Below are 121896 nucleotides of genomic sequence, written 5' to 3'. Positions count from 1 at the left end.
GCAGTCTCTGATGCTTGTCATTACCTCAGACACACACATACAACTGACTTGCTGACTGATTGTTGTTGAATCAGAGCTATCCTTTCCTAGTAAGTCACAGTTTCTTCCTTCTTAGCACAGCGCAATTACCAACCTCAAGACCAGGAAATCATCTTCCTGATCACATACCAGGATATTATCCACACAGTTTACTCATTAGAAAGGGTTCCCTTGAAACAGACTTAAAGCCAGGAGTCCAAGATTGAGGGATTTCTCATGGTCAATTCCGTTTCAAACAAGCCCATTTATGGTGTGTGTGGGGGAAACCCCGCTTGGCTTTGCTTCAGAGGAAACACAGAGGGTGGCCCACGTCTCAGAAATCCCGAGAGGGGTGGGGGTCCTCGGAGCTGCTTTGGGGCTGGAATCTCGGGGTTGGCTCCTTTTCCTGAAGTAGCTTCCAGCAGTGGTCTGTGATTTGGTGCTGCGGGATGTGTGGGTCAAAGGGGGGGGATCCCAAGGCGCCTCTCCGCGAGTCTTTTGTAGTTATGAGGGCCACAAAAATGCCAAATTCCAGTCTACTTCCTTTCCCACCGGGAGTTCCCCGGATTGGGAAAGGCCCGTTTTTCCCCCAGAGCGCTGGAAATTTCGGTCCCCCCGTGGAGGGTGACCCATTGCCGAGAGGATTCGGGGGAATCACAGGAAAGCCGGGGTCGGGAGGAGGGATTTCCAGGCTGCCTAGAAGCACGACCAAGGCGGCACCCTGCGCCCGAGTCCGGACTTCGGTCCGCGCCAGGCCGGCGGGGGCGGCGACGCGGGCCCCGGGCGGGGCGGGGCGCGCCGGGCCGGAGGCGGGGCCGAGCGCGCGGCGGAGTCCGGCCTAGGCCGCCGCGGGGCTCCGCCTCGCCGGGCGACGCAGGCGGCGGGGCTGCGGCACGGGCCGGGCGGCACCATGGCGGCGGCGGCGCCTGCTGCGGCGGCGGCGGCTTCTTCGGAGGCGCCGGCAGAGGCTGCGACGGCAGAGGCCGGGGACGAGGACAGTCGCCAAGTGCGAGTGCTGCAGAGCCTCCGGGGCAAGATCTGTAAGCACAGGCCGGGGCTGAGGGGACCCCCTGGCGGCGGCTGAGGGGCCCCCCGAGCCGTGATGGGATCCCGGGGCTCGCGCGGGAGCCCGCGTGGGGGCGGAGGCCCGGCCGGGCGCGCGGGGAGGGCCGGGCTCCGGCGAGGCCGGGAGGTGGGTGTGTAGGGGGAGGCGTCGCCTGGACGGGGCGGCGTGGGCAGCGGCCGCCCGCCTGGGAGGGCGTGGAGCGAGCCGCGACCTGGCCTGGGGCAGGAGGAGGGCTGGGGCCGCGGGGCGCGGCCTGGACTCGGGGCCGCCCGAGCCCCCTTGGGCGCGGCCGGGGGGCGCGGGCCGGGGGCGTGAGGCGCTTCCGGCCGCGTTCTGACGCAGGCCTCCGGGCGGCTGCGGCCGCGGGGAGCGGCCCCGAGGTGGGTGCCGGGCGGTAATTACGGGGAGGAGGGCGGGGAGGTAGGGCTGGCCCGCGGGGTGAGGGCCGCCGGCTTCCTGGGCTCCGGAGCCGGAGAGGTTGAAAAAGGCGCCGAGCGCCGGAGGAAGCAGGCCGCCCGGGAGCCGAGTGGCTGGCATGCCGGCCGCCCCACACCTGTGCTCGCCCCGCCTTGCCGCGCCGGGGCTGGACTAGAGAGACGGCGGGGCTGACAGACACTTGGGGCAGGATGTGTGGCTTCCTGTGAGCGGGTCTCAAAACAGTCACCCGGCCCTCGATTAACCCACTTAATTCCTTTCCTTCTCAGGCGTGTAACTGGTACTTTGGTGAGCGAGCCGTCCTACTTAGTAGAGAGTTTTGTTTAGAGGTTTGCATTCTGTCATTGGACGTTTCGATTATTTATTTTAAAGAGCCTTTTAGCATCAGATTGCCTTTATTTCCCCCTTTCACAAGTTGTATTCTGGTGGAATGACCATCCTGCTCTCCCCGTTTGCTGTTTTTAAAATAGATACGTAAAATTTATTATACTTTCGTGGAAAATGAGCATGTCTTCAGTATTCTGAGCCTGAAAATACCTTTCTTGTCTCATATCCTGAGGGGTACTTTCCACCTGACTTGGGAAAACGGAATTGCGTTGAAATGGGTAGTGCTCTTGGCCAGGCTGTGAAGTTACCCTCGTCCTGAATAGTGAGTATTCATTGAGATGAGACCTTTCCACTTGCTCTGCAGGTTGCTCCTTTTTCAAGCTCCAGAAGCAAACATGTTTAATTCTCTCTCTTTAACGCTATGATGTAGTCTTTAAGAGGTTATAGGTTTTAATACCTGGGAAGTGGCACCGGAGAAGTGGATCTTTTCTGTGTTCTCAACATTAAAGCTTAAGAATTTCTCAGCATTCAGATTAATTTTCACACGTTGTCTTTTATACTTATTTATTTGAAAAGTAGAAAAAACAGAAAAAGATGAGAGAGAGACGTACAAAAAGACAGGGATGTTTTCCACCCACTGGTTCTCTCCAAATGGCCACGAGAGCCTGGAGCTTTCCCCAGGCCTCCCACACTGGTTCACTGGGTCCCAGGTGCTTGGGCCAACCTTGGCTGCTTTTTCTGGTATATTAACAGACAGCTGGATCAGAAATGGAGCAGCTGGCATATGGGATATGTAAATCACTGTGACACCCCCTCAAATTCAGCCTTTTTTGTTTGTTTTACTTGAAAGCCAGAGATATAGAGAGCTCCCATATGCTGGTTCATTCCCCAAATGACTGCAACAGAGCTGAGTCAGGGCAAATTTAGGAGCTTCGGGTCTCCCATAAGGTGCAGTGACCCAGGACTTGTGCCGTCTTCAGCTGCTTTCCTAGGTGCATTAGCAAGAAGCTGGATGGGAAATGGAGCAGCCAGGACTCTTTAAGTGGCACCCATATGGGATCCCAGCATCACAGGCAGTGGCTCAACCCTCTGTGCCACAATGCCAGCCCCCATTTATTTTGTTTTACATTTATTTTATTTGCATGTATTTTAATATCTGGATAAACTATTGCTGGACCAGAGCTTCCGTTGATCTGATTTTCCAGATGTTCACCACTTTCCAGTTTGGTGCGACTGGGAGCCAGGCCTTGGAGCCTCATTGATTTGTAACTGCAGTTTGCACCAAGAAACTGCCTAGATGAGCATCTTGGAGCTGAGTAGGGTTGGGCTCTTTCAAGCAGAGCTTATCACGTTCGTGTGTTGATTTGTTTGAAAGGACAGTACGGGAGAGGCTGAGACGTTGAGGCAGATCTTGTATCTGCTAGAATTTGCAGTAACCAGGGCCAGGCAGGAACCTGCAGCTCCATGCAGATTTCTCACGTGGGGGTGTGTGTCTGAGACCCAAGTACTTAAGTCATCATCTGCTGCTTTCCCACCCATGTTAGTGGAAAACTAGGTTGGAAACAGGTGCAGCTCCATCCCAGGCACTCAGTATGGGACACAGATACCCTAAGTGATGGCTTCATTTGTGGTGCCACAAAACTCACTGTGCAGCCCTTTGTTTTATACTGCTCAGCGTCGAAGACATGCTGAAAACAGTTGTGCTTTGTTTGTTTTTGTTGTTAGAGAGGAGAGGCAGAGGAAGATCTTCCATCTGCTGTTTCACTCCCTAAATGGCTGCAACAGCTGGAGCTGAGCCGATCCAGAGCCAGCAGCCAGTAGCTGCTTCTAGGTCTCCCATATGGGTACAGGGTTCCAAGGACTTGAACCATCCTCCACTGTTTTCCCCGGCTACTGCTGCTCCCCAGGGAGCTGGATGGAAGTGGAGCAGTCAGGACATGAACTGGTGCCCACGTGGGATCCTGGTTTTGGAAGGTGAGCCACAATGCCAGCCCCTGTAAAGTTTTGTAAGAGGTATCACTGTAATCGACACTTTGTTCTACAGAATTAAGGGGAATCACTTTGTTCCTGTAGTTTTAGAGCAACCTGACCACCCAGTCTTGAAGATTTGATCATCTACTTGCTGGAAATGATACTACTGCCTTAGCCCATGGTCAAAATATTAAATTTGTTATCCTGGTTAGTTTCTTGTTTATTGACTTGCTCAGTTGATGGCTCAGCTCAAGGAACAACTGCTTCATAGAAAATCTTAGTATTTCATATACAGAACAATTGCCTCTTATACTCCTCTTTCAGGTGGTGTAATTCGAAGGTCGTTGACCTTCAGAACCTTGTGAGTAGATGCTTTTTCCTGTTTGCCTGAAACTGACAGGTGGGCTTGGGAGGGGGAAGGAGTGAAGTGAGACTTGGAAGCATCCTTAGCAAGTACTTAAATCGCAGAAGTGGTTTTGTGGTGTTGCTGGCAATGAAGATACTAAACAGGTTGGGGCAGGGCGCAACTAGGCTGGCTTTCCTCTGTACCAAACTGGGAAACCTTGGAAGAAAGCATGACCGTATCTGTTAACCTAGGAAGTGTGCTGACATATTCTGCACTGATGATGGGAATATCTAATTTGGGGAATTAGACATCTGTGGGACTGGAAAGGAAATATTCCTAGCACTTGTCAACTCCAAATTGTTCTATTGAAAAGTGAAGATGGGTTGATTTATGTATCTTTAAAATTATAGAGGTGATAGTCGCCCACAGCCACCTTTAGGGGTTTCATGCCAGGATTTACTAGTTTTCACATATAACCCATAAAGTGAAATGTAAGATTGACAAATGGAAAGATTATTGTGTGGCCAATTTCAGACAGCTGGCATTCACAGATCCAGTGTGGCAGACCCTCAGTTCTCTTAAGCTCATTTCCCAACTGTCTGGTTCCTTAACTGTGTTTAAAGAGATAAGTTTGGTTGTTAGGAAGTCTAGGAGTGTCATAGGACCCTTATCAAAGAGAGGGATGTTACTCCAGAATTCATCCTTTGGTTAGACTTCGCATGTGTTGAGTAGCTGGTTGCTAGTGTATCTGAAGCACATATACATGTTCTGTCTAATTCCTCCCCCTCAGAAAACCTACAGAATCCTGCATTATACTCAATTGAGACAGAATTTGGCCTTTCTCCTTTATGTATCTTTAGGTTTCATGCTGCTGTTCTGTGACCACCTCCTTTTGGGCACTACTGTGTGTTGGATTTGTGCACTTCCAGTTAAATCAGATTGTAAAAGTTTGCGGAAATGCTCATACCACCTGTGCTTTTCATGTTAATAAAGCGTACAGATGTGAAGAATGGGTGAATTTTTAGATGCACAGTACAGTGGGACCACATTGTTTCTCAGGACTTACTTCCTGTCCTTGGTTTCTTAGGGCTATTTGACCAAGTAAGAGAAGATTTGGGGAATATGTGTGGTTAAGTGCTTGAGCTTAGAGGCCTAGTGAAGTTAATCATTTGAATTTGAATCTTCTCTTGTTGATCTCTGTATGTCCCCATGTGCTCATTTTAAAATAGGGTTAGCAAACCCTGTTTTATATGGTTGCTGTGAGGATTAATTAAGGTCGCTTCACCAATGCATCTCCATGTGACGTTTTTGACCAGCATGTCCTGGCATTTCTTAATATATGTACAAAACTGATTGAAGTAAGACTTGTGTTCTGCTTCATACATGGCTAGTTAATATTCATGCGACTAGAGACAGCTCACTTACCGTTGGTAAATCTTTATTGTTAGACTAGGAATAATGCTCATTATACTAGCCTCACCTGTTGTGTCCTCTGCCTAGGCTTGTCTTTCTCTGTTCTCCTACCTCCTGTTTATGTCAGGGAGCTCCTCATCTTGCCTTTTACACCCCCAGTCCCATCTGTTGTTAAAAGGTGCTTGCGTTGGGGAGTCACACTTTTTGGGGAGTCAATTTCCTTGTTAGAGCATATTTCATAGAGATGATTTATGGGGCTGGTGTTGTCCAGTGAGTTGAGCTGCCACCTGTGATGCCAACATCCCATATGTGGGCTGGTTTGTGTCCTGTCTTGTTCATAGCTGATGCAGCTCTCTGATAATGGCTTGAAAAGGCAGTGTGAGATGGCCCAAGTGCTGGGCCTCTGCCCCTAGAGCTCCTGGCCCAGCCTGGGTTGTTGGAGTGAACCAGTGGGTGGAAGATCTTTCTCTCTCTTTCTGACTTTAAAATAATTGTCTAAAAATATGTTTATTTCCTCTAGATTGAACTTTTCCAGAGTAGTATTTGTTTTTGCTCTTTTTTTTCTTTTTGACTTTGCCAGTGTCAACAAGATGCCTGCACTAGAGAAATCCTTTAGGTAATGCTTATTTGGGACCTGTTGTAGTGGTAGTGAGTTAAGCTGTCTCCTGCAATGCTCACATTCCGTGTGGGTGCCAGTTGCAGTCTGGCTACTGCACTTCAAATCCAGCTCCCTGTTAATGTACTTGGGAAAGTACTTGGGCCAAACGCTTGGTACCTACCTCCTCGTGGGAGATAGCATTGAAGCTGCTGGCTTTGGCCTGGCCTGGCCTAAGCGATTGTGGGCATTTGGGTAGTGAGTCTCTGTCTGTCCCTCAATTCTGCCTTTCCAATAAATATAATAATACATCTTTAGATTTATTTATTTTTATTGGAAAGGCAGAGAGAAAGATCTTCCAGCTGTTAGTTCACTCTCAAGAGGCTGCAATGGCTGTAGCTGAGGCAGTCTGGAGCCAGGAGCTTGTTTTGGGCTCCCACCTGGGTGCAGGGTTCCAAGGTTTTGGGACATCCTCCACTGCTTTTCCAGGCCACAAGCAGGAAGCTGGATGGGAAGAGAGGCAGCCGGGACACCAACTAGCACCTATGGGATTTCAGTGCATGCAAGGGCTATGAGATTCCCACTAGGCTGCTGTGCTGGGACCGGTAATACATCTTAAAAAAAGAAAGAAAGAAAGAAAATACGCTTTTTCATAGTGTTATCCTGAGAATGATTTTTGAGATGCTAGACATGAAAGTGTTTTGTAAATTATACAGCTGAACAATCGAGAAGGTGTTACTATTATGAAAACTATATGGGTCTATGTTGTGAAGTTAGTCCCTTTTAAAATCGTAGTGGCTGCTGAACTTAGGTTTGAACTGATGCCAAAAGGTTACCTCATTTGGAAAATTGTTAGATTTTCTAAATGCTCTGATTGCTTATTATTAGGACATTTGAATATTGTTATAGGATTGTATTTATGAAAATTGTTATTGCTAATTGGTCCTGGAACCTGAAAAAGGAAATCTCATGATCATACTTTAAGTGTTTTTATTTGGCATGGAAAGTTTGAATTTTTTTTGAGCAAGTATAAATCAAATAAATTATTGGCTATTCAATAGAGTTGAGAGGAAGTAATTATAAAAGGGCTTTTTTGCTAAGGAGTCATTATTGTCAGGAATTTGAAATGAAATGATGAGTTATTTAGGTTAGAGGAAGAAGCTGTCTTTCAGAGAGAGAGAAACTGGAGAGAAAAGGGTTCTTTGTAAAAGTTCCCAGGGCTGTCTGCTAAGGGTTTGTTGGACAGAAAAAGGAGATAAACCTCAAATGAGTTCATGGCATTGGTTTGACTTAAACCTAGAACTCTATGAATAGACTCCTAAGTAACTGTGAATTAACGCTGTTAGAATAAAACCATGTTGTTTATCTTCTAATCCTGTTTCCTTGTCTTTTATGAAATTATTTGACAGTAATATCTGATGGTATGTTTTATCTGCTAATAAAGTTCTTTCCTCTTTTGAGAGTTGCTAACAGAATCTTTGTGTAGTCATGAACTAGTGTAAGTTAAAATGTTTACATTAAGATAATTTTGACATACTTTTAGCTTTGTATGTCACTTCAATCACTAAAATGACTACCTAATAAAGTTACAACAGTACTCCTACAAAGACCAGTGAAATGGAATTGTCTGTGGGTTTGGTTCTAATAATGTCATTACTGACAGAATAGATACATTCTTTTTCTTTTTTTATGCAACAAGTTTATCTTATTTCTGATGATGTTTACATAGTTGAGAAGAATGCATGCCCATGTGGAAAACCAACTAGGGTGGTAAGGGTTGAGGAACTGAGGAAGTGGATGAGACGACCGTTTCCAACCTTTCTTTCCTTCTTCCTGTATTTGGCAGAAGTGGGAAGAGAAAAGGAGCGGGCTGCTCCCAGCAGCCTAACCGCCTCAGTACCCGAAGGTGAGGGTCGGCCACTTGACGTCAGTCCTAGGGGCCCCAATGTGGAACGTGTTCTGAGGGCACTGCTTAGGGTGCTTGAACCTTGTGGAACTCCTGTCTCCTTATAAAATGAGCGGCCTTTAAATTTCTCGTGCTTTAATTACTGCTTTTTATCTTGGACCATTTATTTTTAGATAGCATATCAAATGTTTTTATTTTACTGCTTATATGTATTTAGTGCTTAAGATTCATAATTTTAAAAAAAAGTTCTTTCAGTGATTCTGGTATACCTTTCCAATAAATAATCTTTTTTTTTTCCTTTAAGATTTGTTATTTTTATTGGAAAGTCAGATATACAGAGAGGAGAAGAAACAAAAAGGAGGAGAGACAGAGGAAGGTCTTCCGTCTGCTGATTCACTCCCCAAGAAGCTGCAGTAGCCAGAGCTGAGCTGATCTGAAGCCAGGAGCCAGGAGCCAGGAGCTTCTTCTAGGTCTCCCACATGGGTGCAGGGTCTCAAGGCTCTGAGCCATCCTCTTCTGCTTTCCCAGGCCACAAGCAGGGAGCTGGATGGGAAGCAGGGCTGCCAGGATTAGATTCGGCACTCATTTAGGATCCCTGTGTGTGCCAAGGTGAGAACTTCAGCCACTAGACTACTGTTCTGGGCCCCAATAAATAATCTTTTGAAACAAAGTTCTAATGTCTGGCTCTACCACAGACCTACTGAAATTAAGATTTCTGGGGTCCCTCTGGATATCTGAAAGCTTAAAAAAGTTCCATTAAGGGAACTAAGCAGCTGGCTTTTGCTAATTGAGCATTCCTACTGTAGTCAATATATGACTGCATAGCACAGTAGGCTACTATGCATGATCATTTAAAAGGTACTGAAGAACTAAACAAAGTTTGTTTTCACAGAGAGGGTTCTCTCTCTCTCTCTCTCTCTCTCTTTTTTTTTTTTTTTTGGTAAGATTTATTTATTTGAATGGCAGGGTGACAGACACACACGGAGACAAGAGAGAGGAGGAGAAAGGAGGGAGGGAGAAAACATGAGTGAACAAGCTAGCTAGCTATCTAGCTAACTTCCATTTGCTGGTTCAATCCCCAAATGGCCACAGTAGCTGGGGCTAGGCCATGGTGAAACCAGAATTCAGGAACTCTTGTCTTGGTTTCCTACATGGGAGGCGGGATGGGCCACTTTGCATTGCTTTCTTGAATAGGTTAGCAGGGTCTACATCAGAAGCTGCAGATGGGGCTCAAACCAGCACTCTGATATTGGATGATGGTGCTGCAAGTGTTTCTGGTTTTTTTTGTTTGCTTGTTTTTAAGATTTATTGATTTTTATTGAAAAGTCAGACTTTACAGAGAGAGGGAGAGAAAGATCTTCTGTCTGCTGATTCACTCCCCAAGCGGCCACAATGGCCAAAGCTGAGCCATTCTGAAGCTAGAAGCCTCCTCCAGGTCTCCCACATGAGTGCAGGGTCCCAAGGCCTTAGACCATCCTCCATTGCTCTCCCAGGCTGCAAGCAGGGAGCTGGGTGGGAAATGGGAGCTGGGACATGAACTGGCACCCATATGGGATCCTGGTACATGTAAGGTGAGGACTTTAGCTACTTGGCTACCTACCGCACCGGGGCCAGTGTTGCAAGTGCTTTAACCTGTTGTGCTGCAGCTCCAGATCCGGGTTCTTATTTTAATTTAAAAAATGTTTTTTGAAAAAGTTTATGTGAGGGCAGCAGAAACAGAGTGCACACTCATTTTCTCGTTCACTCGCCCAAATGACTGCCTATCACAGCTTGGGCTAACGAGGACCGGACCCAAGAACATGGTCCAAGTCTACCCACAACCAGCTGCTCTGATGTGGGATGCAACTGTTTTAACTGCTAGGCTAGGTTTTGCTTTGTTTACATTTATATCAAAAAATATTTTGTTTGTTTGGGAGGTAAGTGAATGTGTGCATTCACACAGCCCCCATCTGCTAGATCACCCACAAGACCTGAAGTGACTGGAACTGGCCAGAGCAAAGCTAGATGATAAGAACTCAGTCTGGGTCTCCTGCATGGTGACTGGAACCCAGTTCCTTGAGCCGTCATGGCCGCTTCATAAGAGCCAGAGCCCAGCACCAAATCCAAGCACTCTGATGTGGGATTTGGCCATCTGAAATACTAGGCCAATGAGCTGCCCATTGCTTGTGGTGTTTACAAAGATTTACGAGTTGATCATTAAAATTGTTAAGATATTTCTTTATTTTTATTTGAAAGGCAGAGTTATAGAGAGAAGGAGAGATTATCCTCCCTGGTTCACTCCCCAGATGCTGCAGGGGCAAGAGCTGAGCCGATCCAAGCCTTTTCTGAGTCTCCTACATAGATGCAGAGGCTGGAGAGACCTGAGCCATCCTGTGCTACTTTCTTAGGCTACAAGCAGTGAGCTGGATCTGAAGTGGAGCTGCTGCAGCACAAATCAACGCCCATACGGGATGCCAGACCTAGCAGATGGATATTAGCCTATTTAGCCAAAGCACCAGCACCAGATCATAAAACCTCCACACAGAGTTCAAATGTTACAAACTGCATATGATGGAAATGTTTCGTTCTAATATCTCCTTGGCTGTTCTTTCTCCAGAAGCAGGGATGATCAGTTTGAATCCTTACAGAATCTTCCGGCTTGCTTACTTGAAGGAACAGTTACAGAGGGGTGTGAATCAGAGTATTTCAGGCTGTGGGTTAACTCCCTGTGCTACAATGTAGCTGCCCACCCCCTCCGCCCAGTCTTCAAACCTTTAATGCATAATTGTGTACAAATTTATGGTTTTTTTTCCCACCAAACTATGAAGTATATACATGATTTTGCGTCTCCTTTTTACACTGATACATGCTTAAAGTTTTTTTTTTTTAATCTATGTCTCTGGGAACTGGCATTGTGGCCAGCTGATAAAGCTGCTGCCTGTAACACCAGCATCCTATCATGACACTAGTTGATGTCCTGGCTGCTCCATTTTCAATCCAACTCCCTGCTGAGGGTCTGGGAAAAACAGTGGATGATGACCCAAGTGCTTGGGTCCTTGACATCTATGTGGGAGACCAAGATGAAGTTCCTGGCTTTGGCCTGTCCCCAAACTGGCTGTTTAGCCTGTCTGGAGAGTGAACTGGTGGCTGAAAGTCTTTCTCTGTCCTCTAATTCTTGTCATTCAAATAAACAAGTATTTTTCTTTTTTAAAGTAGAGCCACCTGTTTTTTTTTTTTTAACAGTTATGCAATAGTTCATTATTTGGATATACCAGTTTATTTAGCCAGTCCCTTACTGTTTGATGTTTAGATCGCTTTCTGTCTTTGTTATTAAATATTATTGAGGTGAATATCCTTATATGTTTGTAATTTTTAATATGAGCCCCTATGTCTCTTTGCTGTCTAAATTCCTAGATGTTAGACTGATGAATCGAAGGGTGTATGCATTTTTATTTTTGCAAAGATAATGACAAATTTTCCTTTCTTAGAAACTGTAACAATTTATGCTCCTATCAGCAATGTATAAATGCCTATTGCTGTACACCCACATAGTGTGTATTTTAAACTTCATGTTCTTTATTAGTCTGTCAGAGGAAAAGGAACATTTAATTTGTAGTTTTAATTTACACTTTTAAGTGAGAGAAGATCTCTTCATATTTTTAGGATCCATTTTTTTTACTTCCAGTGGTTGTGAATTTCTCAGCTTATTTCTTTTGTCAGTCTTATTGATTTGTGAAAATGCTTTATGCAATAAGGAAGATAACTTTTATCTTAGCAGAAAAAATTAAAAAAATTATGGTCTGAGTTTATTCTTTATTTTATTTTATTTTTATTGGAAAGTTGGATTTACAGAAAAGAAAAGACAGAGAGGAAGATCTTTGGTCTGATGGTTCACTTCCCAAGCGGCTACAATGGCCGGTCCTGAGCCGGTCTGAAATCAGAAGCCAGGAGCTTCTTTCCGGTTTTCCATGCAGGTGCAGAGTCACAAGGCCTTGGGCCGTCCTCAACTGCTTTCCCAGGCCACAAATGGGGAGCTGGATGGGAAGTGGAGCAGCCACACATCAACCGGTGCCCATATGGGACCCCGGCATATGTAAGGCTAAGCTACTGTGCTAGGCCCCTGAATTTGTTCTTGAGGAGTTGATTGGGAGATCCAGTGAGGTAAATTAGTTGTTTCTATTTACTTGTTTACTATTAGAATAAAGATGGAGAAATAACTTTCTTTTTTTAAGACTTATTTATTTTTATTGCAAAGTCAGATATACAGAGAGGAGAGACAGGGAGGAAGATCTTCCATTTGATGATTCATTCCCCAAGTGGAAGCAACAGCTGAAGCTGAGTCAATCCAAAGCCAGGAACCCGGAGCTTCTTCTGGTTCTCCCATGTGGGTGCAGGGTTCCAAGGCTTTGACCATTCTCGACTGTTTTCCCAGGCCACAGGCAGGGAGCTGGATGAGAAGCAGGGCCGCTGGGACACAAATCGGTGTCCATATGGGATCCTAGTGCAAGCAAGGCCAGGACTAGCTGCTAGGCCTACCCAGCCTGAAATAACTTACTTGAGCAAAGGTCAGTTAAGACTTATAAATGACTTAAAAGATCATGATAGGTTGGAAGAAACTGCAGCATACCCTTTACACAAAGAAAACGCATCTGTAAGTTACTTACTCTGTATAAGGCACTGGTTTCAAGCACTTCCTGCATATTTGCTAACCTAATGTGAGTGTCAGTATTATCCCCATTTTTACTGAATGAGGGAGCAGACAGTACAGCTAAGTGATTTTCCGAAAGTCTGACAGCTAGGAATGGTAGAAATGTCCTTCATACTGGGCAGAGCTGTAGGGTTTTTCCTTTTTTTCTTGTCCTGGTTCACTGTACTATATTTCTACTAATGTACAGAATATGTGAAATGAAAGAGTCCATTTGAAAAATCAAGAGTATGATTAGTTATGTCACATGAAATTTGAATGTCTAATAAACGTGGAAATATTAGTAAAGTTAAAACTATTCAAGGAAGCAAATATTTTGAAGCATCAAATTAATGAAGGAGGGAGAGCATTATTAGTGTTGGTGAGGGTTTAGGGAAACAAGGATTTTCTTCATTGTTGCTGTGATTTTAAATTGATTAAGCAGTGTTGGGGAAAGCATTTTGTCTGAGTCTGTGAACATGAATATATGTTGCAGAAACAGAAGCATTATGTGTGAAGATTTTTAATGTTATATTATTGGTAAAACAAGGTAGAGTCAGATTTCCATCAGTGGGAAATTAGCTAAATAATATGTCCAGGCCACTATTCTGTGACAGCTGAAGATGAAGTCTGTGTCATAAAAGAAATGAACTTCAATATATATTGTTATTCAACAAGGAAGCAGATTTTGGAAATGTATGTTGTTGGAGTACTGTGTAGTATTATCCGTGTTTTTAAAAACCTGAATGTGTGTCCCGGCATGGTGGCCTAGTGGCTTAAGTCCTCACTTTGAACGTGCCGGAATCCCATAAGGATGCTGTTTCATTTCATGGCAGTCCCGCTTACCATCCAGATCCCTGCTTGTGGCATGGGAAAACAGTTGAGGATGGCCCAAAGTCTTGGGAACCTGCACCTGTGTGGGAGACCTGGAAGAAGTTCCTGGCTCCTAGCTTCAGATAAACACAACACCGGCCATTGTGGTCACTTGAGGAGTGAATCATCGGATGGAAGGTCTTTCTCTGTCTCTCCTCCTCTCTGTATATCTGAATTTACAGTAAAAATAAATAAATTTTTTTTTTAAAAATCCCGAATGTAGTATTTCAGTATTTTTGCATCCATTTGGATGAGTGCATTAACATTTTTGAGAAAACAAAATAAAGCAGTAAAACGTTAGTTGCCTTAAAGGTGAGCAAAAGGAATTCACCTTACCTGCTGTGGTCAGATTTTCCACAGGGAATGCATATATTGGCTATGTTAAGGATTTATATAAATACATTTGTTACATTGCTGATCTTAAACTATCAATATCTTACCATCTTTTTGAAGACTGTGTTGCCTCCTAAAGTAAGAGTAACATACTAGATTTGGTAACATTTTGCTTGTACTTAAAAATAAAGACAACTTTGGTTGTATAGTGTTTGTTTGTTTTCCAGATTTGCTTATTTTTATTGGAATGGCAGACCTACAAAGAGAGGGAAAGACAGTAAAAATCTTCCATCCACAGGTTCACTTCCGTGGTGGCTACAAAAATTACACTGCAACTTCTCTAGTTTTGGCTGGAGTTGAGCCAATCTGATGCCAGGAGCTTCTTTTCGGGTCTCCCACGTGGCTGCAGAGTCCCAAGGCTTTGGGCCATCCTTCGCTGTTTTCTAGACCGCAAGCAGAGAACTGATGGAAGTAAAACAGCCAGGATACGAACTAGCGCCCATTTAGGATCCCAGTGCTTGCAGGTGGAAGATTAGCTAATTGAGCCATCACACTGGGCCCAACTTTGCTGTTGTTTTGATAGCTTTAATTTTGCTATAATCTCAAACTTAGTGAAACATTATAAGGATAATACAGTGAATTCTCATAAACTTTGCCTGTTCTATCTATGTTTAAAAGATGACGTTTAGTAGCAGGTTTTGGCTGTGTCGTGAGGGTATCCTCTCCGTGTTGGAGTGACTTGGTTCTGTTATGGGTGCTGCCTCCTGATTCTAGCCTGCTGGTAATGTGGAGCTTGGGAGATAGCAATGATGACTCAATTAATTGAGACTTTCTGATGATCTAGTGACATTTCAGGAAGCTGGTAATTATCTCTAAATTGGCTATAGGCTAGTGTAATGGATATTTTATAAATTTATAAAGAATGCAATGAAAAATCGATCTTTTGGACTGTTTTGCCTGATTCTTTGTATTGGTTTGTCTGCATTTTTTAGGGTTTGTCCTAAAAAACTTGTACACTGCAACTTGTTTCTTCCTAGTGCCACTTTTTTTTTTTTTTTAAACAGTAGATCAAATGAGTTTTGCCTTGACTCCTGGATGCTGTTACCAGAAATAAGTCATATCCCATATATGGCCTGTCCATGTAGTCCTAACTCTGCTAGCATCTGGCTTCAGGCATTTGTTTGCTTGCCACACTAGGCTTTTTTGGCCACCTCAGGAGCCTTGCTAAGCTTCCTTTCTATAAATTAGTTATTGTTTTTATTATTTTCCATGATACAGTTTTGTAGGTATAGGTATTTCCTCCTCTCCTAAGTTGGCCCAGCCTAAGATAAGCTCCCAGCATATACACTTCAGCATCTGGGTTACCACCTGAGAAGGGCCCTGGAGGGAGCTTATACACCAGCACATCTTCAAAACGGAAGCCGGAAGTGGGCAAGGCAGACCACAGGAAGATCCTGCTGTGCTTGGTGACGTATCTCGTGGCCCATTGAGCCTTCCTGGCAGTACCTTGTGAAACTTGCCTTTTCATGTACTGTAGTTTCCTAACTACTTGTTCTGGGCTGGGTTTCAGTCAGAGAGGTGATTAATGTGATAGCAATATAGATAGCTGTATACTTGTTATGCATATGACTTGTGCACAGCAACTGCTGCCTAATTATGTTCTGTAGAGTTTCCCATCGTGGAGTTAACAGCTCATTTAGTAGCATTGCAGTGGAATTTTTGCCTGAAGCTTGACTTTATGCCTTGTAAGGAATATGTACAAAAGTACTTCAAAAATTTGTGGAAAATGGAATTAAAGGATAAATTTGAGGCAGGCATTTGTTGCAGTGGTTAGAGATGCTGCTTGGATCCTTTCATCTTAGATTGGAGTCCCTGGTTCCTGGTTCCACTTCTGATCTAGTTTCCTGCCAGTGAACTGCAGGAGGCAGCAGTGATTGTTCAAGAACTGGGGATCTGTTCCACCTGTGCAGGAGACGGGGAAGGAGTTCCAGGCTCCTTGGGCCAGCCTGGCCTAACCCCAGTTGGTAACAGAAATTTGGGGAATGAACCAGCAGGAGATGGAAAATATCTTCCCCTACCATCTGCCTTTTGAAATAACTAAAACTTAAACATCAGCATTCCTATAAAAAATGGAAGATCACTTTTGAAACCCATGCAGTTTTCTTCACAATAATTTTTTTTAAGAACCCCTTGCATAGATCAGATTTTATAGGCATAGGCAAAGAGAACATTTTGAAAAAAAATTTTTCCCCTGAGATTCAGTTATTTGAAAGGCAGAGCAGTGGAGAAAGGAAAGAGATATTTTGCATCTGCTGGTCAATCTTTATTCTTGTGCATATGGAGCTAGGCCAGGAGTCTGCAACTTGGGTCTCACAGCAACCTGGGAGCTACAACTGCACCACAGTCCACTACCTCCCAACATTTCTAGAACATTAGATCAGAAGCACAAAAGTAGCTGAGACTTGAAGCAGGCACTCTGAAACTGGGGCACAGCTTGTCCCAAGTAGCAACTTAAATCCACTGCACTTGGAGTTAAACAGCTCAGCTAAATAGATTCCTGGCATCTTGTGCTCACTCAAGTGCTTGCCCAGTGGCACTACCTTGTTATGCTGCCTTGTTGTGACAGAAATTAATGATGTGATTTTTTTGTTTGTTTGAAGATTGCCAGTTGAAGGGGTTTATGAAATCTTGGAATTTAGTTTTTAGGCATCTATATTTTTTACTGGGGATGAGAAGGATTGCTTGGCAACCCTGCTACCTGGCCATATTAATTTTTGCATCAAAGAACACTGCCTGCTAGTAGATGTTTCAACACTTGCCATATACATATTAACACCATTTTTCATTCTCTGCCTGTATGGTATCACTAATATGTAACTTTTCTGTAATGTTCTTAAGATGGAAAATGGGTGAAATTACTTTTTTAGTAGTTAATTCATTTTATCTTTGATGATGTTTGCATAGCTGAGAAGGATGCATGCTCATGTGGACCACCAATCGGGGAGGGGAGGTTTGAGGAACAGGGGAAAGCGGATGAGACAACTGCCCCTGAACTCCTTTTTTCTTCTGATGTCTGGGGAGATAAGGGCAGAGGAATGCTCCCAGCAGTTCAACTGCCTCTGTGTCTAGGAATGGAGGACTGCCAACTGAAGTCATCCCAGAGTCCCTGATACGGAGGGTGTTTTAAGAGTACTGCTTAAGTGGTTTGACAGTTCTAAGATGCTGTTGACTTCATTGCTACAGGTTGAGGAAATGTGCCCAAGGTCCATCGGCTGACGTAGTCTATCTAAGAGTTTCGATTCATCCAAATACTTGCTGTCAAAGCTTGATCAGGAGAGCTGTTCAACTTGTTCATGTCTTGGCTGCTCCACTTCCCTTCCAGCTCCCTGCTTATGGCCTGGGAAAGCAGTAGAGGACAGTCCAAAGCCTTAGGACCCTGCACCCATGTTGGAGACCTGGATGAAGCCCCTGACTTTGGATTGGTTCAACTCCAGCCATTGTGGCCACTTGGGGAGTGAACCAGCAGATGGCAGATCTTTCTCTGTCTTTCCTTCTCTCTGTGAATCTCACTTTCCAATAAAAAATTAATAAGTCCTTAAAAAAATCTCTTCTAAGGTGGACCAGGACGTGACTCCTATGTGTGCCAGACAGTGAAGAGTATGTCTCAGACCAGCACTGTCTTCAACCTACACACACATTAGTGGTGGTTTTTACCTTGTCAGTTGTCTCCAACCCTATCTCATACACAAACCAATGGATGCTGCAGCCCAAACCAATACAGCCCACTACACACTCAGCCCTCAGCTACACCAATGGGAGTTATAGCCCAGTTGGAGTAACTCCCAGTAACCCCCAGCAGGCCTGTTCCCAGTCCTGGTTTCTGCACATGCCAGTAAATGCAGTAGATTTGTCCTGTCCATCCCACATCACATTAGGTTCTCATTCACATCAATGGATGTTGGAGCCTAGCTCAGCTTGACTGACCCCACTATCTAGCCCACACTCATGCCAGCAAGTGCTATGGCCAGACCTGCCCCCAGCCCTGGTTCTCCTGCTCACCTGTGGGAGCTGCTGCCGATCAGAGGGGTGCCAACAGTTACCCATTCCTGGATCTTGCATTCTCCAGGTGCTCCTGTGATCTAGCCTGGCAGAATTTGCCCCCAGTCCCAGCACCTGCTAGTTGATGCTGCGGTAAAGCCCAATCAGCTTGCACTTAGTCTGGGTCATGCAGACACCAGTGCATACAGTCAGTCAGCCCAGCCTGGCTTTTCTCTAACCCTGTTCACATGCAGGCCAACAGGTGTTGCCCTGTCTGGCCTGGTCTGCCCCTGGTCCTGGTTCTCATGCTCACTAGTGGGAGCAGTGGCCCAGCAGGGGAACCCGCACTGTCTCCCTACCAAGCTTACCGCATCTCACCCCCTCAATACTCCCCGCCACTGTCAAGTCTCATTGGTGCTGCAGCTGAGTCTGGCATGGCCCGTCTCACCTTGGCACGCAACCAAGAGGTGCTACAGCCTGGCTCTACCACAGGCTGCCACCAGTCCCTGTCCTCATGTAAACTAGCTGGTGTTGTAGCCTGCTTCCCACTACCTTCTCCATCTCCAAATTGACCCATACATGTTCTTGCAGGCAGTATAACCTGTCTTGCTCTGGGCTGTTCCCAGCCTCAGATCTTGTCCTTAGTTGCAGGGACTGCATCCTAACAGAAAATTTCCCCAATATCCTCTATCATGTCACCTCCCAGTAGCAGATCTTGAGCACACTGGTGGGTTCTTGGCCTTGCCTGTCTTGCCCACACCCATTCTGGCTCTTGCTGTTGGGTGCTGCAACCCAACTCTGCCTGGCACACCCCAGACCCAGCTCTCATATGGCTCAGTGGGGGTGAAGAGACTAAGCCCAGCCTGTCCTATACCCACTTTGGCTCCAGTAACCACTGGTGTGCCCAGTCTGGCACACCCTAGAGCTGGTCCACACCCATGTCAAGGGATACTGCAGCTGATCCAGGGCATTCTCTTAGTTTCCCAACCAGGCCTGCTCCAGCCACAGATCTTGCACATGCCCATGGTTGCTCCAGCTTAGCCCTGTATAACCCATCACACGGCTTGTCCTTTGCCATTAGATGCTGCAATCTGGCCTGGCCTGGCCTGCTACCAGTCCCAACTCTTGTTGGTAGGTGCTAAGGCCTAGCCCTGACCAGTCTGCCACATATCCCTGGCTTTCATGCAGACCAGTAACTATGATAGCTTAGCCTAGCCCAGCATGGTCTGTATCCCATCCTGGTTTTTATGCTTGCCATTGTATTATATTTTTTTTTTTTTTTTTTTTAAAGATTTATTTTTATTATTTTTTCATTGGAAAGGCAGATATACAGAGAGGAGATACAGAGAGGAAGATCTTCCATCCGATGATTCACTCCCCAAGTGAGCGCAACGGGTCGATACTATGCCGATCCGAAGCCAGGAGCCTCTTCCGGGTCTCCCACGCGGGTGCAGGGTCCCAAAGCTTTGGGCCGTCCTCAACTGCCTTCCCAGGCCACAGGCAGGGAGCTGGAAGGGAAGCGGGGCTGCCGGGATTAGAACCGGCGCCCATATGGGATCCCGGGCGTGCAAGGCGAGGACTTAACCACTTGCGCCACCGCGCCGGGCCCTGCCATTGTATTATAGTATTATAGTTTGGCCTGGCCCTGCCTGATCTTTCCCCACAAAGCCAACCCACACACTTGTCGACAAATAAAGCAGCCCTGCATGATCTGACCAACACCCAGCCTTGGCTCATGTGTTCACCAGCAGGAGTGACAGCCCACAAGGGGAGTTCCCTGAGTTCCCTCACCAAGCCCACTTCCAGACCCAGATCTCAGCCATGCCAGTGGGTATTCTGCATCTAGGAGAATGATGATTCTGTATATAGTTATTAAGTCCATTTGTTCTATTTTCTGTTGCTTCCTTGCTGAGTTTCTTGTCAGTCTTTCCATTAAAGTTAATGGGGTCTTAAGTTCTCCACTATTATTATATTGGGGTCTATTTCTCCTTTTAAATCCATGAATATTTGTTTATGAGGATAGGGGCCTTGGCATTTGGTATGCATATATTTATTATGGTGATCTTTTCTTACTGAATGCATCCTTTGATCATTACATGGTGTCTTTCTTTGTCTCTTTTAAAAATGATTTTCATGTCAAAGTGTATTGGAACTCATAAGAAGTTTAGCAGGGAAGCTTGATTCAAAATGAATGAACATAACTCAACGACCCCCAAATAACTCTGTGCTAAGAAATGAGATTTTATCCTAAGTGAAATGGTGTAGTGTTGGAGTAGGAGAGTGAGTTGCCTGAATAATATATTTAAAAGAGCACACTGTTTGATGAAGAATGGATTGTAGGAGAGGAAGCAGTAGAAACAGGGACACCAGTTAGGAAACTGTCATGTTTGTCCAAATGAGAAGTCATTGCACTGAGATGATATGAGTGAAGGCAAGGAGAAGAGGTGGGCTTTAGAACTTATTTAGAGGTATGCTCAGTTTGAAGATAGACTACAGAAAGAACCATGTCTTCCTAACTTTACTTCATTTGAAAGGCAAAGTTGTGGGTGGGGGTGGTGAGAAGAGCAAGATTTTCCATCTGCTGTTTTCACTTCTCAAATGAAGCCAAACTTCTCAAACCAGCCAAGGATGGTCCAGGCTGGGAGCCAGGAGCTGCTTCTAGCTCTCACACGTGGATACGTGGGCACAAGCAGTTGGACTTTCTGCTGCTTTTTGCAGGTACATTGGCAGGGAGCTGGATCAGAAGTGGAGTAGCCAGGATTTGAATGGTGTCCATCTCAGGTGATGGATTTACTGGCTGTGCCACAACCTCAACCCCAAGAGCCATTTTTTTTTAAGATTTGTTTATTTTTATTGCAAATTCAGATATACAGAGTGAAGGGGAGAGACAGAGAGGAAGATCTTCCATCCGATGATTTACTCCCCAAGTAACGCAACGGCCGGTGCTCTGCTGATGTGAAGCCAGGACCAGAAACTTCCTCCATATCTCCCAAACAGGTACAGGTTCCCAAGGCTTTGGGCTGTCCTTGGCTGCTTTCCCAGGCCACAAGCAGGGAGCTGGATGGGAAGTGGAGCTGTTGGGTTTAGAACCAGTGCCCAATGGGATCCCAGTGCACTCAAAGCAAGGACTTTAGCCACAAGGCCACCACGGTGGGGAGAACCATGTTTTAAGGGAGGAAATAAGATGATTTGTCTGAGACTTGTTAAATTAGAGATGCCTGTTGGTTATTTGCATATAGTGTCGAGGGGATATCAGGCTTAGAGGTGCAGATTTAATTGGCATCAATGTTAGCACCATATACTACAGGATCTTGGGTAAAAGAGAGGAGTGGAGGTCTCAGCCCTGTAGCATTGCAATATTTAGAGGTAAGGAGAAGTTGGAATGGAGCCTGTGATATAGGAGGAAAATGAGAGACACTGTTGTAGAAGCCAAGAATAGAGAATGTTTTGTGGTGCTTGATATTAGCCCTGAAGAGGACATAGAAATGAGTATTTGGAGCAGCCTGCATGCCGTGTGTTAAGCCTCCACTGCAGTGTAAGCATTCCATTTGAGCACCAGCTTGAGTCCTGGCTTCACTTCAGATCCAGCTTCTTGCTAATGTACCTGAGAAGGTATTGAAAGATGGTCCAATTGCTTGGGTACTAGCACCCAAGTGGAAGACCCAGAATTCAGGGCTGGCTTTGTCGTGGTCCACCTCCAGATATTGGAACCATTTGAGAAGAGAACCATGGAAAGTTTCTCCTTATCTATTTCTATAACTCTGGCTTTCAAGTAAATAAATAACTCCTGAAAGAGAAATGATGTGTGGCTAAAGTCCTCGCCTTGCATGTGCCCAGATCCCAGGTGGGCACCAGTTCATGTTCTGGCTGCTCCATTTCCCTTCCAGCTCCTGCTTGTAGCCTTGGAAAAAGGTAGAGGATGGCCCAAAGCCTTGGGACCCTGCACCTATGTGGGAGACCTGGAGGAAGCTCCTGGCTTCAGATCTGCTCAGCTCTGGCTGTTGTGGCCACTTGGGGAGTGAACCAGTGAATGGAAGATCTTTGCTTCTCCTTCTCTCTGTGAATCTAACTTTCCAATATAAATAAATAAATAAATAAATAATTGAATCTTTTAAAGAGAGAGAGGAAGAAATAACTTAGATGTGGAATTAGGGGAAACATTGATGACCTCCTTTAGAATAGTTTGATTAGCATTGTGGGGCCAGAAGGCTATTGGAGAAGGTAAAAGAATGAGTAGAAACTGAGGAATGGTCTGTGGCCAGAGTTGGTACTTTTGAGAAAGGACTCTGCAAATGGAGTAATGCCAAGAGGAAAGGAGATCCAGGGCATTCAGAGGCAAGGGAAGTTTCCCCCCTTTGTTTACATCTTGTTTATGCGATGATGGGAACCGGCCAGTAGAGAGGAAAATTAATGTTGACTCAGGAAAGGAATTAATTGAAGAATCAAGTATTGATGTGCTGGTGGGATGGGAGTGCCCTTTCCTTGGAGTAGGAATTCAGTGTTGTGGTATGATGCCACACATCCCTTGAAACAGCTTTTCCCTTCCGTCTCACCAAGCTTCTTTAGACCAAGTTGATCATTCTGTAATGACTAGTTTGGGTTTTCCATCTGTGCTACATTTAACATGTTATTTGAGATTGAATTTTTCCTATAAGGTTTAGCATAAGTCAACTGGTAACATAAATTAACACCAGTTTAAATTTTTGTGCCTACAGGTGAAGCGAAAAATTTATTGCCATATCTTGGACCCAACAAAATGAGAGATTGTTTCTGTACTATAAATTTGGACCAGGAAGAAGTTTATCGTACCCAAGTTGTTGAGAAATCTTTAAGGTTGGTTTAAAAAATTGGTAAATTATCATTCTTATGATATATATTGATTGGTAAATTTTTATGCATTTTCCAAATTATTACCATGAAGACTTTCTTCGTCTGAAACCTTTACCCTTTTTTTGTATTTTAGATTTAGTTTTAGAATTACAGGATTTCAGAGTTTGAGGAAGCCTGAAAGATCATTAAGCTAGGTTAAACACCTCATGCTTGTTTCCTTCTGGCAATAGCTTTGACCAATGGTTGTCAGCCATTTGATGGTTGACAAGTTCACCCCTCCTAAGCAGCTTATTCAGTCCTTGATCTGTTCTCCTTCTTGGAAAGTTCTTACATTCAGTGTGTTCATGTTTAAACAGACAGAGAGAACTTACATGCCAGTAATTCTCTGGCTTCTATTCCTTCATACCCATGAAAACAAGATAGATACAGTGTTTCCTTTCATGTGGCTTTTCATTGCCTCAAAAATACCTTCTTTTTAGTTATTGCTAAGTCAGTTCCTTGACTTTGTACAGAACAAGTATAATTCATCTTTCACATGACTCTCTTTCAAGTATTTGAAAACAGCTATCACATTGCCTCATTCTGTTCTCTGGGCTAAATTTTGCCCCTTTATTTGAACTTTCCTCAAAGTGCATCATTATTTTATTTTCTGAAAAGATAAATTGCTGGAAGTTCGTATAAATTACTTCACTTAGTAGTACATTTTGAGGGAATGAATTCTTAGGTAGATTTCTTACTATTGAAAATGTAATTACAGTTGAATATATAGTAAATTCTAACTTCTAAAATAGGAGCGTGCCACCTACAGCCTCCAGCGTGGTGTAAAGCTGTGCCACAAGGATACAGAGGCAGACACAAAGCCTTGTTGGAAAATTAGCATGAGGTAGATAACATTGAATTCCATGGCTTAAGTGATTATTTAAAAAAAATTGTTTTTATTTGAAAGAGTGACAGTGTGGGAAGAATGCTCACAAGTAGGGCTGAGCCAGGCCAAGTCCAGGAGCCAGACCTCTGGCCTTGTAGTCAGTCTGGCCTTGTCCCCTATGTACTTGAACAATCTTCTCGTTGTAGATTAGCAAGAGCCCAAATCAGAGCTAGGATTGTGACTTGAATCCAGGCCCCCCAGTTTGGGATGTGGATTTTCCAAGTGGCAGCTTAACCTGTTTCCCTACAATACCTGATCCAGGAATCTATTTTTAAATTTTGTTTCTTTACAGTTGTTGTTTGTTTTTACTGAGATTTCGTTTTATGTCTTTATTTTATATTTTTGTGATTTTGAATGTCAATGTAGTTCTTCATAGGACAAGTAGTGTGTGTGTGTGTGTGTGTGTATACACACAAAATAGTTATAACCTTTAGTCAGTTGTCTCTGTTTTATTAGAGTTGTGGTGTTTATATCTATAAATATAAAATTGCAAATATGAAATATGCTATTTATGATTAAACAGTGAAATTGAGTCACCAACAGGCTAAAGAATTTATCATTTAATAACGAAACTAGAATCAAAACTGGGGTTCTGAAACTATTTAAGTCTGTACTTGTTACCTTAATGTGTACTATATAACAAAGTAATCAGTGATATACAAAGTTAGTAACTACAAGTTGCCCCTGCCCTCCAAAACACACACGTGTATGCACGCGCACACACACACACACACACACACACACACACACACACACACACACACACACACACACCCCACACTGTTGCTCCAGTTCGTCTCTTCATCCTTGTCTCCCTTATACTTTCTGAAAGGAGGGGACTGGTGAATGGTCTTGTGGTTGGGTCACAGTTTGAGTACCTGTATTGCATTTCATGCTGCCTTGACTTGATGCTGTATGGGCAGCTGCGGACTCGAGTTTCCTGCTGTTGCAGACCTTGGGAAGCAGTGGTGATGGCTCACATGACTGGATTCCTTCCACCCACATGACCTTCATAGGCTCAGCCCCAGCAGTCACAGGCATTTGGTGGATGAACCAGCAAATAGGAGTGCTCTTTCTATCTCAAATAACTTTTTAAAAACCTCAATTTGTTATTTTTATTTTATGCTCATTCTGTATCACACAGCAATGCAGAACTAGCTGGTAACTTCTGTAAGTTAAATACCTGTGGTAATTTCTAATATATAAGCTTATAAATTAGCCTACCACCTCCCCCTTTTTTTTCTCTTGTCTGTCTGAATATTTGTGCTGGAGAAACATTGAAATCAGTTTTAAAGGTATATGGCAACTTGGAAAATTTTAATGTCAGCAGTGGTTATCTTAGGTAATTTCAATATAATTGGATACTTTTGGATTCTGGGATACCCTACACCCTCTCCTCCAATCATCTCTTTTTGTGGAAAAGAGTTAGAGAGTCCTATTTATCTATTTGAAAGGCAGAGTTACAGAAAGAGGGAGACAGAGATCATGCTGCACTGGTTCACTACCTAAAAGATTGCAGATGGCCAGGACTGGGCCAGACCGAACTTTTTCTGGATCTCCCATGTGGGTACAGGCACCCATACACTTAGGCCACCCTCTACTGCTTGTGCAGGCCAAATGCAGGGAGTTGGTTTGGAAGTGGATCCACTGGAACTTGAACCATTGCCTTTGTGGGATGCCAGCATTTTATGGGGTCAATTTGAGTGTCAGCTTCACCACTTTGGATCCAGCTCCCTGCTTATGGAGGGAGGATGGCCCAAATCCTTGGGACCCTGCACCCATGTGGGAGACCCAGAAGCTCCTGGCTCCCTGTTTCAGATTGGGAGTGTGCCAGAAGGTGAGAAATCTCTGTATCTCTTCTCTCTCTGTAATATATTTCTCTCTGGTATGTTTATACATGTATATAATTTTATATACAATATATTTTACATGTTTTATATAATGCATATATGCATAAGTGCATATATATTATATAATTATATATGGTACACAGAACAATTATTTGTATATTTATAAATAGAAGTATTTTAATATATAAATATGCATGTAGTAGTTAAAATGTTATTTAATTGAAAACATGGGACAAATCCTACAAACATTAAATTAAATAAAAAAAGCTGTGTACAGAAGTACATAATCAGTCATTTATATAAAATGCTAGAACACACACAGTGCTAGAAATCAGGTAACTGGTTGCCTATGGTAGGTATGATGAGATAGCCACAGAGGGACATGGGACAACTTGGAGGGAGATAGCAGTATTTTGTATCTTGATTGGGGTGGTGGTTACACACATGTATAAATTTATCACAAGTCATCAACCATAAATTTGGCTTTATTGTATACAATATATAGCTCTGTAAGATTGATTTAAAATGATCTGTTTCAGTGGGTTTTTTTTTTTTTGAAAGGCAGATTTCACACAGAGAGGGAAAGATAGAGAAGGTCTTCAGTCTTCTGGTTTACTTCCCAAATGGCCCCAACAGCCAAAACTGAGCTGATCCGAAGCAGGGAACCAGGAGCGCTTTCCTGGTTTTCCACATAACTGAATGTTCTCAAGGACTCTGCATCCTCTGCTGCCTTCCCAGGCCATAAAAAGATTGGCAGTAGAGTTCTCGGGAGGCAAACCAGTGTCCATATAGGATGGATGATTACTGTGCTGCAGCCCCATCCATTTCTAAATAACCTTTACGTACTATTACTCATTGTAGGTGCTAACCATTGTGACTAATCTAGTTTCTGAAATGATGGAATGAATGACATGGTTAGCACCTCCCTTTGATGTCACTTTCAGCAAATATTGATTCCAGGCAATTACTGTGTCCTTTGTTCCCTGGTCTCCTGAAAACTGTTTTCCAAGCTCATCCTGGCCACCCAGAGGTCATCTCAGAGTTAGGCTTGGTTTGTATAGAATGTAGTTAGTCAGCAATGAGAATGATTTATTTTCTGTGGAGCTTTAGTCTGTGATTTCACTCATTTTATGAAAAGTAGTAATACCTGAGTATTAACACTGTTAATAATAGTGATAGTCAATTACTATTTCGTTATGTTATGAAGTAATTAGCTTCTTCTGTTTTTCTCTCTAGCCCATTTTTCAGTGAAGAATTTTACTTTGAGATTCCAAGAACTTTCCAGTATTTGTCATTCTACGTTTATGATAAAAATGTTTTACAAAGAGATCTTCGTATAGGTATGTACTATTGATAATTGTCTTTTATCACAACTTTGAGATTAATATTCATTATTTTTCTAAGGATAATGTATTAGAACTACAGAAAAATGTGTACTCAACATTTATAGGCCTTTTCTCTATAGATTTATGTTCATTTCTGAATCTGACTTCTTAAAAATTTTATTTCTGTATTAGACTATACAGAGTGAAAATTCCATTTGCTGCTTGACTCCCTAAATGCCCACATCAGCAAAGAGCTGGAAAGTTAACCCTGGTGGTTTCACAGATGGGTGGCAGAGACGTAATTACTTGGGTTTGTTACCCCTGCCTCCCAAGGTCTACTCTCATATGAACAGCTGGAGCCACAGATGCGCTCCGATGTGGAGTGTGGCCATCTTAACCAAAGACTTAACTGCTAGTCCAAATGCCTACTGTTTCCATTTGACTTCTCATGTGTGTCTTCTCTGATTATCTCATGCTTCCTTGAAGAAACCTTGCTGATTACGTCATATGTTCCTGTGCTCCCTGGTTTTCTTACCATAGTTCTCACTTGGGCTTGTTAGTTCATTGCTTAAAGTCTGGATTCTCATATAAATGTAATATTTATGAAAGGACAGGGGAGTGTAGTTCAAGTTGTAGATTTATGTGGAAACTATCTACAGTGTTAATTCCTCCAGAGGCCTTATGTTTTTGAGGTTTTTCTACTAGAAGCAAGAATGTATTTTGATCTAATTTTACATTTTCTCCCTGGATGTATAAGTGACCAGGAAATGTTATTTCGTAAGTAACCATCTGAGACTGGGATGATATCTGTGGGCATGCACTAAAACAAAGGTACTACATATGTGTCACAGTCATGCTTACTGCATCACTGTATTTGTATTTTAACGACAGGTAGAGAGTTGGTTGAAACATTATCCTTTCACTTTTTCGTCTCCTGCATTCTATTGTATCTTTTCTTTCTGATTTGAAATTTGCTAAATGTTCTACAGCTTAAAATATGAAGCCTTTTAAAAATAATAGCACAATTTTTGATTTCGTAGTTTGACAAACGTATAAAAATTAGTTTTACAGTTATTTAGTTATTTTCAGCAGCACTGATATAGTTCTTTCTTTTATGTATTTATTGTTATTTATACTTATTAATTCCTACAAATAAGGGAGAACATGGGGTATTTGTCTTTCTGGTTCTGCCTCATTTCATTCAACATGATGTCCTCAAGTTGAGTTCATTCTGCTGCAAATAGTAGAATTTTATTCTTTATTATAGCTGAATAATGTTCCATTGTGTGTATATATACCACATTTTATTTGTTCATCTAATGATGGGTACCTTGATTGACTCCAATTTTTGGCCATTGTAAATAGTGCTACTGTAAACAAGGTGGTGAAAGCATCTCTTTAGTCATTGTATTCAAGACTGTTGGGTAAATACCTAGTAGTGGGATTGCTAAATCATGTGGTGAGTCTGTTTCTGGGTTTTTAAGAAGTCATTGCATGGTTCTGCAGTGACTGTACTAGTGTATATTCCCACTGACAGTGTATGGTTGTTCCTTTTGTCTACATTCTCACCAGCATTTGTTGTTCTCTGTGTTTTGGATTGTAGCCATTCTGAGAGGGGGAGGTAATATCTCATTGTGAATTTGATTTCATTTCCCTGATGTCTGGTGTGCTGAGCATTTCTTCACATTTGTTGGCCATGTTTGCAGATACGTTATTGTTGTACATGGAAAAACCTAAACACCACCAAAAAGCTGTGAATTTGTAAACCAATTTAATGAAGTTGTAGGTTACAAAATAAACATACAAGAACAGTAGGTTTTTTGTATGCTGATGATAGAGTTGCAGAAATAAATCAAGAAATTCCATTCTGAATAACAAAAAATGAAATATTTAAGAATAAGCTTAATTAAAGACGTTTAAGATTTCTGCAGTGAAAATGATCACAAATGAAAAATATCAAAGGCACAAAAGCAGTTGAAAGATTTTCCTTGTTAACTGTCTGGAAGAATCAATATCATTGCAATGTATATACCACCAGACCAGCACTGTGGCATATAGGCTAAGTCTCCCCATGTGGCACCATCATCCCATATAGGCACTGGGTTGAGATCCCAGCTGTTCCACTTCTGGTTCCTGTATGATCTTCCTCTGTCTGTCCTTCTTTCTATACTTCTGCCTCTCAAATAAAATCAATAAATTAAAAAAATGTCTATAGTACCTAAAGCAACCTACAGATTCATTGAAATGGCTATCAAAATACCAATATCATTTCCCAAACATCAGGGAAATGAAATCAAATTCACAATGAGCTATTACCTTACCCCTATCAGAATAAAAAAAAAAAAAAGCAATCCTAAGGATCATATGGAATCACAGAAGACCCAGAATAACCAAAATAATCCTGAAAAATCAAGCTGGACACATCATAATACCTGACTTCAAAACATACTACAAAGCTACAATAATTAAAAGAGCATGGTGCTAGCTTAAAAACCAATGCATAGATCAATGAAGCAGAATAGAGGGCCCCAAAAGAATTCTACATAAATACAGCCAAGTATATGTATAGCCAGCTTAGAAAAAAGATTTAGTTTATTTTTATTGGAAAGTCAGATTTACAGAGAGAAGAAGAGACAGAAAAAGATCTTCACTGCTCTGTGGTTGCAATGGCTGAAGTAGCCTATCAGAAGCCACAAACCGGGGCTGCTTCTGGGTCTTCTGACGTGAGTGCAGGATCCCAAGGCTTTGAGTCTTTTTTTTTTTTTTAAACTGCTTTCCTAGGCTAGGGAGCTGGAAGGGAAATGGAGTACCTGGGACACAAACCAGAACCTATATGGGATTCTGGGTCATGGAAGGCGAAGACTTTAGCCACTAGACTAGTGCACCAGGTCCTAACCAACTGACTTTGACAGAAGTTTTCAGACTGTATATTTGAGTGAGGATGAGCTCTTCAACAACTGGTATTGGAAAAATTATATAATATATATATAATCATATAATATACATTATATATATATATATACACACACACTCAAAAGAATTCAAGATCTGAGACTAAATTTACTGCAAGAAAACAACATTCAATTCAGTTAAGAAATGGCGAAAGGTCTTTGTTTAATAGGCATTTCTTTAAAAAAGAAATAAAATATGAAGCTTTTCCTGTCCCCCTTTTTTGTATTTTTTTAAGATTTTTTTTTAAAGATTTATTTTTATTATTATTTTTTTTATTGGAAAGGCAGATATACAGAGAGGAGAGACAGAGAGGAAGATCTTCCATCCAATGATTCACTCCCCAAGTGAGTGCAACGGCCAATACTATGCCGATCTGAAGCCAGGAGCCTCCTCCAGGTCTCCCGCACGAGTGCAGGGTCCCAAAGCTTTGGGCCGTCCTTGACTGCTTTCCCGGGCCACAGGCAGGAAGCTGGAAGGGAAGCGGGGCTGCCGGGATTAGAACCGGCGCCCATATGGGATCCCGGGCGTGCAAGGCGAGGACCTTAACCACTGCGCCACCGCGCCAGGCCCCATTTTTTTTAAGATTTTAAAAATTTTTATTTGAAAGAAAAAGAGAAAGCTTGAATAGCAGGTAGAAAGATGGAATCTAGTTTTCTGTCCATTGGTTTATTCCCCCAAATGGCCGAAAGAGGTGGAGCTAGGCCAGTCTGTAACCAGGAACCTGGAGCTTCTTCAAGGCTCCCACGTCAGTGCAGGGGCCCACAGAATTGGGCCATCTTTTGTTGTCTTCTTAGGTGCAGGAAGCTGGATCTGAAGTGGATCAGCCAGGACTCAACCTAGCACTCAAATCGAATGCTGGCTTCACCTACTATGACATGGCATCAGTGTCAGTCCTTCCCTTTTTTATTAGCTGCTCATGCTCCTCTTCATTTATACTCAAACTCCTTAGCAAAAGTTCTGTAACTATTTTCTACTTAATACTTACTTTTTTAAAATCTGTGTAATCTGGCTTCTACATTTTTCTAATATTGTTCTGAAGTTTGCTAAATAATTTTAAAGTAAATGGAATAACCTTTTAAATAGTGGGTATTTTTCTTAATTATAAAACCATCATAAGTTCTCATGATTGGTGGTGACTCTACACAAGAAAATTAGTTTAAAATTTGTTAATTCTCGTTTTCCATTACATGCATTTGTATTATTACACTTTACTGTTCAGTTTTTTCCTTTTTCATTTAGTGTGTTAGTATCCTTTTCCTGTATCACTAATGTATGTTTCAAAAATACTTGCCATAATATATCAGATCTTTTATATGGAATGTATTACTATAACCACATCCTTGTTGATGAACATTTGTTGCTAAATTTGGGTTTTTTTCCTTCCGTATAAATTTTTGCAGGCCCTCTCTCCCTCCCCCCACAAATGAGGTAAAGTGGGCGAGAGAAACAAGAGAGCAATGTATTCCTGGTGTCCTCCCCGCTGCCCACAGTCACCTGGGCTGGCCCGCGATGGGGACTCAGTCCTGGCTTCCCACGTGCTGGCAGGAATCTGGTCCCTTGACCTGTCACTGATGCAGGATTGGCCCACTTCCTCGTGAACCAGGTGTCACACAGAATAATGTATTTACTGTAAATAGGGGGAAACCCTTCCAAACATGTGACTCCACAAGCAGCACAAATTGGTATCTTTTATTTTAGGGGGAAACAAATATATAAGAGGGGAAGTGCTATCATTCATGAGCAAGAGTATGTACACGTTCACATGGGTAAAGTTTGAAAACATGCTCCAACATGGTAATGTGGTTCATCCTCCTCGTGGGTCAGAGTTCCTGGTGTATTACAATGAGGATGGTGAACTTTGGAAACTTTCTGACCATCCACGCAGTTGTTAGTCCTGAGGGTAGGGTCCAGACCAGTTCAGGGCATGTGATGATTGCATCTTTTCTTGATGTGAGTAAAATCTTGAAACAACTTTGGTGAACATTAGGTACTTTTAGGTTCTTGAAATAGGTAAGAGTCAAAATAAAGACTTTCAGACTATGCACAGTATTAATGGTTTGTATTTGCAGGAAGCCGTAGACAGAATCTGGACCTGGGTATTGAACTCAGACAATTATATATGAGATGCAGGTGACCTGACTTGTGTCTTATTAATCAGTACACCAAATACCCATATTTGCCTGCCTTTTTTTTTTTTTAAGGATAAATTCCATTGGTGAACTACTAGGTTGGAGTATAAATATTTTAAAAGAATTCTTCTGTATTTCTATATTAACCTTCAGAAATATTAAAAATAAGCATGACATGGGCCCAGTGCAGCAGCCTAGCAGCTAAAGTCCTCGCTTTGCACATGCCAGGATCGCATATGGACATTGGTTCATATCCTGGCAATCCTGCTTCCCTTCCAGATCTCTGCTTGTGGCCTAGGAAAGCAGTCAAGGATAGCCCAAGGCCTTGGGATCCTGCACCCATGTGGGAGACCCAGAATAAGCTCCTGGCTCCTGGCTTTGGATCAGCTGAGTTCCAGTTGTTGCAACCACTTGGAGGATGAATCAACAGAGAGAAGATCTTCCTCTCTGTTTCTTCTCTTCTCTATATATCTTACTTTTCAATAACATTAATAAAGCTTAAAAAAAATAAGCATAACATTGCCTGACCATTTCTCCACTGTGCATTTTTGGATCTGCCTGGGACTCCATCCTTACTTGAATTTTAAGTTAAAAATGACTCAGGTTGTTTCTTTGCTATTTAAAGAGACTGTTTTGCACTCTAATACTGATATTTTGGTTGAGTGCCTATAACCAAAAGTCTTGAAACTGAAAGTATTTCAGATTTTCGGAGTTTTATAATTTCAGATTTCAGAGTTTCAGAGTTTTTGTAATGTTGGCATGTTTGTATATTTTTCACTGGTTAAGCATCATTAATTTGAAAACTTGACATCCAGAATGCTCCAAATTCTGAAAGTTTGTAGACACACTATCATGCTCAAAATAAATTAATGTCAGACTGTATTGGATCCTAAAAGCCAGTCTGAGTTTCTAAAGATAAGGAGTTTGGACTTTGTACTGTAAAAAATAGTCCTAAACCATTTAGAAATATATGTATCAGATATACAGGCTATACTTGAAATATGTAGTCTACATTGGCTCCCTAATTTGAAAATCATTGATTTAGACTAGGAAAAGCTAGGGCAGGAAGACAAAGGAGAATACTGGAGGTGAATGAGGGCAGTGGCTGTGGAAATGCAGATGAGGGGATGTCCTGCAGGGGTTCAGCCTGTACTGGGGCTGAGGTAAAGCATATATTTCCATTTTCATTGGGTGGTCTAGTAATACTGAAATTAAAATGTGCTCCATTTCCTAGTGTGTATTTTCTACTTAGTTTATTTTTCAAGGAAATCTGGAGATGAGAGAGGTAGATGGTAGCTAGTAGTCTTCAGTAAGGTTTTTTTCTTTCCCCTGTTTCAGGATCCTGCAGAGATAAGAGGGTTTCATTAGGACAGACTAAAACCTGAATTCCAGTCTGTATCTTTGTCTACAAGACTTAACTTTCGTAGGCCTGGTTCATTTATAAAATAAGGCTCAGATTTAAATAGCTAAGGTCTGTTCCAACTCTTTGAGTTATAATTTCTGCTGGAATTTAGCTTTTAAGTCTCATCTACTGTTTAGAAATTGCTATTTAGAGTTGCCTACTGTTTAGAAACCACTCTTTGATGTCTGTTTGCCCAGAGACTGTGTTATGTATTACCTCATAACAAACTATCCCACCAAATGGGTTGTCATTCTGTGTTGAGCTCAGCTGGGTGCTTTTTCTGTTGATTGTACCTGGAGTCACTTAGAAGCTGTTGTCTGAACTGGAGCTGGCTGAATTGATTTATGTATGATGGTTGGTGCTGGCTGTTTGCTGGACCTTCTTCTCAACATGTTCTAAGGGTTCTGAGAGGTGAGTCTTTTTGCTAGCATCGTATTTGCTCATACTTGGTCGGAAAAGCAAGTTTTTCCCAAACTCAGAAACAGTGCTTCAGGAGACCATGCAGTGTACCAGGAAGCATGATTTTTTGAAGATCATTAATATATCAGTCTACCTTTTAAATCCTGCATACTAAACTTCTGTACACGCTGCTGTTGATTCTGAATTGCTATTGTTGACGCTGTTTATTTTATTTGTTTAGTCTGCTGTTCCTGTTTGACTTTGTGTAAATAGTTATGTTGGTCACTGCTTTTATCTTTTCTTTCATCCATTTTTATTAGTGCCCAAATAGAAGCAGGACCATCACATTAATGGTTTGTATCTGATTGAAATTTCTAAGAATATATTCTATGTAAAAATGGAGCCCAAGGACAACTGTATCATTGATGCAAGAAAATGCTGCTTCTTCATGATATTGGAAAACTGAGAACACTTAGAGATCAGCAGAAGTGGTTTCTGTGTCCACTGTTCCTTTATTCCTTTTTGTATTTCCTCTCCTTGTCTGAGTTTAAGGAACTAATACAGCATCTGGTGTGTGTGTGTGTGTTTGGTTTTAAGTTACTTCTGTCTCTCAGCCTGTTAGGTTAGTGGGGAAATGAAATAGTACCTCCAAATAATTTGTTGGGAAATTTGTTTTTGGGTGCATTTTTTTTTTGTTTCATTGAGGTTAGTAATTTCATTCACTAATAAAATAGTAAACTTTGTTAAAAATAGCAAACAGTTAACTAAAACAGTCTTTGTTTTTGTTTTTTAAGATTTATTTGAGGGCCTGGCATGGTGGCACAGTGGTTAAGGTCCTTGCCTTGCACGCCCGGGAACCCATATGGGTGCCGGTTCTAATCCCGGCAGCCCCACTTCCCATCCTGCTCCCTGCCTGTGGCCCAGGAGGGCAGTCGAGGATGGCCCAGAGCTTTGGGACCCTGCACCTGCGTGGGAGACCCGGAAGAGGCTCCTGGCTTCTGACCGGCATAGTATCGGCCGTTGCAGCTCACTTGGGGAATGAATCATCGGATGGAAGATCTTCCTCTCTTATCTCTCCTCTCTGTGTATCCGCCTTTCCAATAAAAATTTTAAAAAAAATTTAAAAAAAAATCTTAAAAAAAAAAAGATTTATTTGAAAGGCAGGGTGACAGAGAGGGAGACATCTTCCATCAGCTGGTTTACTCTCCAGATAGCTGCAACAGCTAGGTCTGGAGCAGGATGAAGCCAGAAACCATTAACTGTCCTTGTCTCACTTATGGGTGCCAGGGGCCCAATTACTTGAGCCATCTTCCATTCCATTTCAGGCACCTTAATGGGGAACTGGATTGGAAGTGAAATAACCAGGACTTAAACTGGTACTCCAGTATGTGATGTTGGCCATGCAAGCAGTGGCTTAAATTGTGCCACAACACAGCCCCACTAAATTAATTTTTAAGATCATTAGAACCAAAAAATAGTTCTAATATGTCAGAGTAAAATCAGATGTACAAAGTTCAATAATTGACCCAAGATTACACTAGTCTACAGAATGAATATCTGTGTTGTAAAGAACATGAAAAGACATTCTTTGATTGTGAAATATGGTTTCAGTACTGGCTGATGGGCAGGTTTTTAAATATTGTTAAGCTTTTCCCTTTGTAAAATGGTGATTATGTGCTTATTTCCAAGGTTGTTATGATGATGTATAGTAGTATCTACCACCTGATATTATTTTCATTAAATGCTTATTTTACTTTCAGTTCATTGTTTTTCCTGCTGTATCAGGTCGCATACATCTTACAGTTAATGGCTATCAGTTTTTTTTGTTGTTGTTAATAACATTGTATTATGTGATACAGTTTTATAGGCACTGGGATTCCCCTCACCCCTCCCACAACCCTACCCCCATGGTGGATTCCTCCACCTTGCTGCATAATCACAGTTGAAGTTCAATTGGGATTCATTCATTGTAAGCATATACCTAGCATAGAGTCCAGCATCTTATTGTCCAGATAAGTTCAGTGGTTTCTAGGGGTGACCTTCTCTGGTCTGAAGGTAGAGCTAACAGAGTAAAGTCCTGGTCAGTTAAAAGCCCCTACAAAACATCAGCATCAATTTACAATGTTATGAAATTGATTGACATAGTATTGAGCAAACAATAGGTTAAAAGTAATGCAAATTCAATTTTTCACAACACATGGGTTGAGACAGTATCAATGACAGGTTCAAAAACAAACAAACCAACAAACAAATAAAATTACTGGTTAAATTAAGGCAAACGTGGTATCTAACCTTTTGGGATTCGCTCATTTCCCTTAGCATTATAGTTTCCAGTTGGGCCCATTTAGCCACAAAGAACTGCAATTTGTTTTTTTTTTTTTTTAATAATGGCTACCAGTTTAAGGATAGATCAAAATGAGCTACTCCAAAGCCAGGAACTTCCTCCAGATTTCCCAAGTGGGTGCAGAGTCCCAAGGACTTGAGTGGTCCTTCATTGCTTTCCAAGGGTATAAGCAAGGAACTGGGTGGGAAATGGAGCAGCTGGGACTTGGATTAGCGCCATTATGGGATGCCAGAGCCATAGACAGAAACTTGCCCTAGGTATTCGACATCTCTGGCCCCATCTCTGCCCTGTTTTATTTTCTAGGGATGGTGACATCTATTATTTTTTCATGTTATAATGACAAAGAAAATGTTAGACCTGTTGTAGTTATCCTAAAACCAAATGACTCAATATATTTTTTTGTTTTCTCCTATTCTTCAGATCATATGCTTTTCCCTGCTTCTTTAGGCCAGCTAGCATCATGCCAACTCAATCTACGTATACCAGCAACTGACTCTTGAAAGGAAAGGCCCTGTACACCTGTTTTGTGCTGCTGTAGCTTAGATTGCTGTTTGGATGCTGACATTCACATTTGGGTGCTTGTTCAAGCCCTGGCTGCTCTACTTCTAGTCTGGATTCTTGCTGGTGAACATAGGAAGGCGGCAGATGATATACCTGGGCCCCTATTACCCATATAAGAGACCTGAGTGCAGTTCCTGGTTCCTCGCCTTGGCCTGACCACCCCTAGCTGTTGTGGCCATTTGGGGAGTAAACTCACAGATGGAAGATCTCTTTCATTCTCTGTCTCACCCTTTCTTTCTGTTTCATTGCCTTTCAGATAAATAGGTCTTAAAAGAATAAAGAGCTGACAATAAAATTACAAGTTCTTGTCAACTTACAAATGGTTTCTTCATGCAAGTCAGAGAAGGGTTTTGCTTTCCTAGGACAAGAATCATTCAACTCTGTAGTGACATTGAGTGTGACAGTATGTGAGACATGGAATGGGAGGGAAGGGATTCTTCTGGAATATTTCACTGTGGTGCTAATGTGATTCTTTGGGGAAGGTACCTGTGAAGAAGTACTTCCAGTGGTTTGAGTTGTGACTCATAAGCATAAGCAGGACAAGTAGATTCTTAATCTAGTTTTTAGAAATACTGTTGGTTAGACTTTTTTTGGGAAAGCTATTTAAACTACAGTGCCATTGTAATTATTTGATGAGTAAAGGAATTAATTGATCAAACCAATCAGGTTCTAAATATTTTCAAAGACCCTTAATTTGGGGACTTTTGTGATACTTGTATCACACAAATGTATACCTCCATATGCATAAATTATGTCCAACATTAAAAACCATGGAAATTGCAAAATAGAGGTCTTTACATGGAGTCCCTGGGTAGTAAATAAACTCTTTTAAAATGCCAGTGTTACCCATGCCTGTCCTCATGGAGAAGACAAAAATTAGTTGCAGAGACTCTTAGTGGAAATGGTTCCCAAAAGTTCAGAGCCTCAGCTGTATCTATGTGTATGCACACCTATTTTAAGGAGCAAGATATTATGCATTGCCTTAGTATTTTGTTTATATTGGGTGTGAAATAAATCATAACAAGAACTGTTTGATACAGTTATGATAATCATAACAGTATGATTTGTGGCATATAGTCTTAACTACTTTTTCATAATTCTGTATTCTAAACTATTTCTGATACTGAATTAATTAGTCAAGAATTTGATTAAATCTATGGTTAAAGCATTCTAAGAGATTTGTATGAGCAGAAGGAATATTTGAGTCTGCTAGTCAATACCTGAATCTTAGCATTTGATCTATATATTTAATACTAGATGAGTTTCTGTTTTCCCATCGTTTTGTATTATGAAGCTTATTTTTCCAATGTGATTTCCTACAAGATTTGAATAAATTATAAATACTGTATATTCACATGAATATTTTGATCTTCACGTTAGATTTCATTCAAAGTATTTTGAAAAACGTTGGGAAAATTCATACTTAAGATGAGGACAGAGTTTTAAACTTTACAAAATGTTTTAATTTTTATGTGTTGATAGTATAGTTGATGGGTTCTCATTTGGTTTTCTTGGATTATGTTATTAATATAGTTGCCACTGTAGAGTAAAAACATGATTATGTATTTTAGTATTTTCCTTAAAAATCACATATTTCATTGTTCTTGATAGTTTGAGTTCTAAGTCATGAATAGAAAAATATTTACCAAAAACTGTAATTCGGTTAAATTTTTTAAATGATGGGTTTATTGAAATGTAATTCACATGCCATGTAATTTATCCTCAACTTATTCATCAGTGGTGCAGAAAAGAATCCTATATAATAGAAAAAGAAGAGTGTGATAATGTTGTGATTACGTGATCCAGGTGAAGAGTATGAGTGTGGTGGACTGTTCTGGCAACATTTCTCCAAGGTTGAAAGTATCTCCAAATTTTGAAATCTAAAAAATTTTAGTATATTATATATGCTTTACTAAAGATTAATTTTTTATTAGAAAGGCAGAGTCATAGAAAGACAGATCTTCCATCCACTGATTCATTCCCCAAGTGATTCACTCCCCAAGTGGCCAAAACAGCTGGTTCACAGGGTAGAAGAAATTGAACTTTTAATTTGATAAAGCTTTTATGTAGAATCTTTGAGTGAATAATTTGTCATATGCAAAGCTATGTCTGCTTTTTAAATCTTGAATTGAGGAAGGAAATGCTGTGTACAACAGGGCATTATAATAACACTTCAGTTGCTTCCTCTCTTACTATTTTGTTCATTGTACTGTATCTTTGCTGAGAAGTAGAAACTGTTCAGGGAGCTGTCTTGATTTGTTGTTTTCACTGAAGCAACACAGTGTTTGACATTGTGATAAAACTGGTTTTTAAAAACAAAATAAATGTTCTCATCATGCTGCATATTACTTTTTTGGTGATCTTTGGTGATTTTCCTTTTTTCTTAATTGGAATTTAAACACTTAATAACTGCAAATACATCTGCTTAAAATTAAGCAGAATATGTAATTTTATTGATAGTGTTAATTGGGGCAAATAGGTTGCACTGCCATTATAATACTGCTTTTTGCACAGAATGCACTCTGAGGAAAGAAAAACAGGAATGTGAATAAGTACAAAAAATTACTGATTGATTCAGTGAAAGGTCTTATGGAGGATAGAAGGGAATGATACACTTTAACTGTCTAGAATATAGAAACTATAAAGAGATTTTTTAAAATTATTTTTATTGGAAAGTTGGATTTACAGGGTAAAGGAAAAGACAGGAAGATTGTCCATCTGTTGGTTCACTCCCTAAGTAGCAGCAGTGGTTGGTGCTGAGCCAATCTGAAGCCAGGAACCAGGTGCTTCTTCCGGGTCTCCTGCACAGGTGCAGGGTCCCACAGCTTTGGCCCATCGTGCATTGCTTTCCCTGCCAACAAGCAGGGAGCTGGATGCAAAGTGGAGCAGCGGGATTAGAACTGGCACCCATATGGGATGCTGGGCGTGCAAGGGGGGGACTTTAGCCACTAGGCTACCACACTGGGCCCTAAAGAGAGTTTTTAAATGAACAGATGTAAGTTACCTTGAAATATTTTCATTAAGTATATATATAACACTATTGCTGATATTTAGGATTATACAGAATATAATTTCTTATACTGTTGACTTATTTTCATTTCCCGTAGGAAAGGTAGCCATCAAAAAAGAAGACTTGTGTAACCACAGTGGTAAAGAAACTTGGTTTTCACTGCAGCCTGTTGACTCTAATTCAGAGGTTCAGGTAAATATTAAGGTGTAAGTAACACTAAACATTGCACAGAAAATGTATGAAAGAAAAAAATCAACTACACCAGTTGATATGGATAGAGCTTGCTATACTGTATTTTAAATTTTAGCACCAAATATGGACCAGCGATAAAGGGAAATGCTTTACTGTAAGAATTTGAAAATGATACAGATGCAAATGCCGCATGCTGAGTTTAGGGGAATATATTAGGGAGAACATTTTTTTGTTTACCCCTCAGTTCCTGTGTTTCTGTCATGGCAGCAAATTATTAATTTCTTTGAGAAGGGTAGAAAGTTTTAAGGAAAAAGATATTTTATTAATTCTGCCCTTGAGATTCCTTTGGGATCTGTGATTTTATTTATTCTGGTCAGGATACTGTGTTTATGCTCTATTAAACTATACTTGGGAAAATATTATTCATTCAAACCATGCCTGAGCGCCCCCCCCCCCGCCCCCTTGCAGATTTGTATCCCCTGTCTGCTGCCCCTGTTCCTTTGTTAACCTCTTACCGCAAAGGAGATCTTTGCCCTTGGCCGTTTTTCCTTTGCCGAACACAGGAGATCTTTTATAGATTGTGTATGTAAGTAAAGATGTATATTTAGCCACATAGATGAAACCACTGTTTTCTCTTGCAAAGTTTAACTTGTTCTTAGAAATTATTTCTATATAAGGGAATCTTTCTGTTTATAAAATAGGCTAGGGGTTGTGGATCTCTGCCCCAAAGACATAACTGCAAAGAGGAATCTTCCTCTCCAAAGAAAGTTTCAATTTGCACTGTGACTCAGACATTAAGAAAAACAGTGCTGCACAAACACACAGATAATTTGCAAATGAAGTGCCTCTGTTTCCATTTCCTTATAACCTCTCACGCATCCTCTGATGAGATTCTTAAAAGACTAGGATTTGTATACTGAAATGTCTTGTGAAATACAAAGTATAACTGATAATTGTCTTGTTATATCCACTGTACTACATTTTAACTCTTTTCTTCCCATTTGAAATAACTGTTATTCAGACTGATGTATTTTTAAGTGTTTCAGATGAGAGGCATTGTGAGGAAGTGGAAAGGGTTTAAATCAGAAGTGAGGACATTTTAAATCCTCATTTTATTTTATGTGTGGTTTAATGACTTTGAATTTCATTTCTATTAAATAGGAATGAAGGTTATCACGGTTCTTTTTTTTTTTTAACGTAACTGTAAAAATTAAGTGAAATATCTTTTAGGAGTCCTTAAAAATTGTTCATTGCTCTGTGATTGTGAAATGTCTGTTTGCTGTCAGTTTGGTGCCTTTTCCCTTGATACCCTTTAATCAAAGTTTAGAGGTTACATTTTTAGATTAAGTTAACCAGTTTTTAATCATTTCTCTCCTTTTTTTTTTCCTAAGATTTATTTGTTTTTATTGGAAAAATCAGATTTACAAAGAGAAGGAGAAACAGAGTAAGATCTTTTGGTTCACCTCCCCAAATGTCCACAATGGCCAGAGCTGAACTGATCCCAAGCCAGGATCCAGGAGCCTCTTCCTGGTCTCCTGCGTGGACGCAGGCTTCCAAGGCTTTGGGCCGTTTTCCACTGTTTTCCCAGGCCACACACAGGCAAGGAGCTGGATGGGAATTGGAGCAGCTGAGACTTGAACTAGTGCCTGGAGTAGAGGGTGCTGGTGCTTGGAGTTGGAGGATTAACCGGTTAGGCCATTGCATGGGTCCCTTTTTTTAATACTTTCAACAAAATAGCAAAGAGCTTTAAATTTTTGGTCTAAAATGCAATCTGAGGATTATTTTAAGATTTAATTTATCAGGTATATTCTTGGTAACCAATGTAAGTTTGCTATAGGGTTTAAGTTTTCCAACTCTCAAAAAGCAGAAATCTGCATTAAAACTTTTTATATATGTCTTGGAGATCATATTAGAGACTTTACTAAGCCAGACCCTTCTATTTGGTGATATGTATATAATATAGAATATATATAATATATAATATCTATATGTATATATGTATATATTCTATATGTATTAATTATTCTTGAAACATGAATATTCAGGAAATGACATTTACCTAATAGATATAATATTAACATTTTGATATTTTCCAAAAGTTATTTTTATGAGTATGATTTATTAGCCTTTATAGCGCTTCTGACTTTAATTTGCCCCACTATTTGAAATGAATATGAGAAGGAAGAGAAGTATGATCCATGAAATTTGTTGAGTTAATGTAATACCATTGAGGATATCATTGTATCTTCCTGGAACTGGTGTGGGAGTTCTCAATTAATTTTGTGATTCTAAAAAAGCAACCTATGGTTCACATAAATCTGACTTTGCTAAACAAACATTAGTTTACCTGTCTGTATTTGAAAATGTTTATTTTAAATGCATAGCAAAAAGGAAAATGCATCTACTGGTTCACTTTCGAAATGCCTGCAAAAGCCAGGGCTGAACCAGGCCAAAGCCAAGAACCTAGAGTTTTAATCCCAGTCTCCTGTGTAAGTGGAGGGATGCAGCTGCTTGCGCTAACATCTGTTGCCTGCCACAATGCATGTTATCAGGAAATTGAATTGGAAGTGGAGTTGAGACTATCCCACCCAGTCTGACGCTGGGATATGAGGGTCCCAAGTGGCAACTCAACTGCTGCACCAAATACCTGCACCCCCTCATACAATATACGTTTTATAAAAATAACTTAAAAATTAAGCGTAGTTGGTGAAGCCAGTATGTGAAAGCTGTGAGACATTGGGTTCAGCAGAAACTCAAATAATTACTATGAGTAATTATTACAACTATAATACCAGGCACAGTGTTAAGTACTTTAATGTACATTATCCCATTTAATTTTCATAATACCATAAGGTAGATAATATTACCTCTGTTTTACAAATAATGGGATTCTCAGGTGTTAAATGACATCTCCAGATTCACAAAACTGTTCAACAGTGAGTTGTGATTCCAAAAGATCTACCTGATTGTAAAGCCCCTAACTGCAGTGTGCTGTTACCATTAGATGTTCTGTACAGTTAGCCATCGAAGTCTTAGAGGCCAGCGTTGTGGCATGTTCCATAAATCCACCACTAAGGGATGGTTTGTCCGGCTGCCTTATTGCCAGTCCAGCTCCCTGTCAGTGGCCTGGACAAAGCAGCAGAAGATGGCTAAGTGTTTAAACTTCGTCATTCTTGTGGGAGACCCCAGTGAGGTTCCTGGCTTTGGCTTGATCATTGTGAATCAACAGACAGAAGATCAGTCTCTCTCTGCCCCTTTCTATGTAACTGCTTTTTAAATAAACAAATCCTTTTAAAAAATGAAAAAAATCCTGGGTATATTAAAATTGGGAGGATCACTTAAGTATCTGAGTAAAAAGAACAGACACCAGTTAAGAAAAGGGAGAGTACGTGAGAAAGTTCCTGGTAGCTCCTTGGAGTTCAGTTGTAAGAACTTCAGCATAGGGGCCTACATGTGGCCCTTCAGATTAGGCCACTGCTTGAGATGCTGACATGGAAGTGTAGCCGAGTCCTAGCCGTTCTGCTAATGATCCAGCTCGCTGCTGATGTACCTGGAAAGGCAGCCAACAAGGTCCCAAATTAGGGGCTCCTGCTGCCTTTGCGGAAGAGCAGGATGGTCCTGGTTTTGGGCTGGCCAAACTCCAGCTATTGCTGCTAATTAAGGATTGAACCAATGGATAGATCTTTCTTTCTCTTCCAAATAAACAAACAAATTTTAAAGGGAGGGTTGGTGGTGGAGAATTTTATTGTGGCCATTGTGAGCTAGAAAAATCTCAAGCATTTGCAAAGGAGCTGTTACTGTTAAGTGGGAGCTAGTTCTTAAAATAATAGACCAGATAAAATTCACATCATTAAAATTATTTATAAAATCAATATCTTACAGTATATTAAAGTGATTTGCTTTTGTTTGGCTATTATATAAAATAGTTGGTTTGCTTTTGGGGCCACAGTGAATGAAAAATATGTACTGTATCTTTAAACCCTACATCCCAACTCAGTGCAGCAGTGAATACTGTAGGAGTCACCTTGGGGTTCATTTCTTAATCATGTGTTCACTGTGTCATTGAATGTAAGTACTCAATGTTCAGTGTTTTTCTTTGTCATTTTACATAGTGAATAGTTGATGATTTCTCTCAGCTTTCCCTCTCACTGTAACACCTGTGCACTCTGCAAAGTGAACAAAAATAAAAACCCACCCATTAATGAGATCCCCTTGTGTTCTTTGTGTATGTGTGATGACACTTTCTTCATCTGCTTCCCTCTGTGAATCTGCTCTACTTTATTGTTGACAGGAGGAAAGGTGCCACCCCAGCCTCTATGCCTATGTGACTAGACAGCCTCCTCACCCTGTAAGATGAGACTTGGCGTAGAGAAGGAATTTGACCGAATTTGGGTACCAGGTCCCTTTCAGTCTGATTTGCTAGGATTGGCAGAAAAGTCATTCTAGGGCGCTGCGTGTCGGGGCTTTGCATAGAAGAGATGTTTTGGCATCTCAGGCGGAGAAGTTTGATTTCCTGGCTCAACCACTAATTGACATTTGTACCCAAAATAGTTGCCTGAGGATTGGTTATTAAATGAGAACTTGGTGTAAGGGGTCCCCTTCAGTTTTGAAGTTCTAATAGGCGGAAATGTGGTGTAGCCCTCAAGTGAAAAGATCCCAGTAGCAGAGATGATCCCAATAGTGGTAAGTTGGGATGTTTTACCAAAACAGTTGGGAGATTGTTACGAATTATGCCGTTACCTTGAACTGTCACTCAGGTGCTTCTATGTTGATGTAAATAACTATTTTTTAGTTTTGTTTTGAAAAGTTTAAGGTATGAGTAGAATTGATAAATGTGATTTTCTACCTTTGGGGGGAAAATGGTTTTGTACTTCATTCTGCATCTTGTGGTTTCCCCTCTGTGTCGAATCATTCTCCTGTCCAGCTCATCTGCCATCAGACTACACTGTGGATCAGAGGGAGAGCACAGCCAGCTGTCATCACCAAGGGATTGTCACTAACCCTGCTGCATATGTTTGAGTCCTTTTCTCACTTGACCCATAAGCGACTTTTGATACTGCCAATCCATCCCCTCTGTTTTGAAGCATTCTCTTCATTAGTTGCTGATCCTTGTTATCTCCCTACTCTGTTCTCTTACCATTGTCTTTGTTGCATAGGAAAAAAACAGATGAATTGTACTGAGCATTCTTTTCTGAGTCTTTTGGCTTAAGTCATCTGTCATTTTGCTGCTAGCTATTAGGTTCTGGAACTGAGAAGAAGCCACGTTTGTCCCTGCTGTCTTTAGATCTCAGGTGCTGTGAAAAAGAACTTTCTTTGCATGAGACTAATTAAACCAGATGTCCAATATGGAAAATATACAGCTCTCATTAATTAAGAGTGTTTTTCTCACACAACACAGACAAGCAGTAAATTCAAAAATGTTGTCAGTTATATCCCTTTGATGCAGTTACTTATCTGCCAAGTCTTTACCGACAAAGTTATCTTGATTTTCTGGATCATGATGTAAATCACTGATTACTTTATAACTTTTTAAAATAAAGTTTCGCCTTCCCATTTACAACAAACATTTATTTAAAAATGCAGTTGCTTGTGACTAGTGTGGTAGCCTAGCAGCTGCGGCTCTCGCCTTACATGTACTTGGATCCCATATGGGTGCTGGTTCTAACCCTGGCGGCCCTGCTTCTCATCCAGTTCCCTGCTTGTTACCTGGGAAAGCAGTGGAGGAACAGCCCAAAGCCTTGGGACCCTGGATCTGTGTCAGAGACCTGGAAGAAGCTCCTGGCTCCCGGCTTCAAATTGGGTCAGCTCCAGCCAATGCAGCCGCTTGGGAGGTGAATCAGCGATGGAAGATCTTCTTCTCTGTCTCTCCTTCGCTCTGTATATCTGACTTTCCAAAAAAAATAATTAAAATTTTTTTTCACCAATTGGAGCACACTAACTTTTTGTGGAAATGATTATTAACATTTAGTGTTTTATAACAGAAGCATGGTTTAAGCAGGAATTTTAAGTACATGCATATATTATATTTTGCCCAACTTATTTTCATTAGAATTTTCCAAACTATTTGCATCGATTTACATGGTGTCTCCCATGTTGTACCAAGAATAAACATTACATAAAATGGAAAATATTAGATGTTTATGTTTGAAAAATCTAGGAAAATAATTGTAATTTTTAAAAACTATAAAAATATTTATTTTTTGGCCCAGTGTCTAAATCCTCGCTTTGCATCCACTGGGATCCCATATAGACGCTTGTCCATGTCCTGGCTGCTCCGCTTCCCATCCAAATCCCTGCTTTTAGCCTGGGAAAGCAGTCAAGGATGGCCCAGAGCCTTGAGACCCTGTACCAATGTGGGAGACTCAGAAGAAGCTCCTGGCTGTTGAGTTTGGACCAGCTCAGCACTGCCCATTGTTACCACTGGAAAAGTGAACCGGTGGATGGAAGGTCTTTCACTCTGTTTCTCCTTTCTGTAAATCTGCCTTCCAATAAAAATGCATAAATAGTTTTAAAAAATTATTGGCAGTAGTGTTGTGGCTTAGCACTTAAAGCCACCATCTGTAACTCTAACATCACATGTGGCGTGTGTTCTAGTCCTGATTATTCTACCTCTGATGTAGTTCCCTGCTAATTAAGTGGGAAAAATAGCAGAGGAGGGTCCAAGTGTTTAGACCTATGTGGGTCCATGTGTTCACCTATGTGGGAGACCCAGAAGAAGCTCCTGGCTCCTGGCTCCTGTCTTCTACCTGGCTTAACCCCAGCTGTAGCTTCCATCTGGGCATTTAATCCGTGTACTCTCATTGAACCTCCTTTAGGAGATTGGATTGTGAGAATGCAGGGAAGGCAGTTGGTGCAGCAAATAAGATGCTGGTTGGATTGTCCAGGTGTCATGTTGTATTGCCTGGGTTCCCAGCTCTTCTTCCTGCTGATTGATATCGCAGGAGGCAGCAGGTGATGACTTGGTGTAGAGTCCTTTTCAGCGTGTGCAAAAGACCTAAATTGAGTTCTAGACTCCTGGCTTCAGCCTGGCCCAGGTCTTTCTGCCGTGGGTATTTCAGGAGTGAGGCAATGATAGGAGATCTAAGTCTGTCTGCCTTTAAAATAAATAAATAAATAACTGAAAAAAACAATAGGGAAGTGCTTACAACCAAGAAGCATTGCATATTTATCATCAAACATGTTATAATTTTTTGTTAGATTCCTGTTGTCACTTTTTTGTGCTTAATACTCTGTTTTCTCTAGTTGCTTTTATGATCTCATCTTTTTAGTACTTTTACTATGGTGTGTTTAGATTTATGCTATGTGTGTTCTTAGGGGCATTTGAATTTGGAGCTTAATGTCTTTCATCAGTTTTGGAAAATTCTAGGCAATTATCTCTTCATCTACCTTTTTTTTTCCTGCCTTATTTTTCTGCTGGGACTGCAGTTACATGAATAAGGGAGCATTGTACCATATATTACACGTAAGTTCTTTCCCTCACAACGAATGTTTTCTACTGATTGATGTATTCCATTTCACCAATTCTTTTTTCAGCTATGACTACTTTGTTGATAAATACTTCCATTGGATTTATTTCATAGGTTCCAGTTATCTGCTGAGTTCACTTTTTTTTTTTAATCTTAAAAAGGTTTAGAACATCCACTTTAGACTCTCACTTAATGCTGTTACTTCTGTCTGTAAACCAGTGCTCTTGCTGTTTTCTCAATTTGTTTTTCCTTGTATCTTCTGGAATGTTTAATCAGTTCTTATAGTATATTGGATATTGAAGAATGAATTATACTGTAGAGAACTTGAGACTGGGTTTTCATTCTCCTCCAACTTAGGTTTCCATTTCATTGGTCAGAACTGTGTCCTGTGGCTGTCCTTACCCATTCTGCATGACCTCACTGGAGTCTAGAAAATGGTGCATTTCTCAGGACTTACAACTATCCTCTCAATAAACTAAAATACTTGTTTTGCTGCAACCCAAAGCTGTAATATTATGACAGGCATAAGTAAAAAGAAACTCACACGAAAGCAGACTGAGTAAATTTTCTAAAATGTTCAGATTTGGGTTTCTGACACTAAAAAAACCAACTTCAAATAATTGAAATTTCTATTAATTTTTCCTTAAAATCTAGATTGGCAGTAGAAACTTTGAAAACCTAGAGCAAAAAAAGAAAATCTTTTGAAATCCTACCAAGCAAAAACAGTTTCTATCAATATTTCATAGATAATCTTATAGAAATCACAAATTTACATTTTATTTTGTAACTTCTTTATTTTACTAAATATAAGTATAATGTACATACTTCTATTTTAACACATGCAGTGATTGAGATAGTGTTTTACAGTTTGGAAATAATTTTATTAACTCACAGTGCCTTTTAATTTTTATGTTCTACCTTAATGGTATGTGTCTTGTGTCTGCCTGTTCCATTCTTACTCTTTCTTGACCAAGTTAATATACAGTTATGTTACTTTGACTAATAGCAAGGGAATGTTTTATTTATCAGTCTGTGGAAGTAATGAACATAGTAGGGAGACTCTGAATCGGTGATAAATAACACTAATAATATTCTTATTCTGGGCTTGAGTTGATAGAATACTGTGATTTCATTTGTGGATAAAACGATTATTTTTTCCTACTTTATTTTTTTCATTGTTTTATCTATATAGTAGCTGTCAGTCATTTCCTGAGAGTTGATGTTGAGTGCTTTTTGGCATATAATTTCCATCCATAAAATAGGAAAATAGTGAAACTGCTGTGAAGTGCAGATATTTGTATGTTTGCCAAGACTTCTTTGCTAGCCAGGTGACAGGTAACATGCTAGTGTGAAATATGATTTAAAAATTCTAGTTGAGGATGGGTGTTTGGCACAGTGGTTCAGTCCCTGCTTGGAATGTCCACATGCTATTGTCAGAGTACCTGGCTTGAGACCTAGCTATTCTGCTTCTGATCAAGTTTCCTACTAGATGTACCTGAGGACATAGTGAATGATGGTTCAAGTTCTTGGGTCTCTTCCACACAAATATGAGACCTAGCTTAAATCACAAGCTCCTATTTGAGCCTGACAGAATCCTGACTATTGTGGACATTTGGGGAATAACCTATCAGATGGAAGATTTCTTTCCACCCTTCTCTTCCTTTCAAAATAAAATGTAAAATGAACAGCAAAAAACCCCACAACATTCTAGTTGAGTAATATTAGAAATTATTATATACTGTGGTCCCTTCAAGGTCACTCTTGAATATAAGAACTTATAAATATTGTAGGAATAAGAAAAGACTTAGCCTTTTATTAAATTCTAGATAAACTGTAATCTATAAGTTATAGGTAGTTTTATACATATTTAGTACCTTGATTTTTAGCAGATTTGCTTAATTTAGGTTCAGCTTTTCTTACCTGCTAATTTTACTATTGTTGATATTTTCATTGCTTTAGTGCTTAGATTTTTCCTGCAGACTTTTTTTTTTTTTCATAGCTTTCTTTATTATCATTTTATGATACAGTTCCACAGGCTCTGGGATTCCCCACAGCCCCTCCAAAGTACCCCTACATTGTTACTATACTCCAGTTCTTTATAAACAGTCTATGTCCATCATTAAGGGCATGGACAATGACAGAGTCCAGCTTCCTATTATCAAGTTTCACCTAGAGTCCATTTCTGGTCTGGAAGTAGAAATGCATAACGCATTGTATTCTCACATTCCCTTAAATGAAAAATTACAATACAAAATCAGCAACAGGAAGAAAAAGAGAAATATACAATGCCATGAAGTTAAATAACATGCTACTAGATATAAGAGTCTTTATTACTATATATCCCCTTAAAAGCCACAAAAACAGGAAAAAATTAACAATGCCATGAAGTTAAATAACATGCTAAATAATGTGTCACTGAGGAAAATCAAGAACCTTCTTGAAGAAAATGATGCTACTGTATTATCTACTTGAAGACATTAAACTTAAAAAAAAAAATCAAAATCCATGATACAGTTCCCACTAATCTTTGTTGGTGAGATGTCTCCTGTAGGCAATAGATGGGTTTTGTTTTTTTAAAAAAAATCCAGTTCACATTATGGGTCGCTCCAACTAGGTTGCAGCTCCCACTGGTTTATGTGAGGGCCAAGTGTGTGCTGGGCAGAATCAAGCTGGACTGCAACACCCATTGAGTAGAAGATGGGGCTGCAAACAGAACTGACTCAGCAATCGCAACCACCAGCTAATTGGGGGATGGACTGTACCAGGCCCCGTACTTGCAAGCACACAAGAACCTGGTCTGGGTTCACCTCAATTGAACTGCCAGACTCAGATCCCCAACCATGAAAAGACAAGAGGACAAATCAATAAACCACTCCAGCCATATGTTGGCAGTGAAAAACAGGATAAATGGAGACTCCAAGATAGACAAGATATGTCAACCAGTGGATTCTGCAGCAATTTCTTTGTGCTTGGAATGGCGAAATTGACAGCAATTCAAAACCACTTGAGCAAGACCCTTGGACATGCCCAACATTGGGGCCCTAAGATGGAAGGGAAACTGGGTGGGGCTTCTCCCTTTACCTCCCTTTTCACCCCAGATATTGGGGAAAAAATGTGGAAATGATTGTCTTTCCCACTTTCCTATAGCCCTTAAACCCTTGTGCCCTAATTAACTGTGTAAAGATTGTCAAAAATAAAATTTTTAAAACGGGAAAAAATCCAATTCGCTAATCTATAACATTTCATTGATGAGTTTAACCCATTTACATTCAAGGTTAATATGAATGGGTAGTAATTTGGTCCTGTCATTTTAGCAATGGGTTGTTCATTGGTTTAGTCTTCTGTTGTCATTTTACTGGGATGTTCTTCCCATTTGCCTTTGGTTTTGGTAGGTGCTGTTCCTCTTCTCTGTCAAGAGAACATCTTGAAGTATCATTTGTAGGGCAGGTTTGGAAGAGGCAAATTCTTTTAACTTTTCTTTACTGTGGAAGAATTTTATTTCATTTTCAAAGACAAAAGAAAGCTTTGCTGGATATGTTATCCTGGGCCGACAATTTTTTGCTTTTAGAATCTGAAATATGTCACTCCATTCTCTTCTTGCTTGTAGAGTTTCCTGTGAGAAGTCTCCTGTGAGCTTAATTGGCAATCCTTTATATGTCAGTTGATTTTTTTCACGTGCACATCTAAGGATCTTTTCCTTATGTTCAGTTGAAGAGAGCTTGATAATCATGTGTCTTGGTGAAGATCGCTTTGGGTCAAGCCTGTGGGGAGTTCTGTATCCCTCCTGGATCTTGTTTCCCAATTCTATCTCTAGATTAGGGAAATTTTTCCTTAGTATTTCATTGAACACACCCTTAACCCCAGCTTCTCTTTCTGCACCTTCTGGGATTCCCATAATTCTTATATTTGGCCTCTTAATAGTGTCTTTCAATTCTTGAATCCTTTTTTGGGTCTGATCCAGCTCTGCTTCCAGCTTTTTTCTTTTTTCCCTCTGGTGACAGGAATTGTCTTCTAATGTTGAGATTCTTTCTTCTGCCTCCTTCATTCTATTTTGGAGACTCCCCACTGTACTTTTAATTTGCTCCACTCTATTCTTCATTTCTGATGTATCATCAACCTTTATTTGCTTCACTGCCGTTACTTGCTGTGTAATACATTCCCTGAATTCCTTGAGTACCTGATTCATGTACTTCTCATAATTGATAAGTAGCTTTATAAGAAGCACTTTCAATTCTTTATCTCCCATTTTCTCGATGTCTTCCTCAGTAAACTTTGAGGTTGACAAAGGGTTTTGCTGCTTTGCAGGGGAGTCTTCAGTAACATTCATTGTGGCACTGTTTCTTTTGCCCTTGGTCATTGTGCTTCTGGTTATCAGATTCTTTTTGGGATAGGTTTCTAAGCTGTGTTACCCACAGATCTACAGTTCAATTTTACTTATTGCAGTTGGTACCTGGTACTTTCTTTGCAGTCACTTGTACCACTCCCTTGATACTGATCTTGTCAGAACCTGTTGGCTGTTAGGTCTGAGGGCCACACAGATCTATTTTGATCTGTACAATGCCAAAGTCAGTATTGTTTCCCTGTGGGACACTGAAATGCACTGAGCTCAGCGAGTCTGTTCCCAGCTCAGCACATGTGTAGCTCACTGTTTTCCCCACACGTACAAAATGACACCCAATTTGGCTGTAGGGGATGGACTGGGCTGTTAAATTGATCCTGTTCCCTGCACTGCCTGTCTGGCACCTGCTGCTCTGTCTCTGCTCTTGGTCAAATCAAACAGACCAGCAGGATTGGACAGTTCTTTGAGTTGAGCTCCTGAGCTCCCGGTAAACGTCCCTTCCCACCTTGGTGCTGGTGGAGTTCCGGCTGCCAGTGGAGTTTAGATCGTGACTCGCTGAATGCCACTGGGGTATCAGTCACTGCAACACCACACGGTTGTGTCTGCTGCTTTCCTGTGTCTATCAGTGAATGTATTCAAAGTTACAGGATCATAAGGATGTAGATATGGTCAGCCTTGGAAGCTGCTCAGTTAGGCAGGTTTCGTGAGCTGAAAACACCAGATGCTAAAGTATCTTTGGAGGTTTATTCCAGCAGCGCAGGAACGGGATAGAAGTGGTGGGAGATCAACGCGGAAAAGAGGAAGGTTGAGGAAGCGGGAAGGCCGGAAAGAGCCAGACTTTTGTTTTAATATCCGTTTGTTTTTACTGCTCACTCATTACTTATCCATCTAATCTTGAACTTTGTAACTAGTAGACCTCAGATTTGTTTTTGTGTAACAGTTCTACTTCAGTAGTGAAAGTTTTTCAGGTTAGGTTTCTCTGAAAGAATGTCTGAAAAGGCTTGTGCCACAGAGAGCAACAGTGACTAGATAATGGAACCTCACTGCCTCTGATGAAATCACTTCCTAGCCTCTGGACCTTACACCCACCCCTTTAATCTCCATTGGGCATTGTTGGTCTTGTCATTTGGGTGGAAGGAATCCAGCATGATTCTTAACTGGTTTAGAATTGCTCTTTATGGTAGAATAGAAATGACACTCTCTAGATTATATTGCTTCTAAGCGTTTGTTTTGAAATGTTGGTAGTTTAAATTCCTTTGCACTTATAGTACTGTACTTTTTAAAAAAACCCATCTATTGATGACTATTTGAGAAAATACTCCTTTATTTTCTTATCCCTTCTTTCCATCAGTGCTTTTAGCCATATGTTTTTTTCTTTATTGTCTTCCCCAGATAGAATGTAACTTTCTTGTAATGGCTGAGACACCTGTGGGTTCCTACTCACTCCTGCAGTGCCTCTTAAAATGTACTAGATAAGTCCTTCAATCTTTGTTTGGTGAAATAGACTATCAACAAATACTAATTTTTATTGCTTTAGAATTAATACAATTTCTCTTTTAATAAACTACTTGGGTTTTTATTTCTGCTTTGTTTATTTTAGAAAAATAACCTACATTTTACTTTATTTCAAGTTTTCCTAAAACATAATTTATCCTTCCTTTTGATTTATGACATTTGAGATATACAAATGTTTATTAAACTAGGCATAAAATTCTTAAATTTGAATACCATGTTTGCTATGAATATTTATTTTCTTATCACTCAGAAATTTGGTCTATGTAGTTGCTTAGTAATCATTTAACAGGCCTATAGGGGGAAAGCCATGAGCTAATGCTCAGTGAAAATTAAGTATTACGTTACCATTTGAAAAATTACACACTTTAATCAGTAAAATATAGGAAAACTCAGTTTGTAATCTTTTTTTTTTTTTGTCATTATAGGGTAAAGTTCACCTCGAATTAAAACTGAATGAACTGATTACAGAAAATGGAACTGTGTGCCAGCAGCTTGTTGTACAGTAAGCATGTTTTGTTGTGTTTTTGGTTTTTTTTTTTTTTTTTTTTTTTTTTTTTTTTAGTAAAAGTCAACTAGCAATAATTCTTTTTATATTATCCTAACTCTTTATTTGAAGCTTTGGGTTAGATTTTTGATTCAGAGGGTCAGGCTGCCATTTGAGGTGTCTGCATCCCAACTCTGCTGTCCAATCCAGTTTTCCCCTTCACTGCTCCTTAGCAGGGAACAGGTTAAGTAGTTAGATTCTTGCAGCCCAGGTGGAAGCCCCCACTTCTGGCTCCTGGCTCTAGCCTCACCCAGTCTGGGTGTTGTAGACATTTAGGGAGTGAAGCAACCCTGAAAGCTTTCTCTGTTTTACTTTCTATGTTTCTCTGCCTTTTAAATAAAAACATAATTTTCTTTAAAGGATCTGTTTCAGGATGACATCTGTAGTTGACATGTCTCTTTAGTCTGTTAATCAGAGATAGTTCTTAGCTTTTGTTTGTCTTTCATGTTAGACATTTTTAAATGGTTTCATCCATTTATTTTAATATGTTTTGATTTGCTGCATTTACCTATTAAAGATAAGTTAAGTTGAATTAGGCTTGCTTCCACCACTCCCTCACTTGCTTCACTTGGTTATGGTAATCATTTCAGATTCCCTTAGTTGGATTGGTTTGGTTTGTTTGCATTCAGTTTAAGTTCCTTCATGCGTTTGCTGAATTAATTTTATTTTTTAGTATGTAGATTATAAGCTTGGTTTCAAATGTTGAGAGATGTGATTTAATCTTCTCTGCCCGCAGGCACCCCAATCTATCCCTGTAGCTTTTGCCTTTATTAAAGTGTCATCTGGGTTGAATCAGAGTTCTTGCAGCCCTTTTTGTCTGATGTCTCTAGCTTAGCATAGTGCTGTTGAGATTACATATTGTTTATTTTCTGTTATAACTGTAGATTCTGTACCCTTCTTTTCACAAATGGCAGAAGTGATGCACAAATAGGTTAAGAATCCCAAAATCTTACAGGAAGTGATAACCTCAATTTGAACTGTTGGAAGTTAGATTTTTTTTTTTATTGAGATAATTTTAAATTTATAGGCAGTTACAAAGAAATCTCCAATACTCCTCACTCAGTTTCCCTCAGTGGTTATATCTTATGTAAGTATAGCACAAGATCATGTGCTCGGCGTCGTGGCCTAGCAGTTAAAGTGCTCGCCTTTCATATGCTGGGATCCCATTTGGGCACCGGTTCTAATCCCGGCAGCTCCACTTCCCATCCAGTTCCCTGCTTGTGGCCTAGGAAAGTAATCAAGGATGGCCCATAGCCTTGGGAATCTGCACCTGGAGGAAGTTCCTGGACCTGGCTTTGGATTGGTGCAGCACCGGCCATTGCGCTCACTTAGGGAGTGAATCATCAGATGGAAGATCTTCCTCTCTGTCTCTCTTCTTCTCTGTATATCTGACTTTGTAATAAAAATAAAAAATAAATCTTTAAAAAAAAAGTATAGCACAAGATCAAACTCCAAACATTTGTATTGGTACAATGTGAGCGTATAGTTATGTATCTTTTAATTACATGTATAAATTTATGTAATCAAAAGTACATTGAGGGTGAAGAACTATTGTATGATCATAAAGGTTTTCCTTATGCTATTCCTCTACAAAAGTTACGTCCACTCATTTCTCCACCATAATACCTAACCCTTGTTAACCTTTTAGTTTGTTTTCATATTTATAAGTTTATCATTTCAAGAATGTTAGGTAAATAGAATCTTACTGTAAGTGACGTTTTACAGTTAACTTTTTCGTTTTCGTCTTTCCAAGTTGTGCATACTTTCTTGTAGAGAGACTATAGTTGGAATCTACTCTTATTAATCATTTTTGCTGATCTATTTCAGTTTGTTTAATGTTTGTGATTTAATGTAATTTTTTAAAACAAGATTTATGTATTTATTGGAAGGGTAGAGTTACAGAAAGAGTGGGACACTGAGAGAGGGAGTTATCTTCCATCTACTAATTTTCTCTCCAAATGGACACTACAGCCAGGTCTGGGCCAAGCTAAAACCAGATGCTAGGAACTCCATCCAGGTCTCCCCTGTGGGTGCAGGGGCCCATGCAGTTGAGCCATCTTCAGCTTGATACTTTGTTATTCAGATTTTCTCTGATTGTTTTAAAATCTCTTCCTCTGCCTTTACTTTTCTATGTGTTTTAGTTTGCTTATTTAATACCTTGTAATAGATTTCTAAGGTATCTTATCCTGATTGGGGTTCATTCAGCTTCTTGAATATATTCTTTATACTTTGCCAGATTTGGGGAAATTTCAGCCATTACTACTTTAACACTCTGTCCTTTCTGTTTTGTCCTCTCTTTTCAGAATTCTAGTGGCATATGTTTGCTTGTGGTCCCACAGGCTCTTGAGGCTTTGTTCTTTGGCTTATTCCCACCTGCAATTTGTTTCTCTCTTTTGTTCATTTGGTATTTCTTTTGATCTGTCTTCAAATCTTCCTTTTGTTCACTCCATTCTCCTGCTTATCTCATCTTTTGAGATCTTTAGTTTGGTAAATGTAATTTTACATTTTAAAATTTACATTTGTTTCTTGTTTGTATTTTTATTTATTTGTGGAGACTTTAATTTTACTAAAACTTTATATTCATTTGTTTTAAGTATATACATAAGTGCTGTTTTAAACATTTCTTTAGTTGAGAGAGTGCTCCTATCCATTGTGTACCCCTCATGGCTGCAGTGACTGGGCTGGGCAGGAGCTGACAGCTGGGAACATAATCCGGATCTCCTGCATGGGGGACGCGAACCTACTTATATAAGGCATCACAAAGCCCCTCTCAAAGGCCTGCATTAGCAATAAGCTGGTGTCAGGAGCTGGAGATAAGTGTGTCTAGATATTCTGATATGACATACAAGTGGTATGATGGGTGATTTTTCTGATGGTTTGACTTAGAATGCTTTAGTTTTTTTTGGATGATACAAGCGTAATAAACATTCAGTGGAAAACATACTTCGTATTTTGAACTTTGATCTTTTCTGGCCCAGCGATATGAGGCACAGTATTCTCCTGTGGTATTGGGCTGCAGCAGCACCCAGCTAGCTACTGAGTCACATTACTGTTCCCCAGGTGGCCTCCACTGACAACGTGGTGGAAGAGGTTGAATGTCCTGGAAAAAGATAAAAGTCTTGGCTTCCTCCTAGTGTTCTTCACTACCACCATGGCACTGTACGGATGGGGAGAATCTCATTGCTATGTGGTAGAATGGAAACCCTAGATCTCTAGGTGGTCTCTGACTGAAACCATGCAGGGGGCCCAGCGGTGTGGCCTAGCAGTTAAAGTGCTCGCCTTTCATGTGCTGGGATCCCATTTGGGCATCGGTTCTAATCCCAGCAGCTCCACTTCCCATCCAGTTCCCTGCTTGTGGCCTGGGAAAGCAGTTGAGGACGGCCCAAGGCTTTGGGATCCTGTACCTGTGTGGAAGACCTGGAGGAGGTTGCTGGCTCCTGGCTTTGGATTGGTGCAGCACCAGCCATTGCGCTCACTTAGGGAGTGAATCATCGGATGGAAGATCTTCCTCTCTATCTCTCCTCCTCTCTATATATCTGAGTTTGTAATAAAAATAAATAAATCTTTTTAAAAAAACATGCAGGGAGGGAACTCCCTTACTCTTATCCCATGTCGTATGTGGAAATCTAGCTGCCTCGCCATCTTTGGCTTTTGTGGTATGAAGATGGAGCCAAATTCATATGAGTTTTTTGTTTTCAGAGTAGATGCATATTGTCAAAGAAGAGTTTCTGTCTTGTTAGGCTGCGCATTTCCTGACCCTTTGGTTATAGAGAATTGTTTTGTTTGTTTGTTTGTTTTTGTTTTTTGTCTTTGCCCAACTGATATTTCTGAATTACTTGCCTCTTTTCACCAGTCTGGAATATATAAAGAGAAAGCTGAGGCAGTACATTTTTCCGTGTCTTGTCTTGGGTCCTGTTCTTCTAATTGTTTTTCTTCTGTTAACTTTTCAAGGTTTTGTAATATGCTATTCTTAGTTGGGAGAGCAAAGAGGTACTCATCTTTTCCATCTTATCCTAAAAATGGAAACCAATTTATTTCCTGTTATTTGTCTATAGTATTCCACTATGTAGAGTCTGTTCATCCATTTGCCAAGTTGATAGATTCTTGAGTTGTTTCTAGTTTGGAACTGGTATAAAGGAAGCTGCTATACATGTTCTTAAACTGATCCTTCCATAGACACATGCTGTTCTGTAATGTTTTCTCTCTCTTTTTTAATTTATTTATTTTGAATGTCATGGAGAGGAAGAGACAGAAATCTTCTGTTTCTTGCTTCACTCCCATATGGCTGCAATGACGAGCAGGTCTCGCCAAGAGCCTCATCTGTGTCTCCCGTGTGAGTGGCAGGGACCCAAATACCTGGGCTAACATCTGTTGCTTTTCCCAGGCCATGAACAGGGACTGGCATAACGGCTCAAGTGGCCATTTTGTTCATTTTTCAGCTTTGCAGGCATTTTGAAGTTTGTGGTATTCTGTTTGTCAGTAATGGTGATAACATGGCTTCCTGTGGTTTTCTTTGCCTTCTTACTGAAATTTTGGTTTTGGGAGGTGAGGGTAGTGTATGAAAAGATTTATATCCTAGTAGTTGCTGTTATCTTCTAGACCTGGAAGACCCCTGTCTTGAATGGTTTTTGAACTTCAATAAGAATCTTACCCAAAAATCTGTTCTTACCCATACTTTTTATTTTCCTCTGTATCTTTTTCCATGATGATTCACTATAATTTTTTTTAAAGATTTATTTTTATTATTTTTTTTATTGGAAAGGTGGATATACAGAGAGGGGGGACAGAGAGGAAGATCTTCCGTCCAATGATTCACTCCCCAAGTGAGCACTATGGCCGATGCTATGCCGGTCCGAAGCCAGGAGCCTCTTCCGCGTCTCCCACACGAGTGCAGGGTCCCAAAGCTTTGGGCTGTCCTCCACTGCTCTCCCGGGCCACAGGCAGGGAGCTGGAAGGGAAGCGGGGCTGCCGGGATAGAACCGGCGCCCATATTGGAACCCGGGCGTGCAAGGCGAGGACCTTAACCACTGTGCCACCACGCCGGGCCCATGGACTAATTTTTTATAAAGATTTGTTTATTTGAAAGTCTGAGTTATAGAAAGTGCCATCTTTAGCTGTTTGTTCATTTTGCAAATGGTCACAGCAAGCCAGGGCTCGGCCAGGCAGAAAGCAGGAGCCGGGTACTTCTTCTGGGTCTCCACGAGGGTACAGATGCCCAAGAACTTGGTCCATCTCCTGCTGGATGCACAGGTGCATTATCAGGAGCTGGATTAAAAGTAGAGAAGCTGGAACTTGAACTGGTGCCCATGTGGGATGCTGGTGTCACAAGTGGTGGCTTTCCCTATCATGTCACAATGCCATCCCCATTATCAGTTTTTTTCTTGCAGATTCCCTAACTCCCCTTGCTCTTTATCAGTCTTAGTTATCTGGGAAAACCCTAAAACCTGTGAAACAAGCTCCTCCTTGATTCAGTCTGTACTTGAATATTGCTGGAGAAAGTTATACAGACAAATTGATCATCATGGATCTCCTGTGTACACTTATTCTGCCTTTCTGCCTTGGTGCAGAATGGCACCAATCTAAAATGTATGGTTCTCCATCATCAAAGACCGAAATTTGGTAATATCTTTCTGAATGCAAACCTACATTAATTCATTTGCACCCACTTTTCTTTCTGAGCAGTAAAGGGGGCTCTCTTCTCTCTTAGAATGAATTTTTAGATCTAAGCTCAGAACTCTGTTTCTTCACTTATGCTTTCTTCTGCTGTATTATCTGTCAGCTTTACTCTCTCCTCCTAGATGTTTCTCACAAATAAATTAGCATTAGTTCCAACTGCCTTTCTTCCAGTCCAGTTTGCTGCTTATGCCCATTGGGAAGGCAGAGGTTGATGACCCCTCCCTTGCATGTGGGAGACCAGGATGAAATTGCTGGCTCCCAGCCTTTGACCTGGCCTAGACATGGCTGTTGCAGACATTTGGGAAATTAGTGAATAGATGGACTATCTCTATCTCTCTCTGTGTCACTCTGCCTTTCAAATAAACAGATCATTAAAAATTTTTAAATGAAAATGTTGGGATTGAGTGATATGCATGTATATACTCTATATTATTTTATCTTTCTTTAACAAATAAAATCATTTTAAAATGAAAGTTTGTGGGCCTGGCGCAATGGTGCAGTGGTTAAGGTCCTCACCTTGCACGCCAGGGATCCCATATGGCCGCCGGTTCTAATTCCGACAGCCCCGCTTCCCATCCAGCTCCCTGCTTGTGGCCTGGGAAAGCAGTTGAGGACAGGACGGCCCAAAGCTTTGGGACCCTGCACCTGCGCGGGAGACCCAGAAGAATCTCCTGGCTTCGGACCGGCATAGCATCGGCCGTTGCAGCTCACTTGGGGAGTGAATCATTGGACAGAAGATCTTCTTCTCTGTCTCTCCTCTCTGTATATCCGCCTTTCCAATAAAAAATTTAAAAAAAATCTTTTTTAAAAAAAATGAAAGTTTGTAAAAATTGTAAATAACTTGGGGCTGCCACTGCGGCATGGCAAGTTAATCTTCTCTCTGTGACATTGGCATCCCATATGGGCTTGGTTTTCAAGACTTCTGCCTGCTCCACTTTGAATTCAGCCCAAGTCTGTGGACTCCTTCGCCCTTGTAGGAGACCTGGAGGAAGTTCTAGGTTCTTGTCTTTGATGGTTCTAGCGCCTACTGTTGTGACCTATGGGTGGAAGATCTCTCTCTCTCTTGCTCCGTCTCTCCTTCTCTGTTTAATTCTGACTTTTATTATTTTTTAATGTCTAGAAATGTGAGGTTTTTGTGTTTGTTTTTTTAAAGATTTATTTATTTTTATTACAAAGTCAGACATATAGAGAAGAGGAGAGACAGAGAGGAAGATCTTCCGTCCGATGATTCATTCCCTAAGTGAGCGCAATGGCCGGTGCTGCACCAATCCAAAGCCAGGAGCCAGCAACCTCTTCCTAGTCTCCCACGCAGGTGCAGGGTCCCAAAGCCTTGGGCTTTCCTCTACTGCTTTCCCAGGCCACAAGCAGGGAACTGGATGGGAAGTGGAGCTGCCGGGATTAGAACCGGTGCCCAAATGGGATCCCAGCACATGAAAGCCGAGCACTTTAGCCGCTAGGCCACGCCGCCAGGCTCTATTTTTTTTTTTTTTTGATGATGTTTATATAATTGAGAAGGATACATGCCCGTGTGGACCCTGATTAGGGTAGGAAGGGTTAAGGAACAGGGGAAAGCAGGTGAGATAATTTGCTCCCAATTTTCTTTTTCTTCTTGCTGTATCTGGGGGAAGGGTGGAGAGCAGGGCAGAAGCCTCACCAGCATCCTAAATGCATCCAATGTCGAGCTGCTCAGGTGGTTTCGATCATTCTGAAATACTGTCGATCTTGTTGATCCAAAGATGAGGAAATCCTTCCAAGGTCCATTTGCTGTGAATGCTTGGCTGAGAGAGTTGTTCAATTTGTTCTGCCCTTCATCCTCTGTTATGGTACTAGATGTCCTCTGCAGGCCCCAGTGAACTGCCATATCCTCCATGTGCATCTGGGCGTGCTATCTGCTCTGCTCCACAGGCCTCCGCAACTGAAGAAACCCACTTCTGACTCATGCACTCCACAGTCAGACCACAGATCCTCCCATTCTCGACTGGTTGATGTTTGAGGCCAGTGGTTCATGGAACAGGGGAGGTTCCCCAAAGAAGCCTTGCCTGAGGTGACCCCAGACCTGATTCCTGTGTGTGCCAGCCAGTACAGGTTCCATCTCAATACGTCACCCACGTCAGCCTACACACACACTAGTGGTTGCAGTTGCTGAGTCAGTTTTGTCTCCAGCCCCATCTCCTATGCAAACCAGTGGGTGCTGTGATCCAGCCAGTCCTGTCCACCACATACTCGGCCCTCATGTACACCAGCAGGAACTGCAGCCAAATTGAAGTGACCCCCAGTAATCCGCACAAGGCCCACCGCAGCCCTGGTTCCTGCAGCAAACTTGTCCAGTTAGTCCCACATCCCATTAGGTTCTTGTAAATACCAATGAGTGCTGGAGCCTATCCCAGCCCAGCCAACCCCATTATGCCGCCCACACTTATGCTACCACCAGCCCAGCTATGTCCGCCCCCATTCTGTGGCAGCCATTGGAGAGGTGCCCACAGTGTACTTACTGGGCCCACTCCCAGCCTCAGAGCTTGTACTTTCCAGGTGGTTCTGCAGTCTAGCTTGGCAGGACTTTCCCTGAGTCTCAGCACTTGCCAGCTGATGCCATGGCACAGCCCTACCAACTAAATCTGCCTTTCAAGTGAAAATAGATATGTGTGTTTGTGGGGAAATTGTTAATACCCTGTATAGTCAGCCAAAGTATGTGTTTTGAGTTTCAAACTTCTGTGACCATTTTGATCTGTAGCAACATTATTAACTTAACACATATAAAACCTAAATGTTGGGATAGGCATTTGGCCTGGTGGTTAAGATTGCTGTTTGGAGAACTCACACCACACAACTGAGAGTGTCTGCATTCATACCCCATCTCCACTCACTGGATCCTAGCTCCCTGCTAATACACATCCCTAGGCACAGCAAGTGATGGATAGGCAGCTGAATCTCATAATATATGGGAGACTCGACTTGAGTTTCTGGCTTCCTGTTTTGGTGACTGTTGCAGGTCAGTGCAAGCATTTAAGGAGTGGACTGATGAATCAGAGCTCTGTCTTCTGCCTTTCTAAGGGTCAGTGGATGAGTAGAAACTCCCAAGGGGTTTGGGACCAGAGGATTAAAAAAACCTGAAATATTGAATCTCATACCTATCAGTTCTTCATCACAATCTTTCGTTTTCTAAAGATTTATTTTATTTTTATTGGAAAAGCAGATTTATAGAGAGGAGATACAGAAAGATCCTCCCAATGAATGCTGGCTCATTCCTCAAGTGATTGCAATGGCCAGAGCTGAGCCAATCCGAAGCTAGGAGCCAGGAACTTCCTTCAGGTCTCCCATATGGGCGCATGGTCCCAAGCTTTGGGCCATCCTTGACGGCTTTCCCAGGCCACAAGCATGGAGCTGGATGGGCAGTGGAGCTGCCGGGACATGAACTGGCGCTCGCCCATATAGGATTCTGGTTCATGCAAGGCAAGGATTTAGCCACTGAGCCATCATGCTGGGCCCCTTCCTCACAATCTTAATAAGAAAATCATTCTGTGTGTTCTTCATGGCAACCCTTGTGTTTATCATCTGTAGGCTTTTCAATTATTGATGTCTCTGTATCTAGATAGGACATGGACTATAGCACGTTTTCATTATCCTTGTATACTGATTATTCTGAGTCATTACTGGTTCGGTGTCTAATGGTTTTTCTTTTCAATATGGGTTGAACTTTTGGAGGGGAGGAGGTCTCTGCATTCCTGATTATTTTCTTTTGGATGCCAACCATGGTGAAATTACTGGAGATTTTTGTATCCCTATGAATATACTTGAGCTTTGTTCAGGATTCAGTTAACTCACTTAGAAATAGTTTAATCATTTGGTGAATTGCTTTTGAGCTTTGTGAGACCAAAGTACAGCAACCTTTATTATTCAGTACTTACTTTTCCCCACTGCTGAGACAGCACCTTCAGTACTACCAGAGTTAGCAAGTCTTCTATGGCAATTGGTGGGACTTCATGTTAGCTACATGTAGCCTTTGAGAATTATTCTGTACCTTTCTTAAGCTTATGTCGTTTTCTGACATGTACTTGCTTGTCAGCACTCAGCTGCTGGCTTGATTCTTGTAGCTCTTGGGAGACAGTGTTCTGTGTGCAGCTTTCTTACAATTCTATGTACTAAGGACTTTGGCCACTCTGGCCACCCACTCAGCCCTTGACTGGAAGATTTCTCTCTTTCTGTTAGGGGTACCATGTGGTAGTAAGCTGGAGCAATTAGGGCTCTTTCTATTTCTTACCCCTCAGGGCCACTTCTTTTGTTGTTGCTTGATTTTGTTGTTGATCTATTTTTTGTTTATTTTATGTGTAGGGTAAATCCATGCGTGGAACCTCGTCTTGGATGGGCACAGAAATTGACTTTTTGTCTTTTAATTTAAACAAAAAATGTGAAGGAAAGATTTAGATCAGTCTGTTTGAATTAAATTTATTTTCCCTTATAATACTAAATAATATATTAATTTCTATTTTTATGTGTCAAATATAAACAAAATGTAAGATCATTTAATGTGGTTATTTTCAGCATTTTTCCTTGTCCATATTGATTTATGATGTGTAATTGCTTGATTTTAAGATTAGAAAACAAATAAATGACATCCTACATACATAGATAAATATTATTTCAGAATACATGTTGTAACCTGTGTGCTATAGTATTAAGCTTGGCGGACAACTCAGTCTTCAGTTCTCTTGTATTTGGTACTAAAGGGTAATGATTTTGTTCCTCTTATGCTTTTGGTTTATGCACATCATTGTTTTTGTTGTATTTATATTTTAGGGGGCTTATTTGGTTTATTCTGATTTGTCTCACAAGTTCTTCTTGTAAACATTTATTTGTTCTTATTGGAAAGACAAATATACAGAGGGAAAAATCTTCCATCTGCTGGCTCATCCCCAAGTGGCCGCCAACAGCCAAAGCTGAGCCGATCTGAAGCCAGAAGCCCAGAGCCTCCTCTGGGTGTCCCACATGGGTGCAGGATCCCAAGGCTTTGGGCCATCCTTGACTTCTTTCTCAGGCCACAGGCAGGGAGCTGGATGGGAAGTGGAGCAGCTGGGACACGAACTGGTGCCCATTGAGCTCTACCCCCCCTCGAGCTCTACATTCTTCTTGAGCATGGCATGGTCATAGTCTTCTTCAAGTTGTTTGTGAGGGTTAGGTGCATTTTGAGAAAATACATAATAAGCAGCAAATGCTGTATTTACAGGTATCATTTTGAGGTTTCAACTGAAAAGTGTAAGTTTCAAACAGTATGTACAGTGGGAAAATTTTACTGTGCCTGAACCTAATATTAAAAACCAGAGTTATGGTCATGGCGTGGTGTTTGCTTTCATTAGATTCAGAATTTTTAAATTTGATTTTGATGCCCAGATTAATAGAAATGAGTCATAATATCATTTCTCTTGTTACCCACAGTATTCCATTTGCATTTCACCCACATTTGTGAAGACAGACTATGGAGGGAAGTATGGCTCAATGCCTTAGGTCTCTCAGCAACTGAGGTTTTTCAGCCGTATTTAGGGCTTTTCCTTGGGGATTCAGAAATGCTGACCATTAATTAGAACTATACTCATTAACGACATGAATGCTGAGAAAATCTGAGGAAAAAGTCATTAAGTAAAATTCTTTGTTTTGTGCAAATGGAATGGATGGGATGATCGTGTTTTCTATGGTCTAAAACATATTCTACACAATGATACAGGAGCTACAAAGGCTATAAAATTATGTGATGCTTGCCCTATCTTTATGAATCAGAATTTAAGTGGAAACCACAGTTGTTTCCTTGTATGCCATTCATGCTTTAGCAGAGGATATGATGTCATAGTGCTGGTTTGATCTGTAGCTTCTCATTAAGGTTTGTAGAAGCCACAGCAGTTTTGATGTATTATCAAACCACAAATGTATCTTGTTGAGTGTTAAGCTGGAAGAAATGTGTTAATATTAGTCTCAGTATTGATTGAATGTGCCGTGTCTGGTTTAGGCCTATGTTTTTTTAATTTAACAAATAAATAAATGCATTTGGAGGGGCTTTAATAATTCATGGAAAATGAAAACTATGAAAATGCATGAATTATAAAATTTTTTGCACCAAAGTAAATTTAACTTTCATTTGTTTTTGAGAAATACGATAAATGCCTGCAGTGGCTGAGGCTGGGTCAGGACCAAGCCATGAGCGCCAAATTCAGTCTGTCAGGGACTTAGGAGCCATCACCCAGTGCCTCCTAGGTTGCTCGTTAACATGAAGCTGGAAGGCATGAAGCCAGAGCTGGAACCCAGGCACTCTGGTAGGAAATGCAGGCATTCCAACCAGCATTTTAACTACTAGGCCAAACACCTGTAACACACTTATCTTCTAATTCTATAAACGTTTTGAAATACCTTTATACACATTTCTTTGGGAAAGATAATATGTAAGCATGTAACTATTGAGCTGTGGAAAACAATTTTGAACCTCTTAAATATAATAATTTGTACTAAAATATAACGTTTTATCTTGATAACTTGGCTCAGATATGTTAAATCTCTTTTACTCAACCTTAGCATCAAGGCATGCCATGGATTGCCTCTCATAAATGGACAAAGCTGTGATCCTTATGCAACAGTTTCTCTGGTGGGCCCTTCTAGGTAATGTTACTTGCATTATTATTAAGTTTGATATGAAGAATTAGAAAGTTAAGTTGCTGAGAACTAATATTAAATGGTTATTTGTGAGACACAGTAGTGAATGCTTTGAAAAGAATATATTGAGTTCTGTCATATACTTGTAAGTAGCCAAGTTGTGTTCTACAGGAAATAAAAAGGTTACAGTTTCAAATCTGCCATAATCTTGGGATGTAAGGGGGGAAAACTCAGATTTATTCCATTAAAGTATACTTTACAACATAAACTTTGCCACCCTCATTAACATTCCTGCTATGAAATGTTCTAAACTTTTTGCAGATAAAATACTGTTTGAACTAATACTAACTCTTAATAACAAAAATAATTTCCATATTTTTATCTGGAAATAATCATTTCTATTCACGGAGAGAGAATTCTAAGGTTTAAACAAATTACTTGAAACACTAGAGCATGCTGAAATGTACCACATTGTTGATTAAATTATTTTGGGAGGGGAGCCTTTGGTACATTATCAAGTGATACTGTTGTATATTTTATAACCTTATTGTTCTTAGTTGCTTTAAAGATTGACCAGTTTGAAATTTCTCTATAACTTGATGGGTTAAAATGTGGAAATAGCAGGGAGAGAGGAACTCCTATGCCTGCAAAATTGTAAAAAGGAAAATAAAAATAAAAGATAAATAATAAAATAAATGAATAAGTGTTTTAAATGTGGAAACAAAAAGCATACTCTTCTTTCTGCAACCCAAGAATTCTTATTACTCTTATTTTATTTTGTGGAAAATCACTAAGTCACTCAAGTTACTTACATAGCTTACCTACATATGCACTTTTGTACCCAGAGCCTCATCCCATGCCTGATACACATGGGATGCTCAGTGGTATGCTATTCTTACAGTTGGTATTTGTTGTTAAAGCAGATACTATTGCAATTTTAAATGCTATCAAAGGGATTTATTTTTGTATGTCAAAAATATTAGGCCTACCAGTTCTAAGCATTAGGTTATGGGCCTAATATATCCTATCTGTACACATTTTTTTCATTGTAATAATGAGTCTTCAAAAACTTCACATAAGGCACATACTTTATGCATAGATTTAAATTTGTGACATGTTAAAATAAACTTATGTTTTAGTTATGTTTTCTCATCAACTTTTTGGTATATACTAATATACTGAAAAACTGGCAAATGAATTTGTTTAAAAAGTCACTGTTGATTTTACCTTTGTACTATAATTGTATAAAATGTTAACCTTTAGGGAGGTTGGGTAAAGGCACAGGACTTCCCTGTATTTTTCTCTGTTACTTCCTCTTCACTCTATAATTATTTCAAAAGGACTTTTTAAAGTCATTGTTGTTATAGCTGAAGCTCAAGAAATAATGTAACTTAAAAATGCTTTGCATACCCTTCAGGTATTTCTCAGTGCACATAAGGATAATGTAGACTTTACTCGGTAAAAGTCATCTTGTATACTGAGTTGTTTATGTAATAGAATATGTTTAGAAACCACATGAACAGAGCTTGGCAATCAATCTAGTGTAGCTATAAAGAGAATTCTATAATATTTGCATAAGAAATAGAAAACTTAGACATTCTTAGATTTCATGAGAACATATTCCCACCCCTAGAAGTATTTGAAACTGCAGCCTTCCCTGAGTCATCCTAACATTTAAACAGAGGCCAGTCTCCCTGGTTGGACATAGTGTGTTTTATAATTGTGTACTATTAAGTTCTACAAGGTAAAACTCTACCACATTGGAACAGGAATGATCAAAAGAAGACAAAAGTAAAGAAGAAAACAAGCAATCCACAGTTTAACGAAATCTTTTACTTTGAGGTAATTTTTTGTTTTATATAAATGTTAACATTGAAAATTAATATTGAATGCTAGTTTCTTTTCTCAAGTCATGACCCTAATAATTGCTTTATTAACTAATGCAGCTGTGCAATTCTGTCCTTAAAAAAGCAGAACTATGGAGTTGTACAATGGAGGCCCAATGTAAGGCAGAGGTCTGAGAGATCTGGGAGTGGAGAGGAGTAGGGCTGTGTACATTCCCCAGTTGTCGTCGCCGTGTTATCATCTTCATCTCCTCTACCAGCCCCCCAACACCTGATCAGCCTCCTGCCTTCCCACTGCCCCAACACTCTGCTCAGCCTCCTGCTCCCCACTCCCCCAACACCCTGCTCAGACTCCTCTCTTCCCACTCCTCCAGCACCCTGCTCAGCCTCCTTCCAGCACAAGGTGATCAAACTCTTCTTCATAGTATTGTTTGAAAACTGCCAGTGAAGTATGATTATCATTTGGTAGATCTGAATTCTAGCCCAAAGTTTACTGCAAACAAGCTACTATTTGACCCAAGTTTCTTATCTCATGAAAGGATAATATTGCAAGGGAAATGCAGTAGCAGTTCTATCCAGCTCAGAGCATGTGGAGGCCTTGAGATTAATGTACTGTATGATTAATCAGAACCCTATTAAGTTCTTTGTGGCCTAATTCATTTTGTAGACATACAATTGTTTCCATAGAGACCTTCAGCTGCCTTGAAGTTTCAAAAACAATGCTTTGGAGTTCTTTAGGGCATTTAAGTTTTATTTGTTTTGCTTTTGTTATTTGGAGACCACATTAAAAACCACATAAGACTGTAATAGTGGAACATGCTGTAGTTGATGTTAACATGTAGCCAATGTGCTTCCTTCTTTAGCATGAATTTTTATTGGATTTCAAAGTAAACAGTGTTATTCTTACCTGTACTCATTCAAAAACAGAGATGGCAGAAATGCTACAAGTAAAGTGGAAAAAAATGGGGTAGAAATGAGGGAAAAACGGAAGAAAATGTACCAATGTGAGATTTTTTCATTGCTCGACTAAGAATTTGGTATGGTTGTCCATCTGTACTACTTAGTGTGTGTTACATCTGGCCTGGAGGAAAACAGGCTTAGAGGACTGCTGATTGATGGTACTCAAATAGTCAACTTCAGATGAAAGGAAATCTCTGTGCTTCATGTCCTGCCTCCTCACTGCAAGCAGATGGCCCTTTAAACTTGCGTGCTGCACCAAGAATGTTCAGAGAGGCTTTTGTTGAGTTGACTGTAAAGGCAAATGCTATTTAATCTCCATTCTCTCACTAGAGTGAGTGACATAGGGCACACAATAGTATGCATATAAATTCATAGCAGTGAAACATTCTCGATTCAGGGTAGGTCATGTGAGCTGTGCTTGGTTTCACAGGGTCAGGAGAGGAGAGATAGTTGGAGAGAAGGAACATTTTAGTAACGGGACAGATGGAAAAGGTAAAAAAGTGTGTGTAAACAACAGCAGGAGTGATTTAACTGGATTTGTTTAAGATAATAATGGAAACTAACATTGGAAAGATAGTAGAGAGCTGCAAGTGTCTTGCTGGGGTAATAAATTTTAGCCATTGAATGTTTTTGAGATTGGAAGCCATAGGACAGCAATGTTTTGGAAGAATTAGCCATTATCTGTGGGCCAGGTAGTTTAGGAAGAGAAATTGAAGTCCTAGAAATTGTGTTGTTGTTTGGGTCTAAAAAGGAGGAGGACGTGTGTTCCAAGAGTGTGTGCAGAATACTGCAAAGCTCAGGGTAACAAGTGAGTTACAAAAGAAAAGAAGGTAAGGAATCAGATGTTGCCTTCTTTTGGAAAAATAAAGTTAGGAGGAAGGAAAGGTAAGTGGTTGAGTTTGAGGTGTGATATTTGAAATTCTCCAGTAGGCAACTCTGAACTTGTGACGAGTCAGGAAAGGCAGGCAGTGCAGGTGTGCAGTCACAGAGGAGAGTGAAGACGCTCATCTACTCATCTAAGTGCGCAACTTCATTTCTGTACTTTCACTTCCTCAATTTTAAGATGAGGATAATAAGTCTAGTTTTGTGCCTCAGCAGCATTCTGATGGATAAAGGAGATAATGGACATGAAAGTGCTGTGTAGCTCTCAGTTGTTTTCAGAGTAAGATAAAAGATAAAACATGTTTGTACGTTCTGAGGAAGAATTGGACCAGTAAAAGGTTGTGATGATGCCTTCAGGTAAACTGGGAAGAACATTGCTGAACAAGGAGGTTTAGTCGCATGATGACTAGATCAGAAAGAGGTCAAGGAAGGTGAGAATTGAAAACTGATCTTCACACTTGGTGATGATGAGAAACTTTTAGGAGGAAGTAGTGTGGCTCTCTCACAAAACATCCTCCTAAAATCTGTCTTTATCACCAAATCTTTCCTAGGATCAGAATTTCTCAGACTTGAGTGAGGTGAACAAGCTGGAATGCTGCAGTTAAAGTAGTGCACCCTTGACACATAATGCGTTTGGACCCTCATGTGGAGAAAATGACAAGAAAATTTGTCAAGTGGAGAGGCTGTGTGGGAGTGGACTTGTTCAGTGGGTGGTAGTTGAGAAAGTTCTGCTGATAGCCTAGGTATTTTCAGCGAAAGTGTGAACAGGAAGTGTGGGTGGGATTGGTAGCCTAAGAAATGTGAGAAAGTTTTTGAGCAGCACTTAGCAAGTATAACTTCATTTAAATAGGATGTTTTCACTGTTATGGTCATCTAAAGACTATCAACCAGAGAACCTTATGCTATCACGAGAGTTGATAGGAAGGCAGAAATGCTTTCATATTTTCTTTTTTATATCACCTAATTTTCATCTTCACTTGTTGCTTTATTCAATTTTGGGGCAAAATTTTTCCTAGATATTCTCCTCTACTTTTATCCAGAATTGATATCATTGGAAATGATAATTTTGAAGTTCTGATTGGAAAAAAGGTAGCAAAAGTTATTTTTTTGACTGGAATATTTTGTTGGTAGGTAACCAGATCCAGTAGTTACACCAGGAAGTCCCAGTTCCAGGTAGAAGAGGAGGACATTGAAAAACTAGAAATCAGGTATGTGCTTTGAGGGGGTAACAGAATTTTTTCTGTGCCAAAAAATCATCCTAAATTTAATTTAAAAAGGTGAATTAATCCTGATAGAATTCTTTATTTGCAAGTTAGTTGATGAAATTTAAGAGGAATTTGCATCTATTTTAAATCTAAGTTATCAGAATATCACAGGGTTAGTCAGAGGTCTGTCAGGTTTTAAAAAACGATGTAATTTTTGCCTTCGTAGCTTTGATTTTCCTCAAATTTAATGGATCATAACATCTAAGTGTCTCAGCCAATTTAGAAATAATTTTTTTATTCTTCTTAACATATCTGCTGACTAACAGAAATTTCAGTGAGGTAAGAAGATGATTCCACAGGTGCATGTGTTTGAAGTTTGTGCTATATCCCAGGTTTTAAATATTTGTGCCATTTTGGAAGGAAAAGCTTTGTAAATGCATGTACAGGTGTGGTGTTCACAGTGTGCTGATCGCAAAGGTGTATTAATATTATGTTTGCAGTGATCAGGTAATGTCTTTGTCTAAACTACCTATCTTTGCATATTAATTGGTCATACTAGAGAAGCTAGTCTTGTGTTGGTTTCTTTTCTCAAATCCAATAAAATAACTGTAGTCCTTACTGCCTTCGGATAAAATAAACCCTAGAATTTCAAATAAGGAATGTAAATGCCTTCTTTTAGAAAATTGGCAAATTGGTGCTTTTTTGTGCTTTTAAATAAAAGCTGCTAATAGCATTTTGCTCTTTTGGTTTAGATAATTAGGTTTAACAGTGCTAACATATTTTTGAGCATGTAAAATTAATGCTGTGACAAATCAAAATAATTTTAAGTATTTGGAAGGATGCATTATTTTAAACATTACTTACAAACATTGAAGCCAGTTTTCCATTTTCAGGATTGACTTGTGGAACAATGGAAACTTGGTCCAAGATATTTTCTTAGGTGAGATTAAGGTTCCTGTGAATGTATTAAGAAATGATTCGTCTCATCAAGCCTGGTAAGAAAACATTTTAAAGGACTCCGGAATTATTCATTTTTAAGACAAATAGTATGTGTGCAAGCAAATGCTTACTTAGGGGGACAGTGTCTGGCATTAAATTACCTGCATCTATATCCGAGCACTTCCTACCAATGCATACCTTGGGAAGTACAAGCAACAGCTCAAGCAGTGGGTCCCTGCAGCTCGCATAGGAGTCCTTGGTTGGATTCCCTGCATCTGACTTCAGCCCAGCCTGTTTGTTGCATCTATTTAGAGAATAAGCCTGTGGACAGGAGCGTGTCTCTCTTTCAGATAAACATATAAATGCTTCAAGTTTCAGGACCTGAACTGTAATATTGAAACAAAAGAACTGAATTGTTTAGGAACTTTTCTGTTTAAAATTAAATCTTAACTCTAAAAGAAAAAATGGAAAACATTGGGACTGGCTCTCTGGCATAATGGGCTAGTCCTCTGCTTTTGGCACCAGCATCCCTGGGCTCGAGTCCTTGGGCCCCTGTACCCACGTTGGAGGTTTGAAAGAAGCTCCTGGCTCCTGGCTTTGGATTGGCTCTGTTCCTCCCATTGTAACCATTTGGAGACTGAACCAGCAGATTGAAGATCTCTCCCTGTCTCTTTTTCTCTGTCAATTTGCTTTAAAAAAAAATTCAAAACCTTACAAAAAGAATTGCCCATGTTAAAACATGCTTATTTATGAATCAGCACCTACAATTCACAAACTGTATGGATCATAGGAACTGTGCATATCTGGAAGTGGAGGCCTTTTAGAGGACTTGGCGATACATGGGAACTGCCTTCACTTACACCCGGGGAAGGCCCTCAGTTGTTTCCCTGTCTATGGTATGAATGTTATGGAGCTCAATAATGACTTCAGTGTTATCTTGCCATTTCATGACTCTAATAATGAGATTAAACTAATGTTAAATTGATTGATCAGAGCTTTTCACAATCACTATGAAAAAATGGATAAAACTTTGGTGCCTGTCATCCGCCCCCCCTCCTTTTTTAAAGATTTATTTTATTTGTTTTGAGAGAATTAACGGAGATTGTTCTGCTGGCTCACTCCCCAGATGGCTTCAAAGGCTGAGGTTAAGAAAGACTGAAGCCACGAGCTTCATCAAGGTCGCATATGTGGTTGGCAGGGTCCCAAAGCGAGGCCTCCTCCACTGCTGTCCCAGGCCATGGAACAGTCAGGATTGGAATGGGTAACCCTGGGAGATGCTGGTGTCACAGGCCGCCACTTAGCTGTCTATACCATAGCGCCAGCCTCTTTACTTTCTACAAATAATACATATTTTTTAAATGGAAATTTCTAAACTCAATTTGCCAAATTTTTTTTTCCAGTACTATTCAGTATAGAAGAAAAAGTGAGTTGTGCCTCCCAGGGTTCCTCTGGGTGAATTTGAAGTGTGCCATACAGCCCTTATTTTATGTGGAACTATCTCTAGTCAGGGTTCCAAATTTGGCAAAACTGTGTTCAGTTACCATGGTAGGATAAAAGAACAGTGATAGAAGTTAATTTTATTCTTAAAGTGCTTTTTTTGCCAACACTAGAAATACTTTGAAGTAACCTGCCGTAAATATAAATGCTAAAATTTGATAACATGAAACAAATATCTACTAATTTATTGATACTAACATAAGGGTGAATAAAAATATGATTGTTATTTCCTTTTTTTAAATTTTTTTTCACATTTTATTATTATTGCTATCATTTTATGATACAGTTCCATATTCCCTTATCCCCTCCCCAATTCCCTCCCCCCCCCCAAGATCCTTTATATCATTACTAACATATAGTTCTTCATAATCAGTCATATGTTCATCATTGCGGGCATGGACAATGGCAGAGAATCCTATTGTCAAAATATAATATAAACAGTTTCACTGTAAGTCCATCTTTGTCTGGAAACAGAAACGCATACCACACTGCATCCTCACATCTGGTTGTTAGTCTCCATTACGTAACTACTGTACATTCCCTTAATTGAAAAGTCATGGTACAACATCAACAATAGAAAGAAAAATAGAAATTTACAATGCCATGAAGTTAAATGACATGTTACTAGATATGACAGTCTCCATTACACAACTACTTTCCCTTCCCTTAAATGAAGAGCCACAAAACAAAATCAACATCCGAGAGAAAAAAGAAATTAACAACACCAAGAATTTAAACAACATGCTATTAAATGTCTAACGTGCAGCTGAAGAAGTGAAAATCAAGAACCTTCTTGAAGAAAATGATGCCACTGTATTTCCTTTTAAATTGGAAATAAAACTGAGCCTGTTAATTTGTTACTGAGTTATGGCACCCCCTTGTGGGGTTAATGATAATTGCATAAAAACACAACAAACTATCTATTTTTAGGATTTCAACCATATTCTTGCTAGTGTTGATCTTAACAAAGAATTACAATGTTAGTAAGTGCTTTAATTCCACTTTTTTGAAAAGTATGTTTGCTTTCCTTTTATGTATACACAAGCAAATATATATCTTTTCCCCCTTTTTATGCAAATGGATGTCTGTTGGAGTCTACTCTCCATGCTGCTTTTTTCACATAACAGCATAGTAGGACATCAGTAAATAAATGCCTTCTGACTCTTGATAGAAGTTAAGAGTACGGGCTCTGGGACACAACTGCCTCGGTTCAGATCCCATCCTTTCCATGAACTGTGTGACCATGAACAGGTTACTCAGACTGTTTGTAAAAAGATTTCTTTGGCGTAAAATGGGATTGATAGAACTCATTCCTTCTCCTAAAGTTAAGCAAATGAAATGAGTTCATGTAGACAAAGCTCCAAGTACTGTATTTATGTCTAACTCACACTATTACTGTTGTAATCATTATCATCATCATTATCATTGTTCTAAATCAATACATACAAAATGTCCATATCTTTTGTTTGTTCACCAGTGTTCCACTGTTTGAAATGTTATAAAGAGAACCTTAAGGATAATCTAATTCAGTCTCATTTCACCAGTTCCTACAATGACAGTTTGTCAAAATCCTTTGTGATTGTACAAATTTATGTAACAATTTCCTGCTGAAGAGTCAACATGTAAAGCAACATTTAGGAGTGATAACAAATTAAATGTCTTTTCCATGTTACCATTTTTGGTTTTATGAGGGCCAAACAGTAGATAAATTAAGTGATTAGGCTTAGATATTTACACATTTTGAGATGATTTGTTTTCTAGTTTATTAATTTGGACACCTTGACCTTGTTCATTTTCTTTGTCTCATTTTTTTCAATATATCTTTTCATTATTTGAATTTACAAAAGATTTCTTATCTTTAGTAAATCCATTGGTGAATAGTCATGTTTAAGATAATAGAACATTAAAAATATTAGTAGACAGCCAGGCACAGTAGCCTAGTGGCTAGTCTTTGCCTAGTACATGCTGGAATTCCATATGGGTGCCACTTAGTGTCCCAGCGGCTCCACTTCCCTTCCAGCTCCCTGCCTGTGGTCTGGGAAAGCAGTAGAGGATGACCCAAGGCCTTGGATCCCTGTACCCGTGTCGGAGACCCAGAGGAAGCTTCTGGCTTTAGATCAGCTCAGCTGCGGCCAATGCGGTCACTTGGGGATGAATCATCAGATGGAAGATCTTCCTCTGTCTCTCTTCCTTTCTGTATATCTGACTTTGCAATAAAAATAAATAAATCTTTAAAAATATGTATTAGTAGAGTTGCCTCTGAGTAGTTGTTTTCCAATATATATCATTGTATACAAGTAATTATAGCTTTGTCTGTCTACCTCAGTTTACCCAAGCCTTATCGTTAACAATTTTTCAAATACTGACTTTTTTCTAAGGATTATTTGAAAGGCAGAGTTATAGGTTAAGATCTTCCAACCACTAATTCACCGAAACACCTGCATATGTCCTGGGATGACAAGTATACAGTCCCTTAGTAGGCTTTTTTTCTGATGACTTCAAAGACCATATCTTTAAATTACCATTTCTTCTGTCAGAGATCAAAAGTTCTAAAGATGGAAGTATGACATAATTTCCAAATTTCTTGTCCTTAAATGACCATTTCTTTGTCTTTTAAGTTTTGCTTAGGTAATTCTTTAGTGCTCTTTTCTGTCTCAAAGCTAATATTGTATTAAGCCTTCGTTTCTTGTTTTTAACAACTTGCTTTGTTTATAAAAATTATGCAAATCCAAACAAATTAGTCTGTAAGTGGCGGACATAGCCAGTAAATGTAAATGCAAAACCAAAACTTCCAAGTATCCTTTATGAAGCTAATAAGTTGAAGAGGAATGATAAAATTACACAATATTTGTAGAGTGATAAATTATAAGATAACTAGAAATTGTTTTCTGTTAACAATGCAGGAACCAGGAGAATGAGTAGAGGTAAGGCTGAACAAGAATAGTGTTTTTTTTTTTTTAAGATTTATTATTTATTTTTATTGGAAAGTTAGATATACAGAGAAGAGACAGAGTGGTAGATCTTCTATCCACTGACTCACTCCCCAAGTGGTCGCAATGGCCAGAGATGTATTGATCCAAAGTCAGGAACTTATTCCAGGTCTCCTGTGCAGGCTCCCAAGGTTTTAAGCCATCATCTACTGCCTTCCTAGGCCACAAACAGGGAGCTAGATGGGAAGTGGGACCTCTAGGACATGAAGTGGTCCCCATATGGGAATCTGGCGCAAGCTAGGTGAGGACTTCAGCCACTAGGCTACCATGCCAGGCCCAAGAATAGTTTTAAGATAATTGTTGAGGCATTAACTCATCTGGCTAATCCTCCACTTCCAAGCGTTGGGATCTCATGTGGGCGCCAATTCCTGTCTGTGCTTATGGCCTGGGAAAGCTGTGGAAGATGTCCCAAAGTCTTGGGACCCTGCGCCCACATGGGAGACCAAGAAGAGGCTCCTGGATTCTGGCTTGGGATTGGCGCAGTTCCAGCTGTTGTGGCCATGGGAAGTGAAACATCAGATAGATAGAAGATCTTTTCTCTCTGTCCTCTGTGCAAATCTACTTTTGCAATAAAAACAAACAAATATTTTAAAAAAATATGTAGTTGCTTAAACTAGGTGATATGGATTTCAACATATTACTGTCTTGTGTCCTATTTTTGAACATCATGATAAAAATTTTTTTATAAAATGATTCAGTTTCTGCTATGAGTTCTATAAACTTCTGGTTTCTAAGCACTTTTCTCTGCTTGAGTATTTAAAACCTCCCTTTTTTACATATATTATTTTTTGTCCCTTCTTTCCTGAAAATATTTATGTATATCACATTTTTCCAAATAAAAACATTTACGTTTGTTTTAAGAAGCAAGCCTTTTGTTAAAATAAGTAAGATATACTACAATGCAGGAGTGACATTTGTTTTAAAGTCAATTCTGTATATAAAATTTAAACTTAGAAGTTGCTGAATAAAGTTTAGAAACATACCTACATTAAAGGATAATGCTTTTCTTGAATTTAACTAGTAAAACCTTGCTGAATTTTTAGATGTTATACTTTTTTTTTCTAAACCTGGAAGCTAATCAAATTTTATTTAATTCCTTTGAAGAACCTAATTTTTATTTATCTATGTTTGTTTCCTGAATTATAATTTGTTTGCAGCCTCTTACTTCAGTATATAACTAGCATTAAGCCCCCGAAGATTAGTAGGTACTACTTATCAAATGTCTTAACTTTAAATATTGAGTTTACTTTTGGGTTTAATTTTTTGTTTTGTGGGGGTTTTGTGTGGTTTTTTGTTTTATTCTGTCTTGTTTTTGTATTTTCCTACCTTACAGCTGTGGGCTCCCTAATGTAACATGGCATTACTTGTGTTTTTCCTTTAGGTACTTACTACAACCAAGAGACAATGGTAACAAGACACCCAAAACTGATGACCTGGGGTCTCTTCGATTAAATATATGCTATACTGAGGACTATGTGCTTCCTTCAGAGTACTACGGTCCTTTGAAAACTTTGCTGCTAAAATCACCAGATGTCCAGGTAAAATCTGAAGTATATGATTTAATATGATAAGGCCAAAGTATTTTTGTGATGAAAATTCTGGAATATCAAGTTTGATTAAAACTATGTATATTTGTACTGATGCCCATGTTGTGCTCCAAACTTCATCTCTGATAAAAATGTTGACATTTAAATATTATCCTGTTAACAGTTGTAGTTAATAGTGTAAAATAGGTAGGGATCAAACATTTTAATAACGTTTGCTTGATTTTGCACCTGTTTTATACCTTTCTGTTTTTCCAGCCAATATCTGCCTCAGCTGCTTACATTTTGGGTGAAATATGTAGAGACAAAAATGATGCTGTTTTGCCGCTTGTCCGACTGCTGCTTCACCATGATAAACTTGTTCCTTTTGCCACTGCAGTGGCTGAATTAGATCTAAAGGATACACAGTAAGAGTTAAATTTTATTAAATGTTAATTATGTATTATTAAAATTGGATTTTGTTTGCAAAATTGTTTTTATATTCTAAGTTCTTATAGATTGATGAGGCTGGCTGTAATAGTAGGCCAAAAAGAACTGCTTAGTAAATATTGGGGGGTAATTTTTAAAGTTATCAAACAGGGCCCACTAGTAGTAAGGATAACAGTGAAGAATCTGTTTTTTATTTCATGACTAAATTTCCTTTGTATTACCAATGTTACTTCTTAGTGTGATGGCTCACATGTTACAACTAAAAGAACAAGGTAGAACCTGATCTTTCCTCCATCCTTTCTGTAGTACTCATATGTGCATGTGTGCGACAATTTATTATGAAAACCATGGGAGTTGCTTCCTATTCCCATCGTCACCCAACACTGTTATTTTATTCTTTCTCTCTGCCTCTCTTCTGTCCATAAACACTTTTTATATTGATTTTCACCTTGATTTTCAAATTGCTTTTGTTAAGTAATTTTGGTCAGTTTGAAAAGCCTGTGCTGAGAAGTTCAGAAGGCAAAAATTATTAAAGTTGCTGATGTTAACAAATTTGGTTTTAGTGCTTTTTTTTCTAATTATGCTTGATTTCATATATTTCTATTTCTGTTTCAGAGATGCAAATACAATTTTTAGAGGAAATTCTTTGGCCACCCGGTGTTTGGATGAAATGATGAAAATAGTGGGAGGTCACTACCTAAAAGTAACATTAAAACCTATTCTAGATGAGGTACAAGCTATAACTATAATAATGATAGTTGGTGATATTACAGCAGTGTGTTTCAACATGTGATCTTTAGATGGAAGTGACAGCCTTCCTGTGTTTCCAAAATAAGGCTGAACTTAAGCTGTCGACTTTTCTTTTAGTGGAGTTTTGCTCAAAGGCCACATTATACCGTGATCTACATAGTTATTTCTTTGTTAACTGAATTTCAGTTTTAGAGTTTCAAATAATTGACAAATACTTTTCTGTGTAGTTCTTTAGGGAAACTAAACATTGTATCTATTTTCTCTGGATGTGAATGCTATACTAATTATAAAATTAAAACAGTAAAAGTTTAATATTTCATATTTTCAAATATGTAAGAATAAACTGATTCATTTATTTTCTAGATATGTGAGTCCTCAAAATCTTGTGAGATCGATCCTATTAAATTAAAAGAAGGAGATAATGTAGAAAGTAATAAGGTGAGTCCTTGTTCAGTTCACTACTGCATGAAACTTGGTCGTTAGGGTATGCGTCTCTCACCTGAGCCAAGGTAATGCTGCCATTTATTCCAGCCTTTACTGTGAGCAGCATTTCTTAGGGCCAGGTTTTAGACTGTTTCCTCAAAGGTTTGCTCTATTTTTGTTTTTCATTGTCTCTTTCTAGGTAACAAATAGTAGACTTAGGCTGGGTCTCATTCCAGCTGCTACGGTAGTCATTCCTTGGGCGTAAGACTGATTCTGTGTGAGTGACATGGTGTTTCAGGGACTCGAGGAAGTGACTGTTAGGGTCATATGTTTTCCCTACAGGGAAGAGCACTGTCACAGTATTTTTGTGACTGCATCTTTATCTTTTTGTTTATGGTTTTTGTGAGGTTTATATGCTCATTTCTTAACGTCTAGCGAGTCTGAACGTATTAAATAAAGTGAGAATATAAATTGTCTTCTCTGAATGTTTAGAAAAGGGAAGCAGAATTTTAGAATACTAGTTAGTGAATCTAAATTTCATTGTCATTATATACTTTTTTATGAGGCTACTTTGTGACTTACAAAAGTAAAAGTTTCAATGTTATCTTTAATTTTGTAGGAGAATCTGCGCTACTATGTAGACAAATTATTCAATACAATAGTGAAATCAAGTATGAGCTGCCCCACTGTAATGTGTGACATTTTTTATTCTCTAAGGCAAATGGCTACTCAGAAATTTCCAAGTAAGTACCTGGTTTAATTAAATCTTTTTTTAGGTACTATATATTTGGTTTGGTGAAGTGTTTAAGACTTCACTCGTGATTCTTAGTTTTCAAAATGGCTCTTTTTTATAAGACATTCAATTAATTTTCTTATATTATCAAACATATTCCACTTAATTCTATACAATGGGAACTTTATACATAATCACGATTTGCTTTTTTTTTTTAAAGATTTATTTATTTTTTTATTGGAAAATCAGATATACAGAGAGGAAGATCTTCATCTACTGATTCACTCCCCAAATGACCACAGTGGCTGGAGGTGAGCCAATCCAGAGCCAAGAGCCAGGAGCCTCTTCCAGGTCTCCTACACAAATGCAGAGTCATAAGGCTTTGCGCCATCCTCCACTGCTTTCCCAGGTCAAAAACAGGAAGCTGGAATGGAAGTGGAGCAGCTGGGACATCAACTTGTACCCATAGGGGATCCCAGGACATGCAAGGCGAGGACTTTAGCCTTTAGGCTAAGCCCCACTATTAGCTTTAAGGCAAAAATGTTGAACTTGTAAAAAATTTATATAAAAATCATACCAGCTGCTTATGCAACTTGAATATAATTAAATATAGTTAAAATACCTTTATTACTTGTTCGAACTAATTTTCCAGTTTCACACATTCAAATAGTGAGAATATTATGTTCTGTACAGTTGACTCTATTTGTCAGTTTGAAAATTCTGTTTTGGTTGCGAAAGAGCATTACAGAGATCATATTAAGACTAGAAATATCATTGTTGCAATTAACACATTAAATTTTGAGGCACATGTGTTATAACTGGCTTGTTTTCATTTTTAGAAGTATGTCAGACTTCTACTTGGTAACATTTTACAAATTAGGAGTTGCTGGCTCTGTCCGTTTTTGGAATTCTTTTAATTCTAATGCATCTTTGCTAGAATAAACTTGGTATAGCTGTCGTTCCAGATCTCCCTTTAGTGGGCAAGGATGGGGAAGAATAAGAATTACCTAAATTATGGGTGTTTATCCAGCTATGTGGAGCTAAGTTTACTTCTGCAACTGTCTGAGAGATTTTGCTATTTTGTCCTGTTCTTTTAAGTGTGGGCACACATAAATGTAGTTTCCGCCTCATTGCTTTATTTACCACCAGCTCTTACCTGTAGATAAATTCAGGTCTACATAATCTTTGCTAATGAAAAATATAAAAGTTAATTTCAAATAGGAATAGTAAATCTAGTCTGTAAGAAAAATAAGGTGAGCTGAGACCTTAACATATACAAAGATGAATGCAGATTAAAATTATATTAAGTAGACATTGAAAATCAGAGTTACAAGCTAGTATGCTTTGTGGTCCTTTTATTTTTTGAAAGTCAGATTTACAGAGAAAGATCTTCCTTCAGCTAGTTTACTCCCCAAGTGGCTGCAACTGTCAGAGCTGAGCCAATCCGAAGAAAGGGGCTTCTTCCAGGTTTCCCAGGTGGGTGCAAGGTCGCAAGGCTTTGGGCTATCCTCCACTGCTTTCCCAGGCCACAAACAGGGAGCTAGAAAGAAGTGGAGCAACTGGGATACAAGCCTGAGCCCATATGGGGTCCCAGGTCATGCAAGGCAAGGACTTTAGTCACTAGGCTGTTGTGCCTGGCCGATGATTTTTGTTTTTTGTTTTAAAGATTTACTATTTTAAAGCATTACACACAGAGAAAGAAAGATCTTCATCTGCTGGCTCATTATCCAAATGGCCACAGTGGCACTAAGCCAAGCCAAAGCCAGAGCTTCATCCAGGTCTCCCACATAGACTGTGAGGGCCCATGCACTTGGGCCATTCTCTGCTATTTCCACAGGCCAGTGGCAGCCAGTGGCCATTGAGACAAGTACTGCTGTCGCAGGGCAAGTCTTAATGTACTCTGCCACATTACTAGCACCTTTATGGGTTTTTAGTGCAGATTCAACTCCTTAGTTTTTTCTTGGCTTAAATATTAAATGTCTTTACATCCTTAGTGTAATGATTTTTGTTGCCATAAAGTGCTTTTGTATTTTCTCATTTGTTCTTACTATCCTGGAATTATATGGGCCCATATGGCAAGCAGTGGATAGGAAGCAGTTATTGTAGAACAAATTTAATGCCTTGGGCCCAGTGGCGTGGTCTAGTGGCTAAAGTCCTTGCCTTGAACACACTCGGATCCCATATGGGTGCCGGCTCTAATCCCTGCAGCTCCACTTCCCATCCAGCTCCCTGCTTATGGCCTGGGAAAGCAATTGAGAATGGCCCAAAGCTTTGGGACCCTGCACCTGTGTGGGATACCTGGAAGAAGTTCCTGGCTCCTGGCCTCAGATCAGCACAGCACCAGCCATTTGTGCTCACTTGCGAATGGATCATTGGATGGATCCTCTCTGTCTCTCCTCCTCTCTGTATATCTGACTTTGAAATAAAAATAAATAAATCTTTAAAAAAATTTTTAATGCCTTATCAGTGTCATCCGTTGAATGTCTTATGAGAAGGAAAACTCAAACTAAATCCAGAGGGCTTTTTGTTTGTTTGCAAGATTTACTTGATTTTTTTTTTAATTGGAGAGGCAGATATGAAGAGATCTTCCATCTGGTGGTTTACTCCCCAAATGGCTGCAACAGCCAAAGCTAAACCAGTCTGAACCCAGGGGGTCTTGGACCATCCTCTACTTCTTTCCCAGGCCATAAGCAGAGAATTGGAGTAGCTGGGGAAACAGACTCGTGCCCATGTGGGATCCTGGAGGATGCAATGCGAGGATTTCTTTGCCTCACCAGAAGCTTTCTACTTTATTTTATTGTTGAATTAAATGTTTACTCAACTCTGAAAATAGAAGCTATTGGTGACTTATCAAAGCCATTAGTAGTCTTCTGGTCTCTGAATTTAATAGAGAGTTTTGATGGCCTCTTCAAAGTGAAGATTTCTGCACAGTTACTGTTAATGCAGGGTCACTGGCATTATTTTTGTGGGAAAATTAAAACAATAACCTAAAACTGAAAGCGGTTGTGTACTAGTGTAAAGGGATTCAGTGTTGCCACTAGGGAGTGCTAGATAATTTTGTTAACATGTCAGGAGCATTTTCATGCAGGTGAAGAGATAGTTTTCTAATTAAAAGATTCATTCAAACCTTATGGCTTTGACTTTCATTTTCTTTCAAGTAATAGGGTTTTTTCTCTTAATTTAGTCATAGTCATTCCTATCATTTCATCGACCTCATCCTTAGTAGACAATTTCTGCTGCTGTCCTATTTAGTATACATTTTTTGTCTCTTTTTTTTACTTTATCATCTTTAAATTCAGTGTTTTGTGCATGACATTTCACCGTTTTTTTCTGCAGATGATCCTCATGTTCAGTATTCTGCAGTGAGCAGCTTTGTATTCCTTCGTTTCTTTGCTGTAGCCGTAGTATCACCTCATTCTTTTCATTTGCGACCTCATCACCCAGTAAGTGTTTGTTCTTCTCAAAGCTTTATTCCATTTTTATTTGCTTTTATTAATTTTTATTAAAATGAAAAACCAGTTTTACATGGCTGTTTTATAACTACTGCTTAAATTTACTGGATGTTTTTCTTGGTGATATTTTTGTTAGAAGATGTTATAGAAGAGTGATAGAAAGTTGATCATTGTTGAAGAATGGTGGTGAATATGAAATGGATTCCTTGTTTTTTCATCTAGTGTTGTGTTTGTACATTTTAATATCAGAAGGGCTTGAATTTAATTACAGGTTTAGTTTTGTGTCTGTTTTTAATATTGTTTGCCTTCTTGATGTATTGAAACAGTTGGATGTTTATTCTGTGAAATACTTTTAACTCAGAAATTTGAAGCAGTTCGTTTTTGAAAGATGTTGCAACTTGCATTGCACGTGATTTGTTGACTACACATTTTTTTTATGCTTTCTCTACTTGAGGTTCAGTATAAATATAATTTTTTGTTTTTGAATCCAATTTAATTGCATAAAGTTGCAGAGATTGTTGTTCATTCTTGCTCTGGTTTATTCCTTTCTTAGTATATTTTTGCTGATTGTTCAAACTTTATGTTCCAAAGATTTTATAATCTTATCTAATTAGTTCTATAGCTGTTACTACCTGTAGAGCAGGTAATAACAATATCAGCATTTATTTGGTGCTTACTTTCTCGTAGGTCTTGTTTCTAATACTTTATACATTTCATTCATTTAGTCTCCCCACTAACCCTATGAGGTAAATTCTGTGAAAAATCACAACCCGGTAACTTCTTCAAGCTCACACAGTTCCAAGAGAGTGTGATGTTTCTCTTGACTTGCCTGGGGTTCCAAATCAGTCTTCTAGTTTGAGTTTCGCCTTCTTCCTTCTAGACTCTTAGGTAGACAGGTAAATAACACACATGAACCCTGACTGATGGTCAAAGTTGAAGTTTATTAGTGGCATCAGACTTTATACACTGAGGGTTTTATGGGATAAGGGAGGAAGTATTGAGAAGCATTGAGCTCCTCAACAAAACCCAGTAACAGTTTCTATGCTTTTGTCTGGAACTCCTTTTGTCTTGTATATTCCACCAAGTGTTCTCACACACATACTGTCCATTCAACTGTTCTTATACAAATGATATGCAATCAGGTATACAAAAGATAGCCATTCGGTTGTTCTCATGCAAATATTAGCCAATCTACTGTAATCCAGTGCTGGCTGACCTTCTAGGGTCACAGTTCATTCAGTCTTGTGGGGTGAGGAAGACACAGGAGCTTGGGATGTGAAGTCAGTTCTGAATGCCTGCTGGCATTCTGACAGCTGCATGACATTGGCCACTCCTTTAACTTAGTGAGCCGCAGTTAGAACCTTGTTACAGTGGCAGCAACACACCATTTCTTATGTGTACTCTTTTGCCTCTTAACATCTAGGTTTTCGGCATGTTGTGCGAAGCCTGAAATAGATTTTAATTGTATCAGGTTTAAATGAGTATTTTGAGTCATTATTTTACAGCAGCATAAATCATTTTATATACAAATTCTGTTTTTTGAAATTTTAACAGGAGTTTTGGCATTTTTTTGTATTCTGCAGGATGCACAAACAATTAGGACATTAACTCTTATCTCAAAAACCATTCAAACTTTGGGAAGCTGGGGGAGTCTATCCAAAAGCAAGGTAAGTCTTTACCTCTTTTGTTTTTATACTTCTAAATGTGATTCCTTCTCCAGCCACCTTGTTACAAATGAAAAATAGATACATACAGGTACAATAGCCATCTTTAAGGTCAGTGCTTTGTGTCAGTTATCTAATAAAGATGACAGTTTCATTCTGATGCACTTGAGAGTGAAAGTCTATTAAGAGGATGTAGTTTTCAGTCTCTTTTGTTCTCTATTTAACATATGTAAATCCTGTGTTTTTTCTTAGTCAAGTTTCAAAGAGACATTCATGTGTGAATTTTTCAAAATGTTTCAAGAAGAAGGGTACATCATAGCAGTTAAAAAGGTATGATTTTTTTATTCTGAAAATATTAGCTTTTTTTTTTTCATACAGCATTGGGGGAATATATTTCCTATTCAGAAAGTCATCACAAGTTTAAACAAATGTTCATGGCTATCATAACCCTTTTTCTTCGTTTTCTTATAAAATGGTAGGTTTTCAACCACAAAAATGCCTAAAAGTGAGTTTTCGTGACAGATACTATTGCCTTAGTACCACAGATCACAAATGTTTAGGGTTTGACATTTGGGCTGAGTAATTTTTGATTCTGAGGGACTGGCCTGTTTGTTTTAGGATGTTTAATAGCAACCCTGATTTCTTCCCTGATGATATCAGTAGTATGTTCCCAGTTTTGACAGCCAAAAATATTTTAGGAATTGTCCAAAGTCGTCTGAGGGACAGAGTTGCTTCTGATTGAGAACCTGTGGTCCAGGGGGTAAAGGGTTAACATGGTACCTGATGTGTAGTGAGCAATTACTTGCATTGTAAAAATATATGAATTATTCAACATTTAATGTGTTAGTTCTATAGGCTTATGGTATTAATCTAAGGAAAGTTACTGTAGATTAAAATGCACAAAAGTACACAGTATATAATATACTAAGATGAGGCTTTGCAGTTTAAAAAAATATTGAAAGTTGAAAATGTTTTAACCTATCTTTACATTTTTAAGTTAAGGAAAAGTTTTATTTGAGAAGAAAGAAAAGGGGCTCTCAACCATTGTCTCACTTCCCAGATGCTCTGTGTTGCCATGTGCGAGCGAGATCACACCAGACATGTCTAAGGTTTAATAAGGAGTCTTTATTAACCAAGCTTGGTGATAATAGAGCACAATAGCAAGTCACAAAGTCCATAAGGCAATCCAACCAATCATAATCTAACCAAACATAATCCCCAAAGGAGCAAATGGTCATTATCCTTAAGTCCATCCATTAAGCTGAAGACCTATGTCCCAGCTTCCCCAACAACATAAGTTATTCTAAGAGACATGCAATGAATAAGCTGGACACACTTCCAAAGCTGCAGACATTCACCTTTCCCTGGCTTCTCTGCCCACATTCCATCACTGCTAGGCCTCACCCCTCCTGGAACTCCTGAAAGCACACAAACCAGAAACAACATTATTATATCCATTGTCCCATCTAAGCAGGGTACAGAGACCATGCTCAGGGGATTACCTGTCCTGGGTCAGGCAAAAATTGAGGTGTCAGAGTAACGGAAGCACCTGGCCAGAAAGAGAGCGAGATCCCCCACTTCATCGACCTTTTCAAGGGGCTTGTGAGAGGGATGGTTACACAACAATGCAATAAGGTCCCCTCTCATGTGATAGGTGAGTCACAGGTGGGCAGGAGCAAATACCTAAGTGTTGTGGGCTAAGGGTTTGATTAGTGCTCCTTGGGATGGGCAGGAACTGGGCTTGCAGCTAAAAACACCTAGACTAATTGGACTTATCTGCATCCAATATCCTGGCTAAATTAGGACATGGGGGGAGTGGTTGAGGATGGAATTATCATTCCATTGCTGTTAGGACCCACCTTCAGGACAGAGGGTAGGCGACACAGCCAAATTTCATTTGCCTACTGTCATTGGGTGCTGGCTGTCACTGGCTGCACCCCATAACACTCTGGACAGTTGGGACTGGGGCTGGCTTAAGCTAGAGCCCTGATGGCTACCTTCTGGGGTTGCATTTGCAGGGATCAGGAGTGAGGTCATAGCCAGAGCCAGGTGTGAACCCAGGCAGTCCAATACAGTGCAAGTGCATCCTTGCTGCTAATAAGATGCAGACCTCAGAAATTAAAAGGATTTTTAATTTCTTGAGTCTTTAATAAAACAGAGCAATATTATAAAACCCTGAAAAATTACTCAACTTTTCTTAATATCAAAATGAAACTTCATGAATGTACTATATATGATTTATCTCAGTCCTAATTTGGTAAATCCAAATTAGCAAGGCCAGATTTTAAGATTTTATTCTGTTTCTGAGGCATAATTAGCAGTTGATTGTCAAAGGTATGTTTCATTGAAATATATTTTTTGGACTTTTAAAACTCTCACAAAGCTCCATAATTAAATTATTTGAAAATTGAAGTCAGAATTTTTTTTTTTACTGTTAACAGCTCAAGGTCAACTGAACTTTTCCTTTTCAGCAACCATTGAAAGACAATTGGAAAGAGTAGGCAAAGAGAAAGCTGCCGTTTTACTTTTAGAACACTGTTGAATATTTTTGGAACAATGTAGGCTGACTTTTGTTGGAGAGACGATACATTGTGTTTTGTTTAGAGTTGTTTTCCATGTTTTATAACTTAGACTGTGGCAACATTGTATTTTTTTCCCTTGATATAATCAAAGTATGTGGTGTTAGTGGAGAAAGGCTTACAATTTGCCAATTTAGTCTATTCCAACTTGCCCTAGTCACCTATTCACATTCTAATAAACAATCACACAGCACAGGATGTTTCCTGTCTCAGTTCTGATTCCAGTTTCCTGTGGTCGCATAGAGTATTTTGCTCTAATATCCTGCTTTTCTGTATTATTACTTACTCAGGTGTAGCAACTGCTAGAAGTTGCAAAAGCTCATGATGCCCATGTACTCTTACTAGTGACATTGGCCATTATGACTCAGTCGTTTCCCTCTTCCCTAATATGGGAGGTACAGAACCTGTATAATTCTCTAAAGAGGGTGACCATGTGATTTGTTGTCTATGCCAGGACACTTTCAAATACTGATGCTCATTCTAGAATAAGTGTTGTCTGACAGGATCCTTTAGTCACTTTGTAGGCCATCTCAATTATTGTTTCTTCCCTTACCTTATGCGTTAATTATTTCCTAACTCAATCTTAATCTCCATTGTGGGTGTCAGGGACCCACTTAGAGCAGTTTGCTGCACAGAGTCAGTATTGGCAGGGACCCAGATTGGAAGCATAGTTCTTTAGTTACCTTGGACCTGTCACCCACATATAATGAAAAGGGAACACTGTTCTAAGTTTTCACCTGGCAAGATTTTCTTCTAGCAATCTAAAAGTAAATATTTCATTGGAAAAAACCACAAATGTGGGTTCTGGTGCATCAGTTTACTAGTCTTAGGAGAAAATGGTAGTCCCTACAAGTTCTGCAGTAAATTCTGCTGCATATTGTGCTTTGGGATGAGACTGTCCGTGTCATCTCTATTGGGATGTAGAGTAAGCCTTACTTAGAGCAACATAGAAACTTACAAAGAAAACAGCAAGGAAATTTCGGTGTCTTGAGTTTGTAGTATCCAGTTAATGAACTAATTAAATAGTTCATTAAGGAGGAAATAGGACTCCTACATCTTCATTCTTTAATTTTTCTTTTCCATGAGATAGCCTCCTATGACCCTCAAGTCCTTGATTAGTTGATAAATAAATTTCATGCTCAGACATCAATCTCATCTCTAAATTTGCATTGTGTAAATGCAAGTTTTTTATAATCTGAAAAAAGCTAAATCTGAAATACTTTTATTTTCAAGAAATATATATGTATTCCTTAATAATGAAGAAGTTCATAAAATAATCAATGACATATAAAAGGAATGAATTTATACGTTATACCTTACCACAAAGTGTAATACTTGTCCATTTCCCCCATTTAGTTCTTGGATGAAATTTCATCTACTGAAACTAAAGAATCAAGTGGTACAAGTGAACCTGTGCACCTGAAAGAAGGGTAATTTAATGAAATCAAACATGAAAGTTGTATTTCAGTATAGGCTTTAAGTAAGTACAAAGAATGTGGGTCTTGGAGTGAGGAGATCTGAGTCTCTGTGTTGTAACTTCTGAAGGGAGATTGGTCAGGTTAGTCACCTTCGCTGTCTCTACAGACCTTATGTCAGAGCGACATGGTTCTCCACAGTTTCTGAGGTGGTTCATAGTTTGGATGAGATTATGGGGGTATTGTGATGCTGTGGCAAAATAGCACAATGCAGTCATAAGATAGATTGTTATTATTGTAAGTGAAGGGTAGAAATTACTCATTTGTCCCTTTTGTGTTCTGTGTAGTACAATTACGTTTTTTTAATTAAAGACTTTATTCCTTTAGTATGCCCAAAATAAATGCAAGAATCAGAGCTGGCAAAGTCATTTTTATATCTGCAATAAAATTGTATACAACGTTCATATCATTTAAAATAAACAATTCTTTCTTTGGATTAGATTATTAAATATTTTTTGTTTATGTCTGTTGTTTTGACAGTGAGATGTATAAAAGAGCTCAGGGAAGAACTCGGATTGGAAAAAAGAATTTCAAGAAACGGTGGTTTTGCTTGACCAGCAGAGAGCTCACCTACCACAAACAGCCAGGTAGTTGTGTTTGCGCTTTATTACCAATTGGTCACCCCCTAACCCTAAGGGCAGATCTCCTTTTCACCTCTCAGTGTTACTCAAGTGAGTCTTTCATAGCTTACGTTTCTTAGAATGAAATCTTTAACAATGATACCATGTAACTTACAGGGTTTCCTCACATACACATTGGTATTACTAAAATTGGTGTTCCTTTAATGTGCTTTGTTTTCTAAAAATCCCTGGTATGTTTCTGCTGTAAAAATCAATATATAAGGAGCTGCAGTTAAACCCTTAGAACTTGGCAGTTTCTTCAATTCACATAGGCAAATTACAATTCAATACCTAATAAATGAGAATATTTTTATGGTTTTCTGGAAATTCTCAGTCAGAAATTTTTATAATCATACCCTAGTATCTCAATTATATGTCAGATTCATTAGACACTGTTGGCCAAGCTAGTACCAAAATGGAAGAGTTAATAGTTTGCCCATCCTGAGAAGACTCCAGTCTTCATGGATGGGCTATGGATTTGGGTTTAGAAAGCCTTCTTCCTGCACAGTTAGTTAAGAGTCTAAGTTTATTCCTCAATGACCTGAAAATATACTTAGGTTTATTCATTTGGTTTAAAGCATATACAGACGATGACTAGCTTCTCAGGATAGTGAGAAGAGTTTAGAATCGAGATTAGAAGTCATGTAAGTAGAATTCCTTCCAAAAGGATGAGGAGCCACAGATGTTCACCTTTCTGAAAAGGTCACGTAAAGCCGAGAATCATTTAGAAATAAGAAAAGAATGCATGCATATCCTAGAGATTGCTGTATGCCTTTATCAATCTTTTGATGGTGAGCTAGATTCGAATCAAATAAGACATAATGAGTCAGTTTTCAGGTTTCTCCAAAGTAAATCCAGAAGTTAGGTGCTTGAAGAGTAATCCAAGTATGAATCCTTGTAGACTTTGAGAAAAGTGACTGTAATGTGTTTCATCTGTCTTGCTCCCATAGAAGTCACCTTTATATATGTAGGCATGGCTTCCCTCTTCCCGTTTTTTAAAGCCCTTGCTTGATTCTCAGATAAACAGTAAATCTCTCTTGGTAGAGACCTCTTACTTTATTTTACCTAATATGCAAGTAATTCATAATTACAGCATGGAAAATTGACGTTTCTGCCAAACTAATGAAAACAAAATGCTTAATAATAACCCCGCAGCCACAAAAATTGGTGTGCAAAGACTGTTGTTCAGTATGTTTTGCAGAGGAAATGGAAGAGTGTTCTGTAGATTTTGAACAGTGGAAGAAAAAATTTTTGTTGGAAATTTTTGTAATTCAAGAACCTACATATGGCCAAATAGATTAGCCATATACAAAACAACTAAATGCATTACATTTTGTGGAACCAGGATTTTTTTTTTAATAAAATATACATTTTCAGATCACTAAAGATGAGTAGGCTATGTATTTGCCTTTCTAGACTTAAGCTGAGCTCATTTTGAACGTTTTACAAATTATAACTTATTGAATAGTATAAATGTGCTCACCTATGTGTAATATAGGTATTGTTTACATTTACATCAATACTATATTTAAATAAAATTTAAGGAAAACCAATTTTCTATGTATGAGAGGTTGTTTCCCCCTCATTTAGTTTGTTGTGAACCAATATTCTAAAATCTGTCATTTCTATACTTCCTTTAAGAATTAATTGATAATGATGAGCCCGTTTTTTCAGCAAGTTGCACATTGCATAGATGTGAAATTTTGCACAGGATTTCATGGAGTTTGTAGTCCCAAATGTTCAAAATGTCCATTCACGGTTCAAAATGTCTGTGCAGGGATTTAGAACAGAGTAAGTTCTATGGAATTTTTAGACACATTACAAGCTACATTATTTCTATGTTGGGTTGACATAGGAGGTTGAAATTATTTACCAAAGCCATCTGTGCTTTTTGTTTTAACTTTTTTCCAAAATGTATTACATGCTTCGCTGCCTTCTAAAAAAAAGAGTTCCTTGAACGTAAGTTACCGTTTCTAGATGACTTGGGGCTATGATGATATTATTGTAACATGATATCCTGATTTAGCAATGTTTTCAGAGATACTGAAGGGTGTGTGCAGCTGTTTACTCCTCAGCTGAATGCCTTGAACTGCTCTGCTTTTTGTGTTCCTGTGTTTGCTTTATACAGTTTCTGTTTTATATGATGAGGCTGTCACCTTAAATTCTTTGTCCTGTCACTGAACCGTGATCTATCACTGCTCTCATTTCCACCAACCTCACCTCTTTTTTTTTTTTAAAATGCTGATTTACCGCTGTGAGGATCTGTGAGGATCCAGATATAGGGGTTTGATAAAAAGCATGCAGTGAATTAAAAGGATTTTAGTGAAGGTGTTGGGACTTTTCCATAAATAAAATACATGGGCTTTGCATGCTCCAAGTAGCTTTTGTTGCTTTTTGTTTCCTGATTGATTTTTAGATAGAGTGTCCGAAACAGAGTGCCTCCACGACTCAAACTTGCCGAGTCTTTCATTCTGTCTTCCAGCTACATGATAATATTCTATGTAATTATACTATTTAGAATCAAATAATGTTGTCTATACTCAACTTAGTGTAAAAGGAATTCATGTAAATGTCCTAATTTTAGGGGTTTTCTCTAATATATTAACTTTTCTTATGACTGTTTAGATCATTGTAAACAAACAATAGTAAGAAACTAATCACCAATACAGTGAAATTAATGTTTGGCAAATAAATAACACTCAGCTGTCGATCATGATAACCTTGACAATTTTTTATGGGTCTGTGTAAATATGATTATATATCTTTACAAGTATATTGTAGTACTGCCATCCTCTAGATCATTGATGTTACAACATCTCATGGATTTCATCCATGGATTTCGTATTTTACATTCTGCATAAATGGATTCCCCGAACTGTCGCTTACAGTTCATGTAGATTAAGCTCTTTTGTAACCACACTTTTACATATGTTATACCTAGAAATCCTTTTCTTCATTAGTTGTATACTTTGTTGTTCTTTAAGCCTCAGATCAAACATCAGCTCTTTATGAAAGTCATGTAAGCCTCAGTTTACATGAGGCTTTTGTTTGTTTAACCACCTTAGAGTAATGTTTGGCATGCTATATGATTGATACTTCTCTCTCCTAAAACCTTTAAGATCTTCAGTGGTAATGACTATGTTACTGCTAGTGACATAAGGGCAATTAGTGAATGTTCTTCAAATACTAAGTGTTTTAGATAGTTCTGTTAATTTTTTCCAGAGCCACTGTTCCAGGTTTTTAGGATTTCCACAAAACACACTTCTAATACATTACCAATAAATCCATTTTTAAAATTTTATTCCATATAATTTCTACAAAAATTGTATGTTGTGCATATCTGTGTGTAAAGTAGATCTCCCGAAAGTAAACAATTCACACAATATCCAGTTATATCAGATGTTCCAGGTTGTATAATAAATCAGCAATACAGAAGAAACTTAAACATAGATGATTCATTTAGGTTGTTCATATTTTCACACAGGGCTCTGTATAATTTTCCTCAGTAAAAACAATGGCAACAACAAAAAAAACCTGGCACTGATTCAGTCAGGTGGTTTTTGTTTGTGCTTTCATTTCTCAATGTATTTTATCAAACCTGTGCACTTCTCTCTGGAGAAGGTAGCAGTGATCAGAATGTACTAAAATCCTTTTCCTCTTGGGTTTTATAATGTAGAAGTGATGAATACTTCAAAATAGATATATATGTGTATGTATACATAAACACATATATGTAAATATACACATATATACACAATGTATAGATGAGAAAAGCAAGCAAAGAAGGGGGATAGGAAATGATGGACTCAGTGAGGGCAGTTAGAATACTAAAAATTCAAGCAGAGAAGGCTCACTGAAAAAGTGACATTTGAATAAAGACCTGAAGATAGTGAGGACATGAACTATGTGGACATTTGAGAAGAGTTAACAGCTTTCAAAGCCCTGAAAAAGAAGTTTGATAGGAATGTTCAAGAGACAAGAGAAAATATTTGTGACTCGTAAGAGTGAGAAAGGGAGTGAGAGTTAAGAAACTAGGATCAGAAGGATAATGGAGCCACACAAGACCCAGAGAAGCTGCACAGATTGGCAGCCTGTAGCCACAGGCAGTCACAACGCTGTCCTCAGACACGGGTACCCACCTTGTCCAGAGATTCCAGTTCAGTGCTGTTCCCACATGGCCCTCCAGCAGAGATGAATAACCCGAACCCATGATACTGCCTGGCTGAGTATACTACATCCATATGGTCTTACCAGAGCAGTCCTACCCCCAAAACACCCATCAAAAACTGATGCACTCTCCCACTTCTGCTGACATACCAGTTAAGCATCACTTACGTAGGCCCAACAGAGAAGCAACCCTTCAGCCCCCAGAAATCCCATGGAAACTAATGAGCACCCCATACCCACTGCCTTTCACAGCGTCCCCAGAGCCACCAGTAAATGTGCCCTGCCTAAAGCAGCTAAATCCCACAGGTGATGCATTTTCATTAATCCTGCAACCTAGCCCACTGAGATACCATCACAGTTTGCCACATGTTGACTACAGGTGAAGTTGCTACATGACTTGAACTAACATACCCACCACATACCCACCTGGAACCAAAAGCAACAGAATATTGAGATACCACCCTAGGACACAAGACCGGAGAAAACCTTTCACAACAAAAAAGCTGGCACACAAAAGTGGTAGTTTTTGCAAACAGAGACAAAGAGGAACACCATATAATAATAAAGTAATTCAACAAGAGAAAATGCATAACACAGATAAATGCACACTCAGTTATGTGACGCAGCCTGTTACATGAAGCAAATGTTATTAGATTTCAAAGGAGAGAGAAACTCCAGTGCACTCATCCGTGAGGGCTTTATCACTCACTGAAAAAATATCATCTAGTCGGAAAATTAAGGAGGAAGCAGGTGTAAAGCCTAGAGGTGGACAGCCACGTCTCATCAGCAGAGTGTCCAGGTTCAATTGCTGCTTCAGGCTCCAGATTCAGCCTCATCTACAAAGTTAAACTATACTGTGGACCAAAATCAACTTAATCGATATCTACATACCATTTAATCCAACAACTTATACACTTTGCTCTTTAGCACATTGTAATGTTCTCTGGAATAGACCATATGTTATAAAATAACTGAATTTGAAAATATCAGAGCTTTTATCTTATGGAATAAAAGCATAAACAAAAGGAACTTCCAAGAATGAAAATGCCCTTAAATGAGAAGTGAGTCAGTGAAGAAATTAAAAATTTAAAAATGTCTTGAAGAAAGTGAAAATGGACACAATATATAAAAACTCACAGAATATTGGGGGGGAAAGTTGTAAGAAAGTCCATACCAGTAAGTGCTACATGGGAATAAAAAAAATTTTTTATTTCCAAACAGCCTAAGTGAGGCAACTTGAAGGAACTAGAAAACCAAGAACAAGCCAAACCCAAAATGATTAGAAAGAGTGAAAACAAAGATACAGTAAGGCTCAATAAAATAAAAGGCAGAACTATAAAGGGTCAATGAAATGAAGAGTTGACTCCCTGGAAAAAAGAAACATTACATCTCGTGGTAGTGTTGCCAATGGGGGAGGGGAAACCTGATTAAATAAAATCAAAGATAATAAGGAAACCTTATAACTGATACTACGGAAATATAAGGGGCCATTACAGACTACGGTGAATAAATATGTACCAACAAATTGATTGAGTTCTGAGCTCCTGGCTTCGGCCTTGCCCAGCCCCAGCCGTTGCAGACCTTTGTTCTGTCTCTTCCAGATGAAATATTTCTTTTAAATTAGGGAGTTGTCAGCTCTGTCCCTAGCAGAGTTTGAAATTTTACTTAGAGATATTTAGTCATCAATCCCAAAATGTCATTGAAGTTTCAAAAGTGTGACAGCTCAGGAATTAAGAAGGTCCTAAGGGCCCGGCGTGATAGCATAATGGTTAAGGTCCTCACCTTGAATGTGCTGGATCCCATATGGGCGCCGGCTTTAATCCCGGCAGCTCCACTTCCCATCTAGATCCCTGCTTGTAGCCTTGGAACGCAGACGAGGACGGCCCAAAGCCTTAGGACCCTGAACCTGCATGGGAGACCTGGAAAGAAGTTCCTGGCTCCTGGCTTCGGATTGGCACAGCACCAGCCATTGTGGCCACTTTGGGAGTAAATCATCGGAGAGAAGATCTTCCCTCTGTCTCTCCTCTTCTCTGTACATCTGCCTTTCAAATAAAATAAATCTTAAAAAAAAAATCCTTATCTTAAAAAAAAAAAAAAGAAGGTCCTAAGTTTTAGGAATATACAGAATGGGCCTAGTATTGTGGCACACCAGAGTCAGCTGCTGCCAGCAATGTCAGCATCCTGTACGAGTCCCAGGTTCTCAACTTCTGGTCCTTTTGCATGCTAACATACCTGGAAAAGCAGTGGATACTGTCCCAGTTAGACCCCCCAGATGGAACTCTAGTCACTTGTTTAGCTTTGCCCAGCCCCATGGTTATAGCCACTGGAGGAGTGAATTAGCAGGTAGAAAATGTATAATATTCCCCTTTATATAAGCCTGAAATTGTAAAACACTATATATAACCAATATTTTTTTAAAATGGGAACTATGATGCATAATCAAGAGAAAAGGCAATCCATGCAGACTCCCAGGTGGGCTACATAATTAACAGACATGAAATGTAAACCCATCATTAAAATATTTATTATGACTTTCTCCTTATACTTAACAAACAATATCAAATGGAAATTTGAGAACTGGAAAAGCGTAATATTCTAGATGAAAATTAACAATGGATTTGGAGATGTCTTAGTGAAATTGAGAACCAATCAAGGAAATTGATCAACCTAAGTACCCAGAAAACATTGGAAAAATAATGAATGGAAACTCAGTGAATTCTGGAACAGTAACAAGCAAGCTAACAAATGTATGGCTAGTATTTCAGAAGGATGATAGAAAAAGAATGGGGAAGAGATGTTGAAGAAAGAGATAGATCTTAAAAGCCAGAAAAATCCAAGAATACAGAGGGAATGACACATGTTTAACAAACCAAAGACCACCATTACAAGCAGTCTTGACTATAGAAAATGCTAGGGCCTGTCGCGAGGGCTTAATGCCGAAATACTTAGCTTGCATGCACCAGGATCCCATATGTGCACCAGTCGGTGTCCCAGTGGCCCTGCTTCCCATCCAGCTCCCCGCCTGCTACCTGGGAAAGCAGTCGAGGACGGCGCCAAAGCCTTGGGACCCCGCACCTGTGTGGGAGACGCCAAAGAAGCTCATGGCTCCTAGATTTGCAACGGCTGGCTCCGGCCGTCGCGGCCACTTGGGCAGTTAACAAGTGTATGAAAAATCTTTGTCTTTCCTTCTCTCTATAGATCTGACTTTCTAACAAACATAGATACATCTTAAAAAAACTCACTTAGATCTCATTAAAAATCGAAACTTTGGGAACTGAAGCAGGCACAGCAGTGATGTTGTCACTCTCCGTGCACATCCTGTATTGCAGTCCTTGCTCTCTGCTCCCAGTACAGCGTCCTGCTCATGTGCACTCTGAGAAGCAGTGGGTGACAGCTCCACTGTGGAGCCGCTGTTACAAAAAACCCACATTGAGCTCTGAGCCTGTGGCTGGCCTGGCCCACCTCTGATGATCGCGGCTGTTTAGAGGAGTAAAACAAAAGATGGAAGAGTTGTATTTCTTTGCCTTTCAAATGAGAATGACTTCATCCAGTAGAATGCAACACTGGCTAAAGTTGGCTGATAATTTTCAAGAAGTTGTTCATGTTTTTTGACCTATAAGATGCATTTTACCTAACTGGGGAAGTTTCTATCCATTTTTCCTTCCAGATTTCCGATTATGTTGATAGTTGATATTGTCTCACAGATCTGAGACACAGCCTGTTCTTCATTATACCCTGCTACTCTGTTCTTCAAAATAGGAATTTCTATTTAATGTCACTGCTAATCCTATGATCTCTAGTCTACTGTTGAGTTGTTGGGAATTGTTTGATTTTCCATACTGTTTGGTATACACCAGAATCCCGCTTTTTACCATTTCCATTTTTAGCTTTAGATATTCACTGAGACATTAGCCTGTTTCTCTTGAGCATTTGAGGCCTACTCAGTTGACCAATTTTTTTTCTTAGGTGATTGCCATGTCTGTCTTACAGTTAAAAACCGTAGTTGTCAGTTTTTGGATTCTGTTTTCTCAAGGATGGTCTACACAAAGAGTCTCAGAGTATATGTGTGTAAGACTGGGTAGTTACGGATGCCTGTTCAGGAGCCACACCTCCCAGGCCTACTTCTTTGGGAGAGTTGTATAGTTTAGTAATTAGAAGTCTCCAGGTTTTCGATTTTTGCTTCACTCTTTGGAAAGTTCCTTCCTTATGCGTATACTTCAGCAGTAAGCCAGGGATCTGGAAATTTTCTTATTGGGGCCTTCAATAGCTCTGTGTGCCCAGTCTCATCACTAAACTGAATCTGTAACCTGTCCCCAGCACTAATGCAATTAAGGAAGATGGGGCGAGCCCTAGGTAAGAAAGCCATCTTCAGCTGTGCAGTTTTTCATGAGTAAACTGTCCCAGGTTACTCTGCTGCCTGTTGTTTCCCAGATCCCTGAAGCCATTATTTCCAGTAATTCTCTCAGTTTTATACTTCATTTCTGTAACAATGAGTCACTCACTATTTTTGTATTATCAAAAAGTTATTATTATTTTATTTTAGTTGTGTCCTTTAGGTTTCATATGTAAATAGACTTCTATTTTTGTTGGATTGTTTTAAAAGTTAAGACATAATTAACACTCCATAAACTCTACCCTTTTAAAGTGTATAGTTTATTGGTTTTCATTGTATGGTCAGAGGAGTTCTACATCTCTGATTCAGCACATTGAAAATGTAGTTAGGACTAGGATGATCATCTATATAGAATATGTAGAGTTTCTTTGTTATTCTTTAAACACTACACTAACAGTTATTTCAGGTGATAAGTTATAACATAACTAAATAAATTATAAGTAACCAAGAGGTGATTTAAAGTATAGAAGATGATTTTTTAAAAGATTTATTTATTTTTATTGTAAAGTCAGATGTAAGGAGATGAGGAAAGACAGAGAGGAAGATCTTCTCTCCGATGATTCAATCCCCAAGTGACCACAATGTCTGGAGCTGAGCCAATTTAAAGTCAGGAGCCTGGAGGTTCATCTCGCTCTCCCACATGGGTGCAGGGTCCCAAGGCTTTGGGCTGTCCTCAACTGCTTTCCGAGGTCACAAGCAGGGAGCTGGATGAGAAGTGGGGCTGCTGGGATTAGAACCTGTGCCCATATGGGATCCCAGTATGTTCAAGGCAAAGACTTTAGCCACTATGCTACCATGCTGGGCCCGCTATATAAGATGATTTTAAAAGACAATGTGTATATTTTATGTGCAAATACTTATACCATTGTTTAGAAGAGACTTGAGCATCTGAAGATTTTCGCTTTCATGAGTTCCTGAACCCAAGGAACAACTAAATTCACAAAGTTGTGTAATAATTCTGAAAAGAGGCCCTCTAACAGTTACTTTCTTCATTCTCCAAGACCCTGGCAACCACTGAGTGGATCTGCTTACTCTGGTAGATTCACATAAAAGGAATTAGATACTGTAATCCTTTCCTTTTCACACTATTGGCTATCAAGTTAACCCTAAGAACAGTATGGCAGTGTATGTGCCTGAAAGCAGTGTGTTTTCTCTGCCTATGTTGCATTTTGATTTGTTCAGAAATCAATAAATACATGGACCCGATGCGATGGCACAGTGGCTAAATCCTCGCCTTGCATGCACCAGGATTCCATATGGGCGCTGGTTCGTGTCCCAGCTGCTCCACTTCCCATCCAGCTCCCTACCTGTGACTTGGAAAAGCAGTGGAGGACAACCCAAAGCTTGGGACCCTGCCACCCATGTGGGAGACCTGAAGGAAGCTCTTGGCTCCTGGTTTCAGATCAGCTCAGCTCTGGCTGTTGCGGCCACTTGGGGAGTGAACCATGGAAGGAAGATCTTCCTCTGTATAAATCTGCCTTTCCAATAAAAATAAATAAGTCTTTTAAAAAAAATCAATAAATACAGCAATTTTAGGAAATATGCATGCTTTTCATTTAATACATCTGAAGGTAGAAACCCTCAAATTTTTAAGAATTCTGTCACTGAAATCTGTGATACCCAAAGACAAGTCCTCCCTTCACTGCACTCCTAATTTCCTGCGCTACATGTGTGTCTCATTTCAAGTGCCAATTTTCCTCATGTTTTTGATGATTTTCTTTTGATGATTTACTCGTCCTTTTGTTTTACACACCTGCATGAGTGTTGAGTAGCTTGCCATGAGTTATTATGAGAGAGGATCAAGACGGGTTACTGAGGGGAAAGTGCTGCTGTTTGTTTACTGGGTGAGCGCTCTGCTTCCTTCCTCTTGTCAGCAGCTTCCTGTGAGGCTGCACTGCCGTGTCCCCTCTGAGTCCTTGCTGCTTCCAAGTGTAGGTGTAAGCCTCTGTTGAGTGTTCCTTAACTGAAACCAGTAAGTAGGGAGAGTCTGTTCCAGCTACAGCGCACACTGGTTAATCCTAAGACATTTCAGAGGACGTCTCCCCACCCTCCAGCTGTGTGTGTTCACTGGCTCTGGCTTGAAGCTATGCTCTAACCACTCCCACTTCTGCAGATGTCCTATCCTCCCTGTGGCTGTGGCTTCCTGCCCCACACCTGCTGTCCTAACTGTGATTTTGTCTGCTTTCAGAGGACTGCCAGTCATCTTCTTATACAATTCCATGATTTATATTGGTTGATTTCAAATAGCAATGCCTCAGAAAAGTTTTTCCTAACCAGACAATTTAAGTAGCTTCCAGTTGCTTTACATCACCCCAGTTTATTTTCACTGGAGCTTTCATCTCTAATATTTACCCGTCTTTAACCAATCTTTCAAGAACTAATACAAACTTCTGTGTTCTTTTTGTTATTATATGATAATATGATGGTGCCTGGACTAGCAGACATCCACTGTAGGATAATTGAATTAAATATGTTTTATCTTTTTAAGACGTATATATACACACATACATAGCACAACTACTTTGCTTATATAAATTTTAGATCTACATAAGGGAATAGGATTAGCAAATATTCTGTTAACCTCTCTAAGACAGAAAGACTTTATTAACCAAACACTTCTCCCTGCCATAAAAGTACATTAATTTATTAGTATAAAATATGTTATTTTACCTCTATTTTCTATACTTCAGTCTGCATATCATTATAACAAATCTTGGGAGCACTGGGCGAGTTCAGAGCAATGCTTTGATTTTCTAAGAATAGAATTATAAAATGACCGCAAGTCAGAATTCTGTTTGCCTGTTGGTGTCTGTGGCTGAGATACATCTGTCCTAGATGGACTGCATTGCATTGTATTCTCCTGTCGAGTTAATTTGGAACCTCCTTTATCAAGCTCAGATTCCCAAGTTATTAGGGTCAAGGATTCATTCTACCAAATGAATGTTTGTTCCCTGTATCTCAGAGTAAATTTTCCAGCTTTAGTTAACTAATCAATATACAGTAGTTTTACATTTGCTTAAAAACATTGTGAGGGTCAATCAAAATATTCGTTAAATATTTGGTTAGAAAAATAAGAATGGATTTATGTCGTCATATTCACTGCTTATGTAATTTCCAGGAAAGAAAATTTCAACAAGTTTTTAAGTAGACTTGTATTGCCAAGTATATTCATTTTTCAGTCCCCGTTCAGTTATTGTAACAAAATTTGGTAGCATTCCAATTTGTACATAGAGAATAAATGTGGCCCCATAATTTCCCCTTGAAAACATTTAATATGAATGAAAAAAGTCACCGTAGAGAAATCAAAAATCATGTTGTTCATGAGACAAAAATACTTTTATGAAAGTCATGTCTAAATCCCCTTTGGGTTGCATTTCGTTCTGCCATCAAGAAGAAAAACTTTATAGGGAACCTCTCACCTTTAAAATTTTGATGAAAATTGTTTTAATTTTGTCCTACTTCTGTTACTTAGGCAAAGATGCTATTTACACAATTCCAGTAAAAAACATTCTTGCTGTGGAAAAATTGGAAGAGAGTTCTTTTAACAAGAAAAACGTAAGTCATATTTAAATAGTTTTAAATTGTATGTATACCTTAGAAAATTTACAGGGAGTTTTATTTTTTACTGTTAATCATTAATTGATAACTTGAATGCTGTCCTAAAATTGTCCATATTGATGTCTCATGCAGTCTGCCTGTGAATAAGTTACAGGTGCTTTTCTCAGTGTTTCTGTTTGATTAAACTTCCCTGTTGGCCATCCAAGGGTCTGAGTGTCATAATCCCAGCCGAACCTCCTAGCTAGTGAGTGGGCTCCCAGACACTCCAGTCCACACAGGTGATTTCCTTGCTCCTCAGGGTTCCCCTGTTGCTTTGCCTTCACTCATTCTTTTTCTTCTGTTGGAAACTTGGCACTCCTTCTTGCATTAGAGTCTGTTCCTTTGGGCTCAGGTGATTCCTCAAAGTTACAAAATGTGTTGTACTGCTTGGTGAATTGCAGACTGCTTGCTTGAAAAGTAACATTTCTAACTGTCATCTAATCAGACTAGTTAGATTTTTTTTTTTTTTTTTAATATTCTGCTTTGTACTGTGTGTTGGTTTTTAAATTCTATCACTAACTTTATTTTAATTACCTATGAAGATGTTCCAAGTAATACATACGGAGAAGCCACTGTACGTCCAGGCGAATAATTGTGTAGAAGCTAATGAATGGATAGATGTCCTCTGCAGGGTGAGCCGGTGCAATCAGAACAGGCTCAGTTCTTTTCATCCTTCTGCTTTTCTAAATGGAAACTGGTTGTGCTGCCAAGAAACCAGTGAAAACACTCCTGGCTGCAAGCCATGTACTGCGTAAGTTTCCTTCTGATTGCAAAAGCCATGTTTTGAAGTACATTTCCATGTAGTTAAATGGGAGATTATTTTACCAGGCAAAAGAAGTATCAACACACTGCAGCACAGAGGAATGTGGGAGGCATTATGCTGAATTATGGGAGCTGGACATAAAAGCCACACATTATATGAGAACAGATATAAAGTATCTGGAAAAGTGTGTTCATAAAGACAACATTGATTCGTCGTTGTCAAGGGAGGAATGTGGAATGCTGAGAATCTCAATAGTGGTTGCAAAAATTCTACATACACATATACACACACACACCAGTGTTAGAAGCCTCAACAAGACAGCAAGAAAAAATAGCACTTGATTTCTGTGTCCTGCTGTATGGAACAGCCATGCAGCTCTGTAGACTTACAGAGTCAGATCTTGCCGTTGTAATGAAGCATAGGTTGGGAGAACTGTGTTAACTATAACCCCCCTCCTTATGATTAGAGTCTCAGAACAGCCAAGCTCCTCTTGACCCCATTTTTTAAAGAATGTTCATGAAACTAACTTTCTGTAGTTCAAATTTTGTTTTTAGTTTCAAATATTGAAAGCCTTTAGCATATTAATGAAGTAAAACTTTCCCACTGTCTTTACCATAGAGGTATCCCTGCAGACATCCAAATAGATATTGATGAAGACAGAGAAATAGAAAGAATTTATTCACTCTTTACTCTCAGTTTACTGAAGCTGCAGAAGATGGAAGGTAATTTCACTATTATCTTTATATAACCTTGGTCTTTTATTTTCAATTTCTGAAGTGTTGCTTTGGCAGCATTCATAGAAGTCAAGAATGCTGGGTTTTTTGAACACCGAAATGAAAGTTGAAATATCATGAAGTAAGAGTACAATCTTTATGTGTGATCTTAATCAAATGTCTGCATTTTAGACATCTATGCACTACCAAGGGAAGTTTCCCTAGCTAGAAACCTTTAAGTTCTTAGGGTACAAATTGTGTTTATGGGAGTAAGTGGTCTAATCCCAGATTTCTGCTGTTTCTTGTAGAGGCCTGCGGAACAATAGCAGTCTACCAGGGACCACAGAAAGAGCCTGATGATTATTCTAACTTTGTAATTGAAGATTCTGTAACAACCTTTAAGACGATTCAGCAAATAAAAAGCATCATAGAGAAGCTGGATGAACCTCATGAAAAGTATAGAAAGAAAAGATCAAGTAGTGCAAAGTACGGTAGCAAGTAAGTATTGGAGCTGCTCTGAACAGTTTATGACCACTTTCCTGCCCTGTCTTCTCAGCTGACCCCCAGACCCTTCTGTGTGCCTTTATTTGTCAAGTTTTTATCCTGTGAAACTTTTATCAGATGTTTGAACTCAGAGAACTTTGGTCTGTTTTGATTTCATGATCGTTAGATCATGTTAGTACTGTACTGTACCTACTTTCATCTTCAATTGCCATTCCTTCCTTAAATACTAACCCTAATAAGCCTTTCTATCTCTTACACTACCTGACACAATTTCTTTTTTTTTTTTAAGCTTATATATTTTTAAAGGTATGAAAGTGCTGGAAGTATTTTATTGTTGATTTTGTGGACCTATCTCAGATATTTGAGGCTTCAAAATGTCACTAAAGTAATGATTTTTGTGTTTATTTAAGACCCAGAGAAAGATCTTTCAACCTCCTGTTCATTTTCCAAATTCCTGCAGTAGCAGGGCATGGCCAAGTTGAGACAGGAGCCAGGAATTCACTCAGGATGTCTCATGTGGATGGCAGGGGTACAGCCACTTGAACCATGGCCTACTGCCTCCTAGGATGCACATGAGCAGGAAGCTGGAGTCAGAAGCAGAGCGGGGCCTCAGTTCCAGGCATTCTGTTACAGAGTGCAGGCAGACCAAGCAGTGTCTGAAATACAGGGCCAAGCTCTACTGTATTACCGTTTTTAAAAAGAATTTTATTCATTTCAGAAGCAGAATTACAAAGAAAGAGGTCTGCCATTCACTGAGTGTACTTCCTAAATAGTGCAACAACCCAGCTGGGCCAGACCAGAGCCAGGAGCCTCTTCTAAGTCTCCCACATAGGTATAAGCCCCAAGCACCTTGGCCATCTTCCACTGCTTTCCTAGGCACATTAATGGGAAAATAGATTGAAGTGGAACAGCCAGGACTGCAATCAGCAGCCTAACTCACTATGCTTCAGCACTGGCCCCTACATTATCTTTTAATTCTGTTTTTTTACCTTTTGGACTTACCCTCATAGTTGAGTGTTAAGTAAATAAATACCAGCACAGCTAACATTTTATTGGAAACTTACTCTTTCTGGCCACTATACCTAGCACTTCATATCATATCAATTACTTTTAGTGACAATGATATGGCCTAAATAAGTGTTTTAGTCTCTTAAATTTAGTCCCAATGCTATACTTGATAATTGAATGGCTCAGACTCTCTGCCACCCAGCCATCATCAGTGAGATGATTGGTCTTCCTCAAACTCATCTCCACGTGGTCACAGATGAGCCTCAGTAGCTCATGGCCCCACATTTGTAGACCATAATGTCCAGGGGCAGAAAAGGCATTTCCCCACTTAGGACAAAGAAACCACCCTGAAACAGGGCTGCTCAACACCAGAACAGATTGGGACTCTGTACAAGATAGGCACGGAGCTTCTTGACCCACTAATAATGGCCTCAGCACAGACATGCATTGTTCCCACAGCTAGAGGCTTGGCCATGCACACAGCTGGTTAGCAAGGACTCTGGATCATAGCCCCAATACTTTGAATAGTCTTTGAAGATCATATCCATTAATTTTATGAATAAAAATCACTTAAACAAGTATAATGTTTTGCTAAATAGAAAGCTCTCTATTTTAGAAAAATGATACTGTAATTCTGTCTTTTCTGCATTGCAATAATTGGTTCTCTTCCAAGAGTAGTAATCCAGTTTTTTGGCACACTGGGAAGTTTCCATGTGCGTTCTTAGCCAGTGCTTGATTATCTTACTAACACCCCTCCCCATACCTGTGCATACTCTACCTTTCCCAGCTTCTGTCTTTCTGGTAAAAAAAAAAAAAAAAAAAAAATGCCAGCATCCCATGTGAGCACTGGCTTGTGTCCCAGCTACTCTCTGCTGATAGTGTGGAAAAAGCCGAGGAAGATGGGTCAAGTCTTGGACACACCTGTTCCCAAATAAGAAGTTCTTGACTTCAGACTGGCCCAGCCCTATCTATTGTGGCCACCTGGGGAGAACCAACAGAAGAATCTCTGTGTTTTGTGTTTTTCCTCCTCTGGAACTCTTTGAAAATTAAAAAAATTTTTTTAAATCCACTTAAAAAAATACCAGGGCCAGTGTGGTAGCAAAGCAGATTACACCTTTCCTATGGCACCAGCAGCTCATATGGGTGTCAATTTGAGTCCTCATTGCTCCATTTCTGATCCACTTCCCCGCTAATGACCTGGGGAAGCAGCAGCAGATGCTGGCTCAGATCTTTGGGCCTTCTTATGGGAGACCCATAAGAAGCTCCTGGCACCTGGCTTCAGAGCAGCCCAACTTTGGCCATTGCAGCCATTTAGGGAATGAACTAGCAGGTGAAAGTGCTCTATTTCCTCTTCTAAGTCTGCCTTTCCAGTTAAAAAAAGTAATTATTATTGTTTTAAAGTGCTATCATTGGGGCTGGCACTGTGGGTAAAGCCACCACCTGTAACTCCAGCATCTCCTGTGGCATTGATTTGAGTCCTGCTCCCTGATAATGGCCTTGGAAAAGCAAGTGGAAGATGACCCACGTCCTTGGGCCTCTGTACCCACATGGGAGACCCAGATAAAACTCCCGGCTTCAGCGTGGCCCAGTCCTGGCTGTTGCAGTCATCTGGGGAGTGAACAACAGCAATGTTTTAGATTTAAAAAAGGGTCCAGTGTGATAGCATAATGGTTAAGGTCCTTGCCTTAAATGCGCCAGGATCCCATATGGGCGCCGGCTCTAATCTCGGCAGCTCCACTTCCCATCCAGCTCCCTGCTTGTGGCCTGGGAAAGCAGAAGAGGATGGCCCAAAGCCTTGGGACCCTGCACCTGCATGGGAGACCTGGAAAGAAGTTCCTGGCTCCTGGCTTTGGATTGGCGCAGCACCAGCCATTGCGGCCACTTTGGGAGTGAATCATTGGACAGAAGGTCCTCCTCTCTGTCTTTCCCTCCTCTTCTCCTCCTCTCTGTATATCTGAATTTGCAATAAAATAAATAAATCTTTAAAAAAAAAAAAAAAGAAAGAAAGTTAAAAAAAAAAGCCAACATTGAAAAGCCAACATTGGAGCCAGAGTTCTTAGTAGAGCTCCTATACGGCACCAGCTCAGGTCCTGGCTGCTCCACTTCCAGTCTAGCTCCCTGATAATGGCCTGGGCAAAGGACCTAAGATGGCCCAAGCTTAGGCACTGGTGGGAGACCTAATTATGCTCCTGGCTTCAGACTGTTGCAGCCCTGTCCATTGTAGCCACCAGGAAAGTGAACCAGCCGATCAAAAATCTCGCTTTCCTTGCCCCGTCTCTAACTTTTCTAGGAAGTCTTAAAAAATGTCAATACTTTTGCACTAATCTTCAATTATTTTCCCTGTAATCAGAATGTGTTTTATTTTCTTCCCAACTATGGGTCTAGGATAGCTCCTAAAATTTAGTAAGTGATCAGTAAATAGTTTTGAGCTAGTAAAACAAGGCTTGGCATGAGATACTATCCAAAGAAAAATTACAAATGGTTAACGGATTCCGTTATGCATTGTTTTGTTTTAAACAAAGTTTCAGCTTTTAAGAAATTTTTGCTTGTTTTTCTAGGGAAAATCCTATTGTTGGGAAAACATCTTAAAGTTTGGCCAATTGATTCAGAAGAACTGGAAAATACTATTTTTCTTGGAATTTCTCATATTTTGTTCATAGTATTTAAGAACATTGTCACCTGCATTCATGTTGTATTTAATATTTAAATGAATTTACCTTTGGAGAAACCTGATATTGATGTATTACTAGAGAATTTGAAACCCAAGTCCCTTCCTATCTTCTGTGTCCAAACCCCATGTTTCTGCAACTTTTCAATGGAATGACTCTTTCTAAAGGAGAATCCTTAAAAAAAGCTTTGTAACAATGGGAGACCTCTTCCATAGCAAGAAACCATCAGCTCTGTACAACTTGTTTTCACTACCATCAGTGCCTGCTCTGTACTGCCAACATTGTGTTTTACTAGAAGATCTCAAAACCATGCCAATCCAGAGCTTTCCATTTAATTCATCTATACTCTCGCTCTTTAAAAAGGGAAAAGAAAATTCCCTTTGGTTCATCAGTCATCACATCAGGTAACATTAGCATCAGCAACAGCAACTGTGGAAAACTGCCAAAGCATCCTTGAAAGGAGGCAGATCCTTTATCTATTTAAAGATGCAGACAGAACTCAGATCGGAAGTGTCAGGGAATCTGTACCACTGTGTGCATCTTGTTTACATTTGGGATGAGTGATGGCAGATGGATTAAAAAGAGACCACTAAGATTTTATATTTTTTCCCCTGTTGTTTTAAATATCAGGTACTCAACTTCTTCATTAGAAAGTTCAGATTAGTGTGACTTCTAAGGACACATCTTTTGATAAAGAGGGGAAAATGAATAGTGAAAGACAGTGGTGGAAGAATCACTTGGCTTCACTGGCTGTTTCATGTTCCAATAAGGGCCACCCGAGGCTGCCCTTCTAATGGCAGGGTGTGATCTGACTCAAGAACAGTCACTCGGCGCACTTTAATAATCTGGACTGCCCCAGATTATGCTTCAGATGCTCCTTGGTATCTGATGTTTATGATCAGTTGAATGATCAGTGTTTGAGTCTAGAAATAATGTTATCCTGAAAATGTTTATATTTCATTGCTGTTTCCTTATTGCCTGCTAGCCAAATGGATTTGGACAAGACACTGTTTGAATCCTATTTTTACCTAATGATTTATTTTTGCCCAAAAACCATGCCTGTAAATAAGCCGTCGAAGCAAGTTGCCATCTTAAAGTTAAGAGGGGATCTATTTTGCTTCATCAGTATTAAAGACCATGGTACTCTCGTCTTTGTAAATTGCAAACATTTTCTGAATGTGGTACTTTGAAACTTTGAGTATTTAGATGTTTCTTTTTAAACTGTGACTTATTAATGTAAGTCTAGCTCATAGTACATTTTTTGTTTCCCTCAGCATAAGCTATATTTCAAGATACACTTTGCCAATTTTATTGGTAACTGTTTTTAAATTGCATTGTTTTTAGGTAATACACACAAAGTTGTTCCATTACTGTCATTTCTCTAAATGTGAAAAAAGGTCAATTGGTTCTATTTAAGAATCATTACTAGTCTGCATTATGGTAGATTATTACTCCTGGCCAGAAGACAATTTTGGAAGTCCTTTAAATTTTATTAACTTTTAGATCTCATAAACTATATTGCTTTATACTATACAGGAGTTTAGCCATTTGCTGAATCTTTCACACTTTTGTTCAGATAGAATTCTTTAAGATCCTCTGAAATGTCTACCTGTAGATGCTACGTGTACCTGTTCTGACTTTGTAGTGGCTCTTTAGTCCTTTGTGTTTAAGATGAGAAACATTTTAACATTTCTAACATCACATCTTCAGTTGTGTTTGTTTTCTAAAGACCACAGCATAATCCAAGGAACCCAGCTGTGTGAAGGGGCCAGCTGTCTAGTTTTTCCTCACATGACACTTCTAGTAACAACCAGTTTCGTTTGAATTAACCATCCTAAAAATAGCAAAAGGTTGTGAGAAATTCATTTTTCTTGCAAGTCTTTTGAATGAAGAGACCCTGGCAGGACCCTCCGGTAACCAAGGTAACCAAGGGCTTTTCTTCCCAGGTCCTCCTTCTGACGCTGCTCCTGAGGACTCTGGTTTACTGCTCCCTGATGTTGTCCAGCAGTTGACAGTGTACATGACAGGGCACTGCTCCCTCCAATCCTGAGAGCCCAAGAAGGAAAAGATAGAGGGAAACTCCTTGTCGTAAATGGCAGTTCTGGTTCCAGTTGACCATTTCCATAAATTGAAGTTGTGCTAATCTGTTGCTGATCTTGTTTTAGTTTAGTTCCAGTTTTTAATATTCATTTTTTAAAAGATTATAGGCAGTAGCAAACGTTTCTATTACCAGAATATAATTTATCAAATTGAACTACTTTATTTGCCAACAAAATACTGTTTTATCGTGTGGTAATGACTAAATGTCAAAGCAAAGGTCTTTCTATTACATAAAAAGTGACACAAATCCATCTCTTACAGGAAAGGCTCATTCATGCCACGTCTTGAAATACAATGTTTTTTAAAGTGAAAGCACCTTTAATTTGTTCTAACGGTACATTCTGTAAAGACAAAAACCCCTATAGCATTTTAGGTGTCCTTACAGTATGTGAAAAGTACAAGACTCATTCTAGAGTTATATACCAATCTTAATTGATATTATCTGCTTCCATTTTATTAGCTTGAAAATTAATATGTTGCTGGTAAATATTGGTTTTTACATTGTCCAGATTAAAGATGTAAGTTATAAAACCTTAATGTAGTGAAGTTGTGTAACCATGTTGTATTGTTGAGAATGTGTTTTTATTTAAATTTTATTTTCTTATCAAGAGTATTATAAAAAAATAAACTTTTGTAACTGTCACATGAAAATAACTCAAATAAATTACAAGAAGCCTGTCTGTTCCTGTGAGACCTTGTTTTCTTATTGATTTAGGAATGTCTTTTATAAAATTATTCTTTCTTGACTACTTGAAAGAGAATGGAAGTAAGAAATCTTAAAACAGTGGTGATGATGCAATGGGATAGCAAACTAATTCTCTGCTGCTGCAGTACTACATCCTAAATGAGCACCAGCTCTGTCCTGGCTGCTCTACTGCTGATCCAGCTCCCTGCTTGTGGCCTGGGAAGGGAGCAGAGGACGGCTCAAATCCCTGAACCTGCTGCACCCACGTGGAACACAGAGGAATATCCTGACCTTGGGTCAGCTCAGCTCTGACCATGGTGGCCATTTTGGGAGTGAACTAGCAGATAAAAAACTTTTGTCTCTGTAAAATCTGCCTTAACAAAACAAAAATCTTTCAATTTAAAAAAAAGAACAAGAAATCTAGAAATGGCTTAACATTCTTTTGTTCTTGTTGTTCTTAAAAGGCCAGCCCCTGTCTTTTTTTGGCAGTGGGTCAGGGCAGAGTTACAGAATTCACCTGCTGGTTCACTCCATAAATGGCCACAATGGTCAGAACTGGGCCAGACTAGAGCCAGGAGCCTGGAAGTTCATCCAGGTTACCCACATTGTTGGTGGGGTCCCAAACCAATGGAGTCATCTTGTGTTTCCCAGGTGCGTTAGCAAGCAGCTGGATCAGAAGTGGAGCAACCAAGAAGTGAACTCATACGGGATGCTGACATGACAGTACAGTGTGCCATGTTGCCAGCTCTTCTACCAAGTTATCGTTTACTGTGTTCTTGTTTCTTCGTTCGTTCAGTAGACTTAGTTTCAAGAGTTGAACAGTCAGACACTGTGCAGGATCCAGTCCTCAGGTGTGGGGGAATGCATTCTACTCCTCTCTGGGGAAACAGCGTAAGTATATTATCAGCCCTGTTCAACATTTTGGAAACTGCCACTCTCAGGAAAGTCACCATGAGAAACTCTGCGGCTTTGAGCAGGTGCAGTAGTACTCGGGGAGCCTAGACAGGGAGGGTTTTCGGGGCCTGTGCTCCTTATTCTCACAGCATGGAACAAAGTAAGTTGTGCAAGCCGGGCAGACAGGCACCTTCACTGGCCGGGTGAAGGAGCTGCTGGGGAAACCAGCAAGAGGTGGAGTCCAGTGCTGTGGGGTGGTGTCCCAGTGGGTCAAGCCTCAGCCTCCCAGGCAGATGACTTGTATGGGTGGTGCTTCAAATCCTGGCTCCTTCCCCTGCAGTCCAGCTCCCTGCCAATACTCTTGAGAGAGCAGCAGAGGATGCTGCCGGGGCTTGTGCCGCTGTGCCCTTGTGGCCCTGTGGGAGATCTGGTGGGAGCTCCTGGTTCCCGGGCTTGTTCTGACCCAGCCACTGCTGGCTCTGGTGGTGGTCCTTGGGGAAGTGAGCCAGCAGATGCAAGAAAGATTGCTGCCTCTCCCTCTCTGTTGCTCTGTGCTTCAAAGCAAGTAGGACAGAGGTAGACAGGCAGGTAGGCACAGAAAGCTGCTGGGCTCCTGGGAGCCAGTGTGCTGTGCTGCGTGCTGTGGCTCTAGACTGCTTCTGTCTGCCAATGCAGACACCGAGGGTATGCATAGGGCTTTTGCCATGGGACTCCTTTGCAACTGCTAAAAAAGAGTGTCCTGCAGAGAAAACGCCTCTGTGGCTTGGGCTGCTTCCCTTGATCTGGCTGGAGAGCCTACAGGAGCGACCTGCAGTGAGTGCTGGTGGCCACGAGAGGGCATGCGAAGCTGCCGTTTCTACCCCGGGCGGGCTCAGGCTTTCTGAGCACCAGACAGCCCAGCCTGAGCCATCCTAGCATCAGGTGGAGGTCCCGGTCAGTGTTCCTGGACAGGTGTTATTGAAAGATCAGGGGCTCAAGGCCTAACAGCTGTCAAAACAAGGCCCAGGAGGGGGTGGAGGAAACTGGGGGCCTTGCGTCAGCCCAGCCCACTGTGGAAAAGCGGCAGAGTGCCTTCATCAGCAAGGTACCACGTCAGAGCACCGAAAGAACCCTGGGAGATAGAGTCCCACGGCAGGATACCCACAGGCGCTCTTGGAGCTGGAGTCCCATGTCCATGTGCCCAGGGAACTCTGGCAGCTGGAGTCCCACATCAGCATGCCGACCGTTGTTCTGGGAGCTGCAGTGCCATGTCAGCATGCCCAAGGCACTGTAGGAGCTGGAGTCACATACCAGCTGACTATCATTCAATTTTGGCATTTCATGTCTCGGGAAACCTTACCAGCATCTCCATGCCTCACAGAGCACCTTGAGGTGTAGGCCCCCAGCGTTCTTAGCTAGTGGAGCAGCTCCCTGATTGGTTGCATTGAGGGCTTCACATATTTTTTTGTCCTGCAGTGAGTCATGTTGGCCACGAGAGGGCGCGAGAATCTGAATTTTCTGGCACTGGTTCACTTGGTCATCTTCCCAGTCAGTTTTCATGCGTCTTGTGATTGACTCAGCCTCAGGCTGAACCTGCATGCCAGGTTCCTGTTTCTGACACCATGCTGTGGTCAGATTGTCATGACTGGCTGTGTGCAGGCCCTGTCCTCAGTGTTGCTTGATTTTTACAGACCATGTGAAAATCCTGTAGCTGGAACTATATGTGCATGGTGGGTGTTTTGCAAAGCCCTTCCCAATATGATGGCATTGCTATAGGTCTCTCCTCTATAATTGGGGATGTCTCAGGCTGGATGTGGGCACAAGGTGATGTGAGGATTTACAGGCTTTGTGTTTTTGGCCTGGGTACACCCGGTGGCATTGCCACATCAGTATGCAGTCATCGTGCCAGCAAGGACCTCCGGAAGTTGAAGGCCCCACCTGGGCTGACTCGCTGCTGGAAATGGCTGAAGATCTGAACAGGTGAGAAGGTAAGTGAGTTCTGGGGTTGTGAATTGGTGTCTGTTTTAGGGGTTAGGATTTAGCTGTGTTTTGTATCAGTTAAACTTTGCTTTCAGAATTAGCGCTTGTAGTTAGGGTTAGGGGATAAGGGGTTAGGGGGTTAAGATTTTAAGGGTTGGGGTTAGGGGCAACAGGGTCAGGTCAGGGATCAAGGATCGGGGGATAGGGTAAGGGTTAGGGGGTTAAGATGTTAAGGGTTAGGGGTTATAGGGTTAGGGTTACAGGATTAGGGGTTAGAGGGTTACGGTTAGGGGTTAAGAGGGTGAGGGAAAATGTAGAGGGTTAGTGTTACGGGTTAGGGTTAGAAGGTTAGGAGCAGGGACAGGGTTAGGGGTTAGAATTAGGGTTTAGTGTTTAGGGGGTGAGGTCGGGTGGTGTGGGGTTGCACAGGGTGATGTCCCAGTGGGTGTAGCCTCATCCTTCCAGGCAGATGGCTTCTATGTGTGCTGTTTGAAAACATGGCTGCTTCCCTTGCCATCCAGCTCCCTGGTGATCCTCCTGGGATAGTAGCAGAGGATGGTGCAGGGGCTTGTGCCCCTGTGCTCCTGTGGCCCTGTGGGAGATGTGAAGAGAGCTCCTGGTTCCCGGGATTGTTCTGGCCCAGCCACAGCTGGCTCTGCTGGTGGTCCTCGGGGAAGTGAGCCAACAGATGCAAGAAAGATTGCTGCCTCTCCCTCTCTGTTGCTCTGTACTTCAAAGCAAATAGGACAGAGGGAGGCTGGCAGGTAGGCAGGCAGGAAGAGACAGAAAGCTGCTGGGCTCCTGGGAGGGAGTGTGCTGTGTCCTGTGCTTTGCTGTGTGCTGTGTTTTGTGCTGTGTGCTGTGGCTCTAGACTGCTTTTTTACATGCGAATGCAGACCTCGAGGGCGTGCGTAGGGCTTCTGTCATGGAACTCCTGTGCAACCTCTGAAAAGAGGGTCTTGAGAGAGAATGCCTCTCTGGGCTGGGTCAGCTTCCCTTGATCTGGCAGGAGGAGCGTCCTGCAGTGAGTGCTATTGGCCACGAGAGGGCGCGCAAAGCTGTCCTTTGTATCCCGGGTGTTCTTAGGCCTTCTGAGTGCTAGACAGCCCAGCCCTGAGCTGCCCGAGCGTCAGATGGGGGTCCCGGACAGGGCTCCCGGACACGTGTCATTAAAAGACCAGGAGTCCAAGGCCGAACGGCCCACATATCAAGGCCCAGGAGGGGGTGTAGGATGCTTGGTGCCTAGCATGAGCCTGGGCCTCTGTGGTAAAGTGTCAGGGTGCCTTCACCAGCAAGATACTCCGTCAGGACACCCAAAGAACTCTGGGAGTTGCAGTCCCACGTCAGTGTGCGTGCCCATGGGCCCTCTGGGAGTTGCAGTCCCACGTCAGCATGCTCAGGGCACTGTGGGAGTTTGAGTCCCACGTCAGTCTGCGTGCCCATGGGCCCTCTGGGAGTTGCAGTCCCACGTCAGCATGCTCAGGGCACTGTGGGAGTTTGAGTCCCACGTCAGTCTGCATGCCCATGGGCTCTCTTTAAGTTGTAGTCCCACGTCGGGCCACTTAAATACTCTTGCCGCTGGCGTGATGAGGCATTTTGAGAAAAGATGTTCCACCAGGTAGCCTTCGAACGGGCGCTCTGGGACAATAGACACCATCACCTTGTCTCTCGAGGTGCATTCTGAGACGCCTATATTCCCAGCACCTTCACCCCCCCACCTCCGCCGAGCACAATCGAGCACAGCTGAGCCCAGCGGAGCTCAACCGAGCAGGCATGCAGTGCTGTGTTCGTGTTGCAGTGCAAGGAGATGGTCAGGCTTTTATTTTTATTGGAAAGGCTGATATACAGAGAGGAGGAGAGACAGAGAGGAAGATCTTCTGTCCAATGATTCACTCCTCAGGCGGCCGCCACGGCTGGAGCTGAGCCAATCCGAAGCCAGGAGCCTCTTCCGGGTCTCCCACGCGGGTGCAGGGTCCCAGAGCCTTGGACCGTCCTCGACTGCTTTCCCGGGCCACAGGCAGGGAGCTGGATGGGAAGCGGGGCTGCTGGGACTAGAACCGGCGCCCATATAGGATCCCGGGCGTGCAAGACGAGGACCTTAACCACTGTGCCACCGCACCGGGCCCAATGGCCAGGCTTTTGGGGCACACTTGGGAACTTGTACTGCAGGTGGCAGAAGTCATGAGCAGGTATGACGGTGGCCAGGGAACCACTTGGGCCTGGACAAGGGAGCGCTTTCAGGGCCTGTGCTCCCGGCAGCACAGGCCTGGACCCCTGGACTGTTTCCCCGCGGCCCTTCCTGCACTCTGCCCTGAACCCTTCTTTTGGAGAGGCTCTTTGGGGAGGTGCTCCCCCGTATCCCTGCCCTCTACTCACACACTCGTTACCCGTTCCCCGCTTGCCCATGCCTTGGCCGTGCGCCCCAGCCCCTCCTGGAGGCCCTCCACAGCTGTCCTGCCTACCCCTGCCCGCTCAGTGCTTGATCCAAGTTGTCCTGATAGACACCGCTTTCCTGCTCACTTGCTTAGTGCTGGTCTCTGGCAACAGGTCTGTTATCCTCCTGCTTTTTGGCAGAAGCCCTGCCCTTCCTCATGGGTGTCTTCAGGCTCCAGGCTTTCTCCGGCGCTCTCTCTGGTGGCTCCACACCCATTTTCACAAGACACTTTCCTACCTGGTCGCTCGACAGCTCAAGCCCACGTGGATGGCTGCAGCCTCCCGACAATGACCTGCTTGCTTGCTTGCTCTTTGTGTGTCAGTGCTCATGACCCCCTTTCCCAGGTGCTGGAGTCTGTCCCTGCCCTCCTGCCTGCCTGCCCACTGTCTTTCTCTCCTACAGGGCCTGTGTGTGTATGTGTATGTGTGTGTGTCCATGAGGGCCCACAAGCCTCCTCTTGCCACAACCTCGGTGGCATGGGTGTCCAGCGTGGCCTCCCATGCCATCTCCGGGCATGGGCTCATGAGGACCCCTTTCCCTTTGTCAGGGGCTCCTAGGAAACACTCGAGGGCTTAGGCATCCCTGTCGTGTGCATTTGAGGCAGGAATTTGGCCCCACGGCCTCCAGCCAGATGCTGCTGCCCTCTCGTTCACCAGGGAACGCTTCACCCTCCTCCAGGGCCATCCTGGACTCAAGACTCTTCCTCCTGCAGGCCAGCCGTGGACCATTGGCCGCCACTGATGTGCCACCTGCCCCAAGACACCCAATGGCTGATGTGTGTTCTCCACAGAGTTCCTTCTGACCAGGACAGGTAGAGTAGCAACATGCCTAGATCCCTCATTTGTACTGGCTGCTCTCACAGCACGCAACGGCGTAAGTTGTGCAAGCCAGGGGGACAGGCACCCTCACCAGTCTGGTGAAGGAGCTGCTGAAGAAACCAGCAAGGGGTGGAGTCGGGTGCTGTGGGGTGGTGTGGGGTGTTGTCCCAGTGGGTCAAGCCTCAGCCTGCCAGGCAGATGGGCTGTATGGGTGCTATGTTAAAGCCTGGCTGCTTCCCCTGCGGTCCAGCTCCCTGCTGGTACTCCTGGGAGAGCAGCAGAGGATGGTTCAGGGGCTTGTGCCCCTGTAGCCCTGTGGCACTGTGGCCCTTGTACCCCTGTGGGAGATCTGGAGGAAGCTGCTGGTTCCCGGGCTTGTCCTGGCCCAGCCACAGCTGGCCCTGGTGGTGGCATTCGGGGAAGTGAGCCAACAGATGCAAGAAAGTTTGCTGTCTCTTCCCTCTCTGTTCCTCTGTGCTTCAAAGCAAATAGGACAGAGGGAGGCAGGAGGGAGGGAGGGAGGAAAAAAGAGACAGAAAGCTGCCGGCCTCCTGGGAGGGAGCTTGCTGTGTGCTGTGCTTTTGTCAGCCAATGCAGACCCCGAGGGTGTGCGTAGAACTTTCATCATGGAACTCCTGTGCAACCTCTCAAAAGAGTGTCCGTGAGAGAGAAAGCCTGTGTGGCTGTGCTGCTTCCCTTGTTTGGGCAGGAGAGCCTAGATGAGCATCCTGCAGTGAGTGCTGGTGTCCACTGGAGGGCGCACGTAGCCGCCCTTTCTCCCTCTGCTGGGCTCAGGCTTTCTGAGCTCTAGACAGCCCAACCCAAGGCATCCTAGCATCAGGTGGGGGTCCCGGACAGTGTTCCCGGACACGAATCATAGGAAGATCAGGGGTCCAAAGCCAAACGACCCACATTCCAAGGCCCGGTAGGGGAGGAGGGCACTTGGGCCCTTGTATCAGCCTGGGTCTCTGTGATAGGAAGTGGCAGGGTACCTTTAACTGCAAGGTACTACGTCACGGCACCGAGAGAACCCTGGGAGATAGGGTCCCACGTCAGCGTCCCCACAGGCCCTCTGGGAGATAGAGTCTCACGTCAGCGTTCCCCCAGGCCCTCTGGGAGCTGGAGTTACACAGCAGCCGACTAGCATTGAACTTTGGCAGATGAGGTACCAGAAACCTTACCACCACCACCCTTCCTCCCAGAGCACCGTGAGATGCAGGCCCATGCGTTCTTTAGCAAGTGGAGCAGTGTTGTGGGCTAAGGAGTTGACTAGCACTCGTTAAGCCCAGCACTACAGTGAGTGGGCTTGGGGCTAGAAGCACCTGGTCTCAGCTGTAGCCAATATGCACTAATGAGGGTGTAGGGTAAAGAGTAAACAAGAAGCAGCTGAAAGGTCGAGAGAGAAGGGAAGAAAGGGAGGCCTCAGAGAGACTTCCACCATCACTGGTCTCCGCTTGGTGCCTCAATCTCTCAGACCCTTGTCTTGTCCCATGTTCCTGGAGCAGCCGGCTGTAACAGAGCAGCTTCCCGATGGATGGGCTGCAGAGAGGGCTTCATGTATTTTTACATGTGTGGGGTGGAGTTTAAGAAGGCCGACTCCACTTGGCCTTCCTCTGCCTAGGTGGGTGATGTCTGGGCATGGGGCTCATAAGCCAGGAGCAGGTGGATGGGTAAGTAGGCACCAGAGGTCACCAGCCATCTGGAATAAGAGGTCCCAGGTCCTAGCTGCTCTGAGAGCACCCTGGAACATGCAGTCCTGCTGCCCAGCAGGTATGACGGTGGCTGGGGAGCCACCAAGGCCTGCACAACAGAGGGCTTTCAGGGCCTGTACTCCCTGCACAGGAGAGGGCGCACAAAGCTGCCCTTTCTACCTCTAGCTAGCACTTGAGGGCTCAGGCATCCCTGTCATGTGCTTTTGAGGCAGGAATTTGGCCCCACAGCCTCCTCCCAGATGCTGCTGCCCTCTCGTTCACCAGCGAGTGCTTCACCCTCCTCCAGGGATCATCCTGGACTCAAGACTCTTTCTCCTGCAGGTCAGCTGTGCACCATCGGCCGCCGCTGATGTGCCACCTGCCACAGGACACCCCAACAGCTGACGTCTGTTCTGCACAGAGGTCCTTCTCACCAGGACAGGTAGAGTAGCAACATGCCTGGATTCCTCATCTGTACCGGCCGCTCTCACAGCACGCAACGGCATATGTTGTGCAAACCAGGGAGGCAGGAACCTTCTCCGGTCTTGGTGAAGGAGCTGCTGAAGAAACCGGCAGGGGCTAGAGTCGGGTGGTGTGGGGTGGCGCGGGGTGTTGTCCCAGTGGGTCAAGCCTCAGCCTGCCAGGCAGATGGGCTGTATGGGTGCTGTTTCAAATCCTGGCTGCTTCCCTTGTGGTTCAGCTCCCTGCTGATCAACCTGGGAGAGTAGCAGAGGATGGTTCAGGGGCTTGTGCCGCTGTGCCCCTGTGGAGGATTATCCAGTTAAGCTGTTGCACTGGCCCTGTTGTGTGTTTCAGTTTTGATAACTCATCTGATTCTCATAGTAACTCTGTGAGATAGAAACTGCTCTAGCCCCACTCATTGTACAGTTGAATGAGGGACTAAGAGCAGCTTCGTAGTAAGTGATGGAGCAAGGATTCAACTTAGACAGCCTGACAGCAGTCTATTCTCTTAATTTTTTTTTACTTAAAGTTACATTGAGAGGGAGAAGCAACGAAAGACACCTTCCAACTGCTGGTTCACTCATCAGATGGCTGCAATGGCCCCAGCTGGACTGTTGAGCAGCTGGGAGCCAGCAGCTTCTTCCAGGTCTATCATGTGGATGTAATGGTCCTGAACCCTGAGCCGTTTTCTGCTGCTTTCCCAGGCTATCAGCAGGGAGCAGGATGGGTAGTGGAGCAGCTGGACCCGAAGCAGTGCTCATATGGGATGCCAATGCCACAAGCAGAAGATGAATCCATTAGGCCATTGCACTGTCCAGGATCTAGATTCTACCACACTTGGCAATAGGCACTGAGATTAGCATAACATGTTTTTGTTTATGCAAGTGTAAACAGACATGCTGTACCATCAGTTGGATCAAGGAATAGCATATACCATTGTACATTGTATATGATCCTTGATTATAAATAATTTACTGATTTTGATTATTATTTTGCAGGATAGTCCTGCTTATAAAAATTTGACTGTAAGTGTACCATGTCACGTTTTCCATGCTCTTGACTACATCTGGAGGCCACATACATTGATTGGCCTGTATCACATAGGTCTGTGTACGTACACAGCAGTTGTTGCACAATGAGGTGTAGCTGTCCTGCAGTGATGGACTTGGTGCACAGAGCCGATAATAACATGCGTGGACTCTGACTGATGTTCAAAAGCTGAAGTTTATTAGTGGCATCAGACGTTATAGACTGAGGGTCATGTGCGATAAGGGAGGATGTATTGAGCTTATCAACAAACTCCATCAACTGTTTCTATACTCTTGTTTGGAACTCTTGTTTTGTATATCCCACCAAGTGTTCAAATTCACATGCTGTCCACTCAGCTGTTCTCATACAAATGATATCCATTTAGGTATATGAATGTTACCCACTCCGTTTTTCTCATATAAAGGATATCCAATCAATTGTAATCCTGTGCTCCCTGACCTTTTAGGGTCACAATGTCCTACAATGAGGAAATCCTGTAACTGTTTTCTCTCTGATCTGCCCCTTCAGTTAAGTGACACCAGCATAGTCAGGAGACAGGTTATTGAAGTCTTAGAGTAAGAAGGACATAAAAATGAAAAAAAAAAAATCTGAAAGCTTTCAAATTAAATGAAGCTAAACCTACACACCAAGACATGCAAGGAACTGTGAACACAAGAAACATGAAGAAACTACACCAAGGAAAATTGTCCACAAATTACTCCAAAATACAAGAGAAGAATCTTGAAAGCAGCCAGAGGGAAAATGCGTGATCTAGAGAAAGGAGCAAAGGGTGCTGTCAGGTACGTTCACAGAGGCCTGGAAGGGAGACACCTTGGCAAAGAAGTCTTGAGCAACAAAGACAAGATGACCTCCACATGAGAAAATATTTGAAAGCTATATATAATAGTGGTTAAAATCTACAGTATATAAACAATTTGTTCAACTTAACAGAAAAATTATAATTTAAAAACAGGCAAAGGATGTGAATAAGCATTTCCTCAAAGAGGATATATAGTTGACCAGTAAACCTGTGAAAATAGTCAGTGGTCATGAGCCATTATGGAGAGACAGATCAGAACCACATCTACTATGATGACTAATTACTTTAAACTGGAATAATGTGTTAGCAAAGATGGGAGACATCAGCAGTCCCTCACACATTGTTGCTATTTATGTGAAATTGATACAGTCACAATCAAAAACAGTCTTTAGTTCATTGAAAAATTAATCCAGGAGTTGTGGCTGTGGTAGAGCAGGTAAAGCCAGCACTTGCACTGCTAGCATCTCATATGGGAGCCGGTTTGAGTCCCAGTTGCTGTACTTCTGATCCAGCTCCCTACCGTGTGTCCCAGCAGCAAAGGATGGCCCAAGTGCTTGTGCCCCTGCATACGTCCTGGCATACGTCCTGGCTTTGGACCCTCTCAGCTGTGGCTGTTGCAGCCATTTAGAGAATAAACCAGTGGATGGAAAAGTTCTCTCTCTGCGTTTCAAATAAATAAATCAGGCCTGATTTATTTATAACCTAGTAATAGCCTAGTGGTTATAGTCCTCTTCTTGCATGTGCCAGGATCCCATGCGGATCCCAGTTCTAATCCTGGCAGCCCCACTTTCCTTCCACCTCCCTGCTTGTGGCCTAGGAAAGCAGGAGAGGACGGCCCAAAGTCTTGGGACCCTGCACCGGCATGAAGACCCTGAAGAAGCTTCTGGGTTTGGATTGGCTTAGCTCCAGCCATTGCAGCCACTTGGAAAGTGAACCAGCAAATGAAAGATCTTTCTGTATCTCCTCATATATTTGATAATAAATAAATCTTTAATTTTTTTTTTTTTTTAGGTAGCCCTAACCCCAACCAGCTAGTTTACTCCTGTTAAAACATGAAAGAATCTTGCAAACTGTGTGGTAAGAAAAGTAAGCTAGGGACAACTGCATAATTCCATTTTTGTGAAATAC

At 40.7% G+C, this 121896-nt stretch overlaps 1 protein-coding gene across 8 annotated transcripts; it reads left to right on the top strand.

Annotated features, from left to right (window-relative positions):
- The first annotated feature begins 899 nt into the window (after window positions 1-899).
- Window positions 900-110654, top strand: RASA2 (RAS p21 protein activator 2). 8 transcript variants are annotated; one of them, XM_041004047.1, is made up of 25 exons: window positions 929-1058; window positions 22700-22817; window positions 26826-26929; window positions 39809-39903; window positions 53649-53725; window positions 65999-66082; window positions 67846-67918; window positions 70894-70970; window positions 71861-71962; window positions 77775-77931; window positions 78196-78344; window positions 78982-79096; window positions 79480-79554; window positions 80159-80282; window positions 83609-83715; window positions 85308-85391; window positions 85641-85718; window positions 89324-89397; window positions 89923-90029; window positions 92010-92021; window positions 102095-102177; window positions 102762-102970; window positions 103601-103704; window positions 104004-104193; window positions 107766-110654. In XM_041004047.1, exons 1-25 carry the CDS (start codon window positions 929-931, stop codon window positions 107794-107796), a joined length of 2559 nt encoding a protein of 852 aa, XP_040859981.1. In that variant the 3' UTR covers window positions 107797-110654. The 8 variants fall into 8 exon arrangements, with proteins under 8 accessions (XP_040859989.1, XP_040859996.1, XP_040859981.1 ...); XM_041004055.1 differs by lacking the exon at window positions 92010-92021 and having other exon boundaries at window positions 900-1058; window positions 89923-90032; XM_041004062.1 differs by lacking the exon at window positions 92010-92021 and having other exon boundaries at window positions 912-1058.
- Window positions 110655-121896: the final 11242 nt, after the last annotated feature.

This window comes from Ochotona curzoniae, unplaced genomic scaffold (genome assembly GCF_017591425.1).
Source record: "Ochotona curzoniae isolate NIBS_2020 unplaced genomic scaffold, NIBS_Ocur_1.0 contig_1302, whole genome shotgun sequence".
Lineage (NCBI taxonomy): Eukaryota > Metazoa > Chordata > Mammalia > Lagomorpha > Ochotonidae > Ochotona > Ochotona curzoniae.
The sequence above is the reverse complement of the archived record's forward strand: the minus strand, read 5'-3'. Positions and strand labels throughout refer to the sequence as shown.

What these genes read in the sequence shown, in the direction of transcription:
- RASA2 (XM_041004022.1), top strand. Translation starts at nt 7,861, where the DNA reads ATGCAACAAGTTTATCTTATTTCTGATGATGTTTACATAGTTGAGAAG. An exon ending in GTTGTTGAGAAATCTTTAAG is followed by an intron (nt 22,818 to 26,825) that starts GTTGGTTTAAAA and finishes TTTTCTCTCTAG; the next exon opens with CCCATTTTTCAGTGAAGAAT. An exon ending in TAAAACCTATTCTAGATGAG is followed by an intron (nt 79,097 to 79,479) that starts GTACAAGCTATA and finishes TTTATTTTCTAG; the next exon opens with ATATGTGAGTCCTCAAAATC.